The following is a 144,179-nucleotide window of genomic DNA, read 5'->3' on the forward strand; positions in this document are numbered from 1 at the left end:
GCACTTCGCTCTGGAGCTGTTGTACCTGGCGGGGATGAAGCTGCCCCTGCTGCCCCACGCACACTCGTGAAACACGTCAAAAGCGAAATTCTCCGGCAGCTTCGGCGGGCTGTGCGCTCCCAGGAACGACTTGCAGAGCCGCTCGGCCTCCCGCTTGGTGATCATGCCGCAGCGCCTGGAGGAGATGGGCATGGCCCCGGCGCGCCGAAGGAGCTCCAGCTGGACGGGGGTGCACTGCACGCAGGTGATGCCCAGAGCCACCCGGCGGTTGTGGATCTCGTTGTAGCTGTAGTTCTTCAGGAGGGTGTTGGAGATCTGCGCCAGGCAGAGTCTCTCCTTCCCGTCTATGACCAGACACACGATGGGCACCCCGTACAGGGAGGTCTCGCTCACTTGGTTCGGTTTGAGGGAGCTCGGGCTGGAGAAGCTCGGTGCGTCCTGCTTTGAACTCGGGGAGGAGCTGGCGTCTCGTCCCGCGTCTCGAAGCTGTCCGGGCATCGACTCCATCCCTGGACGCCTGTCAATCAAAGAGGAGACGGGAGTGACCCGGGGGGGATTGTGACAGCAAGGGAAGCGTCAACATTTACAAAGCAGCACGAGGAAACAAAATAGTGCTTAAAGACAAAACAAAAAGCCCTCAGAGAAACACTCGAGAAAGATAATGTTATCATTATTAATATTTATTATTATCAATATTATTATTAATATTATGAGCAGTAGTAGGAGAGGTATTAGTTTGATGATAAATAGATGTAGAGGCCTGTTAATGTTGATCTCTGTATTTATTTATCGGACATAATAAAAACAACATGAATATAATAATAATAATAATAATAATAATAATAATAATAATAAATATTATAATTATTGTTACAATTATTATAATAATAATACATTCAGACTAACGTGATGATTTGCTGAGTTTGTATTAAAAGTGAAATCGATCAGACGTCTCCTGATTCATCTCTGGTCCCGGCTCGCTCCCCCGCGGCTCGGCCTGCTCTCCCAGGTTAACCGGGTCGCTGGAGGTGGATCTGCTGCTCGTCTTATCTTCAAATCGGCTCTACACTTATGGGCCAACTGCTTAAGAACCACATAAGATCCTTACGCGCGGATAAGGACAGAAGGTAAAACGCGCCAATGCGCTTAGCAGAGAGGAAAAGAACAACTGTAAGCTGCTTTCCTGGTAATTACACAGATCCAAGCGCCCGTCTTCGCATTGTTAATAAAAGACCAGCCCTATATATAATTAAAGCTGCTGCGCGGATTAGCCTCAGCCAGTGGCTTGAAATTAGGTTGAAGCGGGCCTATCTCACGTTCACCTGCGTGTACTTACTTTTCGCATCACGTCATTGTCTTCGAAGAGGCCGCGGCGGCTCTAAGGATTTTAATTAATAAAACTCTTTTAGAGCGACCGATTGACCGGCATTACACGAGCTACCATCCAATAAATATAAAACAACTCCGCGCCAAATAAAAGAGCAAAAAATAAAAAGAGGAGCTGCATAATTATCACCATTTTTCTCTGATGGAATGGTAATTTAAAAAAACATACCTTTCTCTCATAAAAAGACGACACGCTCCAACAGGGTTCGGGGCGGAAAAAAAAATGATGAGTAATTTGAGTAAACAGATGGAGATGCAGGTCAGGTGAGTCCAGCGAGAGAAGGAGCCACAGGCAGGACGGTGTGAGAGCACAAACTCTGAGCTGGCGGCTTTTCTTCAGTTTGTTTGTGCGCAGGAAGCAGCAGCAGCAGACAGGACCTCCATTCCGCTGGATCCCGGGGAGGTGAATGGCGTGAGGACAGGAAGCACATGGCACCTCTCTCTCTCTCTCTCTCCCTCTGTCTCTCCCTCCCTCTCCCTCCCTCCCTCTCCCTCTCCCCCCTCCCCTCTCTTGAAGACTTGCACCAGTTTTAATAATTCACACTTTTGCAGCTCTGACGCACAAACACGATCAGAAACAGAAAAAATATCACGCGCAATTAGGCCCCTGCTGACCCCAAATGGAGACACATTTTAGCGCATGTTTATGAATACACTTATTATATAAAAGTAAGGAAAACCCAAGACAACACAATCTTGGAAACATCTACAAAACGATCATTAAAAGAGTGAAATTAAATCACTGGTGATTGCGGGACCGATAGACCCCGTCAAGGACCCTCTAGGGGGCCCCCGGACCCCACATTGCTCCCCGCCGCCGGCCTCACTGATCAGTGTGTTTTTAAGCATCGGCTCAGTTGTAATCATTCACATCCTGTATTATTTCCACCGCAGCGGGAGCGAGCTGACAAAACAGAGGCGGCGGCGGCGGGCGAGTGGCACTATGGAGGGCAGCAAGAATGACAAAAGGCCCGGGCTCATTTATCAAGTTACACCGCCATCTGTTAGGCTTCCACACCGGCCACCAAATCAATGTGAGGCCCGAGCGACGAAAGAGAATCAAGAGAGGAGGAAAATGAAGGACAGAAATAAAAAAAAAAAGGGGGGGGGGGGGGGGGGGGGGGGGGGGGGAGAGAGAGAATGAGAAAAGACTGGAGGATTTCTGCTCGTGCGTAAAATGATTTGGAGGCGTTTTATGTTCAGATTTAAAGGGGAGAGAATCTGAGATGAGATGTGATGACGCCTCAGGCCTCTCTCTCTCTCTCCCTCTCTCTCACTCTCTCTCTCTCTCTCTCTCTCTCTCTCTCTCTCTCTCTCTCACACACACACACACACACACACACACTCACATGCACACAAACTCCACATTCTGGAGGTTGCATCAAAGTTCCAACTGATGAGAACTATTTTGTCATTAAAGATTCTCGATGTTAGCTCGCTGCAGATTTATCGTGTCAGCTGATCAGAAGCCAAGAAGGATTATTTTCCGCTTATAAACTCCAGCATTGTTTGATTTTCACATGCTTATTTTCTTTAGAGTGTGAAAGTTTTTGTCTCTCTCTCTCTCATTATTGTATGTCTGTAGTTTTATTGGTCGCGCCCTAAAACATCGTTCGACGCTGTCAGCGCAGAGTTTAAAGCCACTTTGTCACTAACGTGCTGCTTCTGCGAGACCTCGTTCTCCGACACACCTGTGTTCAAGGTGTGCACAGACGGGAGCATATTCACCCCGAGCTGCAGCATTGAGGAGAGGACGAGGCTGTTCTATATTTTTCAAAATTATATTTCACAACTTTCAATCCCATGAAAACTCAAAAACCAACAAGTAAAGTGGGAAAATGTTTGTGTATCCAGAACCTGCTGCAGTCTTTCGAGGCTCCATCACACTGACATGGTTCTTTATTGATATGTTTGTCTATTAATCCGCTGCTGAAAATGGTCCCCAGCAAACGCACCGTTTCCTCATGTTTGGTATAGTACTCTGCTGTTCTTGAATATCATTTATTCTTTTTTTTTTTTAAATATTAAACTTTATATTTGTGAGCTGCTTTCTAAAGATTAACATCTTACGTAGGAGTCGGTGTGCCCGGAGCTGAGTGGCACAGAGCGGATAGAGAAATACAGGTCAGCACTGAGAGAAGGACTAAAGTTGGTTTACTGTCTTTTCACGGGTTGTGTCGGCAGAACAGCCTTTTAAAGATGTAATATGTAAGATTTCTGCATTAAAAAATCTAAAAACGTCCACCTTTGACAGATATTTTGTTAAGTTGTGTAAATAAATGATCCAAAGTGTTTCCGACAATCTTCAAACGCGGAGAGATCTCTACGGTGAGGGTGCTCCGGCTGCATGGTGACACCAAAAAAGTGTTGTGCAGCGATCAGTATTTAATGTTTTTATTCTGCAACAACTCATGAAAACTTTAGCTTTCTGAACAGGTGGGACAAGATTAAGGATCCGGGACAAATCCTGGTCAATCAGGACTGTCCCTGATGCTGTAAGATGGAATCAGAGAATGAGGAAGGAAGACGACGATGTAGAATAAACACAACTTGAATAAAACATTAATAACGACCTCATCATGTCAGACAGATTGTACTCGACAATGATGGTTGTTTAGCCGTTAAGACAACAACTCCCATGATCCCACGCTACACATGTCTTTCACTTTGTTTTAATTGAGAGACTTCAAAAAAAAAAAAAAAAAAAAATTGGGTGGTTTCAGTAAGGGTATTAACGAGGGGGGTTTCAAGGGGGCCAGTGTGCAAAATGTCAACATGGACCTCAGAAAGCCTCGGACCGGCCCTGCTCAGAGCTGTTATTCACAGGAGAGTAAATGACACCTTACTTACATAAACAAACAACCAGATATTATGTGGAGGGTCAAAGAAGGCAGCCGAGAGAAACCAAACATCAGCTCCAGCTCGTCTCTGGACAGTTTATCATCACGTCCGGACAGCTGATAAACTACCAGCACACACTAGGGTGAGTGTGTGTGAGTGGAGTGTGTGGAGTGTGTGAGCGGAGTGTTTGTGAAGCATCATCAGCCTGCGCGCAGCCTGAGCTCGCCTGTTTTACCTCCCTGCAATATTGATGCTGAACCCGATCCTGAACGCATCCTCTCCCCTTTCAGCGTGGAGAGGCTTCCCCTGCAGCCCCCGCCAATAATTACAATTTTATACTGTAATTATTCCTCTCTTTTTAATTATTTACGCCGCCGACTTGAATGCGGCCCATTGTCGCTGCTGATTCCGGGGGAAACGTGAGCCGCCGCGCCGGGCGCAGCGGCGGAGAGGAGTTTTTAATTAGACATTTCAGCGGTAATTTTAGGCGCGCGCTTTATTATTAGTGTGGATACAAATTACCCGCGGCCTCATTGATATGCGCTCAATTGTTTAAACAAACCTTTAACCTGAAACATTAATGCGCCCCAGCTTTAAGTCATTAAGAGTCCAAACTAAAGTCTAAACTCAGCAGGTGAACCGGACCTGATGGATTATTCAAGGCGACAGTCGATGTGTTCTGGATACAACGTTTGAGCCACAGACTGGAGACACTCTGCACAATAAATACATACTTAGATACATAAATAGATATATATTTTAATTTATTTTTCGTAGAACAGCTCAATTAAAGTTATTGTAAAACAAGATAAAACCCATAAATTTAGTTTGTAGACCTCGAAAGTGGACTGTTCTCTCTGTTCCCTCATGAAACATTTTATTTCCACACATTTAATTTTCCTTCTTCTTTGTTTTTCATGTTCTTGTTCAAATAAAGTCATAAAAATGCACTTTTCTCTATCTTCTACACAAACAACTGTTGTAGTTTGAACCCTTCAGGATGAGAATCCATAACTGCCTGTTCTTCACATGTTGACTTATTGATTGATTGATTGCCTGATCAGCAGTCTGAGATCAAGTTCAGTCCTGTTAAGTGATCCAGTGATCCAGTGATCCAGTGATCCAGTGATCCTGACACCAGGGCCGGATCACAATGGAGAGATTGCTCTGGGCAGATTTTTCAGGCCCCCTCACTCGCATATTTTGATAACTGATATACAAACAAATACATTATATCAATCAATTTATTTGGGTCTTTATTTTAGCGAATCTATTTCAATTTGACTGATCATGTGCTCGTAAAAGGCGTACGGCCAACGTTTGTGTTTAAAAGTGAATAAATTAACATATAAACATTGTAATATGGTTTTAGACTCGAGATTCTGTTATAAATCTTTAAAAATACATGTTTAACATTATTCTTCTATCCTGTCTGCATCCCCTAGGGGCCTGTCCACCGGGGCCCTGATCTCACTGATTAGAGTCAAAATAGACCAAACAACTAATCGATTAATCGAGAAAACAATCAACCGATCAACCGACAATGAAAATAATCTTGTAAAAGCAACAATCTGATCACATGGGGGTCTGATCTGTGCCATCTTAGGGTCCCTGACATGGATCAGTCCACTCTCTCAGTTTACTAAATGTAAAATAAAAAGCAGGAGTGTGTTGATCTTCTCTGACTTCAGTCTGGAACTTGATCATATTTTCATTTTATTTCCAAACTCGTGCGTTTTGTCGGCTGATGTGAAAAGACAAATCAGGCTCGCCTCAATCAGGACAGCTTTAATAACAGCAGCAATTGAGGCCAAATGTTTTATAATTAACAGTTGTATCAGCAGCCTATAAAACCATGACCCCTATAAATCCCATTTTAGAGACCAATCAATCCTCCTCTTGGACTAAACGGCCTATTGATCCCTCTCTGCCTGCTCGCCTCACCTAAACGCTTTCTCCGTGTCCTTTTTGTGTTTCCAGTGAAAAGAGCATTTCGATTGCACTTTTTTTTTTTATTGGAGGAAAGATTCCGCCGAAAGGAAAGCGAAGGCTCGAAAATTAAACGGTGACATTTTAATTACAGGACATTGATAAAGGGATGTGGGTGATGGCTGTGTACCGCTCATTGTCCCGCCTCCTGTGCTAATCGAGCCGGACCGCTCCGCAGAAAGGTCACCGGCCGACACAAAGCGGAGACGCAGCTCGGTGGGAATTTGGGAATATGAAGGCAGAAATGAAGACGCATCTCCAAACAAAGCGCGGTCAATACCCCGCAGAGGGGCCCGCCAGATGAGATCATGGAGCACCCAGATTTTCATCCAGACATATTATCACTATAGGTCACCCGGAGCAGAACCATACATCATCTGGAGCAGCGCGAACAGTGGTGGCACAGAGCTGACAGCACCGCGCTGCTGCTCCCAGATCAGTTACATCAATTCATCTGAGCAGTGTGTGAACATACATCTTGTCAGAGTTATGATCTGCAGCCTGTGTGGTGATCTCTAAGATAACTACGGTTAGGGCTGAGGATAGATAAATAATCAAGTAAATAAACAAATAGAGAAATAAAAAAAGTAAATAGATGAACAAATAAAAAGATAAATAAATAAATATACAAATAAATATTTGAATAAATAAATGCAGAGATTCGTGGAAGCCCTGTTACGTCATAAGAAGGTCAATTCGGCAAAAAGAATAAAAATGAAAAATAAAAACTAAGCTTGATGAAAAGATATTTCCATTATAAGTCATATATGAGATAAAATGTCATGACATGAAAAGCTAGAATTATAAGATAAAAAGTTTTGACTATGATATAAGAAGTCATAATCATAACATGCCAAGTTTAAGTTATGAGATAATAAATGAAATATAAATTTCTATCCCATAATTATGCCTTTTAAATGTTTTAATCAATGCTAAAATTACATCAACATTTGTTCTTTATCTGTCAGAAACATCGTCCTCCTTCGCTGAAGTGAAATTACAGTAGGTTGTTCAGTTATGTAATAATGAGCCAACACATGTTTTATTTTAATGCTTTCATTAGAGCTCAGATCCCTTCATATAGCTCGAGCCCCGATCATAATTGTGTAATAATGCAACACAACGTCATGACTTAACGTTATGAGCTAAATCAGAATTATTAGTGACTTCCAAAATACCCAGTGATTCATGATTTATTTTTTGGTAACTACTTGAATATGTTTACATGCTTTAATGAGTCAAAAACACAATTTCTCACGCTGTCCAATGCTGCAGGTGTGTTTTAGCTCCTGTCTCTTTAAGCCCCCCCCCCATCTTCCCCGTCTGCTCTGATTGGTCAGCTCTCACACGCATGAGCCAGCACCACTCTGGTCGTAGGTCATATTATCAGCTTCCAGTCAACTTCACTTCTACCATTAATGAAGGCATAAATTATGCAAACGTGTAACATGGTGAGGCAGTGTGATGTCACAAAGTCACAGGATTACAGGTGGGGCTGCTGACAAGGTGTTCAAGGAGCAGTGTTCTCTGTGGGAGAATGGAGTTTACAGGACATTTTAGATGTACAAGAACCTCAAGAACACACTGAAGGAAGCATAACAGGTCAATCCCATTTCATGCCTTTACATTCAATCTCAAAAACTGGAATACAAATCTGAATTTTCTATTATTTTAAAACGCCAAAAAGAAAACAAAAGGGGGAAGCATAATCTGATTAGTCCTGCAAGATCCAAAGACTGATTTGGAAAAGACACGATCTACATTTATGGCATTTACCAGACGCGTTTGTCCAAAGCGACTTACAGTAATTCATACATACATTCATACACTGATGGTGGTGGCTGCCAATTTGGGCTTCAATATCTTGCTAAAGTATTTTTCAACATGAATCTGGGGATTCGAAAATGCAACTTACAGAGACCTGGACAACTCTACTCTCCCTCCTGAGCTAGAGCTACAGCTACGCATTCTGAAGGTGTCACTTTGGTCTTTTCAAATTCTTTTAAAATCTTACAGACCAAACGTTGGATCAATTACCAGCTAAAATTATTAGAAGAGTTATCTATAACGAAAATAACTGATAGCTGCAGCCCTGGCTAGCAGGCTAACACACTATGGTAAACATGGTTACTTGTTCATAAAAAGTTTCATTAGCTTTATGACAAGAGCTTTGTTGCTTTTGTTCCTCGTTTGGATCAATATTCTCTTTTCCTGGGAGAGCAGTAAGGCAGTTTAGAAGGTCTTGTTGCAAATGAAGTTGTTTGCCAAGTGTGCCATGGACGAGAGAAGACAGACTTGGTCACTTCAGAATAAGGAGGCCTGGCTATATTGTTGTTTTCAGATGTTCCCTCCTCTTAAACAGACCATCACGAGGAGCTCTGCCGTGCCATCCAGACTTGAAGAGCCTTTCACTGTCGGCATGAGGCAGCTTTGTGGTCGATACTTGAAGACAACTCCCTCACTGATCTGCCGCAGGTGTCCAACTCAGTTTTTTAAAGGATACTACAGTCAGTGTGACAAAAGCAAACTGATTTCCTGCCTGGCCGTGGACGGATGCTGCAGTGTGCACTACTGAGTCGACCCAACACTTTTCAACTTCTAATCAGCGCTCTCACACACAAAGCACTTTTCTGGGACATTGGAGGCACAAGGTTCACTAAGTACAGACTTCTCCTTCCCACTGGAGAATTTTGTCATAAAAAAAGAAATACAAGGACGAGCAGTATTCTGGCTCACGGCGAGTATTTGTTGTATTAGCTCAGAGGAATAATTGATGCTTACATTGCAGCGTAAAAGGGGTCAAATAGCAGGTAACGTATCTGTCACAGCAGCAGCATCACTGAAGGTAACCTCAATCATAAAATCATTTGGCAAAAACCCAGCCTTCATCTAAAGGCTGAATAAAGCCGTGACTGAAGGAAAATGAATTTCTGCATGATCGTATAAGTTTTAACGAGCACGGCGTTTGGACTTCTGCTCTCTAAGGCGCCTTTTAAGAAGCTGATAATACACCCGATTCAACACAGAGCCGCCTGGTTGACGCTGTGTTTAGGTGCGTGTCAAGGGTCCAGAAATGTCTTCATGGCATAATCATCAACATGTCAATACATGTGTGGCTGCATTCACACAGAAACCTGTATAAATTACATGTTACAAGGTCCCAGATTACAGAACAAAGTTTTACTAACGTTAACAGACACAATGCAGCTGTGAAGGATGCTAATCTCTACGACGGTCCACAGAGGACATGGGCTAGTGTGAGACTTGTTTATTCAAATTCTCCATCTGAAGCTGTTGAGACGATTGTGTTTAGCTAAAAGACTGTAAGCATCAGATGAGTTCAAGCTCAAATTTCTGTTAACAGGATTTTTACTTCAGCTCCTCTGACTGGTAAATACACTTATTGTTTTAGATGTAATTAAGGTTATAAGAAGTTGAAGGTTTCAGTGTGACTTGTGTTCATTTACGTAGAGTTATAATAAAGCTTCTCTATTCAAAGGTAACAATCTGTGGATAAAGAAAATGCAGGATGTCATTTTTGCTTTAAAAGAAAAAAAAAACACAGTTAACACAAACTCCTCATTGAATTCTGCAGTTTATGTGCAATGTGAACCACTTTTTCACAGGTTAAGTCACAAATTAATAACCGAGAGGACGTCTGATTTCAATTAAAGGTTGACTAAGATTAATTATGAAATGCAAATTACAATTGAACTTAAGTTACCAAGGTGCTCACAGGTTCAGGTCATTCTACACCAAGACATGCAAATGTCAAACCTTTAACAAAGAGATCATCAATCAGTCTTCTATACGCTCAAAACGGGCCGAGCCAAGTTAAACTAAAATTGGATTGTTCTGGAAGATCTGTGAATGTGAAGAGAAGAAGCATGAATATAAAACATTACACACAAATACTCAAAATAAAACTCAGTGAGGGGCAGATAACTGAGGATACAACCCTCAGACTGGTTAACTTCATATCTGTGTCACAGTCAAATCCAATCAGAGTCAAATCAGTTTTATTTATCATCATCCAAAATCACAATCACATCGCCTCAGAGGTCTACAATCTGTACAGCAGGCGACATCCTCGACCTTAGACCCTCGAGTCAAGTGACGAAAAAACAGCTTGGGGAAAAAAACAAAATATGGAAGAACCCTCAGGAAGAGACACAGAGGACGGATCCCTCTCCCAGGACTGAACGATGTGATATAGTTTAGACAACAGAAAATAGTAGTCGCATTGAAAATAAAATCATCAGCACGTAGACAGACAGAGACTTGAAAAAACTGAATACAATTTATGACAAGATCATGTTTAAAAACGTTTTATTATTATTTGTGCATTATGATTGGAATATGTGCCAACACAGATAATTACAGAGAAGGCCACAATCAGCCAGTAACATCACAGCAATAGTATTTCTGCTGAGTATCATCACTGACTTGATGCTGTGTGGTTTAGGCAAAAACAGGAAAAAACAACAGGGCAAGAGTCTCATCTCTGACTCTCTGTTGTAAGCAGGCTGCAAAGTAAAAAAATAATAAATATTTCCACTAAAACTGCAGAAAAAAATATATCACAGTCGATGAGTTTATCACACCAAAACACCAAAGATGAGCTTTTGGACCTTGAAGCTCATTTGACCAGAAAAATTATACTTTTTTTTCTTTTGTTTCTCATGTTTCTTTTCAGTTCTAAGAAAACATTTTCATCAGCAGTCAGTGACCACCACAGACTCCTCTCAACACCTATTTACTAGTTAAACCAGGCTTTAAGTATTTATATCTTTAGTAAAATAAGGCCAACTCACTGTAAGATGGATGTCTCACAGATGTATTAACAGTTCGAACTTCCCCAAAGTGAATATAATTGACAATATATGTGGTATAATGCAGAGTATATAGTCTACTTATTGTGCCACTGTTGGAAAATCCTTGTTGACATCTTCATTTTTTGAGTCTCACCAATTAAAGTATTTTTTTCATGGAAGTGAAAGGCATCCTGCAAACATCAGTCAGAAAGTTACCGTAAAAGTATAATTATGTACATAAAATAAAAAAGGCTTCGCCTCATTTTGAGGTTTCAGAGGCAAATAATGGCACCTATAAGGGGGGTTAACATGGGAGGGACCACGACACAACAGGCCGAGACACACAAAATTGACATTGAAGAGCTTGCAGCGACTGACTGTTGCGTCACCTCATGTTGCACTCAAACACACCACAACATTACAGTCGACGGTCAGCTAACTTGTGCGTTCTGCTGCTGCGTGTAACTCTCTACTCAAACAGGTGCCGTCAGTCTGTAGTCGTTGTTCAAAAAGGGAAAGCGGAAGACTCTTGATAGGTATGATAAAGCAGCATCTTGTCACAGCGCTCTCTGTTATAAAGTCACTTCTAATCGAGAATGTGTCTGATAAGAAGTTGAAGATGGTACTGGCAAAGAGGCAAAGGTTACAGTGAGGAAAAACTATTACCATGGTGACAGGCTCAAGGGCTTTTCCTTTTCTCTTCTCATTCATTGATTCGCTCAGCTGAACAGCCAATCACAGCGATCTCTCCCACTGACTTCAGCCTAAAAGCCAATAACAATGGCCAAGTAGTGCCGACAGTGCGGGACACACAGCAACAATTATGGCCGCAGACGCTCACTGAAGGTCCAGAAACTGTCTGAATGTTGATGTGGTGTGTCGGGGCCCATAGCACCTCTGCTGGTTGTGCACATCATGTGACTCCTTGAACTTATAATGACAATAATGTACCGATAATTAATTGTTGGATATGGAAAACGAGTCCATAAAAAATTCATTTACTGCGGCTCAAAATCAATGAGGTTTTCTGTTCTGATGAGCTCTGAGCACTACCAGTAGAGGGCGCTGTGAGAGGTTTCCCCTCCGCATTGTGTATCACATCGCAATAAGGAGCAGTTAGCACAGGTCAGAGTGCTGTGTCCAAACTCCACCCTACAGACTTTACTGATACCACCAGTATTTAACTCTAATGGAAAATGTTTTTTACTAATTAAATCATTTGTATTTCTAAGAAATCAAACTGATTCCTGCTTCAACAAAAAGCTAAATGTCCGTAGAGTAAATGTTCATTCTTTACTTTGGAGAAAATTAGTCTGACAAAATTACTCTACGTCCTACATTTAACCAACACTAAGCATCTGATCAGCATCTAATGGTGTGTCTAGTTCAGAAAAAACATTTTTGTTTTAAGGTGTTTCTGGAACCAAACAGTTCATGAAGTTTTCCTCACATTACATTGTGTTCATAAACACCACGAAACAAAAATTGAAAACTAGATTGAAATCTGCATATTTGCATCTTAATTTGTATGCATGCACTACATGCTCAAAACATGCATCGTATTAGTAGTATGGAGCCTGGACACAGCCGGTGATTTCCCCACACATATAGTGTTTCTTCAATTTCCTGTCCTGTAAAGGTAAATGCTACATGAATCACCCATTTTGATGTTAGACTGTTCTACTAACAACTACTGTGATCTCAGTTTTAGATGATTTACAGTCAAATTAAAGTCCAGCTCCTCACGGATACAGAGGACAAAAGCACACTGAGCGGTGCTGAAGAAACTCCTCAACACGAGTGTAATGATCAGGTTCTTTCAGCCATTTTCTGTTGTGCTAATGAACTGCTTTACATTCCTTCCCATGCTCTCACACACCACACATCATGTCACTTTAGGCTGTGTTCACTGGGCCTTTGTGGATTTCGTGGAGTTTAATTGCACTTGAGCTCTACACATTTCAACAGCTGCACATAAAGACCTCGTCTAAGCACTTCATACGAGTCACCTCACCTGTTAGGTTTGCCTCAGACTTGAGGAATCCCTAACATTCACCATGCGGGTCGTCAGTGGTCTTTGGTGCACTGTTCTCTCTCTACAGCACTGCATATCAAAGTCATCTCTTCAGGCAATGTAATAGAATCGGATCATTTCTCTATAGTACATGACACGTTTTGCTAAAGTAAGGATTGACAAGTGAGAAAGTGAATAATCACTTCAAATGAAAAAGAAAGAGAAAGGAGAAGAAGTGGTTTCTGTTTCTAAGAAAAATAGAGCCTGACTGATACATCGGCTGATTCTTGCCCATCACAGGTACATTGGCTGTGACGCTTATGTTGTCCGATATGATAAACTTGTCATCATTTTTACATAATGCACAAAAAAAGATGCATGTTGTAATTCAGAGTGATTACATTTCTAGTAATAATGGGTTGGCAAGTTGGATCTTGATTGTTGGTACCACTTTTTTCAACTGTGTGTCCTGTTTATATTTTGGCCTGTACAGCACTTTGTAACCATGTTTAGAAACGTGCTATACAAACAGCTTATTATTATCAATATCTTGCCTCTTAAACATGTCCTTTTCACAACTGTTTTAATAACCATATATGAGGTGTTGTTGCATTATTAAATATCCGCTGATGTATCAATATGTCGGGCCCTAAAACAAATGGCGGCTAAAATTAAGTGGAACTGTTCATTTGGTTGCATTCAACATCAGGCATGTCTGTCAACTGCTAAAAAACTGGTTTGAAATGTAAAGAAACCAAAGTTCCTCCCAATGAATGTCAACAGTAAAGTGTTTGGTTAGCTTCAGAATATAAAAAGATGTGTGTCAAATTCCACTCTGTAACATGGCATTTAAGAATGAGATGGAACAAAACATTTTCTTTTTTTTTTTTTTTTTTGGGGGGGGGGGGGGACGACTCTTCCTCTTACAGTGACAATCTAAGTTTATCTGAGGTAATAAATCACACCACTGGAAGAACAGGCACACACATGGGCAGCTACTGACAGCAAATACTTTAACATTCACAAGAGGGCTGCCAACAGTAAAGCACAAGACGGTTCTTTAAGATACCATCCAAAACACAGAGCACGACTCTGCTAGCTTATTGCAGTCTTATGCTTACTGTCTCTCATCCTTAAACTCAGGACTGTTTACCTCCATCAGGCATATTTGGGGACGAAGCTGCGGATGGAGTCCCTCTCGAGAAAGAAACTCTTTTGGATGCAGAGATTCAGACGTCAAAGGATGTGGGCTCCTCAATGTGATGCCGCGTGAGGTTTACTCACAAAACGCATTCAACATCTGGTAATTCTTGTCCATGTATATGAAGTCACGTGTACAGTGCATGTGGACGTACTTGACCCCCTGATAATGTTCCAGGTTTGGGCTCAAACATCCGGGTCCATCATCAGCAGGAGGACGTCAGACGTGTCCCTGCTGAGCTCGTCTCTCCTCCAGGCAACGACAAACCCACATGGACACCACCTCTGCGTTACCGTCGTTAAACTGTATGATGAAGGAATGATCCTGAAAAACAGAGAAGACAAAATGTTATATCATTGTTACTTAGAAAGCCACCAGAACCAACCAAAAGTTACAAAACCAAAGGATATCCAAAAGGATTTAATATTTATGAGAGAGATCGTGATGGACAGGGAATTTAAACCAACTTTGAATGACAATACTTTTAAAAACTGGGCAAGCAAAGGCTTGACCCGATATAGTCAGATATAGGAATAGAGACTTTTGAGAACTTATCAAAATTATATAACCTACCCAAATCAGATTTTTATAAATACTTGCAAGTGAGAAGCTACCTGGCGAAAGAAATAGGATCACATAAAACAGTGAAGGACATACACCCTTTAGTAATTTGTGTATTAAACATATCTAACAACCAGCAAAGTACTCTAAGGAGGTAACACCAAGCTGTTGGCGAAAATGTGGTGAGACAGAAGCTAATTTCACTCATATATTCTTCTCCTGCCCAGCTCTGCAGCAATATTGGAGTGAGGTATGTGAAGCTATGGATTCCATATTTCAATGCCCACTTTTTTTGGGGCCTGAGCAAATAGTACTTGGTAGAACACCACTGCCTCTCTCCCTGCAGACTGATAAGTATCTTTTTAGAATATTACGAGTAACTGCACTTAAGCAGATAACAAAAAACTGGCTGAAACCGGTAGCGCCCCAACAAAGCAAATGGAAGGACTTGATTAATGAAGTATATAAAATGGAAATAATAAATCACAGGATTAGGAATTCATCTAAGTTGTTTGAGGTGAGATGGAAGAGGATACAGATATTCTTTGAGCCCGGAGATATTCCCCGAACTAAATAAAGACCTACAACTATGAACACCTACAACTGTGAACACACACATATGTATATGTACATACATCTGCAAGCTTGTGTAACTTTAATTTTGTATGTGTGTGTTTTTTGTGGTTTTTTTTCTCATTTATTTATTTATTTTTTTGAATTTATTAATTACTTATTTTTATTTATTTATTTATTTTATTTTTTATTTTTTTCTTCCTTTTGATTGTGGGATTTTGGGAATATGGGGTGGGTTAGGGGATATGTACAGTAGTCACCTTAAAACTGGGTGTCAAGTAACTATTGTAAGGGATTAATTTGAAACAAATAAATTAAGAGTATAAAAAAAAAAAAGAAAGCCACCAGAAAGTAATTTAAGTGCGTCACAGTCAGGCCTTCTTCAAGATCAACAATGACACTGAGACACAGGCACTGATATTATCTGCTGTGCCATGTTAGGCTTATTGTGATCCAACACTAGGATGGTGTCAAAGACGGTGACAGGATACAGCCAATTAGAGTACTTTCCAAAAGTTGAACATAAATTCTAGGTAGTTTCTTATAAACACAAGACAAAAGTTTAATATCAGCTCTAAAACAGACTTAGAAAACAGCTGACATGTGTCATACAAAATAAATAAATATCTCAGTGAAAAGATGAATGTGTTTAAAGAATTTAAAGTAACGGTAGAGCGATCAAAGGAACCATAACTGATTTAATGAGCCATTCGCAGTTTCACTGTACCGGCCGTGTGTACTTAGACTTGCATGGCTTAATCTTTGAGACAAGCATATGCTACTGGCAGGATCAACCAGGTAGCCACCTGTGAGGCTGCACCGGCGGGAGCGGACGCCCGACCCGACAGCGTGCGGCTTGGGTTGCGAGGCTTGGGCTGTACTTAATCATTAAGGTAATTAATCAGGTATCGCGACCTCCCTCAAAATGCTCAGCTAATGACAAGTGGTCTAGCAGAAATGTGTACACTGGGGAGACAAAACAACCTCTCCATAAATGAATGGCACAACACAGGAGAGCGACTCCTCTGGTCAAGACTCTGCTGTCTCTCACATCTGAAGGAGGAAAATCATTCTTCTGTGGACAACAATGTGAACATCTTGGTCAGAGAAGACAGTCGGTTTGAAATAGGAGTAAACTAATCTGCCTATGTCAAACTGGAATGACCATCTTTGAACAGAGGAGGTGGACTAAGATTTTACTTATCACTCACTTACAATGCAGTACTGAGTTCTCACCCAACCCAAATGAAGGCCCAGTTGGGTCAAGTAATCACAAGTGGCCCTAACGACTCTGAAACTCAGACCTTAACAACTCTGTAAGGGTACTCCCACACAGGGTTTAAAAGCCTGCAACACCACCCCAGTTAGTTAGACCTCAAGAGGACTCTTGGATGAGAGGTGAAACGTCTTCAAGACACTGAAACACATCCAGTTGCCTTCGAGACAGCACCTAGAATTACCATGACCTGGATGACTGAGAACCTTCATCAACATTAATTGAAAAGGTTAATAAATGAATAAATTAATTCAAAAGTTGGACTTGTGCAACAACTTTTAAGATGTAATGTAATGGCATGAAATGTGATGGTCTATTAAAGGAGACCTAGTTTGCTTTTGTGTTTCCTTCATATAAAAGATGGTTAAAAAGGTCCAAATCTGAACCAACAAGTGCTCCTCTCTCCTGCAGAAAACACTGCTCCTGAAACGCCTCGTCAGTAGTCCTGCCTTTCAGTTCGTGACTTTGTGAGATCACAATACATGGTCTTGCCACACATTTGCATAATTTATGCCTAGTAGCTAGATAGGCACGTGGTTTTAGGACAGCTACTATGTTGCTGTTAGTGTTTTTCCTGAGACATATCCAGACAATGAAATGCATCTTTTTCTGTTTTTTGTGTTCAGTGCATTGACACACCAATATATATGTAAAAAAGAAATCTTAAGAGGACAAAATCAAGCTTCTCTCACAAGACTTTGGATTCAATTTCAAATTGTGCAGGAAAAATCAAATCTTTGAAATCTTCTCCGCCTCGAATGCAATTAGATCTCACATTTCAATAAACACTTTGGCACTTAGAAATAAATATCTATCGCCACTGATCTTACTATGTACATATGACCTTATGATTAATTGTCATCCACAGTGAAAAATGACTTGAGTGGCAGTAAAAACACAAGAAATAAGCTTTTCTCGTAAAAACCGAAAAATTATACTAAAAAGCTATTTAAAAAAAAGTTTGCTCCTCTTCTGAAATATCATTTTTATTATCAGACAGATTGAAGCCACAAACATTATCACAACTTTATGTGAAGTGTATAGTTTAGTTCAGCTTGTATAATCATTCTCAGTCAGGATTCAAGAAATAATAATAAAATACAAATAAACTAAACAGGAAGATCATTAAACCCTCTTAAATATTTATGTCCAACAGATTTGTTTTAAATGCCAAACGTTTAACTAATGGCTCGTCGGGTCATTCTAAAGAAATATTATCTTTAATGATCCACGTGAATCATCACAGGTTGTAAAAGGAGGTTTGTGATAAAAGGAAGCACACAAACAATCTTTATCACACATATCAAGTTTATACCAGTTTTAATCTAGACAGTTTTTTTATCAACATTGTCAATTAAGAGCTCTAAAAAACAAACAAACAAACAAACAAACATGTGACCAGTCTCTGTAGCCCATCGACTTTGTTAAACGCCGGCAGGCTTCACTTGTTACTGCTGCTGGACTGAAACAGAGACGTCACATGTGATATCTCAATGACAACAGTCCCAATCAGCAGCCTCATCTGGGGACTTTCCAGACCAGAGCCAGAGGTCACAGAGGTCACAGAGGGGTCAGAGGTTAGAGGGGACGAGGTTGTAAATGAGACACTTCAACTGAGACTGACCATGAATTTGATTTGAGGTGTCTCGATTGTCCAATTAGATATACAACGCTGAGGCTGGCCAGTTTAAATGAACTTGTCAACACTGATTTGAAAGATATGTGTCCTCAACAACAAGAGACTGTCACTGTTAGCAGGAGCTCAGCTCGAACTAGAGCTGAGCAGACACTGTGCGTCTTTTGTTTTAATCTGTATCTTTTTTTTTTTACCCGAAAGTACTCGTTTTCTTCAAGGCTACAACATGTGACTCTTATTCTGAAACTGTTTGGATCTGTCGCTTCTTACATGAACGTAAGCCAAGAAACTCCTGTTCGGTTTTATCCGGTGAGGAACCATGACAGCTGAGAGTTAGCTATGACATGTAACATACCACTCTAAAACTATTAAAACAAGCTTACTGCAGTCTATAATGTTTGACAGCAGCCAATCGAAACATGGACGGCTTAAACTGCAGGACGGCCAACAACACTTTCGGACATGCAAGACATCCATCTAACTTCTTTAGACTGTTGTTCATTAGGTATTTAATCAGACAGTGTGGTCCTTCTCAAATTGTCAAACGACAACCAATCTGGCACACACTTGGCCTGATTCTAAGCTATATTATCGATGTTATGAAACATGAACATACTGAACATGTGTATGATGTTACTTTGCTCGGGCACAGAGACAAACAGCAGCAGCTGGGAGGAGATTGGATGGGAATTAAATGAGAGGTGGATGGTGGTGAAGGAAAAGAGGAGGTCTGTTCCAGACGTATTTGACTCTGAGCTGCGTCCTCTTAAGGTTGTATTTCTTAACAACCATGCCAACATACAGGATGCGTGGAAGTCTGTGGGCAGTGGTTATAGTGTTTGAAACAGACGTATCTCTTTTGGAATGTAAAGGGAGCATTAATGAGCCTCAGCAGTTTTGTGACTAACTTGATTTGAAGCAGAAAGTGTTTTCAAAGTACGCTGTGTTGTTGTTAGCTGTATTTTTTTCTGTGGTGGCACAACGTTAAATATCCCCCGGCAACACGCAAACTGGTGCAGACAATGTAGGATTAGCAACAAAGTAGGACAGACTGGTAGTGATGGTCCACTTTCTTCCCCCTGGGATTAGCCTTGTCTATTTGTGGTTACACTGGAAAAAATGTTAAAATTAATATCTATGGTATATAAAAATAAAGTCACATGAAGGGCGAATACATCTGTAAGTTGTTGTAGTATCTGAATTCCTCTATTGACATCAACTGGCTCATGTCTGTTACTTTTGACTGTGAACACACAATCACATGTTCAGTCGTCTGCAGTTTTATACTTTAAAGCAAAATGGTGACACATTCCTGTGAGCTCTAATCCTGCATAAACTGTAGAGATTGTGAAGGACTGGGGGGAGCCCCATCAATCCTGTTGTCCTTCTAATGGGCAGCTGGGGTTAACACAGTCTGAGGTTAATTACTCTCATATCAGTGTGAGCGTGTGTGTGTCGGTATGAGATGGTTGGAGTGGACGCTCCTGGGTGCCCCTATGTGCTGAATACCCATCTCATCAATCATTCTTTCTTGCCTCACAAGAGAGGGAGTGATACAGAAATAAAGAAGAAAGTCCTGAGTGATGCTTTTAAAAATCTAACTCCACCTCTGCTCCAGAAATTAACCCCGACACCTGAGACATCTGCTGGAAACTGACCTGGATTAAGGTGCGTGGCTTGTCATACCACATCCACACACTATACATGCACACATTCAAAGACACTGTAGAAATGGTGCAAATGACACTTTTATCTGAAGATGTGGTTCAGGTCTGATCTGTGTGTTCTTCCAGTAAGAATGTTAGTGACACTATGGTCACGCGTTAACTTTTCATCTTCTCGTCTCTGTTGGCTCAAATGTCTGGGTCCTTACAATGTTCAGAAAAAGGGAAATTTAAGCATCTACTGTTGTAAGACAGCTTGGCATACTTCATCTGCTTTCAATCATTTGATACGATCGAAAGCTCCAAAACAGTTGGACAAAAACAAATTGACAAAAATAGTTTTCTCAAAGTTACTTGCTGGACTAAAAATAGCAGATAAACAGATAAATCTCTCAGCCCAATCCGTGAAACATCACAAATATCCAGCATGTTTGGGGGACTGGACCCACTCCAGATACATTTAAATGCTCTGGAACAACAGAGTATACATCTGGTTTCAAAAAGGAGTTTGACTGTGTGTAATCTTATGAGAAAATGACCCTACTCACTTGATTTACTACCCAAGTTAGCAGATTCCTGATGAGTTAAATATCTCTATCATTGGTTTCACGTCCTTCCAACACAATATTCATTATGTGCAACAGAACTGCTAATAATACCGACATTATTCCAAAAACCCTCAAATTAGATTAAAAGAATGAAAAATAAAATTGCATTAAAACCTTATATAAAACCATATAAGAATCTTAAATATGTAACCATAAATCACAAGGTCCTTCTGAACAAATAAAGGCTAGATAAATGGCATTTGTTGTCTTTCAGTTCGGAACCAGCAGTATTTACACACATCTCATTTAACTTGTTTTTTGAGGGAGATACAATTTGCAAACCAAGGTTTAGTCAATTAAAAATAAACCAGGACACAATACAGAGCTGCACATCAGCAAGCTTGACTCTCGTGCAAATATGGTCACTTCTGGCTCCAAAACACCAAGCTAGCTCTGGCCATGATGCCAAACCTGAGGCTTCATAACAGTAGTCAGGTCTACACTTGGACTGTCGTCATTATATGCAGACACGCGCACACACACGCACACACACACACACTGATATCGAGGATATTCGGAACACATCCTCCATCTGTCATACTCGCATAATCACCTAATAATTAAATTACTTGCAACTTAAATTAAGTATGAAACCTTTAAGTTGAGTGTTATAAATACAGAGTGAGTAGCCGCTCCTTAGTTGGGTCACTGAAGGTGTTCTGACTTTGTGCTGCAGCAGTGTGCGGACGGAGGTGAGACGAGGGGAAGGACTCATTTAAAAGTTACATTAATCACCGTCTGGCCACATCAAACTGGGATAATCACCTGCAACTGCTCCGCTCAAACAGAAATGGCCTAAACCCAGGGGAAATTCTACCTAACACTTTAATTGTTTGAAGGGTCTGTTTAATCTAAGATTAATTTATGCGATTTTAAATAACTCTACGTATGATTAATACGCTCAGAAGAAATTAAAAGGAGTTTGAGGCAATTATAACAAGAGACTGGTCATCACCTCATTAGAACAGTGTTGGAGGAAACATGGTGTGTTTGTCAGTGTGTGTGTGTGAGACAGAGAGAAGGGTGTAGAGGTAGATAGAATAACTAGGTCTTTACAGATTTGCATGCTAATCACTTGCTCCCACTGGAAACTGGCTGGCTTTGGATGGTGTGTGTGTCAATGAACAGTATGTGTGTGTACTTTGGTCGGTCTTAGTGCAGAGAATATAGGGAAACTTTCTGATCGTGGAGAGAATAGAAATTGTGGGAGCAATGAGAGTTTCAGTAGAGAAGAAGAATGATATCTGTAACAATAACTATAATGATAACGATGTGATCCTCGGCATTGATGAATGACAACATTCTGTAAACAGTAGTGCCAAGCATGGGCTGTGTGTGAGCATAGGAAAATGGATACTGATGACCTGTTACTGCTGTACGTTGAGCAGAGGAGGAAATGGGTTCACAAAATTAATCAAACATGAGATGACTTTGAAAATCTAACAGGGAGCTGAAGACAATTGTATTGATAATGTCGGATGAGTCAACGTGACTTATCCTGGAGATCGACAAAAAGGACATCAGTGAGGACAAAACAAACTTCAGAGGCCCCATCAGCGCTTAAGAGTGTTTGGGAGTAGGGGTGGGACAAAATATCGATACGGCAATATATCGTGATGCATACGATGTTGCATCACGATATACGATATTTGAGTTGAAACATGTGGCACATTGGAACGATGGCACACAAGAAAGTTTCATTCAGTGTTTGATAACGAGGCATTCAGCTAAAACGAAATGTTCAGTGTCATATTCTGTGAAATCCGACATCATGATGTATCGTTACATGACTGTCAATGTATCAATTATTGCAGAACCACTGTATCGTGACACTATCCTTATCATTGGCAATGAATTGTGAATCACTGTGAGTTACTGTGATTCCAACCCCTATTTGGGAATATGTCTCAGGTAGAATAACATTTTTTTATTGTGTAATTTGCAGCCTAATATCATCGTAAATATATGTTTAAGCTGAGTGTGATGCTTTATTAGTTCGGATGTATTTTGATAGGCTATCAGTTTTTCTATCGTTTTCTAAGTCATTCAAATGATATTTTTCACCACTGTTGATGTCGTTACAGTTGTGGGGTCCGTCATCCATCCACTTGATTAAAACAATAGCTATTGTTGTTGTTGTTGCGGTTCTTGGTGCAGATGACCTTTACTAGAGCAGTCAGCAGTGATTATATGTGAAACTGGTCAATGTAAAATGAGTAAAAACATGTAAGAAGTGGTTGAGAAAGGTTTCTACCTTAGTAACTTATTTCCTTAGTACATTAACTTACTAACAAGTAACTTTATATCTTGAGAGGTATTTACTGACATTCTTGGTCAAGCTAAAGCATCAGTTCACTCATAAAAAGGCCATTTAAAATTTTAAGAAATGTTGTATAACTGCAGTGGTCATAACTCTCAGTTCTTCTTACACCCAAACAAAATAAATCTAATTTCAGTCAAATCAAGGACGTTGGAATTTACAAAGCATATTGAATCCCAAAATTGACTTGTTACTGTACAAGATCTAACCATCCATTTATGTGTAATTTGGCTCCGGCTTTCATTCAAAATGAGGTGACTTGACAGTTGCACGCCAGAACCATCTCAGGCCCTTTATGTGTGAATGGAGTTTATGTCACTGAAGACCCAAGGGTGAAATGTGAAAACATTTGGCAGAGGAGGTGCTGACAGAAAAGTTTAGGGGGGGAGGAGGCAGGAGGTGATTTTGCTGAGAAGAGACCACAGAGGTCTGATGCCATGCAAGCCTGCATGGAGCACATGTAGTAATGTAAAACAGGACACTTTCTGCTCAGACACTAAAACTGCTCCCAAAGTTTGAGACACATGAACTCATGCAGAACATCACCCACATGAAGCATTACCATAAAAACCTACGGATAAAGATGTCTTGGTTTGTAATATGGCTTGTATCTGTCAATATGATGGCCTTATCCACACAGACATTTGCAGTAAAATACCACAACTTCATCTAAAATGTGAATCCGGCACATCACTTCTTCTTAAAATGCATTTTTTAACGTCTAATATAATCTTATGACCCTGTAAAGAACTTTGAGCTGCCTTGTGTGAATTGTGCTATACAAATAAGGATTGAATACTGAGAGTGTCTGCCGTATTCAGTGGATGACCGGTAAATATAAAGGAGAATAGCTGCGTTCCAGTACCCATACAACAATACAATTTATTCGGCCAGAAAAGGATTTAGCATCAACAAAAGTGTCTCAAATACCAGGATTGTTTGGCTATTCTGACACATAATTCTCTGCATAAAGGAAGACATGTCTCGTGAGTTAGCAGCTGAGGACCACAGACGATGACAGCTGAGGAGCTGCATTTCGAATTGTATACTTTTTCTTTTACTTTGAATTTTGTGCAACAGACTGCGATGGATATATGCACGAGAGGGTAGGGGTTCAAGGTGTAACGCTAAAATGAAGCAGTACAATATGTTAAAATTGTAACTACTTCAGTCAGTTAGTAAGACACATTAGAATCTCTCTATTGGCTTGTGAGGCAGTTTAGTGAAAAACACACAAAAACACAACACTGAAAACAGAACAACACAAATTCCTCTGCTTTGAAACGGTGTTATTAAATAAAGGAGCTGCCTTAAAAACAATGTGGATGTAAAGGGTCAGTGGTTATAATGTCGACACTGTTTAGGAGAGATAAAGTGTAACTAATTACCGGGTCTGTTGTTGTTGAAGACAAACAACGACAGTTTGTGATACTGCACTGTATCAAATCTGTTTTTGTGTGTTGAAACGGGATTTAGGGACAGTCAGAGACAGGAGGGGTTCCTTTGTGAAAAACCGAGGGGCTCATCTGGTGTCTCCAGGGTTGAAAGGGGGCCACGAAATTTGTGTTTCTGTGTATGTGTGCCTATGAATAGAAAAGCAGAATAGGACGGCTGCATTGACAAGGGTGCTAAAAGGCTGTGTGAAGGCTGCTGGCTGGGGAACGGGGGACAACGAGGGAGAGGGGGGAGGGAGAAATGAAATGTCCATCAAATGACAATCAAAGAAAATAAGGATGCGGTGATCCCACACCCTTATTCTCTTTTGTTTTTTATCTTTCTTTGACTCAAAGACACGTGAACACTTGCAAAAACAAGCACAGACAGACAACGTAACGTTAAACCACTTGTATTTGGCTCTGCAAATAAACAAAAGACAAATATCAATTGATCAATATCATGGGTCACAACGCCATATTGTTCTGTGTCTTTCTCAGCCTAAAGCTTAATAAATAAGCCAATAGGTGCTGCACACAGATCTGGCCTTGTATTAAAGAAGAAGAGGGAGGAGAAACCTCAGACAGGACAGGTCATCACCAAGTACCTGCAGCTCACGTCCTGGGAGCAGGCCAATGGAAAGTCTCCTCAACTGACCCGCGTCATGAGCTTATGATGACAGGATAGGGTGTCCCACAATGAAAGATGCAAGAGTATGAGGAGAGAGAGACACACTCACTTTCCTCTCTGATGGCTCATCATGTGCTTCTTTACCAATGAGGCCAGAAAGGAAGACAGATCTGAAGTACTGAGCTTGAGAGAGCTCAGTCTGCAAGGTATTTCCTCTTGATAGTTAGCATCCCATAAAATAAACAGATTATGAGTCATGGTGAAAGCCATCAGGGCTCAGATGAGGTAAAGGTTTCCACTGGTGTTGAGGCTTTTTGTTGAGGTGTCAAATTACAAATTGTATATTGGTATATTTATTAAACAAGGTAAAATGTGAAAGTCTGTTCAAGCGGCATAATTCACTTGTAGAAGCTAAATTAGGAAGACATGAATGGCTAAATATCAATCAATCAAAATAAAAAATAAAAGTTTTTAGTGGTGGTTTGAACAAGAAAATACAAAACAGATGTTGAATTTCAACAACTCCTATGGCTCTCAGTAGAACATATACCTCTGCCAAGGCACAACAGTGCCCTTTTGTACTCACTCACAGATCAGATACCAGCCATCTACATACACCTGCTCCTTTCACTGACATCATGCATTCTTATCTGACAAATTAACAAAAATGTTAAAAATATGCCCTCGCAAAACAAAAGAAAATGAGAGAAAAATCCTGGATCCACCCCCAAAGTTAATGGAGTCTATTCTGGGCTGAGATCCATCCTTCATCCGCATTTTGTTGAAATCTCTTCAGAAGTTTTTGTGCCAGCCAGCCAATTTTTCTAATGTTTTTGCCTCACAACACAAGTGTCTCCACACATTTTTGACACGGTTGGAGAATAAAGAAGCCCTTTATGTCACAGAGAACAATGTCATCCTTCATCGAGTTCAATTTCAAATTCATGTGCTTCTGCATTGATGTTTAATATCTCATTCTGTGGTGTAACAAATACTAACTGAATGGACGTCTCAAGGCTCGTTCATGCTTTGTCTGCTCTCTTCATATTTTTTCTGTACTTCCTCTCCCATTATTAATGTTGGGAACATAACATTTACCTCGCCCCCTTAGTTGGGCAAAATGAAAAAATGGAAAATAAAACTGAACAGAATTCATCAGAAGTATGAGCAAAGTATGCAGTATAAGTAACTGCAGTATATTGTTTAAAGTCGCAAGGACAAACCCATCAGCAGTAGGCATGCAATCAAACAGGAGCCCTTTAAAGAACGTCTAATAGGATAAAATCCCAGGGAAAATAACATCAATAAAAGCTATACCAGTGATTAGAGAAACCACACGCTGAAACCTGATGTGCAAACTAAAGGTACGAGGTGACTTTGAATGGTCATAAAACATCATTGTTTGCTCAGTGTCTACATCCACCCACATTAACTTCCAGGAGACATGAGTCGCAAAGATAAAAACTGTGAGCAAATGGTGGCACTTTCTGCACAGCACAGGGAGAGGAGAAAAGGGGAGCTGTGGTAAAATGCATTAACATACAGATAGAATAGGTAAAGAGTTTTAATGTACTCAGGAGGCTGGGGGTAGAGTGAGAGGTGGGGAGGAAAGAGGGAATGAGGAGGAGGAGAGAAAGACAATCAGCAGGCTGGTGCCACAAAGGCAGGCATCCATGACCTTATATCTCAGTTCATCGTGGGCAGAGGAAGAAATGAAAAGCCTACAGGAAGACAAAAATAAAGGTAAGGTAAGATGAGAGGGATGAGGGGAAAGGAGGAGTAGAAAAGAGAGCGAGAACACCGTGAAAATGTGAAAAAAGCACATGGATCATAATAAATGTGAAGGAAGTGGAGCAGAGGAGGAATTTGGAGGTGAGTGAGAAAGAGATCGACAGGAACAGTGAAGAAAACGCCACCATGTGAGCTTTGATGACCTGGAGAATTTAAAAACTAGAGAGGAGGAAAAGCAGTGTGTGGTTAAAATAGGAAGCCACGTCTAGTGATGAAAGAATTGTCAAGCTATGGTAACGCCAAAGCTTCCCAACAATTAAGAAGAAAAGTGGCAAGAAATCTAGAGTTTCTACACCGACACTTCTACCTGGTCAGTGCTTCTTTAGTAGTTTGAATAAAAAACAAAAGTTCTTTCTTGTAGTCTAAGACGGGCTTTATGTTATGTTTGTAACCATGCACCACTAAAGAGAGAGCCATTCTGTTTACAAGCTGTTACAGAGCCGAGACAACAACGCTGCACAAATGTTAGACATTGTTCTTGCCATTTTAACTTCCCTCTTCCAGTCCCAATTTTACCCACCCTCAACAGTCATGCCAAACTTTTTCAATCTTTATAATGATTGTTTTTATTAGTAAGGTAGGCTCTATAGTAGGAGTGGGTGAACCAACGATTAGATTGTGATCAATCTTGTAGGCGTCGACTATCAGTTGAAGCTAAACCTCACTGAAAGAAATAGTGCATGGCCTCTCTCTCACGAGAAACACTTCTGTCTGGAGGCAAGAATTCCCAAAGAGTGTCTAGACAACATTTCCTTTTACTCCTCCTTTCTGGTGTGAGACTGAGAACATACAATCTGTTAGCAGCTCTGCATTTACACCCTCCAGCCCTCCAGCCCCTCAACACAAACCTCCGCCCCGCCTCTCTCTGTGGACCAAACTGTCGCTGTCCTTGGTCCTAACACAGAAACCAGAGTGTGTTGCAACTGTTAAAAGGCAGTTTGTGCAGACTGACTGGCTGATAATACTAGAACAGAGAACATCATGAGGTCCACACTGGGATGTAGGCATGTGGTTTGGCTTGTACACCAGACACACTTTGGTGAAGTCCTCACCCTTATCTATCAAATTCAACTTTATCACCTGCACACAATCTATATCTCTGTACATTGTTAAGCTGGGTAGAGATGGTTCAACACTACCATCTCTTCATAGACTATGTTTTGCTTTTGTTAATATTCGGCAGAATAAACAATTGCATGTTTCTGCAAACCACAGTTAAGTTAACGCTTTTACATTGTTTTGTTTTGGTGAAATTTTTTATTCATCAAGTGACAGTTGTGCTTATGATCTGGTTAGGTTTAGGCATAGAATCAATTTGGTTATAGGTTAGGAAAAGATTATGTTTTTCACTTGCCTGGTTCTGTCATACCAAGCACAGCTAGAATATGTTCTGACGTCTTGTTAAACAAAGAGTGGTTTCGCTTTTACAAATTCTAAGACACCATCACAAACAGCTATCTTTTGTTTGGCAGCCGTATCACCCACCTGTAAAGTCACCATGATCCCTCCCCTCCTGTCATAAAGTCAGCTCACACACATCAAATGTGAATGTGATACAACACGTACTGTAGAAATGTTGATATAATACATATGACACGTGCAAATCTCAATGTAACCGTGGTTTGCGGGAATTTAAAATGCCAACATTTTATTGTGGCAGCTTGTCTGGTATGTTTTAATTGGCAGTTCTATTAAGGCATCGTTCACAGTGGCCTAATGCTAATAAGAAAAAACTTTTTTACACCAGACATTCATCACCCGAACCAACACCTGAACTTACTTTGGGACCTGAAAGAAATGTATGAATAATCTTAATCCACTATTACTGTATTACATTTGGGTCAAGAGAGTGATGGAGCCTATCCAATATAAACTTTAATATTTCAGTAAGGACATCAAAACTAAACCTGCTTAAAGGCTATTTAATGTGACCTTAATCAGTAGTAATAATGTTGTACAAGCTAAAAAACAGGAAATATGTCATTCTAAACGACAAAAGGGAAAGATGATGTGTACCACATTATAAAAAGGACCTTGTGATTTATACTTATGAGTAACATAAAATGGTCACGGTCCCTCCATGTCACTAAGACACTTTGCAAATGAGACCTGAGGTCGATTTGGTGAAAGCAAACTTTTAAGATTAATTATGTTCTGCACAGGTAAATGTTAAAAAAATTACAAGTCTGTGAGGTGTTGGGCTCAGTTTTGTTAAACTGTTACATGAACAAAGACACACACACACAGTTAGAAATTATTAATTTTCATTCGGCAATAAAACTTAATTTTTGTAAACTATAATTATTTGACTCTTGTACAACAACCAGGCCTGATTCATTAAGTTGCCTCAAATGCAATGAATTGAACAAATTATCGCTGAGGTAGGTTTCAATCCTACCCCAAGGTTTCTTGCTAACCTCTCTCTGACATCTTTCATTGACAGCAAAAAGTTCATTACTGTTCTTTCCAGACAGCAATGACAAATTCGAGGGTCCTTGACCCAAAATACCTCAATCACTGTGGAAAATACAACCGTATGCTCCAAAACTACCACAATAACACAATTAAGTTAATTGAATTTTTATTGGAATGCATGAATATGATCACCCTCTGAACACAGTTATTCAAAACTTATATTGTGTGGTCCTTGGAACTGTTTAAAGGAATGCCTGGTTTAACTTACCATGAGGTTATTGGGGGCAGGCCTCTCTTTGGGTTGTCGCCGCATACTGACAAAAAGAGACACAAACAGTTTATATCCAGAAACTATTCAAACTGTGTGTAAGAGATTTTTTTTGTTCTAATATTAATTTTAATGGCTTAATTTTCATTTATAAATGAATATTCAAGAGGAGGCTTGAAACAACCCTTTTATGATCCAGAAACTGAGAGAAGGGGCTTGATATACAATAAACACTATGATGTAGCATGTTTATTTCCAAAAAACTCATTCAATGAATATTTTTAATTTCAATTAATACTTCTCATTAAACAGCAAAGTAAAGGTGAAGCAGTAAATTGATGGGGTCAATGTGTGTGTTTCTGTGAGTGTACTCATTAATATGTGTATGTACACAACCTGTCAAAACGACCTATATTGGGTCTTAAAGCAATCACAGCAGGAGTCTGTCTGCAGTAAGTCCTGTAACTGGCTCACAGATACAAAGAATGGCCCATGATCCAATAAGAATAGCCTGAGAGAAGATAGCAACAAGGCAGGGCAGGGCACGGGTACCTCAATGTGTCCTGAGAGAGAGGTGCCTCGTCTGAGTAAATAAAGCAGGCATGGGGGATAAACAACAGCTGGTGCAGCCAGCTAGTGAGTGTCACACACTGCTCATATGTGGTTTGGGTGTGTATGGAGATGTTTGTGCAACCTTAAAGGTTAGAAGAGGCTAATGAATCAGAGGCAAACTCAGGGTAAACATTGTCTTTGTCCTGTTGCATTAGATAAATCAATCATTCGTCTTTTCATTCAACATCAGCAGCATCGAAAGTCATAGCTAAAACCATCACAACTACAATGAATTGACACACATGGGCAAATACACTTTAATCCCATCTCAATCCATATACCTTTGATTCATCTACCATAATGTGGTTCATTAATGCTAAATGTTGCTTGTGGTCTGTGTAATTGTTCAGTCTGGCTCTGTGGGGCTCGGATGGATGAGTGTGCCAAAAATATTACGCTCATAAAACTAGTTTAACTACAACTTCTCAGTAGCCAACACAGCATTCAACACAGACACAAATCCATTTCAAATCTGAAGGTGTTAATCAAAATATTGTCTTTCTGGCATTTCTGGAAACAATTTGTATTGAAGAGTAAGGGGAAGTGACTCACCACTGAGTGATGAAGTGAACAAACTTCTCACTGAACTGGCCAACAGGAAGAACTGGAGGATCCTGTGACAAGAAACAAAGAACATTTAAATCTGTGTTGATCACAACTTGATGCACTGACAGGAGAATCCTGACACAACGTGCACATGACTTAAATGTGAAAATAGATTAAGGGTGGTTATATATCTATAATAATATTGGGTTTTGTCATAGATTAGATTGCATTTCATAATATTAAATTGCATATAAACTAAAAGGGCCACTTTGTAAGAAAGATGATTTTTGGGTCTTATTCCCAACTCAAATGTCAAAGACTGACACTTACGGATGGCGACCCGCCTGAAAAAAAAATAGTCTTAACTTAGCGGATACCCAGCTACCACCAAGGTGTTATGGCTAATGAAGTAGACACAGACTGCCATCCAGCAAACAAAGAGCAACAATATGGCAAAGGGGAAAAGATTGCTCATTTTGCCAAAACACTGCAATAGGTTCCTACAAGCTTTATTCATCAAGGTCCCAAAGGTGCACTAGTTGAATAAGATCAAGTGCAACACTTAAATGTAATTACACAATTACTAATCCAACATTCGCTCACAGAGTAGAAAACATTGAAGAGCCTGGATTCAGTGAGGTTCAGCGTTAAGTACTTTGTAGGAACACTTTAGAGTCTGACCTCAAAGCTACACGGTGTACTCTTTGTCCTCTGTATTCATGGCAGCACCTTGTGGTGATTGGCAGTCAACTTAATGCACAAAACCTGCTGGGTGACACGACATTTCTTTTGTTGGGTCAACCACTCAAAACATCCGGTGATTCAAAAGGTGAAAGTGCAAATGTAAGAGAAACTGCTCTATATTAAAGCTGTCATCTTCTGGATTTTACCTCCATGAGTATACAAAGCCAAATGCTGAAACAGCTAAAAGAACATAACAACCACGAAAAAGCTATTCAGAAAGTCAGGATTTATTGGTGATTGTTAAAAATACATCTACTTTGACTAATTCCTATAATTAATTTGAGTCTTGCAGTCGGTGTGGTCTGCACACTATATGACTGATCAGAGACAGGGGTCACACTTTACAAGGATTACACAAGGGAGATGTGACACAGTTGAGTATCTCAACTTAAAAAAAAAGTTTGACATTTTGGAAAATGAGCTGATCCATTTTCTTGCCAAAACAAATTTCCTTCTGTAAAATATAAAACACAGATTTGTTGATTTTACACTTCAATTAAACAAACTAAAGATGGCTTAAGTTGAAATAGACCTTTTTACAATGTTAATCGCATACTAGAAGGACTAACTTCTCCCATGTGTGTATTCTTCTTTCTTTATTCTTCTTATTCAAAAATACGAGGCGGTGAAATGATCAAATGTGACTAAAAGTCACATGAACAGTGCATCTCAGCACTAAGACTAAATCTGAAAATTGTTGCCAATATGAACCATAGTACGGCGAATGTGTTAGTGTGTCGGGCCCTCTATGTCAGTGGAGTCTCTATGCACAGTATCATGTAGCTGGTCAACAGCTGGACCGCACTGACCCTCTGTTACTGCCCCTCATCTCATTACTCCATCCGTTTCCATCACCTCACTGTGTTCCTTTCCCTACCTTTGGCTGTTGGAATGAAAAGCTCTTCATTTTTATATATATGTTTAACTTCAAAATCCTTGTAGTAAAAATGTTGACCACTGCACAGCACTAGCAATGTCACATTCACACTTACACTCTCTTTCTCTGCCTAAGTGCCATTAAACTCCAGAGGAGAGCTAAATACGAAAGTGTGTGTGAGAAGGAACAGGATTTTCCTCTCTACAGTTGCAATGTATGTATTTTTTTTCAGGAGAGCAAAATATAGCAACAATTAAACATAACAATAGGCAGGTTCCAATAAGATAGAAAGTGTTAAAGAAAAACATTGTTTCAAAAGGAAATATATGTATGGAATAATGTGGTACAATCTATATTATATATATATACATATTTTGTGGGTGTTGTCATTTTATAACATATCAATATGCAGAAAATATTAATATTCAAATACACAGGCTCATTCCATATACATGAAGAAATTGCCTATATGCAAATATCAACAATCCAGGATTACTGAAATATTCTTGATCTTTTGTAAGTGACACTGAATGCTGAAACTAAATTAACTGCATCCCAACACACCAGCATGTGCACCAGACAGGGATGTTTACCTCAGACACAGGAGGTTAATATCAAATATCAGGCAATATCAAAAATAAGTTGACCATTAGATGAATAGTACAGCATTTGTAAGTCGTAAAAGATTCAAAATATGCTCAGCAGTGAAATCCAATGATATTCAGAGAGGAAACTAAAATACACAAACTACTCAGACGTGCACAAAACTCATAAAACGTGGGTCCACAACCAGGCGTTTATTCAAATGCAGGGAATTAAACCTCTTTACATCTGAAGCCCTGCTGTGCCATTAAAAACACCTCTGGGCAGTGTTCGCCATTCCTTAATGCTCTGATCGGCAGGCTCCCGCAAAGCATGATGCATGAACCCATTTAAATTAACAAAGGAATGGGTTCCCTTCTAATCTCACTGCACTTCACAGTGCTGCCGCCGCTTGGATGAGCAATATATCATAGCACATGCACATACACACACACAGGCATGCACAAACAAATGCCCTTGAGCTCTGCACACCACAAGCCTGAGTGTGCACCCCATTTAGAAGGAGAGTACCAAATAATTTGCAAGCACTGTAGTATAGTACACACACACACACAGAAAAACAGGATCAATTGGACCCACAGTTTGTGTAAAGTGTTGACAACTCAACAAATTTATATGTTGTGTAGGCTTAATCTGATACGAAATCTCTCTCTGCACTTTTCTCCCCACATATTTGCATGCACACGCGCCTTTTTTGCAGACAAACACAAACACACACATTTATGCATGTATTCATGTCTCCAGCTGAGAGGAACACCGCTGCAGCTTTGATGTGGCAGCAGGCGACAGCACAAAAGACAAGCAGCCTGATGAAAGTGGCTGGTCTGCGTGAATTATTCCTCCGGTTGTCAACACACTCCACTATGAGACAGAACACACACTACGAGGGTACAAGGGTACGAGTAAATATACATGTCATTGCCATGAAGCAATTATTAGGCAAAATTAGATCAGTAATTACAGGCTCGAAAATAAAGTGTGAGTTCTTTATTAGTAGAGCCACTTGCAATTCAACAAACAGAGGCGAGAGAGGCACATTAATGAGGGGGGACAGTGGACAGATGGGAGGAACAACTACAGAGAACTTCTCAAGACCTAAGCTGCATAATGTATGTTCCTCTGCCATGTACTTGCACCATTTTATTAAAGACGAATTAATGCTGTCTTATGGTATAATCGCATACACTTAAATGCAATATAGGTAATACAAAGAAATTACAGGTGCACCTCTCTGTGGCCTTACTTAAAATGCTGATATTTGTACAAACAAGCCCTAAAATGTGAGGAGGCGATGACTGTAGGTTGCGTCTTGTCCTATAGTATAGCCTCACATTGCATGGCCGTGATACAGGTGCAGATGCAGGTGTCCTTTGGTTTTCTCCAAATGCTCAACCAAATGAGTCCAGGTTTTGTTGTGTGTGTGGTGGGGTGGCCTTGCATCAAAACATTTTCTATATGATCTTCCATTAAATATTTCTCCTGTTATGCCCACTAACTCCCATAACGTTGTCTCCTGTGACTCCATATCAAAATCCAATTATTGTTTTACCTCCAACAACTTTCTTCAAAAGAAAATGGACATCATGTTCGGTGGATTATCCTGAAAAATGGGACAAATTTACTGAATTTTTTAATTTAAGTTTTAACAAATTTCCACCTGCTTCCATTCTGAAGAACTACTAGGGGTGTAATTATTCTACAAATCCACAAATCAATTTGATTTTCAGTTTTTTAAGGTCACGATTTGATTCAACTTTTGATTAAAATAAGGTATATACATTTTTTTCTGTACAGATAGCTATGCAATTGTACGACTATCACATTTGGATCAAAGATCAACAGCTCATTGTTTTTATGAGCTGAAATCAAATATCTAACAAATTACCGAGAAGCCACCTTTGTGTCATGATTCACTGGGTTGAAAATTACAATCATTGAGTATATTTAGCTGTAAACCCAAATTTAATGATTATCTTTATATTTTTTTCATCTCCATTTTGAACCTCATGAGACTCAAATATTCGTTTCAGCCTTTCTCAGCCAAGTCTCACTATGTGTGTGTGTGTGTGTGTGTGTGTGTGTGTGTGTGTGTGTGTGTGTATGCATGTGATAGAAATGAAAATAAAAAGAAATAGAGGCAGACTGTAAGACTTCAGCCCTCACCATACACACACCTCTAGCTACAATAATATTAATGATCTACTCACAGGAGCCTATTAGTCATTCAGCCATTGCTGCAACTTTCAAATCCCCAGTGAACAAACCACACACAATATCAAAGAATCACAACTAAAGAAAATAAAAAGTATTTGGATCACATCTACAGTATGTATGAATGCGCAATACTTACTAAATGTCTGTGAGTCAGGTAATTTATCACACCTGTCATGATGTTGAAGTCAGGTGTGTCCAGCTCAATTAAAAATACCATAGCATTAAATTAACTACTCTGTGGGATCTGTGGGAGTCTATGTATATGAGTATTATTTATAAAGGAAACAAAAAAGAAACTCATTGGGCTCCATAATGCTTCTAAATGAAGTTAAAATATAATAATACACTTTAGCCATAGAAATGTTTCAAATCTAAAATTAAATGGTTTGACATTGGTAGATGGGAGGTCAGATGTTTTGTTGTTTTGTTCAGACTTTGCTTTCATTTAGCTTGTGAAAGTTTTTGAAAGATGATAAGAGTTGCCTTCTATGCTGGATTTTAATGGGTGATACATTTCTTTTCTTCTGCATAACAATGTTATAGAGTTTTGTTTCTGTGTCTATACAAAGAACAATAGAGGGCCAAGGGTGGATCCTTGGGGAACACCACAAGCATCAGGGTAGTTTCAGTGCTATGATGTGAACATAAAGCTGATTGAAATTCATCCAAAGGTGTTTTTATAAAGGAAATCAACTTTGAGAGAAAAACCTTAACCTCTAAAACATCTGATAAAAACTGAAATGTACTGATAAGCCTAAGATTTGTAATCTTGAGAGATAGGTGCACTACTGTATAATAAAAAGTAGGAGAAGAACACGGCAAGTGTGCAGAGGTCACTTTACAATAGATAAAATAGCTCTGTTAGGGTGGATGGGGTGGAGATACATGGGGAGGGGTTTGTCGGGCGGAGGGGGGGTTGGGATAGTGTGGGGGATCTTGGTCAGCCTGGTGGTGTCCTTGCCATCGCTTTGTCTTGTTGTTACTTGTCTTGTTTTGCTTTGTTTTAATGTTGAACCACATTAAGTTTACTGTCTATTTGATTTTTTAAATTAGTTATAAAAAAGACTCTCAGAATGTACGAGCGAAATGTATGTAAAATCGTATGCTTTAATAAAAGACGTTTGAAAGAAAAAAAAGCTCTGTTAAAACCTTCACAAATCTAGCGGTCATGGTGATGAGGACGTCAACTTGGTCATTGTATACTTTAAACTGCCTAGCGAGGAAGGCAGAGGGACCACAGTAAATTAGTTCCTGAACTGGCAATGATCTAGGTACCCTGAGACAGAGCACTTATTCTCTAATAACATTCTCTAATATTCTCCTGTAATACACATGAAGTGTGTATACTCTTGTACAGTACTGAACCATTACATTCTCTCTGAGCCTCTTCATCTTTCCACAGAGTGCTTATCCTCTTGCCTCTTCCTCTGAAGCACTGCATTAGCTGGGACAGTAAGGCTCGCTAGGGACGACAGAGAATGTCCTCTCGCCTCAAGGGGAGAAACAGGAAAAGGCACAGGAAAAATAGTTTGACAGATGCCTCCGTCTAGCTGACTAATGAACAGTTCAGCTCGGGTCAATCCATTACAACCAAAAGCATTTAATTATTAATTACGGACAATCTATAGGCAGTTAAGGACAAGTGACACTGTATGTGTAATGTGTGAATGCAGTTTCAGGGGGTTTGGGGGGGCTGGGTTAGCCTAAAGATGTGTTGTGCTATTTCTTCTATAGAGTAGGTCAGCAAAGAAATGACTGGGAAGAAAAGTCAGAAGAAAGGAAAGATTGTGATTGCTGCTTTTGATAAAAATGTAGGTAGTGTGATAATGAAAAAGATTCATGTACACAGACACAGTTTAGTGTCTGCACACAGCGATGTAGCCTAGCTTTTAAAGTTTCTTAAATGATAAACTATGTGTGTTACGTAAAACAGAGGTACCATATGAGCATTTCAGTGTCAGATGTTACCTAAATAAACAGATAAAGAGGTTGATTAATACGCAAGATATCACTTAAAGTTAAAATAATTACAGTCTTTGTAATATTCTTCCTCTCTGTTTATTTTTCATATTGACATTTGTCCAAGATTCCCAATGTTAAAATCTATTACATTTTAACTAAGAGGCAAACGCCTGTCTTTTTGAGTTGGTAGATATGTCGGTTTAACATCTTATGAAAATCATGCTTGTTAGATTTTTCATGTTTCCGTTGAGGTTTAATTTGTCTCTTTCTTTTAAGACTTTTTGTTTAATATTTTCTGACTGTTGCTTTTATACACGTAATATGTTCCGAAAAAAATTACTGTGAACCTCAGTGCTCATGTGTTATTATCATTTTCTTCAGTTGTGTGTTTGTGTAGAAACAAACAAGTGCTTTTATGAAATAGACTTGACTAAACATATTCTTGTCTGCTTTGGTATTTGTCTCCGTTGTATAGAGAATTCAGAACAGTACTGCTGTGTGTGTGTGTGTGTGTGTGTGTGTGTCACTCATGACAAGTCCAACCTCTACAGTAATGTGCGTGTGCATATGTGTATTGCCTGAGGCAGTTGCATAGGGTGAAGGGTTGAGTGAATGGGGAGCAAAGCCGCCTGAGTGGTTTGCTTCATTAGGAAACAAAATATAAGCTTTCCGGGCCATTAGGACTGACTTTAGATGCAAAAGCACATAAGACGACGACTCACCTCATCAACGATGCATTGCAGTAGCTGGAGAGGCTGGAAGAGGAGAGACACAGGGAGAGGAAAAAAATAAAAACATGTTAGCCTACATGGAATTTCTTGGCAATAAGGAAAATCAATAATGTGATAATGAAAAAAAAAGAAAGAATCTACTTAGATTAATCAAATGCAGCGAGCTCAGGCAAAGCCATCCTTCAGCTCCTGAATGTTTCTATTATTCCATAATGGCACCTAATGTAATACCAGCAGTTTAAGCATGATCTAATATTTCATTGCAAAAATGCAATTTGGGTGTTCGTTCAAATGAGAGAGCCAACCAAGAGTAACAGACTATAGTGTGGGAGACCTCTATTTCCTTTCCTCCTATTCTGTTGCAATAAAACTTACCATTAAAGATCCTTGGTTTTTCTGAATCTGTAGGGCAAGACAGAGAAGAAGGCACGAGGCAATATGTAATTAGCGTGTCATAATCAAGATGATGCACTTGGACACATTATGATCACTAGGAGAAAATTATTGCTTTCCTGTTGGCAATTTGTGAGTATGCGTTAACACCATTTACATAATGAAAACACACAAATGTTAATGGCCCTGCTCTCATTTGTGGAGAATGGGGGTAAAAGATCCACTAATGCTAATTTCCACAGTAGAACTTTATTCCTGCCCTCCAGGTTATCTAGATGTGCTGGGATGCAGGATAACTGTAACAAACAGTTTGAGCAAGCTTTGTGATGAGCATGCTCAATGTGTCACAGGTGCAACCCTGACAATAAACAGATATCAACCTATAGTGTATGATGACAACAAGGCTACAGGTACCAGTTTTTGGAATAGGCAGAACAGGAAAAGGTGATTTGGGAGCAGATCTTCGAAGGAGCTGAAAAAAATAAAATCCCCCCACATACTGTAACTACTGTTTGGCTTTGGAATCATAGACATCAAAGATATTCAAAACTTGTTTGACTTACTAAATGTATTTTCTACAGTCAGAATCCTTAAGAAATAGGAGTTAGAATAGGAACTTTTAAATTGGAAGATCTAGGCATGGCCTCTGAGATAAAGTCTTTAAATGACATCGAAAACAACCGAAAGAACGTAGTTTTCCTGTCTAAACCCCCAGGACTGAATTCATCAGTACAATCCATTTAAATCTCTAAAAAAACAACTTTATAACTTCTTCATATAGACTAAATGATATAAAGCCTGAAACCCGGGCTCAGCTAAATGTCTAATAATGTCTGGTAAATAAATTGCTCATTTCTACGGGTCTTTTGACAGTGCATTAGAGCACTTATTGATTCACTCAATTAAATACAGGTTTTCACACTCCGCAAGTACCAAGAGACTCCTAAACTGCCTCTATATCCAGTTTTGCTTGATTCAGACACATTAAAGGCAACTATGGAAAACTAATTTGTTCAGAAATAATTACTAGGACAAAACTGCGTGCTGCTCCAGGGGTTGGAATTGGATAGTGGGAGACTAACTTATTCAAGCATAATTGAGCACTTTCTCTTCTTGTACTAGGTAACTTGACCACATATCAAAAGTTTAATAATCCCTTCCTATCTTTCCCTCTTGTCTCTGTGGGCTGATTATCTGGTAGACCTATCATTATCTGAATTTTTGTCCTGAGGGTAAACAAAATTGTTTTTAATATGAAATGTATATCTAAAAAATTATTTTTTTAATAATTTTACTGATACCTGACCTATGAAGAACAAGCTAATTGATTTTTGATAAGTAAAGTTGTTGATGCAGAAGGTGGGAAAGGACCTGTGTTTAAATGGAGTAGGATTGTGTATGAGAGTCTATAAAACTGTTTATCACTGTAGTGACGGCTGTAGTTTGGTAGAACATCAGCTTCTTGCTCCGACTGAGCTGAAGGGCCCTTGTATAAGGCACTCAAATGGCTTTGTGGTGATTTGCAAGCCACATCAAGCTTAATTTCTTATTTGAAAACATCTTAGTGTGAAAACAAGAAGTCACAAATTCCATTTTTAGATGTCGAATAATTTCTGCTCCTTCTAAGAGAAACTCAATAAACACTTCTAAAAGATCACAAGACTGTCTTCCTCGTCAGGGGTTTCAAATATGTCAAAGAAGGCTTCAAAGAAGTTTGTTCAAGGAATTAGAAATTTATAAGCATGTTTTGGTGTGGACAAGTAGGTAGTCCCACTCTGGAAAGGAAAAATGATGAGTGGTCCTTTTCTCACTGCTTTTCTTTAGGATTAGATTGAGAACAACCAGAGATATGCTACCCAAAAATGTTAATCATCAGAGCTGCAGCTCTTCTCTGATCTCATTTGAACTGACAACCATCCACCCTTTGCCAAAAGATTCAATACTGCTCAGCTAAGATGTATGATTGGTGATGAATATCAAGAATAAATATAACATCTTATAAATCATTACAGTACAAAACACTGCAAAATCATTTCCTTTCCATCTTATTTGACCCCCCCCCCCAAAAAAAAAAGTGAAGCATCTCTGCTGTGTTAGATGGACGCAGTGATGTGTAAGGGAAGTTCCTGAAATATACACACAGAAAACTGACATGATATTTCAACCAGAAATTCATTCAAATTTGAGAAAATATGACAAACAACAAAAACAAGCACTGAGCAAACAAAAACACAACAAATCAATCAGTAGCAATAGTGCTGGCGGCTGTATACACATCACATCAGGTCTGGTGTCTTCAAAGACTTTCAGAGCGAGCCGTGCAAAAACTCCATTAACTCCTGACAAAGGACGCAAATGAATCCCGACATGTGGTGAAGAGGAATTAAAGAGACCATCTCTAATCATGACAAACATGAGGTGATGACTCCAATGTGTGTGCGTACAAACACACACACGCACACTAACACACACACACACACACACACACACACACACACACACACACACACACACACACACACACACACACACACAATGAATGATTGAGAGATATTGAATCAACTCAACATCCACAAATGAAAGCAACTGGCAAGCACACTTATAAAGACTGAACAAAAGACTCCAAACAATGCTAAAATGTGGCTTTTCAAAAGTGCCTCAAAGCCAAATTCAGCTTTAACAACTTATCCTGGATGTTCAACTAGTCTGCAGAGTAAACTCTGATGGCACGGATTCTTTTCCAGTCTCTCTCTCCTGCTCTCTCTCGTCTTATCCAACTTTTCCCTCAGTCTGTACTAAAATGTTCTCTGTGAAGTGTAGCAGGGGGTTTTGCACAGACAGCTGTGCCAGCGTCTGCAAAAATGACAGCTTAGGCCCGAGGACTTTGGCTAGCTGCGCCTCACGAGCTGGATCCGAACACTCTCGCCACACCACTCTGCTACAGCCTGCAGGTGAACTGTCTGCAGTACCATATGGAGTTAGGGGAAAATTAACGCTGAGATTACGAAGGCTGCGTGACTGTGGAGAGCCTGAACCATAAACTGAGATGTTTCTAATATTTTGTCTATCCCATTCATATCAATGACGGTAGATTAAATCTGGGAAATAATAGACTGCCGATTAACATGATAATGGAAACATTAAATGAAGGAAGGAACACTCTAAAATCAGACATGCCCAAGGCTGAAGTCATACTCATTCCACACATCGTGTGACATTAACACCTTAAAAACACCTTAATAAGTGAATCACTACATCACAACCGTAGTCTATCTCACAGATGGCTGTTCACCGTAGAAATATACAACTAGATGACAAATGAATTCTGGTAAGAACACATTTAAGTTTCTAACCGCACAAAATAGATCACATTAATGCAACATCTTCAAACTGAGGTAACTGACACCAACAGCCACAACACTGCATAGATGCTCAGTTTTTCAGATTTCAGGTTTAAATGGAACATGAAAAAATTGGTCTTCATCTCTCAGTACACATGATCATATCAGTATCCAGGTCTTTGATCATTTGCCTGTAGCTGTCACTCAGTCACACTGTTTTGCACCAAGAAGGAATATTCAAAAACCTCGATAAGCTGTCAACATGCAGCAGGATCCTGGTTTCTTCAGGACTACTGCTGGTGGCACACTGAGAATTCTTAAAAAAAAACAGCATATGGTCGTATCCAGGTTCCTGAAACCAGGATCACAACCAGGACACCAGTGCGCATGTAATCGCACTCAATGTTTTGTCAATTGGTTCAATCTTTTCCAGGAAGGATTGTTGCCATACTGAAGGAGGCAGTCACTATGGCAGTCAAAGGCAGAAAGTGTAGGGGTTTCATCACAGTCTACTTCTTTTTTCAATGAAGATTCATTAAACTGATGAAGGATAAGTTTCATAGTTCAAAAGAGCAACTCTTTGTCAGAGAAGATCTGCTCCCTCACATTTCGTGTAGGCGGGTGGCCAGGAGGTAACCTGAGGTAACCAGATTTAGATTGCTCAGTTTGGGATTAGTGAGATAAACCCATCTTAAAGGGCTAATTAAGACTTGATGGGATTGGGAAGTCACTACTGTGGTCGGCAATTACATTTGAGCAGGATTTTAACTTAGTGTAATGAGGGGAAAAAAATGAACCCAAACAGTAGAGTTACACAATTAAAATCAACACTGAGCTTCTAATCTAGAAAGTAACAGACAGAAAATTATATTCTGAGGTCAACGGACATCTTGGTCTAATTCAGGGCCTTGTATTCAATTGGTGCCTCTGAGCATTTTTATCATCATCATCATCACAATCATTTGATCAAATCTGAGGTTGGGAATTGTCACAAAATCTTTTCATTAAAAACATTTACTGGAGAGAATTTTGAAATGTATACAATGAGCTTGGGGTAACTGGTCATGAACTGGTTTAAATTTCATGCTGATGCCTCTATATGACCTACATAAGCAAACGAGACAATCAGCAAGAAGTCAGTGACACTGGCTGTATCTGTTCAATTATCAGGTTGTTGGAAATGATTAAAATAATGACTTGTTTAAAAATCTGTTTAAAATGTTATCTTTTTTTTTTCTTTTTACAAAAACCGATTTGAAAATAAAATGCAAACACTTTATTTGTGAGGACATTTTGAAAGAGGAATCATTGCAGCCAAAATTGGTTTACACAAATCAGCTCTTTATACATTTAGTCTCAAATACAAATTAAAAACTGTTAAGATTCTCACCTGTGGATAGGGGAACATGCCGAGCGCCAACTGTGTAAAGAAGAAAGTAATAATCAATGTGACAGGATATTCTTAGAATCTTCTTTAGAAGTTTGAAACATCTAAAAATGCTGTAAAAGACTGAGTCATTACTGAGTCTATGACTATATCTACACACAGAAATCAAACAGCACATACAGTCGCAGTCAGAACTTTTGTTCCTGAAAATGTGACCAAATCTGCTGGTTCAAATATACATATACATAATACCATTTTTAACCACTCCTCTGGACAGAACCGGTGAATTTCAACAAAATGTTTTGGCTTCCTGGCATTGACGTGTTTCTTCAGCACAATCCACATATTCTCGATGGGGTTCAAGTCAGGACTTGGGAAGACCACTCCAAAACCTCGGTTGTAGCCACTAGCCATTCCTTTACCACTTTTGATGTGATTTTTGGGTTCATTGTCCTGTTGGAACATCCAACTGCACCCAAGAGCCAAACTTCTGGCTGATGATTTTAGGTTTCCTTGAATAATTTGGAGCCAATACTCCTTCTTAATTATTCCCATGACTTTATTAAGAGCCGCAGATAAGCTGGCAGCAAAACAGCCCTACTGCATGATACATCCACCACGATGCCTAACAGCAGGTGAGGTGTTCTTGGGGCTAAAGTTCCCACCTTCTCTCTTCAAAACATACTGCTGCTCTTTGTGGCCAAACAACTACATTTTTGTTTCATGTGACCACAGGGTTTTCTCTCAGCAGCAGGTGATAGTTGTAGTAGTAGTTTTCTTCCTGATCATGGCAGTGATCCAGCTGTGCCATGCACTCTATACTTACAAACAGTTGTTTGCACAGTTGATCTTGGGACCTGTAACTGCTTTAAAATGGCTCCAGGTGACTTTCCTGACTTGTTCAATTTAATAATTTGATTCACACAACTTTATATAATCACCAAAATTGATTGTTCAAGTTTTTGTATGTATATTTTTTGAGCCAGCAGATTTGGTCACATTTTCAGAAGACGTATAATAAATGATGATTTGAAGTAAAACCTCAAAAATGTTTTTTGTGACAAATTAGTTTGTGTTCCACTCATTCCATCACAGAAACATGAGAGCTGTAGAAATCATTGGAACTGAAGACTGCCATGATATACAGTTTCTTTACAAGTGGATGTAAACTTTTGACCCCAACTGTAAATCCATCCATAAATCCATTGAACTGAAAATTGATGACTAAACTTTATATTTTAGGTTGTGCCAAATATTGTACCCACCTCCCTAACAGATAATGTGTACGTGTGTGTACAGTATATATACAGTGTTAACAACACATTAGCTGATGGGACCTCAGAGTTCAGCAAACACAAGAACATGTCTCACAAAGGTGGAAATTCTAGCATGGCTGTTGGATTGAACTACATTGGACTACACAGGCACTCATGATAAAGTATCCATGGATCCATCTGTATTAATGTATATATATTAAGATAAATTAATCTTTTCATTCCCAGTGTTTGAATGGCATGGAATTCAAGTGTAGACACAGAGAAAATGCTGCTAAAGCCGCTGAAGCGTGCAGAACTTGAGACTTTCTGTCTTTGAGGTAAGCTTAGGGGCCTCCTGCAGATAACACTTCCTCATCAAACAACATCAGCTATTAGTTAATAACCCCCCCTCGATTACCACCTGTGGAGAACAAAATGGGGAGATAAAGAGAAGGAGAGGATTGTAGGACGGTTGTATGTGATGCTTGTGTGTGTGTATGTGTGTTATTTTTTTGCTGGGGGGTTGGGTGACAGCTCTCCCTGACATTTGGCAATTCACTTGGGGTGGGCATTTTTCATCTTGGTCAAGGGCAGCTTATTGGCAACATTACATTATTAAAACGTCAAAATGCTCAGGGTCTTTTCTTGAACATAAATAGACCAACTAGTAGGCTAAAGATCAATCCAAATTGAGTGCGACATCAAGCCATTTAATTTAGCTTAATGCACACATCCACAGCCAGAGATACAGAGAACAGGGCCAGGGGGTCTGCTGCTATAAAGCTCCATCTTTGTCACACAAAGATCATGTCAATAATTTTGACATAGCCAAGTCATCCATTACTGTTATAATTGTGATGATATGAAACATTATTGACGTACAAAGGCAAGGCAGAAACCCAAATCATTTGTTATACTGCAGAGGGAGAGCTGTAGACAGAAACAGATGAATAATCAATAATGTCAGTGGGAGGACAAGAGGCCAGGGAAGTGTAATACTGAAATTAAAATGTTATTTGAAAGCGCAGGGTGTCAGTCAAATGGTCGATTAACCCTATTGGGAAAGATGAACAGGGATATTGATGCACATGTGCTTGGATACATTTGCATCTTATGCAGATCAGTCAAGAAGTAACGATAATTTGAAGTGTCTGTTATTGTGTAATTACTTCATCATTTTTTGGTTTTTAATGAATGGACCACTTCCTCTCCACAAAGCTCCCACACTTCTTTCTGTGTACGAATGCCTGGTGTAGCAGTAGCCATTAAAACACCTTCATACCTCCATGAAAGAGATTCCCACACTCCAGACATCTGCGTGGATACCATACTGTTCTCCTGATATCCTTTCTGGCTGAAGAGCAAAAAGCAACAACAAAAGCTATAAGCAGCAAGTTAGAAGCTCTGTGTCCTGTGCTAAATCATAACTTCACTCGTTAAACTTCAATGGATTGACATGAGACTGATCATAAAATATTCACTCACCGCCATGTATGCGTTAGTCCCCACATAGGTTTTGGCAATAGAGTTCACCAACTGCAATAAATCATCAGTGGATAACAAAATAATTATGCAGCATATCAATACTTTTTAACTGACTAATTCTCGATCCAGTGTGAGGTATTTCTATTTTACGTACTGCACATCGTCTCCAACTTTCGTGATAGCGGTGCTTTTTCATCCTTATAGCGAAACTCTCGCCAAAACGCAACCTAGGCTTTTGTTGTGAATGTACCCGTGTCAAACCTTTGTGTAAAAGCATAATTATGATGAAAGAGGCACTTTTAAGATTAAACGTGTTTTCGGGTCAAACTATGGGAATGAAATAACTCACCTCCATGTTACATCGCATTCGGAAATCGATACCTGTCAGCTGGCAGGACGGCAGTGAGCGGAACAAGTTAGTGCTAACGTGAGTAGTTAAAAAACTTTCTTTTTAGTAAACTCTGTGTACACAAACAATGTTCTCAATGCTCGTGTTCATGTGTAGAGACCCTGGTGATACTACGAGCAAAGTTTCATGTTGTATTGAGCCTTCTTAGTGTTTTAAAAACAGATTTTGATGCTATCGTAAAAGTGCCCGTAGCACTCCCCGAAAATAAGTTTGACCGAAAACAAAAATACGGTAAATCTTAAAAGTGCCTCTTTCGTCTTAATTATGCTTTTCTATGGAGGATTGACCTGGGAACATTCACAAAAAAAAACTTTGGCAAGAGTTTCGCTTTAAGTCAGCAGCTTCACCTTCCAGTTAACATTGTACATGATGTTTAAACTATTAAGCATCTCTACTTGTATTTAGTGTTTTTGATCATTTTGATTATCACCTTAGTGTCTTAGATAACCGTTAGCTTGATTAAATATTGAGAGTAGCACAAATGTTTTGATGATTTTAAGACCTAAGCTCATGGTTGCTATGTTTTTTTTTGTTGTTTTTTTTTTTAAACTGCAACAGGTGCCTGGAAGAGCTCCTGAAATTATAGTGAAACATAGAGTTGGGCTGATGGAGGACAGTCAACTATAGAGCCCTGTACCATTGTAACATTGTGATTGAAAAGACTCCACGCCAGAGAGCACAATAAAGCCGTGTGTCTGTTGGTGGCGTTGGAAGACAGCTGGGGGAGATACGTGGGTTAGAACCACAGTCGAAACCCCCCATCCCAAGAAATGATGTCATCATCCATCACAGTGTTTGACCATGGACATTGTCATATGCCAGATAGGTAGACATTGCCCACTTGTGTACACTGTCTTGCAAAACTATGCATTAAAGTTCAAACCTCACGGCTCATAAACTAAATGACGCTTTTCCTCACTCTAGCAGCCAGCTGGGCTAGCTGACAGGCCAACCCTGCAAGTGAGATGACAAGCAAAATGATCACCTTAAAAACACCATTTACTAAAATAAATGGTAACTACTGTTAACATGTAAAAAGCTAACTGTGAAAAGTGAGGTAACTAGCCAAAGGATGAAAAACAAATGTAATCACAAATGCTGGGGGGCGAAGGTAATGTTGCTGTTTAAAAGACTTGTGGTTTATAAAACAGAAGAAAGAACAAACCTTAGCCTGTATAAATAACTTTTAGGAGTCATTACTTCATTGTCCCATTTTAGGGAATAAAAAAAGACAGGTGCCGGACTGAACTTACATTATCTAAATCTATTGACATGTCAGGTTGATATTTTGGGCTGCTCTCAACCACGCACAGGGGAACAGGAGTAAGACAAGGAGACATTGGTGAGTGAGTATGTGTGTGTGTGTGTGTGTGTGTGTGTGTGTGTAGATACAATGGCACATGCCATCAATGACAGGACTGTGATAATGAGTGTCTGTTCCCTTATGGCTGCTTTTTTTTTTTTTAAGCATGCCCCACAGTGAGAGGGGGAGGGCGAGCTTATATGTCTGACAGAGAGATAAACAGAAAAATAGAGTAAAAAAAGCAAAGGACAAATCAATGCTGTTACACATACAGGGAGTAAAAATCACCTTGGAGCTTCCAAGGAAGTGGAGGTTAAAAATGAATAACAATTTGCCACAGCACGAATGTGTGTGTGTGTGTGTGTGTGTGTGTGTGTTGAAAAGGGAGACAGAGTCCTCAGGGTTGATGTTTGGGGAAACGCTGAAGGTCTGTCCCTGATGATTACATTAAAAACAGACAGGGACACACACACAGGCACCACACATGCGCACACACAAACACACACGCGCACACACGTGCGCACGCGTACACACGTGCGCACGCGTACACTCTGACACACACACACACACAATGACGAGGCTATTGTCTGCCACCCACGCTCTCCCACATCTACTGAATACATATCAATGAGGCTTTGCTGTTGTGTGTGTGGGTCATAATTATAACAAGTGATTTTTTGGAGGCTGCAGAACAATGGAGGTGGGGGGGAGTTAATGTGAGAGAAAGACCCTTGGGACCCCACTGATGTTTTGAGTTGAAAATGAATGCAGTGATTGACAGGTTGACCATATGCATGCAGACACGCACACACAGATTGCACCAGCCTGTGGTGATGCAGCTATAGACAATTGTTTCTCTCTCTCTCTCTCCCTCTCCCTCCCTCCCTCTCTCTCTCTCTCTCTCTCTCTCCCTCTCCCTCTCTCCCTCTCTCTCTCTCTCATGCTCACACAAACAAATCAGTGTACCTGCGTGCTGACACCAAAGTCACAGAGCTTGACTTGTCCCCGGGTGTTCACCAGCATATTGGAAGGCTTGACATCTGCGGAGACAAACTGCTTGATAGAACTGCAACATCAGCACTCTGTGGCTCGTCTTTCTAAACTCTTTTTTTTTTCTAATAACACAGAGCCCATGCTCAACCTTACTCACCTCTGTGAAGTATCTTCAGGCTCCAAAGATATGTCAGCCCTTTGACTACCTAGAGATACAGATGAGAGAGAAAATAATAATTCAGATATCATTCAAGGATTATCCAGCACATATGGCTGATAATGAATTCACTAATCTCAAGTTTAACTATATAAAACTAGACTCCTGCATAGAGAAATAATGATAATAACCCTGTTCATACCTCACAACCTGGCTGGCATGGCACACGTCACTGAGGCGGTCAGTAAGCTTGTAAGGGACCCGACTAAGGGCTTGATAGTTCCAACAGTGCTGGACATTGCAACAACTAATGCCACAGAAGCTAACCAATGGCCAGACGGGTTCATTCAGACAAAATCAGGCTGTTTCCTTTCTATTTTGCGTGTGAGTGCAGCAGCCCTGCAGTGAAAAGGTGTAACAGAATTGACTTTTGAAAGGACATAACCCAAAGTCTGGCCATCAGACCGGCTGGTCAACAGCATTGTTATTCAAGCCAGTTGTACTAGGTTTGTTAAATGAAATAAATATATCCTACCACTTAATTATTGTAAGGAAGGTTTATTGTAGTTTCTTATAGGCGATGGCTGACATGACACAATTGGTGTGACGGTCAAACAAATACTGTCATACAGGCTGAAATAAGACACGTGCACAACAAACAATGAAAAATGACACCACATCTAGTTGTGTCCTCCCACACTGTCGAAGAATCCTGCACTAATCGCCACAATGACTGATTTGGTCTGAATACAAACTAAGAGGTAAAAAAGGGGTGGAAGATTCAACCCGAAATATTAGAAAAGATTTGGATACTGCTGTGCTGTCTTTTAACTGTATACTGCCTGTTTCATGATTGATGACTAGAGTGTGTTTTCACAGTGCTCAGCCTTCTTGAGAAATTGTACACTGGAAAGGAGAATCTGGCCGATCTTTAAACCTCATTTTCATGGATGATTAACAGTGTGGATTTGTACTGGGTTCTATTCTATTGTGTTTTTTGTTTTGGGAAAGAACCTTAAAACTGTGTTGCCCCATGAATAAGACGGCAGACACAAGCAAACAAGAAAATGTTTTCTTCATAGGACCTTTCTCTGCAGGATTGAGTGAGGAGCCAAGTAATTAGGGAGGACCTCAGTACCGAGATGTAGCTCATTCAGGATTAAAGAAATGAATTGAGTTGGTTACAGATGTAGAAAGGACACCTCTATGCTTCAACTCCTTGGAAACATTGTATTTACAGCTCTCACATATGACTCTGTCTGCCTGGCTAGATTCATACAACAGCCATGGAATCATTAGATTTTTTTGTAAGTATAGTCATCTCCCAATGTGTATTACTGCTTTGTGATGATTTTATCATTTATGGGAGTCGAGAGCTGATTCTAGCCTCTAGCCTCCTGTCATCCATCTCTGATGAACGGCAACCTCTGAGATAAATTAAAGAAGCACAAAGGCTCTCTGATGTCCTGCTGTCTCAAAAGGTTGTGTTGTGAGTCAAACAACTGCAGTGTACGGCTTCACTCACACCCTTTTGGGTGCTTCTCCTTCTGTGATAATTAACAACTGTGACAGCAGAAAGGAGGGACGGCTGTGAATTAGAATTAACACTGACTAAATAGCTGTCATTGTTTGATTATGGACAAAGTTAAAGGGGGGAGATAGAAAAGACAAGGTGGAGAGGATAATGAGTGTGGAAAAGAGACATGTATTTATCAACACCAAGGCCATTTCTATCAAAATGCTAGTTTTAACTAGAGCAGAAAGGGAGGGAGAAAGGGAGAGTCAGAGACTGGAGGATAAGGGGAAAACAACACTGACTTTGTCCACCACTTCACCAAACAGAAGCTAATTGAAAAATTCACACCTGTGGTTCCTTTTTCTTTTATTTCATTAATAAAATGAGTTGTCTCTACCGACCTGTTCTGTATCCAACAAACAAATAAGAGGCTACGCTGAAATCTGTGACTGCCAGGCATACATGGATGTTCACAATCAACACACTCTACACTACACAGATGAACATTTAAATAAATGTTTATAAAAACTCCAAAATACACCCTTCGATTCAAATGCAGTTCACTCAATGGTCAAACTCATGAGGAAACTTACTGCCACTGCGATCCTCCCCAGCACGTGCTCCGGAATTCTTTTGTACACGTCCAGAGAACCTCCTGTGAAAGACAAATTATTCAATCAATTTAAAACCTCAAACAGAATAAAAATGTTGCATATAAACATATAAACTTTCTTTTACACATGCCCACCGTCTTGACGTGAATGCATACTGACGTATGTTTCTCCAACTAACAAAGATGGGGGCTTCTTCTGTAATGTGAACCAGTCTACTACAGGGAGTTTGTTTTTAATTCAAATACGCACAAGAGAGATAAATTATCCACCAGGAAATGGAACTCCTGAAGTAACATCAGTTAGCGCTATTACACACAGCTGTTCAGATTAAACATGTTGTTGCATCTAAACACCAGACTGGGTTAATCACATCCAATGTAAATAGTTGACCCGAAATCCCCAATCAGAATTATTTCAATCGGAATGATGACATATCGTCCATGTAAACATGATGATGTTTTAACCTCTTATTCGCAATCAGTACAACTTGAAATGGCCAGTCGAGGAAAAGTTTTCATGAAGAGTGCTGAGAGGTTAGACAGGCTCTGTTGACAAGCTGCCAAATGTGTGAAACAGGGGAATCACAACATTAAAACACACTCGAACAAACACACACACCTTCAAACATACACAGTCCCCCATCTCACACCAGTCCAGACACGCATATACAAACGCACCTACAAATGCACTTAAGTCAAGATTTATCACACCCTTGTAGCTTTTAGCACACAGGCATGCTAAGCAGCTCACAGCAATAAGACGTTCTGTTGATCTGCAGAAGTGTAAATGGATACACAGTAGAGAGACAGAGGACAGTTCCCCAAAGTCTCTTCTGTGGCTAGCAAAGAAAAAAAAAAAAGATTTACTAGTTGGCTTCAACCGCAGAGAAACTCACCATCCATAAATTCTGTGCATATGGATATCCTGTTTTCTACAAAAAAGGCACTGAAGAAAGTGATGATGTAGGGTGAATCACACTGTAATCAAGAGAAAAGAAAATGTAATTATAAAACCGCATGCCAAAATAATTATTTATCATACAAAATAAGAATTTATACATTATCCTAATCAGAAAGTCGAGTGAAAAGAGATCATGTGATCGGGACTCTGAGAGAGAAATTGCGCCTGCAGCACTGAATTGTATCGGGGTCTATCGGGGGATCAGTTTGAAGTCTGTCAACTGTTTGGAAAGAAACTTATTTCTGATTTTTACAGTGTGATAGTTCAGCAAAAGCGTTGATCAATAAATGCATTCATGCCTAATCCATGTACATGTTGCATGTGTGTCCATATACCACTGATCCTTGGCTTACATTGTAAGAGCGGTGGTGATAGATGATGCTTCTTAGTCAAGAGACTTGTGGTTTATGTGTGGTGCAGGTCTGGTTGGACAGCAACATTCAGTGGGGAGAGGAGAAAATGTTTTGGCAAAGACTAACAGATAAAATCAGTCAACTAACCTTGTAGAGGATTTCTAATTCTGACATGATCTGTTTCTGTAGTTCCACTGTGATGTCCAGGGGAATGACCTGTAATCAAACATGGAGGAATAAAGTAGAGCCTTCCATCAATACAAAACAAACAAGTTCTGTAGATGTTCGGATGGGATTGGCCCTTATCGAGGGTAATTTATCAAAAAGTACGTTCTATCAACAAAACAGAAGTAGTTCTTCTTACCTTGACAGCTAAAACTCGCTTGCCAAGACGATGGTACGCTCTAAAACAGGAGATGATATGAAAGAAAGCTGATGAAAGCAGTTACTTTAATTTAGTATGTTTCTGTGTTTCAATTTTTTAAACTTTAACCTTTTATTGAAGACTAGTTTTCTGCCCAGTGAGGAGCTCTGATCATAGCCTTTGTTTTCCCCTTGAAAATGTAAAGTCCCATTACACTTATTACACATACTCCAAAAATATATGTCACAGTTCCGATATGTTAATAATATTATAACATTAACAATAACATTTCGGTTAGAGGTCAGAGGTCACCACCCAAAACCAGATCCAGTCAGCCCTATTACTCGTTGTTCCAGACAGAGTTTTGAGTTGCAAGTAAAGCAGCAGTCACAGACGGGCCCCGTAATGATTTAATTATCAAACTCCTTAATGCCAAACATCGGCTTTAGTTACAGCCCTTGAAGGTTAGTTTACGGCACCGGTGACAATACCTCAGGACCTCTCAACATACAATCCTCAAGGACGAATACTGTCCAACAGCTGTCAGGTGACAGGGATGAGGTGGGGGCAGTGGACGTCACACAGTCTGGTTAGCTTGCAAGCAGCCTTAGTGAATGCGATACCTGGCTGCTCACCTGTCAGTGGGTCTTCCAGAGAGAATGTGTATGGTGCAAGGTGTGATTAATGCGTCTTAGATTGGAGTATCGTGTTGCTCTTCGGCCAGACACCTAAAAACTGGCTCAGGCCTTTAATTAATGGCACCTATTAGTGCCATGTCAGGTATACAAAGACTAGTGTCTGACTGTAGCTAGGCCAAGTTATATGTGAGCTGTAGTTTAAAGAACTTTACGAACAGTCTCATCACAGCTGAATTCAAAAAGAAAACTAAAGACTGTTCAATTAAAGGACAAAAAGTGATCACACCAATTCGAATCCTCATTCATTTCCGATCCAATTATTATCCTTCGTTCCTTTAATCTTACATGTCGCATTATCACAAAAGTTGAAGTATAAGCTATGTCCACATCTGTAACATGTCCAACTTACCCAAATTTGTCTCAAGCCTTATGACGGCCAAGAGGAATGTATAAATATGTAATGGTAGCAAAGCGTAAATCTTCTTTTGACTTAACTGGACCGTGTTACTTCTTTTTGCTTCAAGAGTTTTATTAAGTGTTCTTGATCTTAAAAGTCGTCTTTTCTCTATAGCTCTCTGCACATAAGGCTGATGGCCTTGTTTCCATTTTGATGTCTTGGTCTTCCTTTAAGCTACAATCAATATCAGTTAAGCATGACTGCTGCCTCTTAATTAAGATTAAGACGTTAATTGAGTCAAGATCGCAGGGGTAGACATGTTAAATACTGACGGGTAGGTTTCATGTGTAAGGCGGCCTGAAAGGGATTAAAACTAGTCTTCACCATGCTCAACAAGTCGTAGTTATCAATTAGCTGAAAGACATACCGGACCCATAGAAGTTTTATCTGAGAGTTCATAATTTTTCAGTATGTACCTTCTTGCAAAGTCTCACATCTATAATCCTTTTCTGAGTTCATTTAATAATTTGGGACACTGACGTCATCAATATAAAGGACTTTTTTACAGGGTGGTTTCTATCATGTGTTTTTATGAGAACTAACAGGTAATATCCCTGCCTTATAAGCACTACAGACCCACATTAACTGGATCCAAGTTAACTATCCAAGTTAGATACAAGATTAAGTAATCCGTAAGTTTGAACAAATGTGTTTTGAGGGCAGGTTTTAAGATGGAGACATGGTGTGACTACTGCTTGGTTAAAGCTTTATCCTCAGAGTGTCCTTGACCACCTCAGGGCCGACCATCCCTGTATGAGTTACAATGACAGGCCTGTGACAGTGGGAGACATGGGGACAAGGTTACATAGCCACCCCCCACCACTTCCCCCTGATCTGACCCCAGTAAACGTGCCCCATTGCCTGGATCTTATTTACACTCCAGCTCGCTCTGTAATAAAAGCTCCATCATGCAGTATTCATAGGGCCTCTCCCTGTGTCTCTGAAGTTGGGGCTGTTGGTTAGAGAGACTGGCCTCCTGTCCTGGATCAGGGCTAACGTGGTACTTTTACACTGCCACATGGATGACGGGCAGCCTTTCTCTCTCCCTGACTCTCTCACCTGATACGTCTGTAATAGGTCTCCTAACTGACACAGACAGACAGAAGCCTAAACATCAACTCTCACACACAAAACTGACTTATTAAATATCCAAATGTCATAGATGAAAGTTTTTTATATACTTTACCATGCACGAAAAGTGAACATCTGTATTATTTAATTTCATAAATGACATTACTTTCAAGAGCAGGCCTCTTGTAGCTGGGAAAGAAATTACAGCAGCACAACTAATGATTTGCTTTTTTCTGCAACAGGGTCAAACATTAACTTTTCTCTTTTCCAAGTAAAGTCAAACGTTGTTTTAATGAGATGGTGTATAGCAATGGTTCTCAACCTGGGGGTCCCGGCCCCTACTGTATTAGTGCTTGCAAAAAATTCACTGGCAGTCACGAGGCTTCGAAGGTTGCAAGACAACTTACCTTTTAAAATATTAAAAGTTCTATATCTTAGTGTTTAAGTCATTTGTGTCAAGAAAACAAAAATAAACTATAAATTATTTAATTACTATTATTTTTATTATCATTATTATGATTATTATTTTTTAGATATATACTTCTCACAGGATAAGGGTCATCAGTTATTTTCACAAAGCTTTTTTTCTGCAGAGCAGTCTCTTCCTGCTTAAGAAAAAGTATGCAGTTAAAACAACTGAAGACATAATAGAGTAACGACCAAGCGCCGGTGGAGATAAAAACTGAACTTGTCACAAAAAAGAATTAGATTGTTAAACATAAAATCGTCATTAATAAACTCATGTCTGTACAAAATTCAAAGTAATTATTTATTTCACAAGAATTGCAGCTACCTATGCAGTTTTACAGTCTTTCTGTACTGGGAGTTGTTTGTTGTTTAGTTTACTCAGAGATGACAGAGAAGTCCCTTAAGGAAAACATTGGGAATCATTGGTGTACAGACCATCAGCTAGGTAGCACTATATTTGTTTAATACAGCACATTGTGCTAACTACAGCAAAGGAATCTAAGAAGAGCAAAAATTTACACATGCAGATGTAGACGTGCTAAAAAAACTCACATGCATTGCGACACCTATAGCAAGTTCTTCGTATACTTGCTGATTTTTTTCATGCATGTCTGTAATTTAGGTTTCACAGTTTACACAATGTCCCATTTAGGATTAATTGGAACATCATTGGGTCACACTAAACCCCAGCGGATACCGAAGATTCAACCATTTCATACACAATTATTTCATGACCATTTACCTTAAGGCTGCAAAACACTTTATGATAGCTTTTCAAGACTTTGTGTGAAAAACAAAACAAAAAAAACTTCACTTACAAAGGCTTCAGATTATTCTTTTTCAAGCTCCTAAATAATTTGTCTTGACTGTCTGAAACTCATATATTAGCAAACTGCGATCCTGTTCTACTGGTTTTAGACCCAATCTGAAAATGTCTGGGAACAAAATACAAGGTTACCACCAATTAACCAAACAGGCTCAGCCCTTCAAAATGCAGTCTAATCAATGTGGTGAAAAAACAAAATCAATGGAGAAATTGGGCCGTGAGTCTAAAGGAACAGCTGTGGTGTCTAAGTAGATGTCACCACAGTCACAGTCAGGCAAATGTGCCTGTTTTAATTGCACTTCTTGATCCATGAGTCACGGGAATAGCCTTTGTGTCCTTGTTATTGTATTTATAAGCCATAGAGTCAGTTAGATTGGTGGACAAGATGGACCTCTGAGAGAGTGTGTAATAAAAAACAAAGGCCGACATTGATGGATGGTTAGGTCACAATGTGGCTATGGAGAGCTGAGGTGTTGGTAACATCCAATTGAGTCTAAATGGTTCTGGGTCATAAATGGGCTAAGAGGTTAAAAGGTGGGCAGTGATAGTGCTTTCACACGTGATAAGCCTAATATAAGCTGGACCAAGGGGGAGAGGCTGAAGAGGACACAGAATTGGTTCTAAGCAAGCGAGAAACCGGTCCAGGCCCTCAGTGAGTATGCATACAGTTTTTTGTTTTTTATTCTAATTTCCTACTTGATACAGAAACATTTTGATTGCTATGGCTGACTAATATAAATAATATGCTAATTTAAACACATCATAAATATTTTTAAATACCAATATGCAGGCAACACATATCGGAGGACCAGGATGCATCAAAACACTTCTACTTATTTCTTTACAGGGTCTTTTTTCACTACTACTTGTGTCTGTGTGGCGCCCTGTTGTGTGCTATAGATATCAACTGACATAACACTATCTGACACATCATGAAAGTGGCTAGTCAGCAGCAGCTTACATACTTTATTTTGTCTGACTCAGAGTTTCGTGCCCAGTTTCCATCCAAGATCTCAGCAGTTAATTAGATGAATACATGTAATAGAATGAATGGCCACAGCTGCAGAAATATAAACCAAATTGTAGGGAAAAATTGTTTACTTTTATTAATGCATTAGCAGCTGAACCATCTTTCTTCGGCTTGAAAACTTGATTGCTGTAGTTATAACCAAACAGCTCATGTACTGAACATAAAGAACAAAAACAAAGTGCATTGATGGCGAAAACGCTCCTATTTCACTTAAGAATAACTGGTATACGACAGCAATGTAATCTGGAGGTATTTCTGGCTCTTTTATTCAAAGAATTCTACTGTAAATACAGCTGACAAAACAAGACAAATAGATTAAACTGTTTTCACGTGACGCCATTTTATTTTCTCTCTGCACAGAAAGAAAAAGGTTGGGTTGATTGAGATGGACAGTAGATTAAGGGGATTGTTGCAACTAAGACTCTTCATGTTATCATCTGTTTATGCACCTGATTGGATAATCTCAGCTTCCTGTTCAGACCGTTAAGAAAATCCCACCTTGAGGGTTTTGTGAAGACAGACTGTATAATTCAGATGTATTTACTGTATCCCTGTTTTAGTCTTAAAATATGTTTATCTACTTATGACAGTGAATACTCGTGATGAGATATTCACAGAGAAAAGAAGATGACTTTGGAGAAGTTTTACTTCTTTGATTCTAACTGTTTAAGTGAAAAATTCAGCTGAACTGTTACAAGATGCAACGAGTGAAGAGCTGCAGTAAATATTTCCTTTTTCTTACTGTGAGAAAATAATTAAAATTACAGAACAGGGAAGCAATTAACAGTTACTAATGAAAATTCCTGGGAGCTGATGTCAAGGCCACAAACACAATTAACACTGATTTCGTAACAAAATCACAATTTTGAGTTTAATTTAGCTATAATGACTAGTAATATAAGGTCAGGATGCTCGGAACACTTTACAATAGCACAAAAACAAATAATGACTAACAGATAACATTAATTTATTTTTCATGGCAAAAGGTGAAAATTGAAGTTGTTCTCTAAGTATCTTATCACCAATAGTCTGCAAACTCCAGGGTTCGGAAGAGAACGCAGTCAAACAGAGTCCTGTATTAAGTGCAGGTGTGTTTGCGATGTGAACAGGCAGTGCGGAGTAGCCAGGGGAGATCTGGAATTTTATGCTTGTACACGATTGTATGTTTGTGTATATGTCAATGCAAAACCTCAAGTTACTACACTTGCAGTAACTATGTTGCTATATTAGCAATTAAAATGTGGATACACTTAGGTTGATGAGGTGGCTGAGCAGCCAACCATTCTATTTGTTCTTCAGCTGCATTGAATGGTAGGTGAACAATACCTGGTTGACGGCTCTATTCAGAAGGACTTTAGTTCATCATTGGCTGTGGCTCAGTGGGTAGAGTGGGTCATCTAGTGATCGGAAGGTCAACAGTTCGAATCCCGGCTCCCCCTAGTTGCATGTGAAGGTGTCCTTGAGCAAGATACTGAACCCCAAATTGTTCCTTGCATGGCAGCCTCCATCATCAGTGTATGAATGTGTGTGTGAATGGGTGAAAGTGGCATGTATTGTACAGCGCTTTGAGCTGTTGTTAGACTGGAAAAGCGCTATAAAAATGCAGACCATTTACCATAGAGCTGACCTCTCTAGTGACATGTTGGAGATTGGGTGAGTACATGGTGTCAGAGTAGTCAGTCAAAACTTTTGCAGAAGAGGAGACTGCGTAGGTTTGGTGCTTACTAAGCTTCTGACTCAGCAGAGAGGGACCAACAAGCCAGCCAAGGATGCAGCTGCGGTAGTTTGGGAAGCAAAAGTCCAGTTGTAGGGTGTGGGGGACTTATTAGCAGCTTTGACAATGACTTAGAGGCATCCTTGACATTTGAGAAAAATAATCTGATGGAAAGATGGAAAGTAATCACCCTAGCTATCCTCAGCAGGGTGGCGAACTGCTGACTTCAACTGGGACGTTTTCAGAAGGATGAAGATGCAAATAAAGTAGCTCCTTACAATTAGTTTGTAGTATAAAAATGGTATAAAGTATGCTTCAAAAAAGGTTACATCTTCAAGCTGTTAAAGTATTTTTGGGCACCTCTGCTCACTAACTAATAGCATCAACAACAAGGCTGTTTTTTTGGTCAGTTTATTGAAGCTGTATGTGTTTATCTTCTCCCAACCATAAAAATTTCAGCCCCAAAGCATATGGATTTTTCACTGGGTTAAATTGACTGAGAAGTTGTTGGGCTTGCAATATTGGCCTTCCCCATTGCAGTGTAACCATTTCTAGTGACAACTTATCAGGAAACTTATACTCCTCCAATTATGAGGGATTGACTCTTAATGAAACTATCTCAAAGTCATAAAAAGGTGGTTTGAAAGAAAGGGATGAAAATAAAATAAAAAAAGACTTGCAAGATGGGAAATTTACTGGGTTTGCTGGGGACAGTCTGAAACAGACCACTCTGTCAAGTCAAGGTTAGCCTGAGCAGTGATCAATACTTCAATCTCAATAAAACAGCTCAATAGCTAAGGATTGATGGGTAGGATGAAACACAAGGTGGGGAAAAGAAGGATAAAAGAGCACCACAAATGCCAACCTTGTCATAACGTTAGCAGGGCAGTAACACATTTGTCTGCCCAGAGAGGATGGAGCTCTTCTATCCTGGCAGGTAATGTGCTGTACTATAGACAGATTAAGTCAATTGCTGTTACACCTTACAGCCCCAAATCAATATCATATATGTTTCCAACCTTCAGACCAGAATAAATAAATGCAGGTACAACCAGCCTGATAGATGTCGCGCTGAATGCCGAGATAAATGGACAGATGAAGGAACAGAGGAAGTGTGGTGAATAATCGAGTGCCCTTCACAGAACCCTACTGAGTGATGCGTGTGCCATATGAAATGAGCAGAATAAATATGAAAAGTCAAGAATTGTATAACACATCAGTCTGAAACTTGCGACTAATTGAGACATTCGTCCTTAATATTTGCAGTGTATAGTATATATAGGGTCAATATCCATTATTGTGTTGTGGCCTTGTAATGTTGGTGCCAGTAAACACTCACTTGTAAACCGTGCCTCCATTTCCATGGCCAAGCTGCTCTTGATAGTCGATATCTTGGGCATTTATCTGTGGAGCCACAAACATACACAGTTACACAATAATGGTGCATGGATGTTATAACATGAGAAGACATGCAACCAGTGGATGATCTACGTAACTACACAGGTGAGAGAGAGAAAGTAAAGGAGAGAGAGGGAGGACTACATTTTCACTGGAGGCTATAAACAAGACAAGCACTCAGGTCACTCCAAGTTCAGCAACATAAGGAGAGCAGGAGAAGAGGAGATCAATACAACATTTGCTGTCCAATTTATAAAAGGAGGACAGTGTGCTTGGGTGAGCGGGGGAGTGACTGATCTAGAGTTTAATGACGATTTGTCTGCTGTTGTCGTTCCACTCTACTTTGATAAAATAAAAAGTGTCAGCGGTGTAGAATATAATGTAGCATGACCCAACATGGCCGTCTCCTCTCCTCCATTTTGATAAAAACAATGAAAATCCTTCAATAGGTCGATGACATTCATCTGAACAGAGCTCTCAGATAATGCTGTGGATCTTATTTAGTTAGAACAAATGTGAAAATACATCAAATAAAAGTACCCAATCAGCGTGGAGTAAGGTAATGCAATGTCGGATGATATCGTTTGGAAAATTATAAAAAACTGAGGAAAACTGTGACTCCATTACTGTTTTACAACACTAACTGTCCTACTAATCTTAACAATTTTGTTTGAATCTCCCTTTTAATTCTGCCACTGAAAATAAACAGTCACACAAAGATATCTAAAAATATTTGTTGCATACTTTAAATACACACACGAATTACATTTCATAGAGACTACTATGAAACAAAACCTTAACTCGAGGTAACAGAGCTCAACAATGAGGTTCTGTAGCTGAAAAATCCCATTTATACTCTGAATTGATAATGTTATCAGTCATAATGCCACAATCATCTGAGTGGATAAAACCACAAGATAAAAGATTGTGAAATGTTTGTATTTGCTCCTGAAGAAGACATAAGTACGAATGAAAAGACCTGTTTTTCCTCTCAATGTCATGGAGATTTCCGACACTATCTACAGTCCTAAAGGGTAAAACAGCTATGTCTATTATTGGTGGAGCTTGCTGTTAACATGGATTTGTTTCTTTATCAACCATGATTTCCCTTTACGACATGCTGTGTGTTTTTTTTATAGATAAGGAAAATTTTCCAAAACAGTGAAAATCACTGGTCAGTCTTTGTACAAGTGTTTGTGAGCTGGAGGTCGTTGGAGAGGAATTATAGTTTTACAGACAAGTGATCATCCACTCTTTAAACTACTATATACACAATCCTGTTCTTTTGTCTTTCATTTGTTTTTAGATTTTTTGATTGTGAATCAAATGTTTTATGGTCACAATCCATCTGGTGGTTGGTTGGCTTGGTTCCAGGCTTAAAACTCTTTTTGTTCTGTGATGTCAAGAAGTGAATGTAAAAGTGGATGGGAAAGATCACTGTTGAGCTCTATTGCAAAATGCTGGTATGCTGAAAATTCCTAAATTGATAACTGCAAAATATGAAATATGAAAAACATTCTAGGAATGAAAAACATATCATTTGCATCCACAGTGGCCAGAATTTATTATTCTGCACTGGTTTATTTTTCTTTTATCTGTTTGTACTGTGGCTGATATAATACCACTGTGTAAAGCCAAGTTTTAATTTTGTATAGAAAAAAGAGCCAGGCATCACAACATACATGCACACAAACATTTCTCTCCCAGTTCACCTCAACTGATTAGATAACATGGTGAGACTTGGGGGTTAAAGAGAATGAAAGGAGATGGATGAAAGGATGGAGGAGAAGGGAGAGAACAGCTCTATTAGTTCACTGTGTTACAGCAGAAACCTGAGAGGCCCCTGGCTTAATTGTCTTCCTGACACGCTAGCTACTATGTGTGTGTGTGTGTGTGTGTGTGTGTGTGTGTGTGTGTGTGTGTGTGTGTGTGTGTGTGTGTGACATGACTGTTACAGGCTAGCTCTCAGGAACCCTCAGACCTCCCGCTCCCTGTCAGCAAAGTAAAGAGACGATAACCAAATACACTATCTGTATAACACGCTTCAACTGGCATCGCATACAATCAATAGAGGAGCCAACCACTTGTGTGAATGTGTTCTCGTCAGTGAGCAGGAGCAGCGAGATAACAGTGGTCAGATACAACTTACACCCAAAACACAAAACACAAGCTTACCTGCCCATTTGTCAGGATCCTCTTCAGCTCAGCAGATGATTTCTTTAAGCTGGAGGAGGAAACAGCACAGTTACACAAACATCAATCTACTCATCCATCATCCAAATGTAGTTTATTCAAGGCAGTCAAACATGCTCCTCATGCCCCAGCAAGCTCACCTGTTGTTGGTCATGGAGTCTGGGACAGCATGAGTGCAGTCATTGGCTGGGTTAGGTCTTGTATTAACCTGATGGTGTGCAAATACATACACAAAAATGTGAAAGGACACGTACATGTGCACAACAGACACATTTTAAGTGGTCAAGGCCAAAAGACAGGCAGACAGACAGACATATGGCCAGAACCCCTAATGAACAAGAACAAAACACGAGCTCTCAGTTCAGCCTGAAGGTTAATTGGCTTTCGTAGGAGAGAATGGAGGCGGGTGAGGAAGAGAGGGAGGAGAGGAGAGGAGAGGAGAGGAGAGGAGAGGAGAGGAGAGGAGAGGAGAGGAGAGGAGAGGAGAGGAGGGAGAGGAGAGGGACGAGGGAGAGGAGGGGAGGGAGAGGAGAGGAGAGGGAGGGGAGAGGAGAGAGGGAGAGGAGACGAGGGAGAGGAGGGAGGGAGAGGAGGGAGAGGAGGGAGAGGAGTGGAGAGGAGAGGAGGGAGAGGAGAGGAGGGGAGTGGAGTGGAGAGGAGTGGAGTGGAGAGGAGAGGAGAGGAGAGGAGAGGAGTGGAGTGGAGTGGAGAGGAGAGGAGTGGAGTGGAGAGGAGAGGAGAGGAGAGGAACATAGTTTTCTTACATTCATCAGCATTTATGTTTACTCCAAAGACCCCCATGGTCCACCCCGCACACAAGAAAAGAGACAAGACCCTGTAAAGAGGCTACTAAAAATAACTAATTTAATTGAGGTCAAGAGGCCGGTGTGTTGGGTCCACTAAAGCACGAGGATTCTCTCTTTAATTAGTGCCCAGGAAGACCTAATTTAAACAGTGCACAAGACTCCCCCTCAGCCAATTACTTTTATATTAAAACCAGAGAAAAGGGGGGAAAGATTACCAGAGGACTAAAGGTTTTTTGGAAAACATCATCTTCTCAAAACAGACCCCTGACCTTAAAATAAAATAAAAAAAACTGACACAGTTGAGTAGTTGTTACCAGAGCTCCTCAGAGGATATACTTTAAGCATTTAGAGGGGGGTTGTTTTATCATTGAAATGGAGATGGATATAACATGGATCATCTGGAGAGATGGAGGAGGTGTCAAGTCATTTAACCCATGGTAATTAGCAAGGATTTTCAATAGCAACATATGCCAAACATAAAATGGGAAGGTCTGCAGAAGGCCATTTGTAAATGGCAGACGGGGGCTTGTAATGACGATTTCATGGTTGAACAATGACATTGCCTTATTGACTCACTCTAACCAATGCTTACCTTCTTCCTATGATATGGAATGAGAGGATCATAGATCGTAATGATCTGGAATGGGATCAAGGTTTCAGCACAACACCTTGCTCTTAATGGTCTAAATGGAACATGAATACAGTGAGCTAGAGAATAAGCCACAGCCAGCCATCTCCATACATAAACATAGATGAGGGGAGCAAGAAAATGAGCGAAAGAAAAGGAGAGCCTTGACTTCAATTGACATTTCAATAAGTGGAACACAGCGTTACCAATCCATTTGCCTCAACTTCCCACCCTCCCCTCCCTTCGTTCTCTGTGTAAGGCAACTGAAACAATTATTGAGATAGGTACCTTCAGGCCATGTATGTTCCGGATCCCTGGAGTCTTGCCGGCTGAAACAGTAATTGACTAGATTGTAGAACACATCACTGGGCCATTTACAAATGTGCTGAAAAAGAATCAGTTCTTTATAAAGAAAAAAAAAAGAAGAAGAAATGAAATGAAGGTTACTCTGAAATTAGTTGTAGACAAGAGAGCGATTGAGATGTTGGGCTCTTGAGACAGCTGGTGGGAGGTAGGAAATAAAAAAACAGAATCACAGAGAAAGAGACTGAAAGAGAGAGCCAGATGCAGAGTAGGAGAGAGACAATACAATGTTCCATCATTTTACCCTCAGGGCCTGTTAGTGGTTATGTATGACTTTGAGTGGTGAGAAAACCATATGAACATTTGAAAAATTAAATGTTTAGAAAAAGCATTTGTAGTGAAAACCAGCTCAGGAAGAAAGTACAAAACAACAGAGATTTGGGCAATGCCTGAGCACAAGCTTGTAGTTCCAATGTCCTTGGAGCAAAAGAAATGTAGATTTATAAATGACTGTCAACACAACAGCATGAGCCTATGAATTTTAATGCTCAGAGGCTGCGGTGTTACTTCTAGCCACCGAATGCTCACATTTTTTTACCTATATTTGTGAAATTGTGTGAATAATTTAATGTATTTAATTAACTTCTGCTTGTGACTAGTTGTCAACACATTAATTACAAAGATGTATTGAGCCTTTTAGCATTACCAATCCATGATAAACTGCAACATGTCACTCCGTACCTCGTGGAAAAATCTGCAGAGGGTCCGGCAGCAGTCCATTCATGCGTTGTTCATTCATTGTGTTGCAGTACTAAAGGGGGAAAAGAAAGTCAATACATAATGGAGAGCAATATTGTGCCTCTGACGTTGTCTAAAACATGAAAAACATTAAAACAGAACGTTTGCTCTCATTAAAATGTACAGAACATATTAATATGCAAAATAAAAGGTTTAACTGTTGGACACAAAATGCCTTCTTCAAGTCCATTCTCAGCGTTTCTCAGAGGTTTATGTATTTTCATCCCACTTGCGTATGCTGAATATCTGACCAGGATTGCTTACAATTTGTGATGTTACAAATCACGCTAATAGGTCCGCCCCTTAAAGATCAGGGTCCGTATTCACAAAGAATCTTAAGGCTAAAAGTAGCTCCTAACAGGCGAATTTAGGAGCAACTCCTAAAAATAATGGGCGTGTCAGTCGTAACTTTAGGACTCCTAATTTTTGAAAATAAGAGTTATTCACGAAACATTTTAAGCCTAAAAGTAGCACCTAAGTCCGGGAGACCTTAGAACTAGTCCAGAGGACTCCTAACTCACTAAGACCTGGTCACAGCCGAATGTTTTGACGCTAAATGACAGGGAATTATTAAAACGATGTTGGATGGACCGCGAAGGGATTGAAGTTGTGGTTGAGTTGGTGAGGGACGCAATAATGTCCCCAACCAACTGAAACAATCCAATAACGCCAGAGTTAAAATGTTTGGCAACACTCATTTGTCTACGGGGAAAATGCAGCTCTTTGCACGGGACTAGTATTACCTGGGGACCACAAGTTATTTAGAAATTATCCCACCACGTCCGTGTTTCGTGTGGCGCATTCGCACAGGATAAGCAAAGTCTGTGTTTTAACTCGAATTTACTGACATTATCCCCCAGGTCGATCGCACTGGGCAGCACAACTGTTAGATATGGATATTTTTAATATAATAACTGGTGAGCCTGTTGAAAGATGGAAAAATGTTCCTTACCGCATGCTGCCATGCATGTAATCCATCTAATCATCTTTCGAGATTTCGCTCTTCTGCTGAGCCTCCTGAATTTGCACCCAAAATGCTGTCAAAACTTTAATTTATATTCCCAATGCAGCCTCCATAATTCTGGACCGGGAAAAAGGCAGAAAAAAGGTGGAAAACACAAAAAACCTTAAGAAAAACAAAAAACGACCCCAAATCACAGAGATGACGATTCGCACGGGACTAATATTATCAAATGACCTCTGTGTTTGGTGAAATATGGTAGGTAATTTGCGTAGGAATTTTTACTTTACAAATTACGGACATGGCAGATTCGCACAGGATTAAGATCACAGAGAACCTCCACAATTATTACAAATTACTGGAGGTCCCCACGTTATGCTAGTCCCGTGCGAATAGGGCTTTTGTCAATCGGAAAAAGTTGCATTCCATCAATACACAAATTGTCTTTGACACACGTTACAATATACTGGACATAGTTGCAAAATGGCCCGGATCAACACACGATTCCCGAAATTTAATGGAGAGTGGTTTGACGCAGCTTTTCGAGCAAATGCCTCTTTTATTGGCAATTCACGTTTTTCATCGCAATCTTCTAATTTGTCATTTTTGTCCGAAGCGTTTTTGGTTTTTGTTTTGGGGGGGGGGGTCAATTAATTCTCCTCATAAATACATTTCTTTATCCAATATCTTTTCATAGGCTTTGTCATGGGCTTGTAGGCAACTTCCTTATTTTCACTACATGCATTGCGTAGCCTAAATGACTTTTCAATGGGCTGCCCTGTCACTCAACAACCAGTCATCCATAGCAACAGAGAGTTACTTCTAGTTTAGGAGTTCACTGTTTTCATAAGTAAAAGTAGGTCTCAGCGGCTTTGTGAATTACTTTTAAGAAAAGACTAGCCCAATTTAGGAGTACTCCTAACGTTAAGATAAAAGTCTTTGTGAATACGGGCCCAGATTTTCAGTGAACACAAAAGAAAATGTACACTTTTAGCAATGAATGTGAAAACATCCAGTGTCAAACTCTGCACACACCTCACTCTACACAGTGAAACTCAAACACACAACTAAAGGAGCAAAAAGAAAAACATGTTTTGCTGGGAGTGGGACTTTAAGAAAGCCATCAAAGCTGTTTTATAAATAAGCGCTGATTAAAAATGTGTTTTCTAAAAAAAAAAAATGTCAGCTTAGACCAGATAAAAAAGGAAGCCTTAGTAACTTTAAAAGTTTTTTCTCAAATGACGTCAGGATAAGTCTGCACTGTTCCCAAAAATGGGAGCATGCTGTGCTGAAAGCTGTTGCCGATGAGGACCAATGCCCTGTGGGCTTGTTCTGAAGGAGTGTAGCATTAACCCCTCTCTCCTCCAGGTCAACAGCTCACCAAACACTCGTATCCTACAGGACTAACACGTGCACACACACTCTGGAGCCTCTCACACGCTTGCCAAGGCAATGCAATAATTGATGTTTCAGTTAACCAAACCATCTGTTAAACTGTGAGAGTGAGTGTGTGTGTGTTTTGTTTATGTCAGCTCCGATTTGAAGCTCCAAATCAACAAACATTATCAGACAGTAGTCGGCATCAGACACTCCAGAGGATGAGTGTCTTTATGCAGTCTACACCTACATATGTTCATTGTGTTTGACTTACAATAAGCTCTGAACTACCAAGTCATCACAGCGATATGTAAATTTGCTCTCTCATTGTGGGGGAGGAAAGGGGGAGGACGATGGGACCGGCTTGGATGGGAATGGATCAGAATGGCTACCCAAGTGGCACAGCTGTTATTAAAAGGCCTATTTATCACTGTCAGGTCCCTTCTCGCTTCTAGCCCTCTGCTTTCGCCCTCCAGCGTTCTCACTAGGCCACATCCAAACAATGGGCCTAATACCAAAAAACGTGTTGTGTGTGTTGAGGGTGTGTAGGGGGGGTCGGGCTTCACATACCTTTAATTTTCCGCTCAGCTAGCTTATTGATTAAGGCTGCAATTACCACCTAATCTGTAGTAGGTGTGTTATTAAAAGACATTCTCCATTGTTGGCCAATAACTAAACAGTGTCCGATCGCCAAATACCATCGCTCAGCCTTGAGGGACAAGTGGGAGAGCAGGAGCAGAGACTGGGTCTCATCATCATTAGCAGACTAAGGGGAAATGGGAGTAAGAATGGTGGAATTAGAGCTACTACCTCCAGGGGGAGCTGAGCAAGGAACGGATGAGGTCACATGTTTTTTTTAGCACCTGACACAGGCCAGTCTTTAACTTTGAACACGGGCGTCTGTCTTTCAAGGTGTCGAACAATGATTAGAGATGCCTGGAAGACTAGTCGGTCTCACAGGAGCATGTAGCAATCAATGTTCTCAGTGATGGGCGATACTTTTCACAATAAATGCCCTCTGCAGACTGATGTTAATTAAGTGCAGAATTTGAGCATTAATTTTGCTCTGCAACAAGGAGCATGAATTTTTCATTCGGCAATGTTAAAGCAGCGATGTTGGCTAAGAAAAAACACAGTGTCGTGACAGCATATTTAAAGTCTGGTTATATATTTATCCACACAAACATTCACACACACAGAAACACATGCACACAAGAAGCAACCATGAGCGACTCTAATGAATTATCCCACCTTTCACCTAACATGCTGGTTTCTCTTAATTCCTATTAATTTCACATAATGGCTGTCTGCTCACCTGGAATTAACAGCACTGAGGCAAAAATCCACTAGAGTCTCTGAGGAGGCCAAATGGCAACCACAGCAAACAAGCACGACATGAAAATAATCATCTGAACACAAATGCAAATGACTGCTGAAATGCATAACTCTTGCGTAAGACATTTAAAGTACTCGGTTAGTGTAAATCATATTCTAGTGAGCCCCGTATTTTCCAGGTGATCAGCAACTTTTTGTATACCCGGATGTCCCGAGAGGAGCAGAAAGCCATTACACGGCTCCTGAATTTGTTTGCCAAAAAATTCATCGAACAAATGGCTTTTGAAATTTGTGGACGAAGCAGTGCAGCACTGTGGATACAAAATATTTGTGCTGGGTCGAGGGAGGTGCAGGTCGGGGTCCTGAATTAATGTATTGCCATGACGTGTTTCACATCATCTGAATAAAATGTTGGGAAAATGAGCTGTCATTGTACATTACAAAATAAAATGATAACGTAAATGTAATGTTGCCTGTTCTGCCACATAAATGTATATGCACTGATGTCATGATAAAGACTAGCGATGTGTGAGATGTAAACATTGCTACCTGGCCAATTACTACATACAGTTTTGTCAGTAAAATGCATAATTTTATGAAAGTACACAATAATTTGCACAGAATATTGTGTCTTCTGTGTCATTTCTATATGTGACATATATGATTTACATATTCATCAAAACTACATCGGTTGAGTGGCATCTTTTTGCCAATCGACTGTGTTGACTCAATGCTGTTGTAATAATCAGCCACTTCTCCAACAGATCTTTAGTTACGTTGAATTTTGGCTGGTTTCTCACCGTTTTCCTACGTTTAGACTGATCAACTAGTCTTAGTTTAAACTTCCAGTTGAAAGTCTAGAAAAAATGACTTATCATTATAAGCTTTAAATCATAATAAAAGGATCTTAACTTAACTTATGCATTTACATATTTTCTGATAAAATGGGTCAGTAGCACTGGATCTGTGGCATGTCAATTTCAATTTAGTTGTTGAATGAATTGTAAGGTGCAATTTTAGCAAACACAAAATAATGGTATTGACACCAAAACACTCAGCAAATGAAGGTCCTGAAACCGTACTGTTAGATCAATCCTGTGAGTTTCTCCAAAGCTACTCATATTCACACAGGACACACAGCACAGCAAGCAAAACTGCAACATTACCTCAAAACAAGTCAGCTAGATTTGTGTATAATAAAGCTGGCTGAGGTCAATACTTTTCCATCCTTGTTTCACAACGCTCACTGGCACAACAGCTGTCTCTTTTTGCTTAATCACCCTGCTACCCTATGCTACTTAATGATTAAAAGGCAACCACAAGTGAATGCATGATAAAAATGGACAAAAAACAAGGAGTGTAAATTGTGCCTGTGGCTCTAGCAGCATCATTGTGAGCTGATGGGGGGTAAAAGACATCCACAGATGAAAGTAGATTTTGAACAATTCTGCAGCCCAGGGGGCCCCGCTCTTTAATGAGGCAAAACTTTAAGTACTGAATAATAAATAATAAAAATTGACAGTTCATTTAGCTTTCAGTGTACCTCGTAGAGAAACCCATTACAAGCCATTACTCTTACTGTCCATGGCATGAACAGTAAGTATGGTGGAATATAAAAATGTACTGCAGTAGGTGGGGGAGCTGAATGGGTAGTGGAAGGGTATGTTTGTGCGTATGTTTGTGCATGTGTGCGTGTGGCTGAAAACCACCAATAAGCTGTTTATTACCTGAGGTTAAATGTAACTGGATGATGCTGTATGGTCTGAAAAATCTTTACAAGTTGCTGAGCTGCTGGCAAATAATAGTGTAGAGTGGAAGCAAGAGGTCAAAATGTGTCAGTCCTGTATCATCATCAGCATGCACCTCTCTCTTTTTAGATTAGACCAGACCAATAGTGCCTCTTTCATCACATTAGAGTGAGTGTTTTCTTAACTGTTAGCCATAAGGTGGTGATTTTAACAACACTAGATGTCACTGGAAGATTTAGGTGACAATGGAAGGCATCCTGTAATTCTGAAATAAGATACTGCTGCAGAAATAAATGTAAAATTAAAAAACAATCTTCAAATTGTTTCTTGAGTGGCTTCTTTTCAATACATTACGCTATTTTCATGCTAGAAGACCAAACACTTAAACTGACAGTTTCAGCTTTATGTACCAAGGTTTTCAGATATCTTTCTCAACGATTTTTGGCCAAAGGAAAAAGAGAAGTGAGCGGCTCTTTTCACTGTCTTTCACTTTCACAGGGCACAGTGAGCTGGACAGGGACAGGATGGTGTATTCAGGTGGACCTTGTAAAATCTGGTTTCTAAACATCTCTTTGTATGACACAACGCATGGGCACCGACAGACAGGAAGTTCATGGCGCATTCAAGTGCACCTTGTAAACTAAGACATTAAAACCTAAAATGAAAATCAAATCAAATGGTTATCAGCAAATGTCCTCAAGTACCTCTATGATAACTTTAATCGTTATACTATGGCAGTTCTATTTTTACAGCATTTATAATTTCATATTTATAATTCAATATTAAAATATTTATAATCAAATACTAAAATCATGTCCAATATGCATAAAAAAAAAACAGGTAAAAAAAACATTGGCTTCGACTATCAGTCACCTTAGCAGGTGAGTCAATGTTTACTTCAGACACTGTTTGTGTTCCACAAAATCACAGAATTGACCAGAGGGCTTAACAAATTCTACAACATTCAACACTCTAATTCTTCATTATTGACCCTTGATGTAGATTGGAGGAGCTGCACAAAATGAACATTAAAGTTTACGTGAGAAACCTTGAATGGGTGACAGAGAAGGGAAGATGTCTCTTTCAAAATGTCTAGACATGTAGCTGAGAAATGGCCACAGTGAGCTCTGACCTTAATGTGAACAGTGTTTGATCAGAACTAATTTGTAATGAAGAAACAGTCCTGAAGAAAACTGCTACAGTGGTAGAAGACATGCAGTTTGTGGCATTGATAGAGGTCATGATGAACATATTACAAATTAATGTATTTATATACTCACATATGACAACATGGCTTTGAGTTCTTCATCACTTCTTACAGTGATCCTGTCCCCCACCTCATCTTCATCTGAGAAACACACAAGTATCTTAAGTTTTGGACTGGATAAATGTGCGTGTACAAGTGTGTGTGTGTGTGTGTGTGTGTGTGTGTGTGTGTGTGTGTATGTGTGTGTAAAAGAAATACTATAAATACTAGGTCTGAGCCATAATAACAAAATACAATATTACAATATTTTTGACACAAATACCCCAATATAGTTATTTCATCAGTAGTAACTTGGAAATTACACTAAACATAATGGAATTATTGCTAAACAATCAGTAATGTGGATATTATGAGTAAGTGTGTTAAGGCAAGAACTAGAACAAGTGATAATGTCTGGCAAGTTCAGAAAACTATACTGCTTTACTGTAATGCATCATTTAAGACCAGGAAAAGGCAACACTTGATATCGTCATATCACAATATCAGAAATATGGTTTAAATAGCATCCTTATATTATTTTTCCTACACATGGATGAGCACCATGCAAACAACTTCTGTCATTGCATTTTCCTGCCCTCTTCACATTCAGTAACGTTAAACATACCTTAATTGACCCAAAAACTGATGGGAATGATAATTAAAAGGCTCCCATATAGTAGAGAGATGTGTAAATTACAGTACTTTGACTATTGATAATAAATTAGTGATTTACAGGACTAATATTTGTTAGCAACAAAACACACAGTCTATATCACTGAGAAAGTCCTCAATGGTGTGAACTTTGAGATGATCAGTTTGAAAAGTACTGTGATGTATTTCAGACTTGTCATTTTCTAAGTGATCAACAGCTTGGATAAATAAATGTTTCAGCATGATAAGAGTGAAACAGAAACTTACATTCAAAGGCCGTGACAGTGGCTTCAGGCATGACATCTCTGATTGCGACCTGAAATTATGACAGGGTCACATAATAAAAGTAGATTTACAACTCTAGATGGATGAAGACAGTTTGTTGAGATAAAAGAATGATCAGCTCCACAACACAGATGCATGACTTGATAGTTTCGTTTAAGATACATTTGTTTTGCTCACACAAGTTGAGACAGAAACTTAAGCTGTCAAACTATAAACCTCTTTTACTGTACAACAGTTTGTAACAGAAGTAGATCCAGGGGTGACAGCTAGCTCTGTAGCTCTGTAGACGCTCACCAATAAGTCATTGAAGTTCAGAAGAGATGGACAGTCGACGGACGAGTCCATGTCCCCTGACGGTGTCTTTATACGGATCACTATTGCCTCGGTGTCCATTCTACAAGGCTTTTTTAAATCGAGTATGAGCATAAAGATGACAAATCAAGCCTCATAATAACACTTCACTGGCTGTCTAAGCTAACAAGCTAATTTCCTGCAGTGGTTTGCTGACGACACATGCTAGCATCCTGCTCAGTCCGGACACTTGTGTGAAGTGATACGGACCATAAAAATCGTCAACGGTAACTGACGACACCGACCTCACGTCATAACTTCATGAACGGTTCAGCCTGAGCTATAAATGTGTTTTCTGCCCGCTGTCTCGGGCGAAGTTTTTTTGTTTTATCGGAGGATTGTAGCCATGTAGCTAGTTTTGAGTAAGCCCCAACTGCTCCAACAGCGCTTCCGAATCAACATCCGCCCAGTGCATTTCAAAATAAAAGACCCCAGTCTGAGCATCCCCTCCTGACATGTCTACTGTCAACATGAGGAAATGGCCAGATGTCACTGAGTACTGCAAGTATTGTATAACTGCAAACAAAGCAAAGTAAATATGACCAAATAAAAAAAAATTAAAAAAAAATACCATAAATGCAGTCAATGTAGGTTGTTGTGCCACTTATTCAGCAGAAATCGTCTGCATAGTAATCTACTCTTTAAAAAGCTCATTGTCACTTTTAAGTGTTTTGTACAAACCATGATCTTAATGACAGCCTGTGCTCCTGCCTCCTATTACAAAATGAGTAAAATGACCTTGCTTTCCAAAAATAAAGTACAAACAAGAGTTTTAAAAAAAACAACAATTTATTGATCTTGAGTCCTGCTACTTCTATTTCATGGAGTGTTAAGTGTTGTTGTTGAGCATGAGTTCAGGAGTCTCACAGTCTGGGGAATGAAGCTGCTCTCTAGTCTGCATACTTCTGTATCTGTATCTGACAGCAGCAGGGTGAGCAGACAGGTTGAAGTGGGAGTTGTTTTTAGTATCCTTTGAGCTCTGTGCAGACATCTCATTTTACCGATGTTGCTGATGCTCTGTTGATGGTACCGGTGGTGTTCTGCGGTTTTTATCAACCATTGTAGGGTCTTCCTGTCCTGGGTCGTGCACGAACTATGTCAATTTGTGATGTTTCCAATCAGGATGCTTTATTTAGCCTTTCCAAGTTTCCCTAGGAAGTGGAGCCTTTTCCGTGCTTCTTTTAAAACAGGGTGGTGATGTGTGATGACCATGATAGGTTCTCAGGGATGGTAATCCCAAGGAACCTATAGCTATTCACCTGCTCCACCTCAGCTCCACTGATGTACACACGGTTGTCTGTCTTTGCCTCCTTTTTTCTGCAGCAATTAGCTCCTTGGTTTTGCTGCCGTTGAGCCGTAGATGGTTCTCTTTTCACCACTCTGCAAAGTTGTTGATTTCCTCCCAGTAAGAACTGTCATCTCAGCGTTCAAACCCCGAGAAATCCACAAGTTTACTCAAAGTAACAGCATGTTTCATTAGGTACCACTGCCACTTACGGGATAGAGAATACGGCGAATGAGACTAAATTTACTCATAGCTGAGAAGTGTTGAACAAACCCTTAATACAAATCATTTTGCAGGTTCAACACAAACAGTATCCATTAACAGAAAACGCAAACACAAAAACCACATCATAAACACAATAAAGAAACTGATCAACATTGCTCATTTGTGACAAGCCCATGCTGAAAGTAGTCATAGTAAGCTAGATAACGCTAATGAGTCACTTTCTTGTCACACAAACCTTCCCTGTTCACGTTTAGCCGATAACCATCATCCCCTTTTGTTGTTACTTCCATTGACGCTCTCCTTTTTCTTATTTTCTTGTGACTTTTGAATTTATGTCATCTTTTGACACACTTTGCGCAGCCTTCTTGATATGAAGTCTGTTCTACACTTAATGGCAACCGTACAGAACTTCAGCTATGAAATTACATTTATGAAAAGTTTTCATGGTTTATTTAACTTTATGAAAGGTGAATACATTCTGAATATGTCCTTCTGAAAAATGTAACTTGAAATATTTAAATACATTCTTTGTATCATTGTTGTCATTATTCACTCCTGACAAAACGGGGATGTCATCCTGATTATGAATGTGTTTTGAACGACAAAGCAATTGAAAAGCTTTGTAAAGAAAAGTGCTTGAAGGCAGCGTGGAGTGAAACACTATCTGTCTGTGTATACAGCTCAGCCTTTTATACTGAACTGGAATTATTGAACGCTCGATCAAAAGAGATTGTTGCAACCTTGGAATGCTTTGGCTGGACATGACATTGATGTGAGATCAATTTTGATAAGAGAGACCAATTCTAAGTGTATAACAGCTTTCTTAGGGTACAATGGGTGAGTAGTCCAAAGGGTAAAAAATTCTTTTTAGAATTGACCGTAAATCATTATTCAATATATATATTGTATGAATAGTCCACATTTTCATAAAATTATACAGCTGCACAAACAGTCCACTTACTTTTTCTTTTAGAACTCATGACCATGGCTTTTCAAATGTTCAAAGAAGTTCATGCCTCTTTCACTCAACATTAACACTGTATTAGTATTTAAAGGTTTTCACTCGGCAAAAGTCATTCATGTATAATTGAAGGTAAAACAAAGGGGCCTTTAACACTGGTGTTGATTTCGACTTATGTTTGAGGAGCTGCATCAGCCTCTCTGGCCACTCACCAAAGGACTCTGATTGCAGTTCCAAGAACAAGACATTGATCTCTGGGCAAAATGAAATCTCTTTCCCTGTTCATTAACCACGCTCTGCTCACACAGCTGATACTCAAGTCTGTAGACCAAGGTTCTGTGTAATGATAAGAACTTGTTTAAGCTTGTTCCATCCCCCAATTGGTCAGATCTGGCTGGGTATGTGGGACTTGAAAACAATATCAGTGAGAGGTGTGCTGTGCCAGTCATTGCAGTAGCTTCAGTTTCATTGGCTGCAAAAACAAAAGTCTCCGCCTCTGGTTGGCCTCATGTTGAACTTCACTATCAGTTGTTGCCATCTTGTTTAAAAGGTAAGGAAAGCCTCTCTCTCTTTTAATCCATGGTCTAACACACCGTGACACTGAGTAAGACCCCCCTGATTTCTATTGAAAAGTGAACACATCTCACCACTCTCCTGCAGCAGCTTGCTCGTTGTGGGGAAGCCGAGTGCAGTAGAGTTCCGCAGCTCAAGGATGAAAATATATGATTATTACTCCATGGAAACGCAATCAAAGTTCATATGTGTCTTGCCTACCCATTTATAACAGTTATTATCAAGAGTGGACGGGGAAAAGAACAGAATTGAGCATTTCTAACTGCACTCAGTAATCGACTCGCATGGCTTCCCCACAACGAAGCAAGCTGCTGCAGGAGAGTGGTGAGTTGTGTTGTCTTTTCAAGAGAAATCTGGCAAAGCTAGCAGATGTTCGATGCCTCGAACTATTTGCTGCTATTTGTACTTTTGCTGAAGTTTGGTGCTGTTCTGAGCATTATTTGTGGCTATGAGTGGCTTTTTGATGGTGGTTTCTTGTTGGAGGCATAGACTGCAGTGTATTGTTATCGTGAGGTCTTTTTCTGAGGTTGCTAAAACTACATAAGCTAGTGGTCAGAAAACTTGATCTCTCGAGGGGGTCTTACTCAGTGTCACGGTGTGTTAGACCATGGATTAAACTTACACCGGAATTTCCCTTTAAGTCTTATAATGTTAGGAAAACCCCTAACAAAACTAAAATGTTTGTTTCAGTCTTTGAAAAACATAATGAAAAAAAGCAAGGTCAGCAAAAATGATCAGGTCAACGACAAATATCTGGAAGTTGATAAAGGAATAAACAGGCCTAGTCGGGACATAGCTTAATTTTATTACTTTGTGTTCTGTTGGCTAGTTTAGTTTATGTGATGCATCAGATTTCATTTAAATCAGATGTTAAATCTTTACCTGCAATTACTCAATTAAAGTACAAGCACCAAAAGTCATACTCGAGTAAAAGCAAGAATATGGTGTTAAAATATTACTTTGGTAAATGTGATAGTCACCCATGCAAATAGTACCTGAGTGAAATTCATAAAGTTTCTGACATTAAATTCACGTATAAAAAGTACAAGTAAAAGTTAATTATACATTTATTTCCATATACAGCATGTTAATACTGAATAGTGAGGGTCAACCAATTATCAGCCTGTCTATAATGCACTGTGTAATCTGGAGAGTATATACTTACCAAAGTTAGCAAATAAATATAGTGAAGGAAAAAAGCAAAATAACACTTTTAAATTACATCATAAAAAGGCAACTGAATTGTAGGTAAGCCAATGTGTGATTCTGGGGTTTCTACACAGAAGTTATTGTAAACAAACATTATGATTGGTTTACAGTAGTTTCCAACACTGTCGTCTATCTGTGTCAGTCTATAGAATCTTTCTATCTGCTTGTCTGTTTGTCTGAGGTTACAAGTTCATTACATTGATCTGCTTGTACATGCATTGAATCTCTTACACTTATACCAACACTTGTAATGCCCAAAATTATTAATTTGCCTTATTGTTACAGCGGAGTAAAGGGGAACAACAGAGCCGGGCTATCAAGCATTTGGATTAATGCCTCCAACAGCATTTGCCCTCTGATGAGAAGCAGAGGATCTATATGGCACTTTGTCAAACATACTCTCTCAGGACTTGACGTTAGGGCCTTCTGCTTTAAGGGCAACTAGGCTGAAGCCCAGTCAGCAATCCACATTATCAGAAATCAAACTCCTGACTTGGCTGGGAGGGGAAAGTGGAAAAGGAAGGCCAGCACTCACTGTCTGGTAATTAAAACCTATTTTATCAGACCTCTTCTCTCGCTCCGTACCTCTTTTCTTCCTATTGACAAGCTGCTTAGTGCAAAGTGAGCTCAGTTTGACTCTAAATATATGAGGCACACTTATTTAACTTTCTCGGCAAACAGGGAAAATCAAGTAAACAAGACAGCAACTAAATTGCCCAGCAAGATTGCCCATTATTTATTTACTGTAGTTTTATTGTTATTTATGGGTGTTTTTGAGTGTAACTAAGTGTCCAAATGCAGCCTGTGTTCACGTCCTCTCCCCTCTCCATCTCCTCCCCTGATGATTATCATTTCATTACTCTATGTCAAATGTATTGGTTGGCTTGTTGTGCTTATTGACTAATGAGCCAAAGTCAGCACTGTCTTCCTTCACTGTAACGCTGATATAGAAGATCTTGAAATACTATTTGTCTGCTGGTTAAGTATTGATCGTTCTTGCAGATATTGACTGTTACTTGGTAGCTTTCTATTTACAATGCCCCTTAACATTAATGGTAATTATTCAACATAGAAATGCGTGAGCTTGTGCTTTAAGGCCTTATTTACCTTGTTTCGAACCAACAGTAGGGAATATATCACTGGCTTTGGTCTCAGTAGAGGCTGAACCTGCTGTGAGTTCAGTTAGAAAAACGTGTCCCACCATCTGTCCAGGGCCACGTCCCAACTCAGGTATCCAGATGCAAAGCCTCGGGCTGAAATAGAGATGTGTCTCCTCAGCCTTGAAGCCTGAAGCCTGTTGTTTATTGATGCTGCCAGAGTCGCTGCTCAGATCGATACCATCTCCCCTCAGATGGGCCTTCAAACACGCAGGCTCCAAATTGAGGTCAGGATATGTAGAGGGTTATGGCGTTTCAGCAGACATGAATTGCCTGAGAGGCTGCGATCATTTGTTATATCTTCCTTTAAAGTTCATCTCCAAGTTGACCTGTGATGAAGCACGGAGAGTTTGTGAGTCATTGGTGTGAGAGTTATGAGGAAATGCACCCGTACACGGACGAGCAGGTTGGACGAAATGGATTGTGTGACTACCTCTCAGCTCTCAGAGCCACATGCTTTCCCTGTCATTCCCCATGTTTCCCATTCACCTCTGAGGTCCCCTTTATGGCTGCATGTTGTTTCGGCTGTTTCTAATAAAGAGGAAATATTGGTGCCTTCCTGACCTGCTCATAGGGGCCATCGAAAAATTTATGGGGTGTGTCTCCTTCATACGGGCTGCTTTTGACCCGAGCCTCACATAAATAACACATCACCAGTTCACCACAGCTCTATTGACTCTTCTTTCATGCTGTGGTCAAGTGACTTTATTGAATTCAGGATGTGACTACACGCTTATGTTTTCACACAATGAAGTCAAGACATAAGTACATATAGCTGTACAATATTACACTCTGCTTGAAGAATTTGCCTTTCATGCATTATAGAGCTGGTAGTTTAATGGAAAAGCCAATTAATTTTATTATTTAAAATGTTAAAATTGTAGATTTCAAGAATGCTGCTGATTTTCCATGATACATTATATTTCTCCAAGCAAACCCAAGTGGAAGCCCAGCACCATCACTGATCACAGCAGTCTCTATGTTATATCTGTAAAAAATAGTGTAGAATCGTTTTTAAGTTAAGTCTACATGATATTTTACCATATTTTTCTTGGTCTCACAGATGTCCGCTTTCTTTACAAAATTATAAATTGTTTGGCTTCCAGTATTTCCACAAACTGCGTTGTTTTGCTCTGCTCATTTAGCTTAAGTCCTCTGTGGAAGTCTGTGGAAATATTGGATTTATACACACAGAAATTGACCGGTTGCTGGACGCACTTTCATATCAAACTAAATGATTTATTCAATCAACCATTTCTGGCTGATTTTTTATAACAGTAATGTCATCTGCATAAGCAATGGCAGTTACTCTGTGGCCATGACCTATATCATGTGCCATCAATTAGTCTGTTGTTTTTTATGTGCTTGAGTAGAGAACTGATTGGCTAAAATATAAATCACTAAGCTGAGTTGACTTCTCTCTCTTCTTTAAAGGACTCAGTTCAAAAACTATTAACATTTACACGTGCAATTCATTTTAATCATAAACATCTTACATCATTTTAGGGATGCTGTCGGTGAAGTCCACTGTTGAAGTCTATGAAAATGTCAGATTCATTGTCAATTGAAGAAAAAGATAACAGTGGGACTTTACGACTACCGTTAACATCAGGAACAAACAGTGACATATGTTCTGCTTCAGACCAGAGGGCAAGTTAATGAATCTTTTTGTTTTCGCCCATATTATATTTTAATGTAGATAAATAATCACTGGAAAACATTATGAGACATTTCATGACGTATTAAAGCGTTCTAAATAAAAAGAACAGCTAAAAATGTTCATGCAGTCCCACAACTAATTTACCCATGATGATGTCATGAACAGCATAAAAAAACCTGGTTAGAATTCAAATTCCTGCATTTAAAATGTTACTTAAAGTGGCAACATATGTAGTTTGTAGTCAAAACAAAAAGGTGACATAGTCCAGAAGTAAAAATCAATGGAAATAAACATTAAGTAAAACAGAAGAGTAACAACAACACCACTGTAACTGTATATACATGCATATGTGCATGACTGTGGCCAAGATGAGCTCCTTCCCTCTAACCACACATTGCTTTGGTGCAGAGTGTCAGGTGGCCTGTTTGTCAGCTGAAATATTTATCAAACAGATCAACGGAAAGTCTGGCCGCCTTTTCAACTGACAACTGCTTATCAATAATTGATGGGGAATGAGGCAAATGACTTAGTGAGTGTTTGGGGGGTCCTTCTCTTTCTGTAAGTGATGCCTCTGACCTTTGGTGTGTGAAAGAACTCATCATGGTCACTGCTCACATGTCATATAAAGCCCGACACAAGGAGCTGACCAGTGAAAGTAATAAAGGAAAGAAATGATATATTGAACAGAAGAGATAGTTGAATAATTGTTTGGTGCTTAAGTCAAATAAATGTGTCTTTATTTCATGTGAATCAGTGTTTTGAAATGTTGCTTTCCAGAGAACATTTTTACACTGTTGTGTTAAATTACTGAGTGTTTATGATAGGGGTGGGCGATACTGCAAATTTTGGTATCGATCCGATACCAAGTAAATACAGGGCCAGTATTGCCAATGCTGATACTGATACCAATACTGATACTTTTTACTTGAAAATTTCTGATCAATGAATGATTTTGTACTTTTGCCTTTAAATAGTTGACCATGATTATGATAACGATAAACACAGGACAAAGATTTTAGCCAAATAAGGAAATTATATTTGACATAATTAAATCTGTAACCTATCTGCATGTAGCCTAAATAGGAATACTAATGTTCCTTCAACAGATACACAAAAGGGTTATTATATATATATACTGTATATATCTAAATATAAGTATATATTTTTGTGTTACAGTTACAATGAACCATAGTAAGCGGAGTGAGAGAGGTAAAGAGGAGCGCTGCGCTTTAAGGACTGAGAGAGACGCTGTGGTCACACAAACTCTGTGAAGAAATACAAGTGATTTGCTGAATTTACAGAAGAGAAACTACAACAAAAATATCGATCTCATCACGTTAGTATCGATCCGATACCAATACCCACCTTGGTATCGATACTATCGATATTTGGATCGATCTGCCCACCCCTAGTTTATGATGATGCTGCATGACACAAAAGCACAGTGGATGTATTTATGTATAAAGTTCAACTTCAAAAATGTCATTTAAATGTAATTCAGACATTATATATGTTTGAAGTGTAATGCTTAACAATCAAACACGTTTAAATGATGTAAGTGACCTTTATGACACACATGGGCCTCGTTATATTATAACTGCATTTTAACATGAAATGATTATCAAGATATTATAAAATAATGTGATAATTTGGACCAAGATCAGCATTAAACATTTATTCCAGCACAGTCCTTAAAATGATTATTGGGAATAAAACTATTAGTATTTAAATTATTTCAGGCCGCAACTGACAATTATACCACGATCAATATTCATCTGACAATCTTGTTATATTAACATAATTATAAAAAATGCCAGAAAAATAGTGAATAACCTCCCTGCTTTCTCAAAGTCCAAGGAGACGTCTTTAAATGTCTTGTTTTAAAGCAACAAACCTCCTAACAAACCTATCTGAGAGGCTAAAAACACAATTTTCTGCCATTTTTGCATGAAAAGTTGTTTTAAGGATTAATCTGTTATAAAAATAATTATTTTGTGACATTAAATAATTGATTAGTGAATGAATTGTTACAGGTCTAAAAAAAGATATTTGAGTAATTTTCCCTAATCAGGAAACTGTGCTGTCACTAACCTGACCTCTGACCTCGCTGGAGGAGAAACTGTTCCTAATTATGAATCGATAAAATGTCATGTTATTATGGTGTTGTGATCAGGATGTGGTGTGGGTAGCAAATTACTTACAGGTTGTGGCTAATCATGTAGGGCCGTTAGCACCTACCTCCTTTTGGTCTAATTTATGGCTGACAACATACCTGATACCGTGGTGAGTCAGTGGAAAGTTGTCGTGGGGGTTGGTGTGTGTTGGTCCTTCCTGTCAGATGAGATTCTCCCGACTGCCAACACACTCAAATCTTTATCCTCCTGTCTATTGTCTGACCTTCTGCTCACTATAACCAATACTGGCTGCACAGCGTTTTCACGGTTCCAATTGCCTCTGTAGCACCTGCAGAAGAGAGTGTATTGAAGCTACACTGTCAGCACGAAGGGATGCACTTTAAAATACACTTTCTTATGTCAAAATGGCAAAAGCTTTTACACGTGTAAACGATAGATTGCATTCAGTCATATAACTGCTTACGACCATTATATGATCATATTATTGTTATGTTATTCATTGTGTAATAATTGGATGTAACTGTAACTGCTTAATCACAATGTTAGTGACTTTCTGACTCATGTAGCCTCATGATAAATGTTCTTGATATCTTCAAAAAGATTATGGCACTTCATGCCTATAAAACAGGCTGCGAGTGGTATACAAACTGTCTGGGTTTGAGACAAGAGTAGAGATTTGAGCCTCATTAACTATTTGCCAAACTTGCCAATAATTTCTGAGCTGCCAGGGTCAGTTGTCCTGTCATTGTCTACGGGGGGCACACCGCAGTTTTTGAATTGCTAAGTAAACAGTTTAAACCTGGGATGCAGGGGCGGTTCTGGGGGGGGGCCAACAGGGGCCAGTGCCCCCGTAACTCTGAGTCTGGACCCCCCTGTGGCCCCCCTGACAGTGAGTCTGCATTAATAATACAATGACAGATTTCTTGCTATGATTTTGTTCTGAAGGGAAAGGTAGAAATAAAGTGTCTCAGCAGTTTACTACCCAATCAAAATTGCTGAAATTGTAAACACTGCTTTGTCTGAATGAGGGATTAATCCTTTTTTACGGGTTGTGCCCCCTAACAAAAAAGCCGGCCCAACCTGGCCCCCCCATTAAAACTGGTCTAGAACCGCCACTGCTGGGATGGTCAGCTGACAATTTCCTATTTTGAGATGGATGGTTTGATTAAAAATTTCTGGGTGACACATTGCTGGCTAACAATAAGTGTGATGAGCCGTCTGAAGGCGCTTGATACTGCCGATGATAAGCCTTCACATATTATACTGTCATTTCATCCAGCTCCTATAAAAGCAGTTTCCTCGTCCAGTGAATGATTAAATTGTTGTAAATTATCAGGATTAATGTGTCAACTTGGTTGCCGGTTAGTAAAAAAGGAACCAAGAGTAGGTGTTGTTTTGAGAACAGGAATGGAAAACCTTACGCTCAAACAAAGAACATGTTTTTATTTCGGGTGGTGTCTTTTAAAAACTACTACTACAAAAAAAATCAGGTTTACACATTAAAATCCAAAAATCAGTTAATACATTAAGTGTGAGAGCAATCTGTTATTATCACTTAGCTTTTATTTCTGCTTATACAAAACTCATTAAAATGAGACAAAAGTGACGAACATTATTGGGGCAAGTAAATTATACAATTTTGAGGCATTTCAACCAGAAGTATCCTGACTGAACAAGTCTGGCCTTGAACGCAGCAACAAGCCCACAACGGTCTCCATGCTGTCTGGCTGCTTGTTTTCATTTTATTTCCAACAATACTCAGATTTTCTTCCATTAACAAAGTGCCATTTAACAGACATATACTAACCTATAATTGAAGGAGGCTTTAAGACATTTAATATCTGAAAATGTCCTAAGTATGTATCTACAAATGTTTGCTTTTTACAGAGACGTACATGGGTTGTCTGCCACTACAGTAGGTGTTATTGTCTGGTTAAATCTGCGTGTGTGTGCCTGAGTGTGTGTCCACACTGCCTCATTGTGGAATATAACAAAGCCCTGGAAATACAACCTCCAGGGGTCTTACCTGGATGTGGCGGCCCCCACTTTTTCATTAAAAACTGCAATCCTGCAGCTGAGGCTCTGTTACACCACAATGTGACAGAGCTATACAAGGGCAAACATATGCGACCTGGACACAACCTTCAAATATAGCCCAATAGATAGATCCCTTGCTCTTCTCTATCTTACAACAAGTTCGAATGCAAATTGATGCAGACCATTTTCAACGAATGTGAGTCTAGCTTTGTTGTTGGCCTTGCTGTGCTGTTTTCCCAAGCGTCCCTTGTTTAAGTATTGAAATGTCTGCATATTAAAATGAAGAATTTACAAGCCTGTCTATGCATGTGCACAACAACTAGGGTTTGATTTTTTTTCCCCCTGAAATCATGTATTTTATTAAGTATGCAAATGACATAAAAGGAATCACACTTGACATAAACATTTTAGTTTTTTGTTTCTAAGTTGTTGTGTTTTCCCTGTAAAGGCTTTATGTTTGCACACTTTGCGGTAGCACATGTAGTAAAATTTGACTCAGTCTATTCCCTGGACTGTCATTATGATTTTGCTGGGCCGGTGAGAGCAACAGAGGTATTGAAGTGAGGTAATAGATGTGTCCGAGACCAAACTACTCCAGTGAGATGTGAGAGCAAAGTAGCAATGTAATTACAGGTCATGAGTTGACCACCTCAGAACTGCAGCAGGTGCAGGGAGAGCTGAGCCTGTCAGGCACTCTGACATGTACGTACACACACAGACTCACACACACACACACACACACACACACACAGCCATCACTTTTGCCATAAATCCTCAGAATCAACTGTCGTTACACCGTCTTCAGTCTCAGCGCTGTGTGAGGATCCTGGAGGTTGTGAGTGATTTTGCCAAAAGCAGATTTGATTAAAGCTGCATCAGGAAGTCAGTGTCTTATTGAGAGCCATCCTCGTGTCGGTCCAGATAATACTACACCCTAGTGGTTAGATGAGGAACTACCAAACCTAGGAGTGTAATGCAGTTAAATTAAAAGGAAGATACTCTAGAGAATTTAAAATACAACTTACAAAACATTCTGTAATGTTCAGATAAACATCAGCATTTTTTTAAAAAAACCTGGAGATTCATTATTATCATACTTTAATTCTGGTTCAAGTATAAACACTCTTGAAGTGTGTGTCTGTAATTGATTTGGACACATCCTTTACCTGGTGAAGTGCTGTAACTGCTCCGGGGTGAGTCCGGCGCAGTACCCTCCCCCCCTCAGTTGAGTCATTTGTTATCACCTCATGGCTCCTCCAATGTGCTGTGCAATTGTCCGAGCTGCTCCGGGGTGACGGGGTCAGGCCTTTAAAAGGGAATTACTTCATTGACACAATAAGAGATGGCAGTTTATTTGACGTCTTACCACCACTTCACTCCCCTCCTACATCCAGCCCTGCCCAGCATCCTAACTGTTCCCTGGGGAGCACTGAATCTGTGTGTGCGTGTGTGCATGTCAGTGTGTGTGTGTAGGTTGGTGGGTGCATCCATGTGCTTTCCAGTGTGTTTATGTGTGTGTGTTGCAATTGTATCTGTCTTAGTGTGTTTATCTGAGTCCGGCGTATCTTTGTTTCTCGCAAAGCTTCAGTGCTTGAAGAATCTGTGACTTAAATGTAGTCAGATATGAATGTAACATGACACAGCAGGGGGATTATTGTGGTTCTAGAAAGCTGCACAGTATTAAAATGCTAGTATTTGTGATTGTAGTTAAAGTTTGTACCTGCATATCCAGATCTCACATAGTATGGTGCTGTGTGTGTGTGTGTGTGTGTGTGTGTGTGTGTGTATTTATTTCTACATCCCTGTCAGGTGTATTTAGAATGAATAGACTGCAGATGTTACTTAGGATTCAAGCGCAGTCCTGGGGCTTCTGCTTGTGTTTGTGTGTGTGTGTGTGTGTGTGTGTGTGTGTGTGTGTGTGTGTGTGTGTGTTTGTAAGAGAGAGACAGAGAGTGAGTGAGTGAGTGATTGACACCAGACTTGTGTGTCACACTTCAGGGGATTGGGAGAGGCCATGCAGCCAGTCTGGCAGGTCATTATCAGTGTGTCACACAGCGGTGTGACGGCTACTTCCTCTGAGACAAAACACATCACACACACACACACACACACACACACACACACACACAAATGCCACACGGAACACACACCAACTCCTTCCCTAAGTCATTGAGGAATGCCTATCCAAGCCAATCAATTGGGCGATCAATTGGGGACCAACTGGCAATCCCCTGCAATCAATACGCCCCTTGTTGCATGGCTCCAGAAGTGCCACAATGGCTGTGGCACTTAATTAAGTTGTTAATTGCTGCGTTAAGCTTTCTCAGGTACCCTCCCTAGACAGTAATTGAGAGTGGCTGGACAATTCGGCTATCGGCAGCACTTTGCTAAATTTAATCACAAATCCAAGTAATAGCAAAGGCTGTGGTACAACGAGCCAAACAACACTTACTGTGTCAGTTTAAGTGGAGGAGGGACAGAGCAGACTGTCACACTCCGACTGCTGGAAATAGACATAATGCCAAATCCTGTTTCTGTTGAACATCCCGTTCGTTGCACCATGTAGACCTCTGGATGACATCATGCAGCTGTGCCGGCCAATCACAGAGTGCTGTACAGTCTAATCAGTATTTCTGGGAATGGTGAGGTTTGTTTTAAATATTCTCTCTGAGGGATGTTATAAAGCTCAGCTGTGAACTTTATTCAGCTTCAGGACATCAACAGGAGGGTGGGGGTGCGTACAGTACTGGTGCTCCAACAACACCCCGGCTGGTTTCTTAGTTACCCCCGATTAAAATAACCTTCAGCGTTGTTGAGAGGATGATGAGGGGAAAAAAAAAAGATTAAATTTGTTTAGTGCCATGCCACCAGACTCAGAGCAGCCTCTTTCTTCTGGCTGTGACACTCCTCAATTCATCCTGAGCACTCGGCCATGAAAAAAAAAATGTTTTAATTTGATGCCTTCTTCTGGCCAGATAAGTTGAAATCTGACCTGATGATGGGCGTAAAGAATAAATATAATTATCCTGCAGAAATTGCCAATCTTCACTTCTTTTGCTTATGTAGGTCGGACAGAGGAGACAGCTTTGAGTTGTGACTATTTCATAACCAGGTAAAAACTCTGTGTAGTACATTTAAAGTTACTCACTATTGACCATTACTGACTTTGCCTGCTTAGGTTAAAGTAAGCAGGATGGTTAATCCCTCGGTAATCACCTTTACATCTACTTACATCTGAAAGCTACTTAGCAACAGCATCAAATAGCTTTTAACAAATCTCTGGTCCAGAGTATAAACACAGTTATTTTTTGATGAAGTGAATCCACTTCCCCTCATTGTTTCAACTCTCAACTTTTCCAAAAATGACTTGCTGTTGTGGTTACAGTGGAAATGTCTCGGTGCAAAGTCACACAATGTGCATTCAGTTATCCAAAGTAATAATAATAATTCTTAAAACATGAAATATACAGTTTACTGACAACAGTTTCACTGAACACAAGTCCTGCATTATTTCTGGATATTGTGTTCAGAATTACTTCCATGAAGAGGTCTCTCATAACTCCATCAGATCAACACAAGACTGAGTCAGGTGGAGTACGGTCGTCAAGGCTGTATGTTTCACATTTCTACCCATGTATGAGCTGACTTTAATGTGTGGAGGAGGGGTAGATGGTGGTGACCATGGATCGAGACAGCGTTTGAAGATTTATAAGTGTGAAACCATTGCATATTTAAGGAGACGTCAGGACAATTTCCCGTCATGTTTGTGGTAAAAGAACCAAATATTTTAGACCAAAGCAGGATCTTTTCCAAACCCTACCCTAGTGGTTTTCATACCTAAACCTAACAAGACCATGAGCACAGCGTTGTTGGGACATAAAATTAAAAGTGTACATGAAGAAACTAGAACCTGGTGATTTTACCGGTTGGCTGTTGTTGCAGTTGTTTTTTTCTTGAGATTCTAACACACAAAAAGACACTTGGGTCATTTTTAATTATTAAATTCATAGTGATGTTAACTACTTCTGTGTTAATAATAATCACGTTAAACATCAACATATCCGGCTTCTTTTGCATATCTTAGTCACAAGTGTTTACCACATTAAAAGGGTCATATTATATATTGTTTTCAGTGTTTTTTATTCCCTAACATCTGTATTTTGACCAAGAATTTAGTATCTGTCAGACAATAAAACATTAAGTTTTAACATATCCACACTTTGCAGAAACTAACATCACCAGAAATGGATTCCGGCGTATGAGTCGGATGTAATATGAATTACGTATAGAATCGACCTTGATCACTGCACACAACATGAACTGGTATTCAAATGGGTTTGTTATACCATATGCAAGACATATGGCCCAGCTCTCCACTTTCTGATTGCTGCTCTGTTCGTGCTTATCTAAAATGTTGCTTGTGCAATGAAACTAAAACAGCTGGTCTTCCATCTCAAACAGGTAGCTTCACCCAATTTGTGTATTCTTAACAAAAATGGGTCTAATTTAATGAAATATTGATGTTCCTGCAAGAGTTCTGTGATAAAATCAAACACTCAACCTCCCACATAGCCAAGGCCTGATTCCTCTCTTCTACATGGTGCTCAGTCTGAGGGGGGTGATTACCAGCGCTGCCTCCAAACTGGGTGGGGTTACGAGGGAGTCAGACCACTGCTGGCTGGCACTTTTATAGTGTTATTAGCGCTCGTCTCGCTGTTAACACGCCTTTTGTAGCCTAATCCCATTACTTTCAACACTCAAATGGAATTCAGATGGAATGGGTGTCCTCCATTTTAAGAAACGACTCCAAACACAGCAGGCGTCTCGATTCTTATCCCTGATTTGCTGGGAAATTAGAGCAGCGCAGGCAGGAGCCAAGAGCGTATCAAATCATCATTACAAAATAGGAGCTTTTACCTCACACATAGTGCAAACCGTTTTCCTCACAGCACATCCACTTCCCCTGCTTTCAAAAAGGGCGGAAAGTGCTGCACAGCTCTTCAGAGATTTGGTAAGAAGTGTTGGGGTGTAGTGGAGCAGGAAAAGTGGAAGTAGCAGTGAGACAATGAGAAACAACCACTGCTGCTCTAGGCACTGTGAACAGGCTTGCCATTGATTAAAACAGCAAGGTGTGCAATAAAGCGCAAGGCAAAGTGTTGCCTTCCATATGGACCCCAAGACCCTTAGGCTCTGGCCACCAATTGGGCCTTTCTGTCTGCCGCTGTTCCCCCTTTCTCCTTTCTGCTTCCCCTTCTCTCCGTCCCCAGATGGTAAAAACAATTTTCCAGCCCTCTGTCTCTTTCTGCTGCTGCCCGCCACTCTGCAACCACAAAGGGCCCTGGCCGTGATTCAACCGTTTACTCCAGTAATTAACAGCACCCATACCACAACAATTACAGTCACTAGGCTACTACACTCCAAATATACACACTCTCTCTCTCTCTCACACACTCACACACACAGTGTTAACAGTGTCACAATGTGAATCAGACAGGAAAGGTAACAGCCAGAAGCTGTAAGATAAAATAAAAATAGTATTAACAAAAAGGTGAAAACAACATGCTGGCACTACAGCAATGATTACCTCATAATTAGACGAGACAAAGCTCTCTCTCTGTCTAGTGGCAAAACACTGTAATTACTGCCGTGACAGAAAATCAAAGGCTACTTTGTAAGCAGCAGGAAAAATTAACATTTCAGGCCCTGAAGCTGTATGTCCTGATTAGAAACGTATTAAATCAATGCATTGCTAACTGCTGGGCATAAATACGTCCCCTCCTGAAGGGGCCTATAATTGCGAGAGCAAAAAAAGTGGGTTTCAATTTCACAAGGAAGTGGCATTAATCCTAATGGCAGTGTTATGGGCCAAACGTACACTCCTTTTGTTATAAGATAATGCACTTAGAGCTGCACTGTTTCCAGTGTGTTTATGGTTGAGTGAAGATCAAAGCGTGGGTTACATAAATTGTCATAAATGTGCCTCTCAGAGTATCACAATACACCACAGCTACAGCATTTTAGTGCAAACTCTATTGTAAAAGAACATTAGCATGTTGTGTTCTGCTTAATTTTTGCTAACTGGGATTCGAATGTTAGAAAAAACAGCGATGAGATTTTTGATTTAACATCTTTTGAAAAATGCAGTTTGTGCTGCAGAAATTGTTTCCCAGTTCCAAGACACACAATGGACAGACAGATGTACAGCGTTGCTTAAATATGGAGTTTAATTCTAACATGATAGTATTGTTAAAAAAATTATATTTAATGTCTGGCACGATATAATATTTTTTTTTTAGATTATACCAAAACATTTGTTTAACCAAAAAACCTTCTGTTTTGTATTTTGTGAAGGACCATTGTAACTTGTAACAATTATATTAATTGTGCAATACTGTGATAAAATGTCATATTGTTGCAACCCCACCAAGTCCGTTTGTGTCTGTCTGCTTCTCCTGTTGATTGTGTTCTACTTTCTGTCAGCTCCACTAATTAAGACCTGCTTTGCTATGCAGCATGACACTGTAATAAGAATTTGCTCTCAGATTGGCTGAATCAAGGTTAAATAAAAGGGAAATTAATCATGTGATAGCCATCAAAATTAGCATGCAAAAACCTGTTGTTGAACTGTTCCACTGTCATGGCTACGGACAATATAAAACTACTTTCAGAAAAACAGCAGTATCACGTAAACTTCAATACATCAAGGAACATTTGCTTGATTTAACAAAGTGATAAAAGGAGAGGCCGTTTTTTGTTAATTACAACTGTCAGCTCGTATTTATATTGTCAAGCACTGCAGACATTCACCTTGTCTACTTCCCCGGCCTGCATGTTGGACATGTGACTCATCAGAAGCCACATGGGTTGTGACCCACCTAGTTTCTGTTCCTGTTTAAATTGATAAAAGCTGCTGCTGGGAGAGCCAGCTGATCCCGAGCATCTTTAACATGCCCACAATAGGCTCCTTGGGAATACAACTAATTACTTCACATCTGTATTTATTTGATCCGCGTGGAATTCTCCCTTCTGTCACCAGTGCCGAGCTATGCCAGCTTGGACTAACAGTGATTTATCTAAGTGACACTTCTGGCGCAGATTCACATCAAAGCAGCGCCAAAATCAATGAGGGAAACATGGGGAAGACGGAAGGAGGAACTTTTTTTCCCCTCAGCAAAACTGTCATGCATAAAATGCACCAGCATAAATAAAGCACGCCTGTGCTTGCAGGTTTGCTGAATCAGATTGGGTGGAAGTAAGATACAAGCTGTTTGTTAATGGTAGCTTAAAGAAAGACTTTCACAGCTACAGCATTTTTGGGGGAACTTTAGTCCACAGCATTCAGTGTGACAGACCAGCTCTCATGGAGAGGATGTGGCAACTTCATGCAAGAGCAGCTTCTACTGACCTCTGTTGTACACTGAGTAAACTGCAAACAGCTCACCCTGCTGAGGACTGATGGGGTCCTGCTCAGTGAATCAGCCAGTTCAAATGACAGAGAGGCAGAGATGCAAAACCAACAAATGTGAATATTTACAAGAACTATTCTATCTATACTATCACAAAACGACATTCAGATCATCTTTGCTTACTACTTCACTTACACACATCATCCAAATTATAGTAAAAAATGACCCTGGCAGCCTGTTTTAAGTTAATGAAAATGGTTTGATAATTGTTCTCATTAAAAGGTTGAACACACAAGTCTAAAGCCCCCTAGCGCCCCCTAGAGGTTTGAGTTTTCATCACATCATTTAAAATTTGGCAGATTTGTAGATTAAGCAACTTGCTCATTATTTATTATAAGACCCTTGGAGGTGTGGAAGGCCGAAGAGTGGTTAAGGAAAGAAAGGTCATTTCATGACCAGTGTAAACATCATAAATCTGTGCAGTAAATGTCACAGCAATCTGCTCAGATGATTTGTGGAGTAAATTTGGTAGACATACTGTATTTGGAGTTTGGTAGTGAAGGTCTGATCCCTGGACCTGCAGGATAAATCTGGTTGGGGAATGTTAAAGAGCAGGAGTCATTACAACTAATGATGCTATAACGTAACATAACGTAACGCAACGTAACACTCAGTAACACTGAGCTGCACCTTGTTCTTTTGTACAAGTGGATGGTTTGTGCGGACGTCGGTGCACGAGTCATAAAAGATATTAAACTACATCCTGTGGAGACTATGAATGTGCATCTTTCACATTTTTGGGGGGCTGATGCATTTATCAATATCTAATGTTAATGTACACTAATCCAGCAGTATTTGGCAGCCATTCATTCAAACTCACCACTGAAAACAAACACACATTATTCCAAAAATTAAGAAAATAAGAAAAATAAATAAATAAATTCTAAATCTTAAATGTAATTCAAGCCATTTAAAACAAACAAATAAAAATACATAGGAAGAGTGGGATCATGGGAGTTTTCAGTGTTAAACAACCATTGAAATGAAAATCGATCCAAGCTTTTATGTTTTATTCACGTTGCTGTAGATTGAGACACGTTCACAGACTTTCTGTCTTGCTCTCTGACTCACTCCTGGATGTGAAATCCTCCAGTGAGGATTTCTATGGTTTGAATCTTGTTGGAAACATGTAGAATAATGTAGTTTAAGTACACAACTCAACAAAATAAACCCTTTATCAGTCATACAAATCAATAATATCTGTGGTACTGTGTCAAAACACAGCATTGTTTTTCCTTCAGAAATTCAGTGCGATAGTATGGAGTACTGTCCGACTCACTTGATGAGTTACAGTCTCCCCAATGAGCCCTCGGGCGTCGTGAACATCTCAGCATGGCGCTCTGCAGCCTTTACATGCTGCTTCCCTCCAGAAAAGAGACAAACTGAGGACTCAATAAATGAATAAGAATCTCTACATTTCCACAACCTAAGGGCTTGAAGGTGATAGCTGCTCCTGGCAACGCTTTCATAAAACTATATTGCTAATTTAAAACAAATTTACATCATAGAGTTGATTATTTAAACACAACTTGTAAAAAAACAGGACTTCAACTTCTTAATTATTCTTGTTCACACTGCATTTCCCATGCACACAGTCGCCTTAAGTGCAAATAAAGCCTCCCATCTGTTTGTAATTACAACTACATAATTTCAGTCATTGTGGCTAATCATTTTGACTGCACATTCAATTAAAACTAGTGCAGAAATGGTGCAGGTTTGACTTTTTGTGTTAAACCCTTTGTGTTACATACAGATGTGAGCAGAAAATGTAGCAGATTGACATCTGTCGACAAAAGAGCGACTGAAAATGTATAAAAGCTGGTTTAGGCCAATTGGCTCAGGACCAAATCCTTTATAGCCCATTTTCCATGAGTGCCGAAAATTACACCACTGCTAGAAAGCGTTTCCAGCTCGCTTGTGTGATGCTTTTTATTTGCCAAATCCCCAAATTAAATGATGTTCGACGCAAGAAATTTAAAATGTCTTGTCATCAAGCCTCTGCTCTCATCATGGCTTATTTCCCTGTGGTGCCCGTGGAATAGGACAAGCAGCTCGCATGGCAGGCTCCTTCAATAAAAGGAGGTGAGAAACGTCATGTAACATCACTTTACTGCGTCTCTATGTAAGCTAATGACATTATGAACCCCGGGGCAATGGTGAAAGCTAATGATGGGAGGATGATGGCAACGCAATGTTGCCATAGAAGCCAATTTCCAGTGGCTCGCCAGATGTTAAACATCTAAATGTGCATTGATCAGTGACAGGATAGCCCATAGAGATTTCTTCATTTGCCCAAATACAAAACAAGCTTTGACTACGCCCCTCTTCGGTTTACCAGGAACCGAGCGAGGCAGCATAAATGATATGATTTGAATTAATTACATATGTAAAAAACATCTAGTCTCGATTAATCCAGTTAGCCTGCAACATGATACCACTGGCAAGGGGTAGATTAGATGGTGTAATTAACAGAAAATGCCTTCCAACACAACAGTACTCACACACACAAGAAAACCCTAATTAAAAAGTGATCAGCACACTCAAACAGATTTTAGTTTTGACTTAAACACTATAGGCCTCGCATTAATATACACAACATTTACATACACAAATGTTTTCAATTTCAAGCACCTTAAATGTTGTGTTTTAAACTTTTTAAGGCTCACATATAATTGTAAATTAAATATTTTTGGGTTTTGGGCTCTTTTCTGAAGACAAAACCCTGGAAGTACATTACGATGGCATATTGCAATATGCTTGTATATTTATGTTTTTTTTTTAAAACTTGATCAATAAATCAAAAATAACTGACAAATTATTGTCTGAAGGGCATCGTGTTCCCATTGACTCAGTACTGCATTGACCATCATCAGTTTCCAGTAAGCTAATTTGCTTATATTTTACCCATGTAAGACAAAAATACAGATGATTAAACCTTTTGCGTGAAAGTAGCAGCTCATTTTACACACATGTATGCACATACATGTAAAGTTTAAAGCTCGTTTTCAAAAGCGGAATAAAAGTAGGTTAACCTCAGCTAATTTGCTATTTTGCTAAACTAAAGACCAAAATACAGAAAAATAAATCTACTGAGTTAAAGACGTGGCTTCCTATACACACAAGCACACACACAGTAAGGTCTAAACGTCTTTTTTTAGGGGAATATCAGTAAAGCATTAATATAAGATGTGTATTGATGTTAGCTAATGTTAGCTATTAGCTAATTAGATATAGCCCTACTAACCTAACCTAGATAGCGCTGCAGATAATAATGGCCGTTTTGCTCGGCTGAGTTTATTTTCTTAATAAGACACATTGACAAGTGTATTATTGTTTATAAGGACACTTATTAAAAGATAAAGAAAGAAGAGCTGTGTTCAGACCCTCAGTTTAATGAAACGGCTCACTTATAGACAGGTGGTTAAAGGCCTCATACACTTATTTTCACTTATGTTCTGGTCGATTTTTAATGGAGTTGTTCTGGGAATTGTAAATGTAATAAGTAAATGTACATTCCATCACTGGTTACTGTATACTTCTACTGCACTACTGTATTCATGAAGCACCCAGCAATATATAGAATAACTCACATTCATTTACTTAATGCTAATACTATTTGTTGGAGCCATTCATTGTTTTGTAATATAATTTCAACATTTATTTATTTTGTTAATGTTTTGATGAGCACAAGTTAGTTAATTAGTTTGATTACAATATAAGTAGCATTGTTTTTGTGATTTTGAATATTTGATTAGGCTTTTGTTTTGAAGGGACTGGCACAGGTGAATCTACATATATGACGAGGCAGGTGGTGGGAGGCGGGCACTGGGAAGGGTTTATGGTTTTTACCAGGGTGACAGGACAAGAGAGACGCAGACGCCATTGTCAAATGTTTGCCACTCAAAGAAAAATAAACCGCAAAATCGTACCACAGTGACTGGAAAATTGTTTTGGCACAACCCTGTGTAAGATTCACTCTTTAAGTGCCTCAGTGGCATTTTGATTTCGAATATGTTGATAATGTTTTTTATTTCTGACTAATCCACCACTACACTATTATTCAAATAAGATTTAAATGAAATCCATTAATTATTTTCATAACTAAATAAACAAGCTGCTCTCAGAGCAACATAAGGTCCCAAGAACACTGTTTGGAGCTAGAAAAAGGTGGCAGGGTCCGCCACACATAAACAAAGTAAAACAGTGTGACATATATCTACATTTTTTATTCAGTCATGACATGAAGAGAGTTTGTTTATTTAGTTTGCTAAGGCAGAAAAAAGTGTCTTCCCCAAAACTAAGTAATGCACCTTTAAATAAACATCTGTTTACTGTATACTATGTGGACAATGTTCGCAGTGGTAAAACAGCTCCAATTAACACAAATTGAAAGATTAATACCTGATATCTGACCAGTTGCACAAACATCCAATGGTGTATTCATCCCTTCCAGTTAAAGTGTGAAACATACTAACTGCATCAATATGGCCTGAAGTTTACTATATATTAAATACTGTGTGAAGCCAGTGTGTGGTGGAACACAGGGTTCTGTGGTCTCTCCTCCGCTGCAGGACCCTGGACGTGCTCCGCTCCACCATCATGTGACGGAGTTTAACCAACGCCTGCTGTGCTGTTTGTCTATGGCTCCGATTCAGCAGCACTGATTTATAGCAACAGTTGCTGAGGAGAGATTGCTGAATCCTCCAACTCTGTGAAGTTGGCTGGTTCAGCAGCTTGTGATCAGTGCTGAGTCACACACACACACACACACACACACACACACACACACACACACACACACACACACACACTGCTGCTACCCTGCATCATCTAACATCTTGTATTAATCTGGTGTGGTGGAGTACAGACCTGTGCCAGCTGACATCCTGCTCCGAGGACTTATTTTCATGTCATCTTTTATCAGCAATCACACAACAGTGTTATTCACAATGACAGCTGGCCTGATCTTTGACAACAGATCAATAACATCGTGTTTATCTCCACCCAGCTGACTCCACAGCAGTCAGACTGATAACAGCGGCTCTAGTTACCGACAAACTGACTTTCTCAGCTACACAAAAGATGACAACCAAGTGACAGGGCCTCGCCCAATAAACACGAAACAAGCAATTAACCCAACTATCACCCTATAATCAGGAATCAACTGTGGAGCTAGCTGGTTCCCGCTTTGCTAGCGACCATCTCCATTTTGGCAGCAGAGGCTGTTGGAGGGAAAACATGGAACATCTGGTGGAAGCAGACAGGGGCTGGCGCTACACGATGGGAGAACAAGTGCCTGAAAGCTTCATTATGTCCCAGCTGTTGGGCTTGCTGTTGCCTTCAGCGAAAACAACCTCGGCAGGATGATGTTCCTGGCAAATACACCGCAGATTATCTCAAGCAAGACCCATTTTTTTTGTGGTGTTTTGTGGGAAAATGTGAGCAGAAGTGATTTTGTGTGTTGACCTGTGTGGAAGTAATACCAACATATAGCTCAGCATGGATGCTCATCTCTCATCGAAAGTTTTCTCCAAAAGTTTCTTTCTTTCTTTCTTTCTTTCTTTACAAATTGTCTTGACTAAAAAAGCTCAAACTACTTTTTTAGACTCTTTAGTCCTTTCTTTGTGCATATGATAAACTAAAATGCAAAATAATGCATATTCAGTAACACAGAAAAATGCACAGATGCGATGAAAAAACCTCCCTGAGGTCTTGGGATTAAGGGTTAAGGTGTACAGGGAGTCCTGAAGTATCTTGGTCACAGAATGTGGTGTAACACCCGTCTTAACTCAGTAATTTATGATGCATTGCGGTGAGTTTGAATACAGTCACTCATTCCCCCCTAAGAACCAACTGTAATTAGTTGTTGTCAAGCTTCTCATCATCGGGTTAAACATTTAACTTGTCCAAGACTTTGGCTTTGGTACGTTCTGTTTAGCAGATGTTCACATGTTAAGTTAGCATGATACGCAGCTAAACTAAGATGGTGTACATGATGCACATTTACCTACAAGTGCAGCCTCACAGAGCTGAAAGTTCCTGTTGTGTTGTACATAAATCATATGACTGACAGGCTCTTGATTAAGTTATCACTATTAACTATTAATTATCAGCCATAAAAATGTGTAATTCATTTGTGAATACCTGCTTACGTTCATCACGGCTGTAGCTAGGAATATGGAAACAAATGAGGTCAGGACTCTAAATCACTGTAAAACAAAATGTAGCAATCCAAAGAAATACACAGAAAACAGTCTGTAAATCTTTATTACTCATATTTGTGTTAAAAAATATGAAATATCAACTTCTCTCGGGTTTCATGAATCCCCAAATACAAACAGTACCGAGGATGTGTCGTCACAGAGAGCCACAGGAAGGAGTCCAATAACCCGGAAGTAAAACAGCATTCCACTCCTGGTTCCCTCATCTAGAACTCATAGAGGATTATCTTGCTGAACAGAATGTGTGTTTGCCACAGAGATTATGTCCTTCAATAACCCTCTCTGGTCTGGGAGAACCAGGGCGACGCTCACTTCCAGGTTAGTCAGCACGCGACTGGCCCATGACCTCACAGTGATTCGCCTTTAAAGAACACATCAGTTACAGTTCTGTGACACCACAGCTGTCAATGATGCCACAGAATGATTGATTGACAAGTATCTCGAATTCACTGCTCGCGGCTTGATACAACTATTACAGGTGTATTAAGTAGAGAACAGTCAGTGAGTGAACAGAGTGATTCTGGACGGAGTCAGTTCAGGTGTTCAGAGGTCAAAGGTGGCGATGTGAACCGTCTTGCCTTGTTTCTAACTTTTCTTATTTCCTCTTCTCTCCAGCTGCAGCACGGCCCGCTCTCTCTCAGGTTGGACAGCTTGTTCAAGTCGAATGCTATTAGTTCTAGGTCAGCGCCTGGGCTTTCTCTACACCCCAACAACACCTTTTCACCAGGCAGGGATTCCAACCACCATTAATCAGAGTGGTGACAGCCCATGGATGTCAGTAAATATGTTTCCCTCACTGCCTCTTTTTCCCACCACTCTCCCTTCCCACCCTCTCTGCAGCCCCTGATTGTTCCCTTTCCTTCTTCTGCGGGGTTTAATGTTGCTGCTCTTGATTTGATCTCTATTATTTACATCAGGTTTTAGCACTGGAAGCATTCCTTTACACATTTAAGTCACTGAAGTAGTTTCAGTGGAGAGAGAAACTGAGAACATATTGACAGAGGGGGGAAAAGAAAAAGGACAATTGTTTCTCGAGGCAAAAATTAAACTCTTTTTCTTGTTCCTGCTGCACCAAACATCCTCCGACAACCAGCCTGCATTTGAATATTCTATATGCATGGGTTTTTTTTTTGCACTGAACATAAGTGTTGGCCAGGTGCTTATGAATGTTGTGGAGTGAACGTGGAGACAGTGTGACAGTTTTCTCTCCTGCACGGGTGGTAAAGCTGACAAGGCGGGATGAGTGTTGGCGAGCGTAGAGGCCGGTCGTGTGTGTGTGTGTGTGTGTGTGTGTGTGTGGGTGACGTGCAGGCAGAGGGCCAACGGCAGCCAGTTGGAGAAGTGGGCGCACATATCGGTTGGCATGCAGCGCCGGGTACCTGCTGCTGTCCAGAGACAGCTGTAATGTAGCCACCCGTGGCAGTGCAATCAGATTGGTGGCCACTGAATGCTGATAATGCTGCAGTCTGGCAGACGGAGCTGCGACCAGCCAATGACAGGAAGTCCTCATGAAAATAACTCAGGCTGGAGAAGTAAACGGAAAGCAGGAAAGAGCAGGACGAGATAAAGAGGGGATGAAGAAAGAGAAACGAATGGTGACCTTTGCGGAGATGGATTTGTTTACCTACAAATGTTCTCCTGTCGACACCTGCTCCACAGTGACCTTCACACCGAGGCCGGGCTGACGGCACTCATCTGTTCATCTTTGTGTCCGCTGGTCAAATCCTATCAATTCAACACACGGCAGTGTGTTCTCTGTCTCTGTCGATGCAGGGAACCTTTCATTCCCCTGCATGCATTCATGTTCATTTAATCACTATTAGCTGTAATCATGAGGGCCAGAACAGGCTCACGGTGGTGATTGTTTCCCTGATTAATGGGTCATTTTCATACTCTCGTAGAAACATATGAACCCTTTTTATTTAAAAATGTCTGTGTAGATAAATGAGATCTATATTTGTGCCGTGATTGAATCCTAACATCATAATTGGTGTTGAACCATAATGTTTCATGTGTCGTCTCAGTGCAAATGTCTTATTAAGCGCCTGCCTTGTGTGATTTAAAGGTCCTGATCAGTTTATCTAGAAACAAAAAGAACGTATCTGTGAATACGTTAGACAGAGAGCTGAAGTCACGACCCCTCCAGTGGACCTGATGGGACCTTGTTTTGGAAAAATTTTGTTTGGTGGCGAACGGAGAGAGACAAATCCGTTTTTGATCCTAGCTGAATTGTGTCATAAACTCCAACAGATGTCTGTCAATTTGAAAGATAATTTTCCAAGTCAATAAAGTCGCAGTTTGTCATAAAACATCACCAGGTTAAACCGCTCAGTGAACGACATCGACTCCCTCAACACAGGTCACCAGCACCAACATGGCCGCCATTCCGGCACAGAAAAGGAAGCCCACTAAAAATAAAATCAGAATAAATCTGCTCATATTGACAACTGCAGTTATGTAAAAGGAGAGTTCTGTGAGCTGCTAACACACAGGAGCAGCTCTACAGTGTTAGGGGTCTTAGTTATAATGATACAGGAGTCATTATGGTGGTGGTCACACTGTACTATGTGCAGAACGAATTATGGTTCTTTTGACAGTTTTTATTAATTTCTTCCCTATTGTGTAGTTGTGACTTTTTTGTTTGTGCTCATGTTTAATGTTCTCTGGACTCCTTCAGAAGAGACACCTCGATGAGACGGCCTGATTAAATAAAGAATGATTCAAAACACAAGCAGTTGACTTTGAATGAGGCTCGTCAGTGATCCCTGCAGCCAACAGATGGCAGTGTTGAGACAAAGAAACAGTGACACACACTTCAACTGTGACAGTGGTGCACAACACAAACCAACCAACCAACAAACAGGGATTATATCTTCAAATAAACAGTTCCAATAAGACCAGAGGTCAGTAGTATGTTTGGTATTTAGCTGCAAGTGATAAAGAGAGTGATTGAACTGAGACCTGAGCTGTATGTGACACTGAACCACTACACAGTGATGAGACGGTCTTATAATGTATGTGTGATTTTGCATCAGTGTAAGTTAAGCTGCTGTTGTAAATAAGACTTTGTTCTTCATGACTCTCCTGCTTAAATAAAGGTCAAATAAATAACTATGCTTCTTTTTCCAGAATACTGTGAGAAGTTCTGATGGTTCTAACCAACAGAGGAAATACAGAAAACATTTAAAAGCTAAATCGATTATAGAGCGTAATGAAGTCGACCTCAACACGTCCTGCTGCTCCTCACTCATTCTAAAATGGCTTATTTCTGCATCTCATCTGTGTGGAATAAATCATAAGAGGCCATGATTTATAAATGATTTTCTCCCAGACAGAACCACTCCCCAGTCCCCCAAAACACAGCATCTGCTGCCTCATATCATCCACTGTCCAACACCATGGACAAGATACAGCCCATTCTTTATTCAGTTTAGCACATTAATAATCTGAAAGTATTTTATTTTTACTGTCTCGAGCTATACTTCTGAAGAACATCAGAAAGTAGCCCACGTTAAACTGTATTTCTTGTACAAGTCTCAGTGAAGTACAGCAGATGGATGCACCATGTAGATCTGCCTCCTCCATTATTACTGGAGCAGCTCCAGATGTAATGCATGCACATATACAGTACAGTCTCAATCAATGATTCATATTTGTCCTGCGTTTGACTCCTCAAATTTAATTATTCAATGTCTGTGTTGTCTGGAAGGAGGCTCGGGCAGAACAGGAGACTCTGGTGGAGACGTAATGTAAAGCCGACTGTGTCTGATGCCGTCACACAATGGAGACACTCAGACCTGCAGCCATGTTGTACAAAATGGCAAAAATATCTTCCTGCTGAACTGACTGGTTTCTGTCCTGCCATCCTCTTACTTCAACAATTGATGTTCTCATGTAGCCCCAGACTATTTGTCACCACAGCGCTGCGGTTTGAAGTAGTTTGTTTGTCCCTTTTTACCTTTAGGGCGTCAGAACAAAGCAGCATTCACATTCAAAGCCATGTCGTGCCTCTGTGACAGCACAAACACTTATGGTTTGTGTTAGCTTGGAACGTAGCAATAAGTGAAGAAACATGAGAGTCTGCTTCGAGCCTTTAATTACTGTTTCTGTCTGTCTTTGAAGACAGCACCAAATTATCCAGCACAGATGAGGAAATCCCCAAACTGAAGAAGAAAAACCTGAAATGTCTCCAAAGAGGACCAGAGTGACTGCATTTATACAGGCTTCATGCTAACGTTCAACAGTAGTAAGGACTCAGTATGCTATAATAGTCCACGAAATATAACTGTATGTGAAAGTTTCATTTGTAAGAAATGGCCAGAACTCAAACGTACATCAAAACTATAGGAGGCAACATGAACAATAAATGCTGCTCACTATATTCTAGTTGCCATCAGCAAGTAGCTCAGTTAATCATGGATGCCCTGTTAGCTTTGCAACCTCAGGTGATTGGGAGAGTCACCGAGCTCAACTGGGCTCAGCTGCCTCCCAGTGAACACAGGTGGACACAGGAGTGGGACTGAACACAGCCTTTGAGACCGAAGGGGGTCAGTCTGAAGACCGGGGCTACAGTACAGAGGCGATTTACAACAGCACTAACCAGGACTTGGACCTCGGAAATGAGAAGATTCAGCAGACGGGGACGCCAGATTCAGACATCAGCAAAGGGTGATAACAGTGTGTAGAGCCAGTAATGTTTTCACATCTTACTCTGTGAACTAAAGATTTATTTTGACCAATATGTAATATTATAATATGTAATATGTACGTTCGCAGCTTTCTGAAAATAAGGATTACAAGTCGGAATAAAAGGTGTAGTTTTCTGTAGGGAAAAGAGGGTATAAAAATATTTCCTTTCTTGACATTTTGTGATTTTGCAATTTCAGCCGATCTCCTCTTATTATAGAAAGTGGTATTAGGAGACAGGCGGGCCGGGCCAGGGCTCTAATAAAAGGTAATTTTTTCAATTTCATTCGAGAATTTTATTTCTTTTGTGAATGTTTTAAACTAAAAATGATGCCTTTTTCTTGTACATTTCTCCTTTAACACACACACAATGACAACTGTACAGATCATTACAGCAAACTATGAGTCCTGCTACAGTTGATTGTTGAACATTAAGAATCCATACAACGCTAGAAATAATAATTTATCATAAATCACATCGCGAGAGAAATTGAGAGAAAGCATTGTGTGTGTATGAGTGCAGTCATGAAGCATTATTAATGCATTCTAGTTCACTATGAATGCCCACATGAAGCACTACAGAGCCTACAGTTCTCACAGAAAGTCTTACATAAAGAGTTGGTCTGATTTCTATTGTTGAATGAATGAATTATTCTGTATTCGTCACTTAGGCTCAGTCTGACCGAACACGTTGATCCAAACACAGACGTGGTTTGAGATTTAGATTGCTTCAGTTCCAAACACGTCACGTCGGCCGCAGTATCACCACAAGATATATATTTTTATTCATGGACCAACAATAATAAACAAAAATATAAAGCATCACATCAACTTTTTATAGGCAGAGAAAAAAAGGGTACAATTTTTATACAAGACATCTAAAAGACCAATTGAGAGCACGAAAACATGAATCACAACTAAGAAACGACGATAACAGTAAACAATTTAAACGAGGGGGAAAAAAGCACAAGCATCATAACTTGAAGAGCATATAAAAAAAGACAAATTTGCTTGCAAAACAATCCCTACTGGGTAATTACATTGACCACTGGGTGGTTAAAGAGCCCATTAGGATCAGGACTGCTGTGTTCAAGGACACTAGAAGCTCTAAAAGAGCTGTCCGTCTCAGATTAGTAGATGCTACTGTTTCTGAAACAATCCCACACTACAGTTTGAAGAAAAAAAGCATTAAGAGTCAAATCCTATGGCTTTGTGGTTCTCTTGTGTCCCTAAAATGTTAAAAGATTAGCACCACTGGGCTGGCATCAACATCAAAAGCTGGGTTAATGTAAATAAGTACTGTAAAAAGAATCCAAACATGTCCGTGTTCACCCACTGTGTCTTTGTCTAGTGTTATAGAACCAGGAGGAAACCGATCCACTTCCACCACAGCGGGGAGCCGACAGGAAACAGGACCAAAGCTAAGACTTTTCTTTTTCAGCGATAGCTTTTCTTGACATTTATTTAACTTTTTTTTTTAATTTTTAAACTTGTTTTTCTGTTAACAAAACCACCAACATTATAAAGGTTAATGGTCCGATTATAACACATGTATGTACTTTATGTACATTGACCTAAAAAATAGGGACATCAGATGTTGAGAAGCTACTGTTATGTACACACCTCCGTCTGTCCAAACATTTCCCTTTGTAAAAAGCTTTGCCTTTGTCTTCACAGGTAGAAAAATACAAGGTCAGTATCCCTGCACCTGCTGGCAGTATTTTTCTGTCACGTCATACAAAAACACTTGGGGCCAGATGTATAAAGGATGTGATCGCACAAAAACAATAGTCTCCCAAACAGAAACTGGTAATTATTCTAAAGGAAGAATGTTGGGAACCTCACGCACACTAGAGTGCCTAGTCCTGTCCTGAAATACTAATTCTGTGTTAATAATAAACGTATGATATAATTTAAATATAACATGGTCATAGGAGGTGGCGGCTATAAACTTTAATGCTGGTTTCACCTCGCCGTTGAAACTGAGAACATGTAATTTGTTTTTATCGAATGCCTCTATGTTATTCTTTTATACATTGTAAATTTCCCTTTTAATGATCCTGTCATTTGGTCCTGATTTGCAAAGTCTTTTTCTCTCTATAGATTAGTCACTGATCATCTGTCGGACGTTTAGTAATGATGATTGCGATGCAGTGATGGTTTACAGGGACATGTGCAGGCGCTATAATTAGCCACCGTTGTACATAACCGTTGTACGTAATGACAGCTGTTCTGGTGCTGCTGATGAAACACAGTCTATAAATAACACAGTGCTTAATATTTTCTGTTCTCGAAGGTCTAATGAGGGCACAAATATCGATGTTTAAGGACAGTTAAACGTCGATTTATGGATAATTGTGGGAGTGGAAATGAAGCTTGTGCATGTGGACCCATTTCCAGATTTATGAAACAGAACCAGCCGTGACATTAGTTTGTCAGTCAGAGGAACTGTGAATGATCGACCATCACCAAATCTGCAAAAAAGTCTAGGATGAGGCTACATATGTTGAGCGTCTGAATGTTTCTTGGTAAGAAGTAGTCTGAGAAGCAGCTATGACGCTGAACCAGAAGGTGACTCTACAGTTTCATTTGGTACAGTCACATATTGACTCAAGACCAATAGACTCAAATAAATACAAAGCTTCAGGCGACAGAACGAATGCATTTACATATTTCTGTCTTTGTGCGTACACACAATTTTAGTTTTATGCATCTGGCCCCTGGAGCGGACAAAGTCACCATCACCTTTAATGTCCTACAAAAATAATTGGTAGCAAAATAGAGTCGTAGTTTCTGTACATAATTCTTGTGTTTTTTTTTTTTGTTTTACAATCCTGAGTGTGCAAAAAAAGTGGATATCACTGATGGCTAAAAATAAGACCAATGTTATGGACTGCTGAGAGAGAAAATTAAAAAAGCAAAGGCATCTTCCTGCTCTCTTTACACAGCCGTCTGCAGAGCACACACACGTGTTCCTACTACAGTGTGTGTTCACTTTGACTAAACATTTGCAGAATATTACAGTCTGAGATGTTTTCAAGTTCTGTGTAAATGCCTATTATATATACTAACTATGACACAATACAATGCTGCAAAAGTATTTTGCAAATTGGCAAAGCATCCTGAAATTAATGCAGGATATATTTCATAAAACCCTCTGAGAAGAACTACCGCAGCTGTCAGCTACAACTGCCATTAAATGAACTTTGCCAACTAGAATATTAACTTTTTACAAAAGTGCATCCTCCTCCTCGTGACATCGGATGACTGCCACAGTCTTTAAGTACTCATATATGGGTTCAAAGAGTTGTACCTCCTGTCTGCTTTGACTGCTCAGTAATCTGGGCCACCATTCAAATCAAAGTGTGTTTACAGCGACCACTCTGATTTACATTTGCCTAAAACAGTAACTTTCAGTTCAATGTAGAGGGTCATATTCATTATATATTGAATAATTTATATAAAAATGTATGTCTTCTTTCAGTTTTGCATATAAATATCTGACAAAGTGGCTTTACTTTAAACAAATCTAGAGAATGGATTTGCTAAAAATTACAAAGTAAAGAAGACAAATGATCTGAAGTAACTAAGTGATTTAATTCTGAGGTAATCGGTTTCCTGTTTTTTTTAATTAAAGTCAACTTTTAAATGTACAGTCTCACTAAACCTTTTATTTGTTTCTAGTGTTTATTATTTGAGGATTTTACATAAATGTTTTGCATTTCGAATTGTTTTTTTAAATTACAAATCTATTTATTTGGTTCATCCACACTCAACATGATACACTGTATCTATATATGCTGACTTAAACTTATCATGGTCAGGAAACTGATTATCTCAGAATTACCAAGTAAAGAACGACTCAGATTACTGGTAATCGGTTTCTTCCTTTTGTTTTAAATAAAGTCACAGTCAGATTTTACCGTGAAGGAATCTCTGTATTAAATTTGACCTTTTACACTGAACTTATCTAAGAGAAATAGATGGAAACATTTACATGTCATAAAAATACTTAAATTCACTGTTTTAGGCAAATTATTCCTTTGAGGAGGAAAAGGGTTTTACCTCAAGTGTTTGTTTCTGTCTTTCTTTGTCTTGTCAGAGTAACGCAGGCTGCATGAAATGACAATATGAAAACCTAAACAAATATTTGTGCGAGGCTTACAGTATATTCCTTCACACGGTGCTAATAAATGGTGGTTGAACATTTCCTGGTTTAAGCGCACTGGGTCACATTTGTAAATGTCTTCATAACCTATTAAATGCCCAAATACAGAAACAAAGTCAGGTGAAATGCATTCAACATGATCATGCTTTACAAAATTGTTATTAATGCTTGAAAAAAATGTAATTCATGTTTTCATGTTTTGGCTGAATGAGAGGCGGGGGGGCTCAACATCTTTCCATACTTGTGCAGCCGTTTCTTGTCTGCATGCAGTCTGTGTGTGTTTAGTCACTGACAGGAGACGTGGTGTACAGGAAGTGGGTGTGAATGAACTGTTTCCCCTAAGAGACACTTGAGCAGCGGATGCTGGGGGAGCCCATTTGCGTGAGCACCTTGTCGAGCCACTGCAGGGGGCCGTTCAGGTGCAGCTCGATCCAGCAGGGGGTGCTGGTCACCGTCTGTCGCCTGCGAGAGACAGAGGAGAGCAGAAACAGATGTTGAGGATACAGAGGAAGCTGTTTCAGAGCAGGACCTGTGTGAGTAAACTTACAAAGTCAAGTCAAACTGCTCAACTTTCATTTTAGGCCTGAAGTCAGTACAAAAGTACCCAAAAATCTTTTTGTGAGTTACAATTAAACACTTTTAACAAACCTTAAAGGAAAGTATGTAAGTCCTGCTGTCAGGGATCTCTCCATCAAAACAATGACAACAAAAGATGGAGTTTGACAGCATCGTACAGTAGTGTGGGATCATGGGAATTCTTGGCTTCAACGTTAAACAACCACCATAACAAATGAAAATGAATAATTGTGTTTCATCATGAAAAGAAAAAAGAACAGAGCAGAGTTCCTTACTCACTCTCTAATGTATCATCTGGTGTTTCCCTGGAAGTTATACACAAGATGAGGAAAGTTGATATGATGCCACTGACAGGCGACTAAATTCAATGCACCGTCAGCCTGAAAAAATGTATAGACTTCTCTGGGTTAATTATCGATGGAAACTAAAGCTGCAAAGATTTGTTGATTTATCAATTAGTCGATCAAAAGAAAATTAATTACCACAATTTTTATTATCAATTAATCAAATCAGCCATTTTTTGGTTCCACCCTCTTATATGTAAGATCAAATAATAATAATACTAATAATCAAATAATGCTTAAGAGAAAATTTTGTTGACGCATTCTAAATGTCATCACATTGCAACTGAAAACAGGGAAGTTCAGTTTTATAAACTTTTTTTGACATTTGCTTAAAACCTCAGGATGTACGAAACGATGCCTGTGTTTCTCCACTTACTTCCCTGTTCACACCGGAATCATGTACTGATTCTCTGTATCGCTGTATGTGTGAAAGTTACAGATGTGGAGAGGGGGGAGAGTTTCACTGCGACTCTGATCCGCCACTGTAAAAACAGCATCTGTCCAGGTGGCTCCCGCAGTTGAATGGCATTTATTATGTGACGTGATTCAGAGCAAAACACTTTAACTCACAATATCTTTGTCTCCTTCCACTATTGTCTTGTTGTAGTTACTGTCTCTGACAACTTCACCGCGACGGTCAGCCTGACTGAGACTACAGTGAACTTTCCCCCAGAAAACAGCCTCCCTCCGCGCCAGTGAGAGTCAGTCAGGGTCCTCTATTTGATGATGGTGATTATGTAATTATGTAACTGTTACTTTTACTTTCCAGGATGTTTGGTGGGTCAGGATCTCAATCACATCACATTATATCAGCATCCATATGATTATAAACAGTCAGCTAGTACATGTTTAGATTAACAGGAGGACACCGGGGGAAACGCGCTAAAAAAAAACCACACACGGATGTTAAAATCTGTCATGACGTGCACCGTCACGCCTCTTTTGGTTCTGCAGGCACTGCTTGGTTCAGTGTGAACAAAGGCCGAGATAATGCAGAGTCTCTGTGTGAAAAGGTTTACAGATGATGAAAGAGAAACATTAATTTATTTTCCTCTTGATTCTAGAGAAGAAAACCTTGGAAGAGGTCGTGTAAACAGAACTTCTCCATCTCTAAAACTTTCCCTGATGATTACAGCAATCATGCAGAAATAAGACCAACAGCAGCAGCAGAAACACTGCTGACACTGTGTTATAATGTACACATTGTACTGTGTGTGCTATTTCAAAAAAGAGAGGTTAGATTTCCAAAAAGACTCTGGTTTCAGCGAGCCTCACCCAGTGATAACCCTGTCATTTCTGCCTCTGTGCTCTGACACGACTCCGGAGAGTGATGAGAGGACAAGGCAGCGGGTTGAAGGGTTTTTATGAAACTGAAAATGCCATTCAGTTGAAAGTTTTGAGGCAGCAAGAACAAGTTAAGCAAATAAAACAACTAATCGTATCTTCTCTCAGTCAAAGCCAACAACAGCAGCAGGAAAAGTGTTTCCTGTATGTTGTCATCCATCTAATTTATGTGTTGGCAAGCCAGATAAACAGAGACACTTGCCAGCTCTGAGTGGTTTATACGGTTTGTCTCATGAGGTCTGGAAATAAGCTGCTGTCTAGATCAATTAGGCACACAAAAAATGTAGTTTATGGAAGATCTTTTCGTTCCTCTTTACATTTAACTCTCTGTTGTCTATTTTTAGTGAATTAATAAAGGAAAGCTAAAAAGGACAGAAGTTTTAAAAAACAACCAAGAGTCAGCGTGGGAAAAGAAGGAGAGAGTGAAGTGTGGGTGGAGGTAGAGGAGAAGGCAAGCCTGGCTGGTCCAGTAACCTGAATCCTGTTTTTAAGTGTCTCCACATGTCAGGATCTGGTCTGGACAGGACTGCAGCACAAAGGTTTCCCCCTGAGGAAACCCTTGGGTGCAGAGCCAGCTTTTAGCCAATCATCTTCTCCCCTTTTATTCCATCGCCTCCTTTCTTTCTTGCTATCAGTGAGTCAGACTGTGTGGAAAACAGGGAGGGGACGGAAGAGGGAAAGTCTGACATCTCTTTTTGACACAGCACATGTGTTTGTTTAAAAATACTCAGACGTGCCAACTGGGGCTTGGTTCTATTGATGAAGGCTCGGCGACGTCACATACCGGATTCACCAGAGTGTGAGCAGATGCCTGCAAGCGGGGGCGGATGGATTGTGGGGTGTGATTCATATTCTTTTTGTTTCTATTGTCTACTTTTTATAAAAGATCAATTTTGTGCACAGCGTCGTTTCTGTTGGCAGCTACTTTTATCACCTGTGAGCCATTTGTTCAAAGCTGATCAGTTACCTGTACTCAGCTCCCCAGCCCTTGACGAAGCTCATACGGATGGTGCACATCCTGGTGAGTTGGTACACAGCCTCAAAGCCCTGGTTGACTGACTGGGCCAGTAGGGCAGCAAACTCCTGGTTGTTGAAGATCTTTAGGTTACAACCTGGAGGGAACAACCGAGACACAACCACACAGGTCACAACAACTTGTCACAATCACCTTTACTGTATTTAGAGATTTACATAAGACTGAGGACATCTTTTGGAAGGTCTTGGGAGTTTTTCACTGCATATGTGCAAAAAGGTATAAAAAGACTTTTGTGGCTCCACTTTAAAATACTGTTTTTTTCAAACTGTGCAACAAAGTTGTAGGAGAGCAGTGCTACATCAGTGGAGCTTTCTTTTAAACATATGTGGGAGCTGTGGACGACAGCTGGTCTGAATGTTCTGTGCTTCTTTTTGCCCCTCACAGTTTATAAGGACTGATCTGACATCGGTGGAATCTCTCTGGAATTGTAAAATCATCCGATTCACATTGTTTTATAGGTAACTAAACAGATTTTTTTAAACATAACTGTTTCTCAAGTGAGACATTTAATAAACCAGCCTTAATCATACCCCTTTTCCAAAAACATGCACATTCCGGGCTGGTTCTGAGTTGGTTCAACCTGCGTACCCCCTAAAAACCTGTTTGCTTTTTTACCAACTATAGAGCAACTTTAGAATCACGTCATTACGTTATTGCATACGTCTCTAAATTTCCCAGCATCACTAGGAACAACTTAAGTGTTGCTCCTGGCTTTGCATGCCTAAATAGGCAACAAATGTGTGCTGGTTGTCGTGATTGCTGTGAATGACGACTATCAGTGAGGAGAAAGGTAATTAACTACCACATTTGGATTATTTTGAGCAATCAGCATAAGCTGCTAATGTAAGCACTTGTAAGCCCTTTAGCTTTTAGCTAGCCACAGTATCTAGCTCCAACTGTTCTGGCATCGATACATAGACAAAAGCCTTTGTTTACTCCTTTCCGGATGAGTCAAACTATATGCTACACTAGCTCTGATTTTCAAAAAGGTTTTAGATGGTCCAAACGTAATGGCTTCTTTGCCCTAGTTCTAAGTGACGCATCGTAGGCAACTGGACTTGTTTTAGTTGCCTATGATATGGCACTTACAGTATTATCACAATTACCGTGATCAGAATTACCATGTTCAGAATTACCATGACCTGGATGAGAACCTTCATCAACATCTTCCTTCCTCTAGACCAGCAAAGCGTCAGTGCCGCTCTTACACCAGTTTCCTGGCTGAGAGACAGTTCATTGGCTGTCGATATGCAAAGAACTGGTTCAAGAGTAGGCACTGGCTCCGGACTGGCCAATCACTTCTAGTTATATTTAACCTTGTGAAGTCTTTACATGAGTCTGTCTGTATCTGATCCAGACTTGTGTTGAACAAAAATGTCTGAACTTTATAAGAAAGCAGTTGTTTCTTTTATGCAAAAGTGACTCAGGTGCTTATTCAGAAACGAAACTAACACTGCACACCGCACACCGACAAAAAGAGGTGCAAATCCGAAAGGGGCGAGTGACTCAGACAACAAAGTGAAAAGCTGTTTGTGTAATCATCTTGCTTCTGACAACAAACCTCTACTGAAACTTTAAGACGTGTTGCACTCAGGAAAAGCTTGTAACACCGTCAGCACTTTTTGAAAATCATGTGGTAAAAGTAAACAGATCACTGTTAAGAGGAAAAACTTCTGTTCTGAATCATCCATCTATATAAAAAGAATTAAGTTAGATTAATCACAATTTGGCAACTAACAATGTTCTCCAGTGTCGTCAGTTTTGCCAGAGAAATTAAAAAGTGCTCAAACTTAAGAATTTTGGCAGCAGAAAGTCACTGACAAACACACATCTGGAGGAGATGTGTTGGTCAGTGACATCCAGTTCTGCAAGTTTATATTCCTGCCTGACAGAATACACTCTTTTCCTGGGGGCTCAGTGTCTTGCTCAAGGACTCTCAGAAGGAGCTTGAAATCAAGCCACCGTCTCTGTCATGGGTAGTCAACCCACTTTACCTCCTGAGCCAAAGCTTCTCTCCATTTCCAGTAAGACTTTCAATTTTTCTTTCCATCTACCTCCTCAAGTCTTCTCATCTCTCCATTTCTCCCCATTTGTACATCGCTCCCTGCCCCCAACTTTCTCTCTGTCTCTGTCAGCTTGACACATACCTGGAGGGATCTTGCAGACTGTGGCAGGGTGCCAGCCGTAGCGTTGGTTACAGTTTGGGCTCTGGACAAAGATGGCGCTGTCGCTCAGGCACTCAGCAAACACCTCTCCTCCGATGTAGTAGAGCCGAACTCCACGACCTTGAAGAAAACAGAAAGAACAACTCCTCAAAAAAAACTCAAGCAAATAAAGAGAAACATCTTACTTGGAATTAGCACAAAAGGAAGTATTATGTGATTCTGGATAAATTATCAGATGTGCAGAGCAGATGTTAATCTGCATTTTCTTTTTGTCTGTGAGGACACATTATTTTCAGTAAAGAAAACATGAAATTTCACACATTTTCCACAGTATTATTAACATATCTGTTTACAACAAGTTGGAAACAATACAGTTGATAATAAATAAAGACCATCAAAGCTTTAAGCCAAAACTTGCTAAAGAAGAAAATTCAGTTGGTTAGTTGTGATTCTTTCCACAGTTTTACATTAGTTGTGCTTACATAATGGTAGGAAAACTCTGTAAATACCAATATGTCTGCGTGTTAACTCCACAGCTGCATTGCGGTTCACATTGGACAACAGGCCCAGGCAGAAGCGCTCTGAGTTGGAGGGGTCTGTGAAGCCATCCACTGTCAGCGAGGGCTGTGAGGCATGGAAGGTCTCTCCTACTCGCTGGTTTAACTCGTAGTAGGAAATGGAGCACCAGAAGGCCGGCTCGCAGTACGTCACTGGCTGAAGGTCTGACAGAGAGATGGAAAGAGTAATAGTTTGCTTTACAGCGGCACAATTAAATGAAATATGACTATAATTAAGTGCTGAATTGCTGCAGAGATCTCTTGGGCACTAAATCTTGATCTCCAGATGTAGGAAAATATGTTTGTTTGATACTCACCGAAAAAAAATAAACATCATCATGACTTAGTTTTTAGACATAGTTTTTTTTCCAGTGAAAATGAAAAAGTAGATGCAAAAATGATCATTCCAATCATTCATATCATGACTGTAAATTCTGTCAAAATAATTCATATCATACAGCCCCAGATTACTTTCATCAAACCAAAATGGAAAGTACAGACAGAGTCCAGAGACAGGCTGAAAGTGCAGATCAATAAGAAATGTAATGCATGAAATGATACAGCAGGAGGGAAACGAATGGGTAACAGGAGACATGTGTCGAGATTAACAGGGTGCAAATCAGCGACACAATAGCCAGAAAACCTTGTTAATGGAAGAGAAAATAGAATTGAAGAGCATTGGACGCAAGGAAGATGCAAAAATGGGTAAAACGTGGGGAGAAAAGGGGCTGAGGTGGATGTTGAGGGGGAAGAAAAACACAACCAAAGAAAATATTAGGATGAACTTGCGTCACAAAATGTCAAACCCATACTCTGTTTCCCAGAAGCTTTTACCAGACAAAATGTGGAAACTCAGCCCTCACTGGTGGGACGCTGGAGCCAAAACTGTCTAATTACAGGCTTATCCATGATAATTTTCAGTAACTTCAACTGCTTCTCGTAATTTGCTTTTTTTTCCCTCAACATGGCCACAGTGTCCTTCACTTTGATGTCCAGAACAGAGCTGGACGGCACTGCCAAATGAAACTGGTGTGATTTTGTTATTTCACTAGTAGCTTTCCAGCCAAGTTCCCTGGCGTGTTTCCCATCCTGATAGAATAAACGTAGGATATTGTTATTGATGTTAGTGTGGGCTGAATGGTGTCTCGGTCTTTTCAACGGCTCACAGGGTGAAGAGAAGACAAAGGCTTCTTTCATCACCTGGTTTCCTCTTACAAAAATGGAGTTAAATCAAAGAGAGAGTTCCCACTGGGGGAGATACACTATTGAAACATTTGTCTGTGAGAGAAGGCAGACAGACAGGAAGGTACACAAACACGCACACACAGTCCTTACCTAAGTTGCTGTGTGTGGGTGAAACGGGGTTGGGTGAAAGGTTGGGGGAGCTTGTGTCCATGCTGTGGGTCATCTGGTGATCGCTGGTCTCTCCATCCTCACTGAGGTAGCCGGGCGGTGGTGTTTCTGAGAGAGACACACACAAAGACAGCAACTCATCACATTTATGGCAAAGTTTCCTGAGACTTAGATTTAGAGGAAAGCTCTATTTGCATATAGTGACTGGCTGAAACAATAACAAAGGAACACAAGAAGTGAACAAAATACATTACATGAAATTAATATCAGATACAGCAAAATTACAGTATACAGTTTATTTGTTTCTCTTTTTGACTTGCTCTTCTTCATTAATTTGGCATTGTACGGAATTCTGCTGCCTGATAGAAACTCATTGTCAGGTTTCATAAAAAAGAAGCCTGATTGTTATCTAATGTTCAACACTGGTGTGGAGGAGTATGTTGATGTCATGTTAGATAACAATTATTGAATTATTGTTCAGATCCATGGCATGTATTACTGTGTCTGTGGGAAACATGTACGAGGCACTCAGATCCACCATCAGTTCACACAAGTCCAGGTTTCCCTAACTGGCTTACCTAGCTAGCTTGCCTTCCACACATCTCACTTCTTGATCTCCAAAACTTTCCCCGATTACAGTGGAAACACTCCTACCACAACATTACAAAGTAAAGATTGTACTGTATGTGCTATAAAAAAGGGGGGCAATTTTCATAAGAGATTCTGGTTTCAGTGAGCCTCACCCAGTCATAGCCCTGTCATCTCTGCCTCTGTGCTCTGACACTGACTCCAAAGAGTTGTGTGGAGGATAATCTGACTTGGTATAAAAGATTCTCATACAAGTCTTTGGTTAAAGGGGTTTCTGACTCTCAGTGTGAGTCATGGTCCGCAGCCTGCTGGTACCTGGTATGTAGTTGCTCTGGGGCTCAATGCCAGCAGGGAAGTTGGTGTTTTCAGGGATTGAATGGCTGTAGTCATCCAGAGGTGGGAACTCACTGGGGATTTCTGTGTGTCTGGGCACCAGCACAGGTGGGAGTACTGTATAATGGACAAAAACACACAAATAGACCAAGCACTTTCTTAGAACATAGCAACAGTGATTGGTTAAATGTCTGGATGAAATAAACAAATATGTAATTCAAAAATTCAAATATAAATATCAATTAAATAAATAATAAATATCAAAACAATAAAATTATGCAATAAAACAATAAAATTGGACAGAGTTAGCATCAGTAAATCACAGGACAAATATTGGATGAGACCTCAAGATAAAAACAAGTCTATAAAAAATGTGCCTTGGAAAAATAGGTAGCTCGTTCCAAAGAAAAGGGCCCAAACAGAAAAGTCAAGTGCTTGCCATGAAACCACAATAACATATGAAGAAGGAATAAACACACTCCAAGCTGTCATACCTGGCGTCTCTACTCTCTGGTAGTGGTATGGGTTGACGCACACTTCATCCTTCTTCGTATGGAAGGCATACTCGCACAGCTCCACCGCTCGCAGCTCATGGTGGGACTGCAGGTCGGGCCAGCGCCACAGACGGCAGTAGATGACGTGGGGGAGACCTTTTCTGTGGGAAACCTGCAGACGGCCATCCAGAGACCTGCAGACAGGAGGAGAGAATGAAGAGGGAAAAATAGAAGGGTGTGTTAATAACCTGCAACATTTTGTAAGTCATTCCTGCTTGAGGTCTCTCAGTCAAAATAAAAGACTTCATATTGCCCATCTAATCTTTTATAACATCTATAGGTGCATTGTTCTTGTCTGATTTTAACAGTTACTGATGTGGTAATTGTCTCATGTGTTTGAGATTTAACACCCCTTTATGACTGGGTATAACATCAATCCTATTGTGATTATTTTGACAGATGTCAATGTGATATGATTTGCGATTATTGGGAATAATCCTTTTTTCTTTTCTTTCTTTCGTTTTGTTGATGTGATGTTTTCATCACAATTTTACTACTGTCTGCTCTCTTACTACTTTCCATTTTCAATACTTTTCAAGGTGCACGATATGGATCACTGAAAAAACTACTAAAATCACGATAACATGATTGACATTTGTCGGGGTCTGAACCCACAAACATGTGAGCCAGTGCATCTCTGCAACACTACAGTAGTTCATTATAATGTTGCTTCGTCACACAGTTTAAGAAATCGCAGCTTGTCCAATAGGGATATTGCACTTAAGATTACTGTGCAGCTCTTAATCAACAAAAATGCTGAGTCTAATAAATGTTGTGTTTACAATGTGCCAAAAATTTGTATCAATAAAGATTTTTAAACTCACAGTACATCACTAGGTGTGGTGTTTACCATTGTTGTGTCTGAGCTCTGACCCTCCCTCCTACTGATGAGGCTTCCAGCTGTGTGTGCACCGACTATGACGTATAATAATAAACAATGAGATTACAGTATGTATGACAGGAATTTCATTGTCTTGAATAACATCTGCAGTCATCTGCTAAACAATACTGTTAGCAGGATGGTGATCTAGGCTGCAAGACAGTAATGAGCGATAGTTTGCTACATTGTCATAATGGGGTTGTGGCCTGTAATCTCTGGGGACAATGACCCATGGAGGAGGAAAAGTAACACACTTATCATCTTATGCAAGAGGCAACAACCACATATGTCCTTCCTATCTCTCTGCCTCACCCCCACACTCTCACACACAGAGGAAGGGTCAAAGACATAAGCCAAAGCCCTTTAGAAGGACAAATGTGTGTTCTAAATAAAAACGACTCTGTGTACAGTCCAACTGAAAGCTCAGTCGTGCCTCATCTGGGTCAACCATTGTACATCCAGCAAGCAGGGAACAGTCTTTTAATATTTCAAGGCAGAAGCTTTCATTCACTGCTTCTGTACTTTAAAAAAGGGGCTGGGAGTGTTGGAGGGGGAGGGTGTCTTGAATTTGTAAATGGTGTCTGAACACTTATGTCCTCACAAGCGAACAGTTGAAGAGGCAAACTTTGATGGGAGGAGAGCTAGTGACACTTCAGATCTGAAAACCACATCCGTAAAGTGAGAGCACACTATGTGATGAGTAAAGTAAAAGTAAATAAAAACACAGTGTTAGATTTAGTTGTAGGTTGAAACATTCATTAACATCAGAAATGTGCTCCTTCCCTCAGAAGAGCAGGACTCACTTTGGCAGTTATAGATGCATAAGTTAAATTAGGTAAAATGTTTGTGGCAATTAAGACTGTACAAACCCTAATCAAGGCCCAATACTTACAAAATTAAAAAGAAGTTTGAAGACCCAGAAACCCTGTGGAATTGAGTTGTAACTGGTGGTTTAAAAAAAACAAACAACGCAGCCGTGTCTTGAGGCTTTACACCTTACTGCTCCAACAACCTCTACTGGAGAACTGAAAGTCAGCAGGGCTCCGTCAACCATAAAATGATATCAGGGTCATCAGAAATGGTGTCTTGCTTATCATACAATCGGTCTCTATTGAAGCGTGTCATTATATTTATATGTCAATTCTCGGAGTGAGTCACAGCAGATTATCACTGCTGACAAGTAGAAAAGGAAGAGAGCAACATTGTGATAAAAACAGACAAGGCAAGCAGAATTATTTATTTAGTGCCTTATAATTAACAGAAGTCACTATTGTACTTTACAGGCCAACAATAATAATAATAATAATGATAATCATATTAAAAATTCTAGTATATCACGGCTTAGAACATTACATAACAAATGCAACATTGACAAAGGTGTCTGATCAAAGAAGTCCCAGACTTCAGGCTTTAAAATCAAGGACAAACAGCCAAGCTTGGCTTTTACTCTTTTCATCTGAGTGTCTGGAGAAAACATTTAACAATACTAAGAGATCTGGCTGTATCCACGAGCACAATCTGCTCTGGATACTTAGACTACACAAATAAACAGGAACACCTTGGGTTGTTACGCAATCAAGTACAAACTTATAATAGTTTCAATCTCTGCAAAGGAAATATTTTTGCCTTTCAAAAAGTTTTATTGCAGCTTGTCGTGATGTGAAGTTAACACTTATATAAATGTACTTTTGTTTGTGAGGGTCAACTCTGTTCCTCTTTTCTACTGAGAATTTCCTGTGTTGAGCCTCTATATTTGTGATTTATTGACAGTTTCCCTTTACCAGATTGCATCATTAGTCTTTACTTGTGACTGAAGCTACAGCAACTGACTCATTTGATACCTCTGTAAGTACCCACAAAACTCACTTAAAAATGCCATTTAACTTTCCACTAAAGCTAACTGGTATTTAACTCACTGACTCATTTGGAACCCTGTTTTACAAGGTTTGGACAAAATACAATAAACCTAGAAAGGGAACACAGTTTATGAAGCAACTAAATAACTGCAAAAGTGAATCACAGGAAATTGTTCAAAATTCATGATAGCACGAGGGAAACACATGAGTAGTTCATTTGCAAAGAGGAACAGTGATCACATGTGGACACTTACAGCACTGACTGAAGCGAACAAGATATTTACTTAATAACAGTGCAATTAAAAATAACCACAACCTCTCTGATACTAACCACAAAATATGGCTTTAGAAGCAGTATTTACATCAGGGTTATTGTGGTCTTTTGGAGCAGAAAAAAGACGTTTTCACTGTCGATGTGTTAAATGGTCAGACAGAGCTGATCTGATGTCAGTGGTATGTGTGTTCGGTCCCTGCTGCTGAGTGGGCGTTTGGTGGGGCTAGACTCTGCGTGGGCTGAGACACACATGCACAAACTGCATCGGCATTACTGGCTATTTGGTGTCCTACAGTACTGAGTGTCCTTTTCTCTGTAAAACCTTTTTCCAGTCAGTGTTTTTAAAGAAAGGAGTTACAGTAACAGTATGGCATGAGTCACATTATCAACTTCAACAGTTGAACAGCACATGTGCATATACAATAGCAGCAGAGGATCTTTGTAAGTCGCTTTGGACAAAAGTGTCTGCTAACTGCCCTAAATGTAAATGCAAATAATGTACACTGCACCAGTTACAGTGGACTAACATCGCCAATTTGCCATTATTACTCATTTTAAGTCAATGGAGAGTCAAGGCATGTCCATTTATATACATGCCAAGTTTAAGGTCTTAGTTGGAATAACAACTGTACAAAAGGATCAGTTGACAAAGCCAGAATTCTCCAAACAGCCTCGAAAATGTCCATTACAATGTATGAAAGCATGTGGATTACATAATTAAAGGTGCGGTTGCACCCACATTTCATTCTGCTATTGGGGGCAAATGTCCTGGCTTGTTTGTATTTCTTTAAACCAATCACAACCGATTTTGGCACCACAAAGCGCATCAAAACAGTGGGGAAGTTGTTTCGGTGGTGACATTTGCATGTGGGGAGGCGTGCGCAAGAATTCAAACTGGTATATCACCACAACAAAGACTGAAACTGTTATCTTGTTTAAGATGGTACCGTTAGCAACTAGTTTAGGGTTAGCACCGGTATTAAGGTGCTACTTTCAGGTTGCTAGCTTGGAGGTTGTTTTTGTTGTGCCCTGAGAGATGGGGATTTTTAAAACACTAAAATGCAGATTGAAAAGAGGAGAATGCCAGCTGAAATAGACAGCCAATGGCGGGTTCATCACCACAGTCTATACTCGGTGAGTAATATTGTGTTTTCTACAACTAAGAGTCAGTTTACAAATTATATAGGACGCGTAAAGGGCAGCAACCAGGAACCAATACATTTTTGCTTCAAGAAACAACTGAAACCATTAATTTAAGCTCTATTGTGAATTGTTTAAATACACCTTTACTTGCCAACAGGAAGCTTATTTTAAATCTGATCTGATAAGCTAATACTTGTTCTCTTCACTGGTTCAGTTAGTTAGGTTAAGGCTCGAGGAGTCACTCAAGCCTTTGCTTTCCTGTAGGGATGTCCTGATCCTATCACGTGGTTTCAGACTCAATCGGAATCGGACGTTACATCCCGATCAGGGATCGGATATGTATAAATATATATGTATATTTATTCTCATTATTTTTTATCAGAACTATAATATTTCAAAACAAATGGGAAAAATGTGTGTGTGCAAGGCACAGGTCGGGTATTGGTGAACATAATGACCGGCCGTCACTGTCAACGTTTTTTGTGCCTCTGATTCATGTCTTCATGTCACTCTGCAAGTAGTCCATTCATTTGTCACGATGGAACTTCATTCAAAGCAGAGCTCCACCAAAGAGCCTGCAGTTGTTGCAGAAGGTTATCTGATGTGTCGGTGTTTCCCCTATATGCATTCTGCTGCTGGATTTTCAGCGCCGCCGCAAAAAAGAGACATGATTTTTGTAGGTTTAATATCACAGGCGAATGGCGAATTTAAGTTGCAAAGAGTGAAAGCACTACACCGTAAAATATCTTTACATCGATTATTATTGTCATTACTGCTATTTGTATAATTTCTACAAGTCACCGTTTAAGTTGAGTGACTGAAATCCTTGTCATCCTATTCAAAGGCTGCAGCAGGGGACTCATCGAACCGGGGTGAAGTTAGTTTCAGGTTGGATATTCGGCGGATATTCACTCGGGTCCAGCCACGACTTTACTGAGGTTCACCCAGTGTCAGCTCACCTCCCAGAGCCTCGCACTGAATCGCTGGAAAGTGGGGGACTGTCATTAAATGACTTAGCAAAAATATATTAATACAAAATAATTGCAGTGTTATCCATATCCTCCATGTCATGTGACCCAGTGATTCCAATCCAGCAGCAAATTGTATTAGTAAACTGGAGAAATGAGACACAGCTGTTTTTATTGTATTTTAGTGCTTCCTCTATTTTATATGAATATTAATATGCAGAAATTATGATTTTTTTCTCAACAGCTTCCATGTCATGTGGCCCACTGACTTCTGAAACAGATTCTGTTTCCATAAAAAATCTATAATAATATAGAAAATAATGGTAAAAGAGTTCTCTAATGCTCAAGAGGTTGGACTTGTGGGGCGAACAATTTCTTTTTAGCTGAAACCAACAACGGGACAAAATAAATGTAAAGAGAGACATAGTGGAGCCGTATATATTTTCCGGCTTTTTTGTCCTTTGCCAATCACACCTATGATAAGCGTTAAATGATAAAATAAGGTGAATAAAATAACAAATAAGGGACATCCTGGATCTGTTTCTTCACTCTTCTTAATTTTTTTAATGTATTACAGAAATATCGGATCGGGACTCGGTATTGGCAGATACTCAAAATCACATGACTAGGACTCGGACTCGGGGGCAAAAAAACCAGATCGGGACATCCCTACTTTCCTGGGAAAAAACATATTATCAGCAGGTATGAGTATTACATCACCATAAAGCTCATAAAAAAGCCTGATGGATACGTGTAATGCAAAAAGGACAGGTAATAGCTCGTCAAAATATTGCTCAATAGCACTACTCATGGTAAAAAAATGTTTCTGGGTACCTTTAAGTTGATTGGTATAGTCTACGGCAGGGGTACTCAAATACAAATCTTAAAGGGCCACAAAGATTTTTGTCCTTTTCATTCAAAACAACAAGAAAAATACAAACTAAAATAAAATGTCATTTCCATTTTAACATAAATAAAAATACATAGTTGAATATTTCCTCTTTTTGTTTGCCTTCAGACATTGTGTCCATCACTTCAGTCATGCATTATTTTATTATTTTTGCATCTGAGAACGGCTTCTTGTGCTTACCCAAAATCCACACCACTCTAAGTGAGCACTGTTGCTTTTTGTTGTTGTGTCATAGATGTGACAAGAATCCTGCTTGCAGCTTGATATGACGATTTCAGTGCATTTATTTGTGTTGTGCTTACCTCAGAATTTTGAGGAAATGTCTCTTCAAAATTCCTATGCTTCGTCTCATAATGCCGTTTCAAATTGGAAATCTTCATCACAGGTTCTCCTGGCATATTGTAACGCCCCTTGTGGACTGTGGCGCAATGACTCTTGAGTATTCTGTTGGTGTTGGTGTAATTATGGTTCGTGAATAAGATGATATGTAATATGGTTGTGGGTTAATTCACGTCGTTTGTTCTGTGATTAAATGGTGTTGAGTTTTAACAAGGATGATACAAATTTTGGCACCGTGCGTGAAAGGGTGTTTGCCGGAAGAGAGTCCCCGTCTGTAAATCTATCAGTATGTGCGAAAAAACATGATAATTCTTTGACTAGAACTTGTTAAACTTCAATTGGCTATCTCATCATCACCGTTTGAGATACTTGGATCTTGTCCTGGTTGGAGGGAGAATTAATGCGAATTTAAAGTCCTTACTGAGTTTGAGTTGCCGGTTTTCACTGGCTCCTTTTTTTTAGCAGTTTATTTGGAGCACGCCATTTTCAATCTCTTACAACCGGCAAAATGTGAATATGCGAACTGCTCCGAAAACGAAAGTGAAAGTTAAAAATTGCGCTCGCAGCAGTGAGTGACCCAGCGGTCTGTGTATCGTTGGCATGGAGACAAGTCCCGGTATACACGTGCTGACCCAACCAAAACACATTAGTGAAGGAATAACAGTTTGGGGGCCACAAACAGGAGGCCGGCGGGCCGGATGCGGCCCGGGGGCCGCCTATTGAGGACCACTGGTCCACGGTATGTGAAGGACATGGCTGTTCACTCTGGATTAATTCAATTCTAAACAGCAACCGTCAAAACATTGTGCTCATCCAGCACATAGACAGGTCCAGACACACACCATCAATCTGAATTACTCACTTCACTGAGATTTATGACGGCACATTGAATGAGGTGCACCTCACTGACAATAAAACCACTCCTGCACCAGCATCAAGTCTCAGCCTGTTGTTTTGAGGAAGAGTCAGTAGCACTGTCTAAACAGCCAACCTCAGATTCTCCAAAACACTTAAAATGATTTGGAGCTCAGAGTCTTCAGCTATGTGGCAGAGGGAGGCAGGAGGGGGGAAGAACCATGACCCCGCATTCCCTGCTGTGTTTGTGTGTGTGTTCCAGACTGAAGATTTGAAGGACATGGCTGGGATCTGAAGGCTTCCAAGAATTCAGGCCAACAGTTTTCAACCTTTAGCTCCACCAGAAAGCAGTCAACACGCCACAGATCACCGCAGGCTGATTTTATTTACAGACAAAGTGACGCTAAAACACGACGAAGGAAGGAACAGCTTTATTTTTTTCCATCAGACACATTCTGTGCAACACTGACTGTGTAAATAGTTTTTGTTGTGTACCTCAGATTTGGCTTTCACCAAAAAGCAAACTGCACTACCTCAAAACCTCAACATGAAAATTGCATAACTCTAGGGTGCAGAAGACTGACTTTAGCATGTGCAGCTAGATAAGTGTGTTCAGAGTACAAGTGGTGCACTGTGTGGTATAAGGGCTGCAACTTCATTATCGATCAATCCACCATTCAATTAATCAAATTATTTTGTATCTAAAATGTCAGAAAATTGTCAATAGTTTCCTTGTAGTTTCTCAGAGTCCTATGTGATGTTAGCTCCACATTTCACACTACAGTTTGCAGGTTTGAAAATGTGATATATCACACTGATTTGAAATTGATGACGAGCATTTTTCACTTCTTTTTTTAAAACATTTTTTAGAAAAAAGATGAACATATTAATCATGAAAATAATAAGAAAATTAATTGAAAATTAAAATGTGTTTTCGTTGTAGCCCCTAGTCACCCCATCAAACACAAAATATATGTGATTTTGTGTCACGTGCCCAATAGAACATGAGATTTTCATTAAAGACTTCAACTGGGGGATATTTGGCGTTTTTGCTTGACAAATGACTTTAAGGATAAATCAATTAATTATCTAAATAATTGCCAGTTAACTGCTATAGTCAATAGAATAACAGATTAACCTTCCAGCACAAGGTTATACAGACTGCAGGATTGAAAAAGATCAAGGCAAATAGATGAAAGACTCACTGCAAGCACAACTGCACAGGCACTGACTAGATAACCCAAAGAACAAAAACATGAGCTCCATTCTTCTGTCCTAAATTGATTCTTATTCCCATCTGTAGAAACAACATGTGAGGCTAGTTAAAGCATGCAAGTGTTACTTTAGGCCATCTTATCCCCTTGCTGACAGAGAACAAGATCCACAGTGCTGACGTTTCTCTGTCAAGAGACAATTGATGTTCAAAAATGAAAGGGACAAATTGGTATAGATTTTTTGCCACAGGGGAAATTGTGTCAACATCATAGTGCTCCATGACCTGAGGCTGCGGCTGAGCCTGACCTTTACGCCCAACCAGCTCTGTTTGTGTGTGAATGGAAGAGAGTGCAATCTGTCCCTATACACAAAGGACACACACACACACACGCAAACACAAACACAGGGAAGAGGAAGAGGGAGGTAAAATTGCTTTACTTCTGAAAGAGCCGCATTTTGTAATAATCTGTGCAAAGGGAATGTTTGAATGGAAAACAAAGAGCTGAGTGTGAAGAAGAGTGATACACACATTTCAAATGTGAGTGTGTGTGAGTGTGTGTGTGTGTGTGTGTGTGTGTGTGTGTGTGTGTTTGGGTGACTCATAAAACAGACTCAGACAGAGCAGATTGAGCTTCACTGAGCTGGGGAGGAGGGAGGAGGAGGAGGGGGCAAAACAAACACTCTGAGGCATGCCCAGTTACGCTCAGAGACACAAACAGTTATACACTGGTGTGTGTGTGTGTGTGTGTGTTCAGCTGGCGATGGTCCGAGCAGTGCTGAACAAACAAACATACACACACTCACACACTCACACACACACACACACACACTCGCTGACTGTGGGCTCAGACCTTTTGACATGGACTTTTTACAACTCTCTGCAAAGCATCAAACTCAACTGAAAATCTGAGCCAGCAAATGCTGTGAGAAGCTGAACGTCCCTTCATTATCAAATTGTTGTATATTCACTTTATTTAAGAGACTAAACTCTCATGTTAATTCAAGAGTGAAAAGAAATTATTTTAAGTGCCTGCAAGTGTAAGTAAACACGAGGATCTCCACTCACAAACTGTCCTATAAGAGCACAGAGGGGGGAGGACAAAGTGGGTGATGGATAAAGGAAGGAGGGTGCCCCTGGACAATAGGGCTGGCAGACTGTCTCGACAGCTCAGGGCAGCTCAGAGTGTCTGTGACCGGGCCCCTAAAAACCCCCCTTCCTTCTCCTCCGTCTGTCCCACTGTCCCACTATCCTGACCGCCCTGTCCCGTCCCAGTACTGTGTGAGTGAGGTGTGAGGGTGGGAGTGTGGTGGGGGTGTGTGGGGCTGAAATGGCCTTTGTGCTTTTCATAAAGTCTGTGGCCAGTCTGTCATGCCATGGCCAACAGGGCTGCAGCCCAATGACATTTAGCAGAGGGCTGCTGCTGTCCAATAAAAACATGTGAAGAGACAAATCATTCACTAATTCTGGAGAAGGGGCTGCAAAGACGTTTTGAAACCTGACACCTTTCAGGAGTTATTTTGTGATGGATTGTTGGTGAATAATTTTCTCTTCTACTGCAGTTTTGCTCTTTTTATATGGGACACCTTTGTCATGCTGTTTCAACCCAGATTGGATCTGTTTTTGCACATCTGTTATCACAGGTTAATCCCCTGTTGTGCCACCATTCAAATAATCTGCAACTGCAGAATTACACAGAATTACTGACATTACATAATTACAAAAATAAAAATAATCACAGTTATAGTCCTCTTAGCAGCAAAACACTCCATAAACTCTCTCTTTGTCTTTCTTCCACAATATGATTGTTGGAGTTGGCGGCTAAATGTTATGTAAACAACAATAACTCTAGAAATACCTGTTCAGTTAAGATGGGAAGCATCTATGTTCAATTTTGGTCAGGTGGACAGATTCTTCAAGGATAGGGGTGTTTCATGACAACAGATTGACCTTATTCAGGTTTCTTTCTCCAATTTTGGGTTAGGAAAGTTAAACAAATACTAACAATACCAAGAATGAAGATATCTGAGTTCAACAATAAACAACAAAAGACACTAATAGACAGACACTAAATTTGGTTTCTCACATCCTCTTCTCAAACAGATTAATAAAGGATCTCATCTCTAATCTATCTCAGTTGAATCTGGTACTAGTTAGCTGATCACCTTTGTGTACAGAGGACAAGCGTCTTGAAGTGTAACTGAGGGTAAGCTAGCTATATGTCTATATATCCATACATATATATATATATATATATATATATCTTTATATATATGAACAATTTTCATCCGACATGTGAAACAGAAATATTTATTGGGAAGGTTAGGAGGAGAAAGAAAACAGCTGACTAGATATTATGAGATGTATGAATCTTCACTGGCCTTACGATTCGTATTGATTCAAATTCAGCTCTCAACGATTTGAACACATATACATACCCCTTTTATTTAGAAAATCCTCCCAATAATCAGACAGCAACGCGAACGCTCGTCAACCTCCGTCCCGGGGGGGGGGGAGAGACACGGACGGACAGACAGCCGGTCATCAACTCCGTCAGCCGGGGGACGGACGGACACTCATTGCCGTCAGTCGGGAGCTCCTAGCCGTCAACCAGGGGGCGGACGGACGGACGCTCGTCACCGTTACGCGCGGAGTATAGCGGCGCTGACTTAGAGGTATAGCGCCGCAGTGCCGCTGTTCCACCGTCTGGGGAGAACCCTGATAGTTCTCAGAGTTGAAAGGCAAAGTTGACAGCGCGTCCTCAGATCTTGGCTGATTAATTGGGCTTATTGTAACAGTTATTATTTATGGCTGCAGACGTTAGCTGTCCCCTCTGACATACCTCTTACATAAGTAACATAAGCCTGATGTCAGCCCACAATTCAAAGCATGGGAGCAACTTTGCAACGTTAATTTATTGTCCAGCTGAGGGTTGAACAATCAACAATCAAAATGAGCTGCAGACTCGAGATTATCAGAACCCAAATCCCCTTAGCTTGGAGTCGTGGCCTAGGGAGCTAATTAAGAGAACGACCAAACTTTCATTCATTGTAAGAAGTCCTCATTGTTGGTAATGAGAAACAGATGGTAAAACCGTAGTCTTGGTCAGTTTTATTTTAACATGGATATATAAAAAATCAAACTGATTTCAAATCCTTTTCTCATTTGGATTATGCAAATATTTAATCATTGTGGGTTAGCAGCGATCAACATGATCACAGAAAATACTTAAAGAGCATAAAAACTCAACCTCATGAGTACATACCAACAGTGGTTTAACTCTCGCAGGGGAACATATTCCACACACACACACACACACACACACACACACACACACACACACACACACACACACACACCCCTCCCACTCTCTCTGGAAAAGCCATCAAACTTCTCTTTTTCTTACAAAAGAAGGGGGGTGGTGAAGGAAGAGTACCAAGAATAGAGTGTGAGAGAAAAGCAAGTCTGACTGTGGCCCACAGGTGATATCATGGGACTGGAGTGTGCTAGGACTAGTGAAGGGGTGAAATCAGAAACCCGCAGACAGGCGACCGGCAGGGCTAGACGACAAAAACATAGCCTGGACTTAGAAAACTGGGGGGACGATAGAAGACCACGCTACATGAGTTTTACTGCTCATAGTCAATGAGCTGGCCAGCCAGTTTCGCTCTGTCTGAATCAAAATAATGAATGAAAATATTCCAGATGCAAAACATCAATACATTTTGCTCCACAGTAATTTTCCTTCAGTGTGTAGGCGAGTCTACCAGTCCAGTGGATCAATGTTTATTCATTCTTATAAACAGACAGACGCGTACCAGCCTCCACCTGGATCTGATATCCCACAAATGATAAAATAATAGTTTTAAGTATGTTTGAGCTTGACAAATAGTGGAAATTTACTTGTTATGCAAAATTACAACTATTTCTTGGGGCTAAACTGATTAATCAAATTTAAGATTCTGATTTCACCTACATACAAATTTTGGCCTATTTCTTATTATACATGGATGTTCATAGTCAGTTCTAGTTTTAAGGGGGGTTTTCTCTGTAACTCAGGTGTTTACCTTTTGGTCAGTCCCACAGCTGACATCAGTGGTTGATTGTTGATTGATTATTTTGCTAAGCTGATGATCAGAGATCTGAAATATAGGCCAAAGTAAGTCAGGTCAAAATCAAAGGGTCACAATGGGTCAGATGCAGCTAGAGTTAAAAAAAAATTAAAAATCTGTGTTTATTTATTAGTGAGTTTATTTCTCAATGTACAAAACATAAACAAAGATGAAAATATACTCACACTGAAAACACTGAGAGTAAAGTACACTACTGTTGACAGATCAGCAAAACATAATTTGATATAGTTTTTCCAATCCTAACTTGATTACTTTCTAAGGATAATCATAAATGTAACACTGGCAGCACAAGACCGGAAACGACATTTGGCATCCATTCAACTATTCATTTTCTAAACTGCTTATCTATTCAGCATTCATGAAGGGCAGGAGCCTATTCCATCATGCATTCGAGTGAGGAAGGGCACAGCCTGACCGAGGAGGAGGTATTGTTTGAAAAGTTGTGATTCCGTGTGTTTGAGTTACTGAGTTGACAGATATCGAAAACTTTTGCCACAAAAGCTGTCTTTAATCTTACATGTGATGCCAAAGCTCTAAAACATTTAACAAAAAGAAATTGTTTATGTTTCTGTCGTCTTCCCAGATATCCACATAACATGCACAAACATGGATGGCGACTTGTTTGTTTCTTCTTCTTCTTTGAGGCTTTTGAAAGTTGGAAAAAAATAGTTTTGTTTCCAGTTTGCAACCTCTTCTTTGACCCTGTTTATACAGTTATGTGAAGTGTAGCCTCTGCCAAATTCTGATAAAACTCTGCTTAATGTAGCCTGGTTTACTTGCTCCAACCCAGTCGATGGAAAAACACAGAATTTGCATTTTCAAAAGTCTCAAAAGTTTGATTGAATTAGTTGGTAACACATTTATTCAAATATACAGTCTCAAATTAACATTACCTGCATGTTTCCAGGCTGTGGGAGGGAACTGGAGTACCCAGGGCTCCCTGCAGCCCCAGCAAAACATGTCATAGTCAAATAAATATCACTCGTACTTACACAACCTAGAAGGTTGCCCCTTGAGAAAATACATAAGGTTGAATATTTTGATCCCAGGAGGATACAACAGTGAAATTTGACAGAAATCTTGACAAACTTAGATGAGGTTGCTGAGCTCAAAATCACTTGTGTTGCTGTATCGGGTGTCCCTGACGGTGTCTGGGAACCTCTTAGCTAGACTTAACTTTTTGGTTTTACTTTGGCTCAAGTGCTGCTCTCATCTAAAGAGATTCAAAGATGAATTTTTCAGACAACCGGATAAAATAAAAGATCGTCAGAGTCAACCAGTCTCACGCAAAGATTCTTATCTAGTCCCAAACCACTATCCTCACCGCTATCTTCCGCTCACTATCTGTATTTAAAGACTATCACTTGTACTCATGGCTTCAAATCTCCCTTCTCCATTTGAACCCCTGCTCCTTCATGTCAGGTTGTTTTCCCCACACATATCCAGCTGTAGTCCAGCAGCAGTAGCAGCAGCAGTGGTGGTGGTGGTAGAAGTGGCCAGTGGAGCACAAAGACAGGCTTGTTGTCTGGTGAAAGTGTCTGTGTGCATATGACTGTGTGTGCGTGCGTGTGTTTCTGCATCGTGCACGTGCCCTCCCCCGCAGATAGTGAGAAGGCCAGGACCAAGTTGAGGCAGAACTGTCTCTATAACCCCCTCCACCCCTAACGCAAGCTGTAATCCAAACAGCAACCCACGCCCTCAAGGCCCCAGCAGGCAGAAAAAGCATTCCTCTGAGCTGACTAATTACACACATACTCTCTCACACACACACACACACACACACACACACACACACACACACACACAGAAGTGTATGATGACATCAAATCCATTTGATATTAGTTTACTAATCCCCTTGGTTAACTGGCCTGATTGAGGTTGTCACATGTTTAGAATAATAAGTATATATTGACATTATGACTTCAAAATACAAAATCACAGGTTAAAATAAAATAAAAACGTAGCTGCCATTCATCCAAACATCAAGATTATCAGCAAAAAAATCGTAAAATCAAAATATGTTGACAGCATCACTGTATGACTCCTCTTAAAACAGTACAAAATTCCATGACATTATTACCAAGCAGTAGCATCCAGGTTAAGCCACTAAGTTTTGATTCATTCAGTTTGCTTTAAAGTCAAAACTCTCCGCTTACAATAAGGTTAACACCAGAGTGTGCATCTGTCGTGACTCACAGCAATATTCTCCTTTTATCAAACAAATCAAACAATGACAGGAATCTTGAACCGGGCTTATTACAGTCATTACAGCCGCCAAACCACACGCAGACAGACAACACACATAAACTCTGCGTGACCTGTCTTGCACTGAGTCCCTGTCGAACAATGCTGTCTCGGATGACTCAGGTGTGAGGCCTGACATGAAAGCTACCTAAAGGGAGTGAGAGTGTGCAAAAAAAGGAGATGGTCATCTTTTGGCCACACTGAATAGTTAAGATAAAGGTGAGAAAAAAATGGAGAGGAGGGAATCTCCAAACACAAAACGCTGTATTCATTGTCAAGGTGTCAGTATTCTGATTATGTAAGTGTTCATTTGTAATATTGTGATTGTTTTATGATTTCCAAACTCTATCACTTTGCAGGGGATTAGCTGACCTCGTCAAGAGATTTTCAATCATTCCTGTGCCAGTGTCAGGCTGTTGCTACATAACCTAGAGCTGATACATTGATCTATAAACAGAAAATTAATCAGAATTATGAATTAGTATTAGCTGCTGTAGTATAGTATATATGATGAGCAGTTTGTATGCAGAATAGCAATGACCCTGCTGAAATGTAAACCTCGCAAGACTTGTGCCTCATAATGTGTTTAACTGTTATTGAAAAATGATTCTACATGTGTGGCACATTATGGCTAGAAGTGATTTGCCATGACGGTGTTAACCATCAGCTTTTAATATAAATCTTTGGTTCAACTTCAAATCCACTGCAATCCTAAACTGCACCCAAACCTGGATTTAACCTGCGCAGGTGTTGCTTAATGTTAACCGCTGTGGCCGTATAATCATCATCTTCCATCTTCGGCTTTGCTTTCCACCATGCATGTCAATTCTTATTAACAGAAAAGGGAATTTGGTGTCTCAGCATTTCCCTTGCAGCGTCATTCTAACAACCACAGTAAGAAATCAGCAAATACGATGACTAACTACTGACTTCTAGAGACATGATGGCGATATCGTAATAAATATCAGTACTGCATCCACGACACCCACAAATCAAATCACAATCAAAACAATATGCACTGATCAAGAAAGGATGGCCACAGGTCTACTGCAGGTATACTATGCTAACTGACAGGATATATGCAATCTATAGTATGTATGTGCGGCATTCAAGCAGGAGGGGTTTAGTTTTCTTACAGAAGCTGCTGTGTGTGTGTGTGTGTGTGTGTGTGTGTGTGTGTGTGTGTGTGTGTGTGTGTGTGTGTGTGTGTGTGTGTGTGTGTGTGTGCGCGCGTGTGCGTGCGTGTGCGTGCGTGTGTGTGTGTGCGTCTGTGTGTGTCTGTGTGTGTCCTTAAAGCAGTCTGTCATCCAGCCACACGCAGACACACTTCTTTGGAAGTTGAACTGCTGTCTCGCTGGAAAACAAACCAGTTCTATCTTAGCTATTAGCGTGTTTCTTTTGAGCATGCAAGCCACAGCAACCACAGACTCTGTCTGATAAGCTTCAGAATCCAACATGCTGCCTGTTGCCAAATATGCTGTCTCCATCTCTTCCTTCATCTAAACCCTTGGCTTTCTGGTTTGCCTTTCTCTTTCACTCAAAATGAATCCCTTTTCTCACCTCTGTTGCTTTCACTCTTTAATTTGTGTTCTTCAGTCTAACATTCATGTGTCTTCCTCCCTTATTAAAGCACACTCCCCCACAATGATGACAAGCCCTCCCCTGCAGCACCAGACACAACACTGGGAATCCCCAACTCCTCTTCATCCCTTTGTACTCCCACGTTTACTATTGAAAACTTTCTCTCATTCTACCAGTATCCCTGTCTACAGCAGAGAAAGACTTGTCCTTTTATGTTGGTATTAATGTGTTCACCTAGAAGGGCTAAGTAGAGCTGATGTTGATCTTCAAAGTAGTCTAAAAACGGACACAATTTTATTCAAATCAGAACTATTTGAAAAGTAAGGATATACAATATATCTAGGGCTGATAATCTATTACTACAGAGCTGAACATGTTGTTGCTGGTGTGCATATTGTTTTGTTCTGACAGTTCAAAAGCAAGAAAAACAGATTTTTACTCATCACACTGACATCAAAGAACGTGTGCCAACAAAGGCTGACTGTTGCGTCGCCTCTCATTGCCTGTGTCTTGACTTAAACGCTGCACCTGAACACACTACAAAGACTACAGACGACAGCCAGCTAACTCATATGTCCCACACCTGTGTTAGAGGAAATAATTCCCCATACTCACAGGAAGCGGTACACCGTATTAGTCACTGAAAAGCATTGTGAATGCCGACATCTAAACCATTATTATGATAAAGAGTTCACTTCTAATCAAGAATATGCCGGATAAAAACCTGCAAATGGCACGAGTGAAGATGTGGTGGTGAAAAAAAAGGGGAAATCTTGCTACATGGGTGAAATCATTGATACTACAGGAACAGGCTTATGGGGTTATCCCTCTCTTCTCCCATTTCATTTCTTGTGCATTGATTTGATTAGATGAGCAGCCAATCAGAGTGATTGCTCTCACCAACAGGCTCTGCCAGTTATTCTACGTGCTCACTCGGCCAAAAAGCCGCTAACTATGTCTGACTAGTGCCAATGTTGCAGGGCACACACCAGCAACTAGGGCCACAAATGCTGAGCGACAGCCCAGACACTGGCTGATGGCCAAACACCGTCCTGATGTGACAGGGCCCGAACACAACAGATCTCTTTGGTGCTCTGGAATATTAAATCGTCCATCTTTGATCATTACATCTTCGCCTTTCTTATCTTCATTCATGCATAAACTACAAACTTTTTTATAAAATACAAAATTGTGAAATTAACCATTATTTTATCGGTATCTGCTAAAATGTCAATTTATGTATCCAAGTTTTCTTCTTTTGGTCTAATCCCAACCACGTCTGACACAGCTCTGGTATGAAATAGTGACCACATGTTTCTATAATTAGAGGATAACCTCAAGATTTACGTACATCTATTGGTTGTGACTCTTACAGTCATAAATCCTGGCTGTGAAGTGCCAGTTTAAGCACACAATGAGCTGACTGAATAATGAAAGAAATCCTCTAAACCTACACTAAATTGTACAAAAACCTTAACAACCCCGTCAAGTATAAATACAGTTTCTATTTGAAAAGAGTGTCTCTTTCCGGCTCTGCTTCCTCCCTGTCTTCCTATCTCCCTTATTCTCATTTTATCACATCTTTTATTTCAGTGCCTTCACTCCCTCCTTCCTGCCCTGACATGCAGCTGTGTGAATCAGACTGCAGTCTTGCTGCCAGGAGGGATGTGTGCGGACAAGACTTAAGCACTCCCCTGCACTGGCCCAAACTCAGGGAAAGTTGAGGTAGGTAAGAGAGAGGAATCCACTGCCCCAGGCTCTGTGAAAAGACACAACACACTCTCACACCAATAAACACCCTGGATAATATATTATACCACTGGTGTCCCCCCACATTATTTTACTGCTGCGATTTGGATTTTACAAGAAGGATGGGAAGTTGGACAATCAGCACATTTGTAGGCTCTGTAGAACAGCACTCAAGTACAGTGATAGCACGACAAATTAGGGTTCACCTGGTGAACAGCATGGTGAAACCTGTAAAGACGGAAAGGATGCTAGTAAAGCTAGCACTAGCAAGAACACAAAAGACAAAGACGTGTAGATTAAACACTTTTTCCAGCTACAATTCAGCCACAACTCTACGAGGTCTAAAGTAATCGTCACATCTATAGTCTTATAGTCGTTTTATTGCTAAGGACTTAAGACCTGTCTGCTTTTGAACGTGTTACTATCATTAGCTGTATTCTGTGACTGCCGGTAGTACTGCACACTGGTAACTGTCATTGTCTGCTGAAATTGTGTACTGAAGTGAAGCTGAGAGAGATCCTGCTCATGGAGGTCCAAACAGCAGGTGTGTTTTTTATACACTGAGGTATAAGCAGATTAAGAACATATACATAATAGTAAGAAAATACACAGGATTCCCTGGTCTTCCCTACATTGTGCATGTCTGACTTTCCAACCATAATAACCTAGACTTTGTGACCTGCCCTGTTTAATCAAAGAAGCAGCAGAACTAATTAACTGTACCTGAACCCGATCATATGATCAGTCTTCTTTGATAAACAGTTACGTTTGTAGATTGTTAATGTAACTTAAACTTGTGTAACCTATGTGCAATGTAATTCAAAATATAGGACTAATATCATGTTAAGGAAGAGACCGAACCGAAAGTGAAGAAGCTTGCAGTATGCCATAGTTGCACCATCAATGACAGCTGATAAATATATATCTAGGGTAGGGAAAGTAGGAAGCTGGTCAATGCGTGACTCAATACTCAACACTCAACACTCAACAACAACTCGACTTTAAACGACAAAATGTTATTTGGGATTATAATTATTAGTAGATTAGCCAATCAAAAGAAATTAGTTAGCAACCATTTTGACAAACGATTAATGGTGTCAACTGAGTTTTTAACAAGAATGTCAAACATAGATGGTTCCAGTTTCGTAAATGGGAGAATTTGCTCTATTTCGCTGCCATTTATGATAGTTGATGTAGAGTTTTGGGGTTTTGGACTATTGATTGGACAAAAGACGGCATTGGAATGGTGTCATTTGAGCTCTGGCAAAGTGTGATAGGCAGTTTTAATAATTTTTAGATATTTTATAAACTAAACAATTAGTCTGTTAGTTGTTAAAAAATCTGCAGATTAATGGAAAATGAAAACAGTCTCTAGTTGCAGCCCTTTTTGTTATTGTAGCAGCGGGCTACATTAAAAAATATAAACATGTCCTGGTCTTACATTGTTATGTTAATGGTTGGGCATGTCTAGGTTTGAAAATGACTTGGTACAATTAGGGAAAGGTCTTGGTTCGGGTTAAAACAACTCATTAGTTCATGTGAGGGAAACACACACTGTGGTTTGGGTTAAAATAACTACTTCCTTCAGGTTAAGGAACCTCCAATGTTTTGGTTAAGGTTAGGGAACTATCATGGCCATAGCAAAAAGAAACTAACTAGACTGTTGGTCAGAAACAGGAACTGAACAGAGGCCTCCTGTGTCAAGTCTGATTTTTGTTGACAATACAAAATAACTTGACCTCCGCCCTCTACCTCTGATTTTTCGGAAATGTCCTTCATTGCTCTACAGACAGACAAGTGTCAGTTCAGTGTGAGAGTATTCAGTTATTAGGCAGGTAACCACCTGAGATATTTTCCGTCCTCCAGGTATGACCGAAACAAACTAGGCTTCTGTTTTTAAATGCACTGAGAATCCCTTTAAACAACAGAAGTAATCTGTGAGTCATCCTTTCACGTTCAGGCAGAGCAGGCTACCACGCTTCACATCCACCCCTCAACCATAAGAAACTGGTAGATTTTCACTGCTTGACGCACTTTACACACCAATGTTTGTGACTAAGTTTACAGCTCACAGAAAAAGAGGGTTTTAAAAGGAGCAACAGAGAAAAAAAGGGGGAGGGGAGGGGAGGTCAGTACCACAATGCCACAATTGCTCGTTGTTGAGCGACTTAAGCTTGAACTTGGACTGGAGCCTTAGCATTCACTTTGCTCATTGCTCCTAAAAAAAGTAAAAACCAAACCACAGTGACCTAAAAGGGGAGTAGCGATAGGTCCAAACTGGTATTCTGTGAAAGCCTTTTGTAAATGGGAATGTAAGACTGAGGGACTGTGACTAATGTTTTTCGGGAGACGTGGTCTTTATCTCCAGTGTAAACATATGGGAACTTACACACACACACACACACACACAGACATTAACCACCCACACACAACCCAACCCCAAAAATAACTCTGTTTCAACCAAACTCACCCTGTTGTGATACCGTGGCTTCTGACCAGAAACTATCATGTTATTCTAAATGTCATCTAGCACGTCACAGCCTTCAAAATAAGACAGCTAACTCTCTCCTCAACATCTAATTTTGACCACCAGGTAAGCTGTAAAGTTAGTTAGTAGTAGTAGGTCTGACAGAGACAACTTACGGGAAGGAGAAGCTTGGGATAGGGCTACAACTAATATATATATATATATATATATATATATATATATATATATATATATATATATATATATATATATATATATATATATATATATATATATATAAATAGTTGCTAATTAATTTGATAGATTTATATAATATATATATATAATAGTTGCTAATTAATTTGATAGATTTATACATTAGCTGTTGCATCTCTACTGCCGAGAAAGCAAAACTTTACCAGACATGTTCTTCTTGCCTGCGTGGAAGGGCTATGGTCCAGATTTGGGCCAGTTCTGGTTTAGTCATTTTCATTCATGGCTGACATGTGGTCATGTTCTGGCCTGCTTGTGGCTTAGACCTGCAAACAGGAGTGGACCCAAAAGCCATCATTCCACGTGGTATGTGGGCAGGATTATTACGATTATTTCCATTATTTTCTCAATTGAATAAATGTATGACCTATAAAACATCAACTAATAGTGAAAAGTAGCCATCACAATTTGTTAGTATACAAGGAGATTTAATTCACTGTTTTATTTTGCACAAAAAAGCCTAAAACCTAAACTTTTTTCTGATTTACTGTCAAGTAAAGCCATTGAAAAGCAGCTAATTGTACCATTTTAGAAGCTTGAACGCAGGAAATATTCACACTTATGAAGGTTGAATCAAAGAATTTATTAAAAATGTTTCTTATCCAAACCGATAATCCTTTGCCGAAAAAGTTGCTGATGAATTCAATAGTTGACAACTAATTGACTGATCGCTGCAGCATTAAATTTGAGAAATACCAAGAATCAATAACTTTGTAAGGAAAACAAATCAAATCAATTACATTTATATAGCCCAAAATCACAACTGGAAAAGTCAGCTTTGAGATTTCAAAATTAGCTTCTGGTATTCGGCCCTCTGATCATTCCGCTGTGATGAGTAAATAACATGTTTTCCATTATTTCAGTACCAGCATCCTACCTCAAATTACCCCATCAGAAACCTGATCTGCTCTTCCACCACCGGATACATCTATAGACTCAATCAATACACAGTGCCTGCTTCCTTCAGCACTCAGCATCACGGCCAACCGTCATCAAGAGGTGTAGCGACGAGCCTCATCAGGGAGTTCATGTATCCGCGAGAGATAGGAGCTGACCTCCCTGTGGACAGGCCCGAACATGCAGGCAGCTGCTGGCAGTGAGCCTGAACGTACAGGGAATTAATAGAAACAGCAGCTCTCCAGGGACACAGTTAAGCCACACTGACAGCCACTTCTGATCTGGGGTCATCTTAATGCACTCTGCTTCTTCCCCTCCTCATTATTGGTGGGAAAGATGAAACCTGGATCATGGCAAATGTTATTCAACTTTCCGGGGAGGCTTAAGTCTGAACGCCGGTCCAGGCCTGTGCAAGCTGTGATATGCACACTTGTGGCAATCAAGAATGTGGGAGTGCCTTGCGTGCTCTTAAATCTTGACTTCCCTCACATGCAACCGGGAATTTGAGGACAGCAGCAGAGGTTTGTGGCCTTTATTTGTCACTTACGACTTGCAAATGTAGTGAAAAAATATATAGCTGTGAACAAACACTTTGCTGCCAGATTGAGTTACACCTGCCTGAGACTCATGTGGTCTAATATGACAAACAAGCAGTAAATCCTACTTTATAAACGTTATAACAATCTAGTTGTATTAAAGCTGTATTGATCCAACTTTATGGTCATTTCAGAGGCTGTAGATTGTGTGGCTTTTGAATTCTTTGGCACTATAGAGTAACAGTCCAAAACATAAATTATGTTTCATGTTTTTGACAAAACAAAAGCATTTAAAAGCTCAAATTCGAAAAGTTGGAACTGGTGAGTGTTCAGTATTTTTTTTCAAATTATTAATAGGTTATTAAAATCTTTTTCTGTCAATCAGTTAATCCCTTTATTGATTTTCATTGCAGCTACACCCTCACTGACAGACTGAATGTACAGTGAATCAAGTTTTACTGCTGTAGGTATACAAACTGACGGCTGAGTGTAATAGATGCTGGTCTGTTATACTGTGTGCAGGAATGAATGAATAAATTCAACATTACTCCTGCTAGTCTGATACACAGACTGTAAGGAACTGAGATTGGAGCTGCATCCTTTAATCAATTAATTGATTAATTGCCAACAATGTGGCCAGTGATTAAATGTTCTGAGTCATTTTTTTAAGAGTGATGTCCAAATTCTCTGATTTCTCTCTGGTTTCTTTGCTCCTCTATGACAGTAAATGATTACCGTTGGCTTGTATACAAAACAAAACATTTAAGGACGTCATCCTGAGCTTTAGCCAACATCGATCAACATTTGTGGCTATATTCATGACATTTTATGGACCAAACAACTAATCGATTTAATAAAGAAATGGCCGACAGGTTAAGCGACAATGAGCAAGTAAGTTGCAGCCGTAACTAGGAATGGGCAATAAAGACAATAGGGACCAACCGATACTCAATTTTTGGGGCCCAAGTCAATATTGATATATTGGCCACTACACACGTATTGGACATTGATCTCTCAGATGTGCTTCTAGAAAAACCACTGCACTGAAACAGTAAACTTCACTGGGAATTTAATAATTAGAAAGTCTTCCAAGCATTTTCTGCATTAGAATACCTAAACAGAAAGTTTTCATTGGCGCATATCATACAACATATAAGCCAATCGCCATATACGTATCTATTGTATACCAATATCGGCCACTGATATATCAGTAAGGCTCTAATATACAGTTTTATATTATTGTCATGATATGAGATCCTCTCACATTTTGGATATTGTTACATCATACTTTATAGGCTTAACAGTAAAGTCATTTTTTGAATTAGCTACAATGTTCTTCATGTTCCCGTAGCAATGACATATTTCAGTAGGCTAACCAGAAAGCTAGCATCGCCCTGGTTCCCACATCAAAATGCCTTTGGGATATTTGATTTGTATTTTGGATTATTGCAGAAAACAATCTCTGTAGCAAACAATAGTTTATGATACTTACACATTTGATGATGGACACCATGTTTATGATTTTTAAAATGTAAACAGATGTCTTACTACACAAGAGTTAGAATAGTTTGTAACTGAAGTCGGCCTGTAAAGACGGACCAGTGAGTAGATGAGTCTCCATGTTCGAGGTGATGACGTTTAAAGTTTGTGACAACGTCTGTAGTCTCACCGAGCCACTTGTTAGGAAACGCCATTTTTAAGACACGTAAGCACTCTAGAATCAATATGTGGGACTTTAATTATGTATTTTGTGTCACAGAACAAAACGTGCAGAAATATTGAGTCTGTGGTAACCATAGATCTTATTTCAGGCACTTAACCCAAAACTAATTCAAAAACCTCACAGACTCTGAGACGAGGGAAAGGGATGATGTACAGTTTTCAGGCCTACAAACATCACTTTATACATGCCTGTCCATATCATTATATCCCCTTGACTAATGGTTATTAATCAAAAATCTTTTTGTGTAAGTATCGATAGTCCATCCAATAATATTGTCACATTGTCGTTATCAGGCTATATGGTGTGAATTATGTGCTTTTGAGGAGATTTTAAAATACCAAAATATAAATCATGCATTGAGATAAAGCCTAATAAAAATATCAGGATATTACATTAAGGCCATAACACCCAAACTTACCTCTTCTGATATGAAACCCACTTTTAAGAAGTAGGACCTTCAGAGGACATGGTCTCTGTTTACAACCAGGTCCTCCTAAGCTCTTACCTGTCACTACCTTTCATCAGAGGAGGAAAGTGACTCCCTCAAACTATCACACAGCAGTCTGATATCTCCTGCCACATAGTGGATACCACACAAAAGGCTCTGTGGAGGCAGTGGAAGGAGAGGCACAGCTCCACTGAGTCGCCTACGCACTCACACTAACCCACAGCGTTAGAAAACGTCCCAGATTAAGGCCAAGTTATATAACTTGGACTCCATTTGTGCTTTTGCTTTGCATGTGCGCTGCTGGCTCGTCAATGCAAACGTTTACGTTATATCTCCTCTTAAACAGAAAAGCACATCAGTTAAAAGCCAATCTGATGAGCTAAGCTGTTTCAGAGTGTACATTTGGTCATTTGATGACATGGCAGCAAAGTGGAGATATGATTTGCTAGCTTTCTTTATGGACCAGTGTTAGCTACCTCAGCCTCCATGTTACTGCACATTATCGTAAAGGAAAGCAGAGTTTAATGTTAACGTGAGACAGGAAGTGGAAACTTCTCTGTCAAGTAAACATGTGTACGGTGAGCATGCCACGGTTACGATACGTTTGTGTAACAACGCTGTAATTAATTAAAGAGTGTCCACCTCAGCTAGCTAACTCGGGATGCTGCATTCACGGTCACCATCAACAGCGGCGCCCAAACTCTCCTTACCTTGGTATGGTGATGCATTTCGTGTTGATATTCTGGGTGGTGATGGCTTTCTCCAGCTCGTCCAGCTGTCCCGTCTTCTTCAGCTTCTTCACCAGACTTTTCACCGCCTTCTCACACCATTTCTCCTCCTGGCCGTTCTGCTCTCCCTTCTTCCAGCCCAAAAGTCTTTTGACAATGGGGGGAGTGAAAGGCAAAATTGACATCTTGAGTTCAGTTTAAGTCCTTCCAGTGTCGAGAAGTCCGTCGTTTCTGAAGAAAACACGGGGACGGCCGCTCCTCACACGGTCCGGGTGGTTGAGGAGAACGCGTTGTTTGTCTGGAGACAGGTTGTTGTTGTTTATTAATCGCCTCACAGATGCATCTCAGAGTTAAAGCCTCCAGTTTAAGCGCACTCCGTCCGTCTGGCTCGAGCTCAGCGGTGGACTGTGCACCGGTAGACTGTTGCGCTCTGGATTCAGTGCTCCTCCGCTAAGAAAGCTAGATCCGTCTGTACTTCTTTTAAACTGGAGATATTTTAAACACACCCGACCTAAATCATATGCAAACTACTTTTTCAACTCGATAAAAGCCCAAACATTGAAATGAAACCGCTTTGCTGTTGATTCCCACCGGGTGCTCTAACCCTCGCTCAGCAAAGTTTTGTTGAGTTCAGAGTCCTCCGCCGTGTGTTGGGTCGCCGGCTGAAGTCTGCTAGAAGTCTGCATCAAATGCAAATGCAGGAGCTGCTGCTGAGTCTCTATTCAGCTGCAGACTGCACAGCAGACCTGTGAAAGGCCAGCACGAGCAGCTGGACTAATGGGCTGAGCAGATATTGCACAACCCACTGCGTTTATCTCTGCTGATAAAACTGCATGCGCACACTCATGCACACATCACTTGGTTTAGTTATTATGCAACCCGGAGCAACTCAGTCCACTGCATGTGAGTGCACTTGGAAACTTTGATGAAATTAGGATCCTTGTTCTCCTGGAGTTGGTCTCTTTTTGTGGGTTAATCTGAAAAATGATACTTCGACTCTGCTTAAACTGAGGAAAAACTGCATTCCCACAGAGGAAGATGCCATAATTAATTTTTGTGGATGGTAAGAGGCTTATGTGGAAGAAATGCCATTCACATATTGGATAATGTTAAAGGATAAGGTTACCAAAAAATGAAAATTCAGTCTTTTCCTATTTTCTCATCCGTTTGGCGATGGAAAGTGCTAAACAAGTGAAGTAGATGAGGAATCAATGAGGGAAGAAAACTATCCAAGAGTCCAGAAGCCCCAAGGTATTGTTTACGCCCTCGACACCTACCCAGTCTGATGTGGCACATGCTAACGTTTCTTAGCTTTGCAACCACGGTGAAAATAAGGTCTTTGCGAAACAGATTGAGATATTGGGGCTTCTGAACTCAAGCACAAGCCCCCATCTACTTCAGTTGTATAGCTGCTCGATGTTTTGCTGTGATGATCCAGAAATGTTTTGTGGACTATGAAACTTCACCTGACTTTCCATCGACATGTAGATAATGACTGAATTTTCACGTGTGGGGGTTCCTTTGATAAGACAACCAAAATCTGATATTCCACATTACTCCTGCTAATGTGACACACAGTTGAAAAAATTGAGATAACAGCTGAAACAATGAGTCAATCAACCAATTAGTTGTCAACTTTTACATTAATTGCCGGCTATTTTGATAACTGAGACATTACCTAAGATAATATGTCCAGATTCTCTGTTTCCGGCTTCTTAAATGTGAATATTTTCTGCTTTCCTTCCTCCTCTGTGACACTTAACTGAATATATTTTGTTTTGGGACTAAACAAAACAGGGCCCTGCGATGAGCTGGCGACTCATCCAGGGAGTACCCTGGCCTTCGCCCATAGAGTCACTGGATTTGGCCCCAGTACCCCCGCTCCACCTTGAAAAAAGGTGGTATAAAAGCGGTAACATCACCCGCGACCGCATGGATAAAGCGGAAGAAAACAAAACAAAACAAAACATGTGAGGATGTCACCTTGTGTTTTGGGAAACACTGATCAACATGAGAAAAAACTATATTTCCACAGACCAAGATGTTAAATTTATTCTTTGTGAATCCCCTTTAAAAGTCCCATAATGAAATCATCCATCTGTTTCAGTTTATCTACGTAACGTAATTATAGTCCACAGAGGGCCATGATGTTCTTACCTCCTAATTTCCCTCCACAGGGTAATAAAGTTTAGCTTTTTAACTTTAAAAGGGAAAATGCACTCAATTTTCTTTTCCATTTTATTTTGGAAAACAACATGCAGTCATGTAACTATTATTACAGAAGGACACATTCCTGTGTGTGTTTATTGCACAAAGACATAGTGGGGATGACATTTAGTATCTTTACATTAATTGCTACTGGGTTTCTCCACATGGGTGAATAACTTAGAGCTACTGTATGGGATCATGCAAGCAGTGAAAATCAAGCTCTCAGGTACGACATGTCTCAGCTTGTTAGAGCCACGAACACAAGACGCCTCCTTCAACAAGCTGGCAGTTTGGTGTGCAGCACGGCTCAGCCCCTGAAACCACAACTTCTGCATACGCTCATGTATGCATCCACACGTGCATCCCCCTCCCTGTCACACTCACTGGTCCATGAACACACGCACACAGACACCATCACACACGCACACAGACCAACACACACCCACACACCCACAGCCACAAACACACACAGTGTCAAGGAGTCAAAGTGCCAGATGCACAATAGAGTGTGAGCACAGCTGAGCTCAGCAGAGAGAGTGATAGTGGGACAGTTTAGGGTGTGGGGCTGCCTTTGTTCTTCAAGCTTCAAAAGACAGATTTTATTGCAGTCAAAAGCAGTTTCCAAACTTGGGCGCCTTATTTGCAAGTCCTTGAAAGAGTTGTAAAGGCTGTGCACAGAGAAGACGGTGCACTTGTCTTTGCATTTATAAACTTTTTTTGCAAGTAGTGTAATACACAAAGAGTATCAGAGCCGGATGAGACAAAAGAAGAATAACTTGCATCTTAAGAGCCCCAAAAAGGTCGCAAACGTTTATTTGGTTCTTCTTTTAGTTCAATTTCAGTTTGATAATAGTTTAGTTAATAGTTATTTCACTGTTAAAGGTGCACTATGTAGTGTGGGGAAATATATTTTAGTCAGAGAAACTGACAACTGATTTATTTACTCTGTTTTCATGAGTGAATAAACTAAATAAACAAACTGACCTTAAAGGACAACACAGTTTATACTGTTATTCTTTGTTTGTATGTGGCGGACCCTGCCACCTTTCTAGCTTCAAACAGTGTTCTTGGACCTTATTTTCCTCTGAGAACAGCTTGTTTATTCAGTTATAAGTTTTCTGAGATAATAAACGCATTAAAAATGTAAATATTAAAATTCTGAGTTTGAAGGTCTTCTTCAAAATGACTTGTGCACCTTCAACCAATTTTAAAGGTATATAAACATCAGTTGTGACTTTATAATGGCCATCCAAGTAATCTTTAGAGATGAACCAAACAGTGTTTATTAACCAATCAGTCGCAACTTTACAGTAAATAATTGCGTAATAAATGGTTTATAAAACATTTTATTTATGTATGTATTCATTTGGATCCCCATTAGCCACTACCAAGCTACATTTCATTTACTAAACTGATTGAAAAAGATCCAAACCTGAAGTTAACCCTCTTATCTTATTGTCAAGAAATGCCAACCTTTAATCAGTGCCTCCTCTGACAGTTCACACTCTCACATGAATAGTAGCATTGACCTGTGGATACCGTTTTGGTATGTGTGTACAGGAGCATTGACCTCCGTCCAGCAGCACCCCCCTTTCT

At 39.9% G+C, this 144,179-nt stretch overlaps 3 protein-coding genes across 16 annotated transcripts in view; all 3 read right to left on the bottom strand.

Moving 5' to 3' along the window:
* Nucleotides 1–1,806, bottom strand: part of LOC115579753 (SKI family transcriptional corepressor 1 homolog-B-like) — an 11,013-nt gene extending 9,207 nt beyond the window's left edge. For 6 of the 13 annotated variants that reach the window (XM_030413405.1, XM_030413410.1, XM_030413412.1 and 3 more), the window contains exons 1-2: nt 1,556–1,806; nt 1–517 (exon numbers count right to left, since the gene is read on the bottom strand). The exon at nt 1–517 is cut by the window's left edge and continues 1,248 nt beyond it. In XM_030413405.1, the coding sequence (XP_030269265.1) occupies nt 1–517; nt 1,556–1,566 (528 nt within the window). In that variant the 5' untranslated portion in view covers nt 1,567–1,806. Of the gene's footprint in view, nt 518–906; nt 988–1,555 lie in introns of those variants that run through there. The other 7 variants (XM_030413406.1, XM_030413418.1, XM_030413417.1 and 4 more) reach the window with 2 other exon arrangements.
* Nucleotides 1,807–10,528: 8,722 nt separating this feature from the next.
* map2k5 (mitogen-activated protein kinase kinase 5) lies at nt 10,529–72,920 on the bottom strand. 2 transcript variants are annotated; one of them, XM_030414800.1, is made up of 22 exons: nt 72,469–72,920; nt 72,157–72,205; nt 71,273–71,340; nt 64,515–64,584; nt 63,759–63,799; nt 62,177–62,244; nt 62,019–62,067; nt 59,785–59,849; nt 52,242–52,281; nt 52,025–52,093; nt 51,460–51,541; nt 50,544–50,605; nt 48,435–48,483; nt 48,251–48,324; nt 45,573–45,623; nt 45,370–45,441; nt 42,835–42,864; nt 38,086–38,112; nt 37,702–37,734; nt 30,586–30,647; nt 29,422–29,467; nt 10,529–14,569 (listed from the first exon to the last, which is right to left on the bottom strand). In XM_030414800.1, the coding sequence occupies exons 1-22, from the start codon at nt 72,598–72,600 to the stop codon at nt 14,465–14,467; spliced, it is 1,344 nt and encodes a 447-aa protein (XP_030270660.1). In that variant the 5' UTR covers nt 72,601–72,920; the 3' UTR covers nt 10,529–14,464. The 2 variants fall into 2 exon arrangements, with proteins under 2 accessions (XP_030270660.1, XP_030270661.1); XM_030414801.1 differs by lacking the exons at nt 10,529–14,569; nt 29,422–29,467; nt 30,586–30,647 and adding an exon at nt 35,988–36,507.
* Nucleotides 72,921–102,902: 29,982 nt separating this feature from the next.
* On the bottom strand, nt 102,903–141,062 carry smad3a (SMAD family member 3a). Its single transcript, XM_030414699.1, has 8 exons — nt 140,358–141,062; nt 115,099–115,292; nt 114,587–114,721; nt 113,666–113,791; nt 112,283–112,495; nt 111,756–111,893; nt 109,540–109,684; nt 102,903–106,770 (listed from the first exon to the last, which is right to left on the bottom strand). The coding sequence occupies exons 1-8, from the start codon at nt 140,558–140,560 to the stop codon at nt 106,647–106,649; spliced, it is 1,278 nt and encodes a 425-aa protein (XP_030270559.1). The 5' UTR covers nt 140,561–141,062; the 3' UTR covers nt 102,903–106,646.
* Between the last annotated feature and the right edge of the window lie 3,117 nt (nt 141,063–144,179).

This window comes from Sparus aurata, chromosome 4, assembly GCF_900880675.1.
Source record: "Sparus aurata chromosome 4, fSpaAur1.1, whole genome shotgun sequence".
Lineage (NCBI taxonomy): Eukaryota > Metazoa > Chordata > Actinopteri > Spariformes > Sparidae > Sparus > Sparus aurata.

What these genes read in the sequence shown, in the direction of transcription:
- map2k5 (XM_030414800.1), bottom strand. Translation starts at nt 72,600, where the DNA reads ATGCTCATACTCGATTTAAAAAAGCCTTGTAGAATGGACACCGAGGCA. An exon ending in TCTGCAGATTTTTCCACGAG is followed by an intron (nt 63,800 to 64,514) that starts GTACGGAGTGAC and finishes TTACTGTTTCAG; the next exon opens with CCGGCAAGACTCCAGGGATC. An exon ending in GGATCCTGACAAATGGGCAG is followed by an intron (nt 59,850 to 62,018) that starts GTAAGCTTGTGT and finishes GTGGCTCCACAG; the next exon opens with ATAAATGCCCAAGATATCGA.
- smad3a (XM_030414699.1), bottom strand. Translation starts at nt 140,560, where the DNA reads ATGTCAATTTTGCCTTTCACTCCCCCCATTGTCAAAAGACTTTTGGGC. An exon ending in GTTAACACGCAGACATATTG is followed by an intron (nt 111,894 to 112,282) that starts GTATTTACAGAG and finishes GTTTTCTTCAAG; the next exon opens with GTCGTGGAGTTCGGCTCTAC. An exon ending in GGCTGGGGAGCTGAGTACAG is followed by an intron (nt 106,771 to 109,539) that starts GTAACTGATCAG and finishes TGTCTCTCGCAG; the next exon opens with GCGACAGACGGTGACCAGCA.